The sequence below is a fragment of the Plecotus auritus genome (genome assembly GCF_963455305.1).
Source record: "Plecotus auritus genome assembly, chromosome: 4".
Taxonomy (NCBI): Eukaryota; Metazoa; Chordata; class Mammalia; order Chiroptera; family Vespertilionidae; genus Plecotus; species Plecotus auritus.
The window spans coordinates 89,810,872-89,934,435 of NC_137775.1; the positions used below are offsets into that span (position 1 = coordinate 89,810,872).

Sequence of the window (123,564 nt, forward strand, 5' to 3'; positions counted from 1 at the left end):
ACACAGCCAGTCACCGGCAAAGCCAGAAATGCAAAGTCATGTGATGCTTCCAAGCAGCACCCCTCCTGGCCACACCCTCTGAGGGGCCATGACTCAGAAAGCACCAGCTGGTTACTCCACAGTTCTGGACCCAATCTGTGACTTTGCATTTGATTTGCATAAGGGTGTCACCAATGCATAGATATCTCCCCTACAGCCCCCCTTCTTTCTCCTTCTCTTTTCCTCTGTCTCACTCACGTACACACACAGCCAGGCTCTTCCTCCTCTAGATGCCTGGCGGGCTGGGGAGCGCCATCTGGTCTCCTCCAACTGCCAAGGAAACCTTTGCTGGTTCAGAGTGTTCCTTCGCACCCATCACCATTCAGGGCCCAGGTCAGGGAGCAAAGCTGAGGGGAAGCCGCCTGGAGGAGCTGCTGTGTGCTGGGCAGCCCCTTTTCGGTCTACAGTCTCAGGGCAGGGGCAGGAGTGCACAAATGCGGGGAGGGTTCCCCAGCCCCAGATACATCCTGTCTTCTGTCTTCAGCCCCAGATTTAGCTGCCTTTTCACCTCCCACGACTTCCTGCTGCCATCTGGAATGCTGGGAGGCTGGAGAACTAGAAGGAAGACTGGGGTGGGGATTGAAGGAAGAGGGCCCAGAGTTCAATCCATCAGAAGAGAGGAGGAAAAGAAGGTGCTGGCACCCTGGACAGAGAGTGGGTCCAGTGGGGCAGCCCCCTCTCCTTACTCTCTGAGCGTCACTGTCTAAAACAGCCACCAGCTACTTCCGATTTAGAAGGAAACAGAAACTCAGATATGAAAGATAAATATAAGATATCTCAATAATTTTTAGATAGATGACATATTTAAACGATAATATTTTGGACATATTGGGATAAATATAAAATTAATTTCACCTGTTTCTCTCTGCCTTTTTAATGTGGCGACTAAATTATTTAAAGTAGTATATGTGGCTTGCTTTACATTTATTGGCCAGTGCTAGTCTCAACCCATCCTCCGGGCCAGGAAGTTGCTGTTCTGTAAATACTTACTGCAGGGAGCTGTTTTGAACTAAATGGTTCTTTATTATACCTCGGTCTTTTGGCAATACACATGCCCATCACTCACCCTCAGAGAGGCAGTACATGTAGGGGTAAGAATGTGAACTTGATAGACTGAGTTTAGGTCCTTTCTTGTTTGTTTGTTTTTAAATATGTTTTTATTGGTTTTAGAGAGAGGAAGGGAAAAGGAGAAAAAGAAACATCAATGCGAGAGAGAAACATCCATCTGACCAATGACCTTTTGGTGCATGGGGTGATGCTCTCAACCAGCCAGGGCACATTCTTGTTATTTTTAAGCGTGTGACATTGGGCAAGTCAGGTAACCTCCCTGTGTTTTAGTTTCACATCAGAAAAGTGGGAATAATACAAGTGCTTACCTCAAAAAGGCCTTTGCAAGGATTATATGAGTTAATATGCACACTAAGAAGAGTGTCCAGCATACAGCAACTGCTTGTAATGGCCATATAGTTATCATTATCTAAAATATGGGGCTGTTCCTTGCTACAGTTTCATGTGTCGACGTACACTATGCCTCTTTGGATACATTCCCTCCTCCCAATCATCTTACTGGTAACTGTTATCCTCATTTCACAGAGGAGGCATCTGACACTCAGAGAGGTTTAGTAACTTGCCCAAAGGCACACAGCTAGTCAATGGGGTTTGCACCTGGATCTGCTCTCCTCCAGAGACTGACCCTTAAGAACCACTCTGTGTTCTCTCTCTCAATAAATGCCCACCAAGACCCGCCAAAGTAACACCTCTACCCCCTCCTCTGGCTCCAGGTTCCCACCAGCATCAAAGACCTGCCAGTCTGAGAAACTTCCTGTCACAAGGCCATCCCCACGGGGTCACCTGCCCCTGGGTTGCCAGTCGTCAGCATGCAGGAAATCCTAACTACAGCGTCAACCTCGGCTCACACTGCAGGCCAACCCTTGAGCTCAGGCTCGAAGTTCATAAAGAGCTTTCTAACCCCCTCGAAGTCCAGGGGTCCGAATTATGGAGCCAATATACATTTGATGCGCAGGATCATTGCTGAGGATGCTGAGTGGTCACTGGCCATCGTCCCCCTGCTCACAGATCTCTGCATTCGACACATTGTCAAGAACTTTCGGAGTGAGTCTGTTCCTGCCAGGAGCAGGAGGGAGAAGCCAGGAGCAGGGTGGATGGGGACAGCCTGGAGGAGAGGCCTCAGAGGCTGGGTCCTGGGCAGCCCCTCCCCTCCCACACAGAGTCCTCATCGCCACTCAGCACTTCCCTTTGACCCCTGCAGCCAGGACAGTGTCTCCTGCTGTCCCCACTTCCAAGCCCCACTAGACTCCTACCCACAACATGCCCTCCATGCCTATGCCCTCTCCTCACCAGCCCAAACCTTAGCGACCTCCTCCTCCAGAAAGCCCTCCCTAGTTGACCTTTATTTACACTCTTGGAGTCTTCCGTGGCGTGTATAGGTTCTTGGTTTTTTTCTGCACTCTATGCACTGTAAATGCTCATCCTTTTCAAAGACAAGTTGGATCGGGAGCTCGCTGAGGACAGGACCATCTTTTTTTCTACAGCATCTAACACTACCTGACCTACAATATATTCCTTTGACTTGTTTATTGTCTGCCTCCCTTCACAAGAAGAAGCGGCTTCCTCTGTTTCATTCACTCTTGAACCCTCAGCAGTTAGAATTGTGTGGCACATAGTAGATGCTCAAAAATTTATTGTGAAAGAGGGGGCTAAGGGACTGCTTGGCTTGAGAAACCAAACGTCCCCGTTTGCCTGCCTCTTTAGGCTTTTATTGTAACAACAGCTTGAACTAAAATTAACTATTAGACACTATCAGTCGGGTGAGATCCTGGAGAAGACACATGTGTCTGCAGTGTCCTTTAAGCAGGGACGTCTGAAGACTGAGCATAAAGACTCCAGTAAACCCCTGGGGGCTCAGACTTGTTTGGAAAAGCCAAGGCAGGGGCTTGTCTTCAGCCAACTCCTGTCCCATGCCTCCCCACATCTCCCCCTGTTTTGTTTTGCTGGATGCAGAAGAGAGAGGGAGGTGGTGAACTTTCTGCTCTGAAATGTCGGGGTCACAAAGTGAGTTCACTGCTCTACTTCCAATATTACAAATCGGCCACCATTTTTAATCCTTAAAAAAAATTTTTTTAAGTTTTTTAATTAATGAATCAAATCGAATTGGGAGCCTCTGAAGTCAGGGATTGTCTCCTCCATCAGTCTAAGTGATGACTGAGGGCTGGACCTGAGATCCTTCCTCAGACTGGGAGCTCCCTGAGGCCAGATGCTACGATGTCAACTTTCAGGGAAGGCAGGCCCCCAAAGCCAGGGGCTGCGTCTTCCCCTCAGATTGAAGCCTCCCTAAAAGTAGAGTCTGCCTTTCCTCCCCCGCCCCCACTGGCTCCCTGAAGGCAGGCAGGGGAGGGTTTCCCTTGCCCCAGTGCCCCCAGGCAGGCCTAGCCCAGGGCCCCACGGGTGGTGTCCCCAACACGGTGACTCCTGCTTCCCTCCCTCGGTTCCCAAAGACAACCCGATCCTGAAGCAGCTGCTCCCGGAGCACCAGCAGAAGGTCCTGCGCCAGCTGCCCCCGGACCTGCCGCTGGCCGTGACCGCCAACCTGATCGACGACGAGAACTATTGGCACCGCTGCTGCGAGCAGCGCTGGCCCGTGTGCCACCTGGACTGCCACGGCGGCAGCTGGAAATGCTTGTTCTTCGAGCGGCACCTGGAGAACCTGATCAAGCACTTCATCCCGGACACCACGGACCCGGCGGTGATCCTGGACCTGCTGCCGCTCTGCAGGAACTACGTGCGCAGGATCCGCGTGGACCAGTTCCTCCCGCCCGTGCAGCTCCCGCCCCCGCCGCGCAGCGGGGACCAGTCGGACTCGGGCAGCGAGGGAGAGATGGAGGAGCCCTCCATGGACCACTACCAGCTGGGTGAGCTAGTGGCGGGCCTGAGCCAGCTGGAGGAGCTGGACCTGGTGTACGGCATCAAGGACTGTGGCATGAACTTCGAGTGGAACCTCTTTCTCTTCACTTACCGCGACTGCCACTCCCTGGCGGCGACCATTAAGGCATGCCACACCCTTAAGGTACCATCTGCCCCTCGGCCTTCCCCCATGTCCATTCTCAGCATCTCTCTGACCCCCTCTCACCTTCTGTGCCTCAGCTATCCTCATCTTCCTCTGATCCTTTTCTTATTCACAGATCGAGTGTCCTTTTATGCACCCTGCACCCAGCTGGGTTTTGGGGATGCAGAGATGAGCGAGGCACTGTCCTCCCAATTCACCAGCTATTTATTCCTTCGACAAACATCTGCGCTCCGGGCCCTGTCCTAGGTGCTGAAGATTCCGCATCTAGCAAAATCATACCATTTGAGCCCTCTAGAGTTAACTGTCTAGTGCGGTGAAAGATACTAATCAGAAATCATGTGAATGTAAAACTGCAACTAGGATATTTGCCAGATTTAGGGGGAAAAAAAACACTACAAAAAAGGGCGTCCAGTTAAATTTGAATTCCAGATACATATTGAATGCTTTTTTAGTATAAATATGTCCCAAATATTCTGGTTGGAAGAGGGAGAGCCTGCCAGGAACTCAGAGAAGGAAGAAAAGGGGACACCACATTGTGTCACCAAGCCAAGGGAGGAATGCCTTTCAAGACGAGAGGATGAGCCTGGCTGGTCTGGCTCAGTGGATAGAGCATCGGCCTGCGGACTGACAGTTCCAGGTTTGATTCCTGTCAAGGGCACATGCCCTGGTTGCAGGTTCAATCCCCAGTAGGGGGCGTGTAGGAGGCAGCCAATCAATGATTCTCTTTCATCATTGATGTTTCTATCTCTCTCTCCCTCTCCCTTCCTCTCTGAAATCAATAAAAAATATTTTTTTTAAACAAAGGAAGAAGAGAAAGTGACCAGCAATGGGGTGGAATGAGGACTGGACTTAGCAAATGTGGAGGTTACTTGCGAGGAGGGGTTAGCTCCGTCAGTGGAGTCCCGGGAGCAGAGGCCAGATCGGAGTGCTGGAGTGGTTTACGGAAAGAGTGGGAAGTGAGGAAACTGGATGTCTGTGATCAACTTTTTCAAGAACTTGGCTATGAAAGGGAAGGAAGGTAGAGTAGAAATAGATGAGGGAGGTGAGTTTTCTTAAGAAGAAACTTGCATGTGTTTAAAACCAATGAAAATTTCCATCCAATTGCAAGAAATGGGTTGAGTCCAGGACAGAGGGTACAGGTTCATTGACCATTGGAAGGTTCCTGAGAAGGCAGGAGGGTGGGATCCAGGACTGAGGTGGGGCGGTTGGCTCTGGCCAGAGGGAAGAGCAGGGGTGGTGGGATGTTGTGTTCAGTATTGAAAGATGAGGGGTTCCCATTCAATGGCTGGAGAGGCAGGAGGTCATTTAACTGCTGAGAGGAGGCTTGCAGGGGTGGGCAAACTTTTTGACTCGAGGGCCACAATGGGTTCTTAAACTGGACCGGAGGGCCGGAACAAAAGCATGGATGGAGTGTTTGTGTGAACTAATATAAATTCAAAGTAAAGGAGCGGAGGGGAGAGCAAGAGAACCGGATAGAACAGCCAGATCCGGCCCGCGGGCCGTAGTTTGCCCACGGCTGCTTTAGGGTGACCCCTGAAGTTTGAGGAGGCTGGAGAAGGTTGAAAGTGTTGTAGGTTATGAGAGAATATGTTGGCCAGAGAAACAGAGTTGAGTGAGCACACAGCATTGAGGGCTATTGGTGGTTCCAGCGAAACCAACCAGTTCTGTCACAGGACATTTTTCATCATGTCAGTTGCCTGGGCACAGACATGCAGAAAATAAGAGAGTGGGTTGGACCCACGCTTGGAGCTTTGCAAGGTAGATGCAATGAAAAGATGAGAAACAAAAGACTCTAAGCTGGCTAAGAGGGGTGTAAAGAAAGGAGAGGACTAATGGATAGGGAGGGAGTGAACAGGCCAGCCATTCTGAGGTCTCAAGTAAGAGGGAGGAGTGGAACAAGTCAGTGAGAAGGAAAGGGATGGGGGCTCCCCTCTCCCATATTCATAATGCTAATCCTACACCCTTTCTTTTATCTTTTTACTTCATCCCCTCCATTTCCTGGTTCTCACCCTTCCCACTTTCTCCTGGTTCTTACCCTGAGTTCCTCTCCTTGCTATGGTTGATCTTAGCCAGCTGAGTAGGGTCCAGCAAGGGGCTGCTGGGTCAAACAGGCCTGGATTCAAAACCTGCCTCCACAGCTCAATCACAGTGTAACTGGGCAAATGATATGTCCACGCTATGCCTTCATTTTCTGCCTGTAAAGTGGAGAGAACTCATTCTACCTCACTGGGATGCTGAGGGTGAGAGATAATGGTTATGACATGTTCTAGCAGCATGCCCAGCACATAGTAATTTCTCAAGAAATGGTAGCCTTTTCCCCCTACTACCTGCCAGCAATTCTGCACCACTCTGCCATGTTAGGTAGGCCAGCCAGGTAGCCAACACAAGGTGAGCAGAACCTCAGGCCTCCCTGTGGCTCCCTCTTCTACCTGCAGAAGGTAGGCGGGCAGATTATCCCTGGCTACCAGGTGCTATGGACCCTTTACCTGCCCACAGATCTTTTTTTTTTTTTTTTTTCTGCCCACAGATCTTTAGGCTGACCCGAAGCAAGGTGGATGACAACAAGGCACGCATCCTAATTCGCAGCCTCCTGGACCACCCGGCCCTTGAGAAGCTGGACCTGTCACACAACTGCATCGGGGACCGTGGTGCACGTGCGGCTGCCAAGCTGCTGAGCCACAGCCGCCTGCGTGTGCTCAACCTGGCCAACAACCAGGTGCGTGCGCCTGGTGCCCAGTCGCTGGCTCACGCCCTGGCGCACAACACCAACCTCCTCTCCCTCAACCTGCGCCTTAACTGCATTGAGGATGAGGGCGGCCAGGCACTTGCCCACGCCTTGCAGACCAATAAGTGCCTCACCACGCTGCACCTTGGTGGTAACGAGCTGTCTGAGCCTACGGCCACACTCCTCTCCCAGGTGCTCTCTGTCAACACCACACTCACCAAAATCAACCTGTCCTGCAACCACATAGGACTGGTGAGCCACAGCCCCTGGGGGAGGCAGGGCCAAGGAGAGGCCATGGGCCTTGGGGGTGGGGGTAGAATCCAACTGTCATGGGGTACTTACATGAAGTGATTGTTAAGATCACAGCCTTGCCGAAACCGGTTTGGCTCAGTGGATAGAGCGTCAGCCTGCAGACTGAAGGGTCCCGGGTTCGATTCCGGTCAAGGGCATGTACCTTGGTTGCGGGCACATCCCCAGTGGGAGGTGTGCAGGAGGCAGCTGATCAATGTTTCTCTCTCATCGATGTTTCTAGCTCTCTATCCCTCTCCCTTCCTCTCTGTGAAATATCAATAAAATATATTTAAAAAAAAAAAAAAGATCACAGCCTTACCTAGTTCAAATTCCAGCCCTTCCATTTAGCCTCCATTTTCTCATCTGTAAAATGGGGATAATAACAGTATCTACCTCAAGGCATACTGGGAGGATTAAATTAGTTATACTGTAGATTAACCATTGCAGGCACTGGCTAGGTCTTTAGTGATTGCTATCTGTTACTCAGGGTTATGGACTATGCTTGGTATCCAATATCCATTGTTTTCCTTTTGTCTTCACTGTTACCCGGTAAAATGTCTATTCTTAACCTCACTTTACAGATGGAAAATTGAGTCTCAGAGACGTTAGTGAGTTGCCTGAGAGCAACCAATCAGTAGGAGGTAGCAAAGCTGTGATTAAACCCAGGACTGATCAAAAGCTGGGGTTCTTTCCAATAGACAAATGTCTCTCTAATTTCCTTAATCAAGTCTCAGAGTAAGAAATGCAATTTATATGAACAGCTGGTGAACATATACAAGAATATAATATAATTGAAATGTACTGTTACTGATTGCTATATCTGCTGATGTTTTCCTTTATCGTCTACCTCATTTTTTTTTTTTATAAATGCTTCTGTATTACATTGACTTTGCAACAAACACACTATTGGGTCACAACCATAGAACAGCAGCATTCTGCCTCCCAATATGAAATTCTTTCACATTGGGCCCAGCCCACCCACCCCAGATGGGGGAGGGGGTAGCTCTGTCAGTGGAGTGCCAGGAGCAATGAGGAGTAGTGAAGAGGGCCCTCTGTGTACTCCACTTAGGGCCCTGCATCTTCTACCAAACCCCCCAAGGAACAGTCTTGCTCACACTCACTGTCTCCAGAGGGGTGCTCTCGGCTGCAAGTAACAGAGACCGTAGGCAGCAATTGGCTTAAACAAGAGGAACATTCATTACGTCCCATTATCAGAAGCCCCAGGGGTTGGGGGTCCTGGGGCTGGAAAGTCCTTGGCTTGGTGCCAGCCCCTGCTCTGCCATCCCAGCCACATGTCATGGCCTCTCTGGGCCCCAGGATGGCTGCTGCAGCTCCCAGAGGACAGAATGAAGTAGAAAATGTCAGCGTGCTGCACAAATATGCCAAGTACTGTTCTGTGAAACTTCTGTTCCAGTCACATCTCTCTATAAAGATGCATATGAGTGTGTGTGATCCTGGGTGGTGATGTAAAAATACGACCCTTTCCCTGTGCTCCTTTCCCAGGATGGCGGGAAGCAGCTCCTGGAAGGCATGTCAGACAACAAGACCCTCCTGGAGTTTGACCTGCGCCTGTCCGATGTAGCCCAGGAGAGCGAGTACCTCATTGGCCAGGCCCTCTGTGCCAATCGCGAAGAAGCCCGCCAGCGGGGCTTGAATCCCAGCCACTTCACGGCACCACTCACTGCCAAGGGCCCTGAGAACCCTGTGGGATAGGATAAGGGACAGGGCTGGGGCAGTAACCACACCTGGGTCACTGCCCCACCCCCACCTCTCAGTTCATGCCCCATGATGCCTGCTGCAGAGTGTCACACTGGTCCACAGGGAGTGGGGGAGACCACGAAGATCCTGGGGGTGTAATCAAAGGTTGAGTGCATGTATACATAATGTTTCCTATTAGGATTATGATTTCCAGGATGTAAGCTCCCCATTCTATATAGAATAATAAATTTTCATCAAGAATCTGAACAGTGCCCAGCCGGTATGGCTCAGTGGTTGAGCATCAATTCCTGGTCAGGCCACATGCCCAGGTTGCGCGTTTGATCCCCAGTGTGAGGTGTGCGGGAGGCAGCTGATCAATGATTCTCTTTCATTGTTGATGTTTCTATCTCTCTCTCCCTCTCCCTTCCTCTCTAAAATCAATTTAAAAATATTTTTTTTAAAAAAAGGGTTGAGTGCACAAAGATGTGAGGAGGGGGATGGACCTAGGGTAGGGGGAGAAGGAGTATTAAATAGGACCCAGACCACAACCCAGGGAGAAGGTATTACTAGAACTCCTGAAATAAATTACTTCTTCCAGACATAAGGAGAGGCAGAGAGAACTCTGAGGGACTGTGCCTGTCCAGACTCCCCATGGGGCCACCCATGAACCTGACCCTCATCCCCACATCTTCCTCTTTACTGAACAGATCTTTGACCTTTTAACCTTCTCTCTCTCTCTCTCTCTCTCTCTCTCTCTCTCCTCTCTCTCTCTCTCTCTCTCTCTCTCTCCCCTCTTTCTCCCTGTCCCAAATCCTGCTACAACAGAACTTTGGCCTGGCTCTTCCATCCTCGCCCCTGCAGATCCCACCTCCCTATTACTAGACTCTGCTTAAGTAACCCAGTCCACAGGCCATGACATCCCCTAACCTTCCCCACAACCTGGAAAGGGGAAACAGAGGTGACAGGAGGGACTCAACTGGGCCTCCCCAGAGAGCTTCTCATTGGGGAGGGAGATGGTGGGGGAAGTGCCACACTGGGAAGTCAGTGAGTCATCCGAAACTTTATTTTCCACCAGTTTGATTTGTACAATCTTTGCGCTTGGAAATCCATGACAGAAAGGCCACAGTGTGATGCACCCAATTGACAGAGACCTGTCTTCCCAGCCAGGCTCAGCCCACCTCACAAGCCCTTGTGCCCAGGACACATGGAGCCTTCCAGGTGACCTCCAAGAGTCCCCTCACTCTGTGGCTGCCCACCCTGGAGCCACATCCACAGAAACCACATCCACCCAGGGGCCCACGAGGGGACCTGACTGATGGCTTCAGGCTGAGCCCCATCTCCCATCCTCCTCAGGCTGAGGGACTCCAGGACCTCCAGATCTGTTTTCAAAGGGTGGGCCATGGGCTGCAACCACAGCCTCAGGGTGCCTGCTCTCTGGGGACTCCTTCCAGCAAGCAGGCGCTGAGCAGAGCACCAAAGGGGGCTTGGGAGTGACTGCACATGTGTGCCTGTCCGGGCAACCTAGAGTCTGTCTGTGCCTGACACCCTCTGACAGTTCCAGAGTGCAAATGCGTAGGTGTGAGGGTGAGTGTGAGTGTGTGAGTGTGTGTGTGTGTGTGTGTGTGTGTGTGTGTATACATAGCCACAGCTGCTAGCAGAGGTTCTAATTAGAGAAACAAGAACATTCAGTGTAAAGTTTAATTTTAGAGATTAATTAATTTTCTGGTTTTCCTTTTCCCTGGCAATCAATAAAGCTACCAAGGAAATAGACCAAAGAATTGGGTTCTAAGTCTGTGCGTGTGTGGGAGGTGAGGCTGTCTGTGTGAGACCTGGGCAGAAATGGTCAATACAGGCAAAAGTAATAACAGGGCCCCCCTTTACCTCCTCCCAGCTTTGACTCAGTCTCAGAAACAAGCTTGAGGGAGGAGGAGCTGAGTTCCTGCCTCCTTGGAGCCAGGAGGTGGCCAGGCTGCCGCCACACAAGGGCAAGACATGCCAGCTGGCCAAGAACTGGGGCCTGAGGCCACAGCTCACCATCTGTACCTCACAGATGTCCACTCAAAGGAAAAAGGGGTGCTCCAACCGCCAGGCCCCCGAGGAGCACAGACTCAGGGTCCAGGCGGGTTCAGTGCTGGCAGGCAGGTAGGCACTGCTGCCCAGGGAATTATAATGGCAGCTGTTCTCTCCTGCCCAAGCCTCCCCTTTGGCCTCCTCTCCCTTCCCATTCAGTCATCTCCACAGGAAAATAAAGCTCAACCGCAATGGGCTACAGACTATGGTGCCCCCACAATCTGTGCCTCCCAAGTTCCCCCCAGAAAAGGAGGGCAGGGGAGCCAGAGATGTTGCATAGGTGGAGGCCATGCCTTGGAGGCTGAAGGCCCAGCCTTGGCTGGAGGGAGATGGGAGAGGCTGCAGAAGGGGAGGAAGAAGCTCCGATGGCTCCGGAGAAGTGAGAAGCATCAGGGGTGAGCAATGTCAGGCGGCCCAAGGGTTATCCTCTCCAGTTTGAAATATGAGCTCAATCCCTAGGCTCTAAGTCTGCTGTGAAAACTTTAGCTGGGAGAGTTGGGAGTGGGAGGATTGTACACAGACATGCACACTGAAGCACATAAGGGTGGGAGTGTGGGGAGTGAAGGCGACATCAGAACTCTGGGGGAACCAGATGTGGGGCCAGGGCCCTATGGTGATGATGGCAGGATGTGCCTTTGAAGAACCTGGGACACAGCAGGGCTTCTTCAGCTCACAGGAGAGGGGAGGGTGAAGGGGGTGGGCAAGATTTAGAGAATCCCTGGCTCTGACCTGCCATGGGATTGAGTATTTCTCCAACTGGGACTTGTGACAATGTCCTCAGCCCTGTAGAGGCAATGTGTGGGCACCCCCAAAGACACCCTCCCTTGGAGAGGTCCTTTCACTCCGCCTCCACTGCCCTCTCCTCTGACTCCCATCTGCTTCCAGAGCGCCCCCATCACGCAGCTCCATCTCCCTGTCTCCTGGCTCAGTCATTCCCCTTGTTTTCCTTTTCCCTGGCAGTGTCATTCAGCTTTACGGAACGCTGCTTGGGTGGGATCTCACCCTCTCTACAGGGAGTGCCCTCCCAGAAGCCAGGGGAGGAGGCTGCTGCCCAGAGGCCTCAGAAAGGACGGAGGTACACTGTCCTGCCCCTGGCCCTGGCAACAGCTCTTGGCGCCAGGGAGCAAGAGGGGAGGGACGAGAGTGACATCAGTGTGGGAAGCAGTCTCTCTGGGACCCAAACTCCAGGGGCCCAGTGAAATAAACAACCGTGGTGGGAGTGGCAGAAAGGGAACCCCCGTCTCTGGACACACGCCAGGAGGAGGGTACCAACATGTCCAAGGTTCTGAGATGGAGTATTGGTTTTGAAATGGAGTATTGGTTTTGAGATGGGGACTGACACCTGGCCTGGCCTCAGACCCACTGAATTCATTAGCTGGTTGGAAGCCAGCCGGGCTGTTCACCAAACCACGGCCCATCAGTAGAGTGGCCCTAGGGAGCCAGGCAGCGAAAGGAGAGCCCCAATTGCCCTTCCTCACAGCCTCTGAATCTCCCCAGCTGCACAGCAAATGCCTCTCACTTGAGACGAGGCCCAATGCGGGTCCCACAGCACAGTGGCCACCTAACAGTCAGAAGATGGTTGAAGGGCTGGGCGGGAATCTGGAGTGCCTCTAGGGAGAAAGGGGTCCCCTTAGGAACTCGGGGGCGGGGCTGGAAAGAGCCGACTCCGCCCCAGTGGAAATCTCCAGGAACCGCCGGCCCCTCCCACCCATCTTTCTAGTTATGTACAGGGAAGGCGGGGGTCTCAACCCCATGGGTCTGTCCCGCTCACCCTTGCCTCCCTCCACCCCCCTCCGTGCTCAGCACAGCCTGTCATCACCGAGACCCCCTGCTACAGGCAGGGACACAGTCCGGCAGGGGCAGCAGGGAGGACAGCGGGCTTTTCGAGAGCCGTTGGTCACAGTGAGGTCTCCACACAGGAGCCGTGACGGTGCAGCGGCCGGTGGCTGTGGCCCAGACACCCCTCCTGCCGGTGCACGATGAGAACCGGAAAGTAGAGGGCGTCGTGGTAGGGCGGAGGCGGCCCGGCCTCCTCTTCGTCGTCCTCGTCGTCCCCCATGCTGGCCTGGCTGGACAGCCGCGTCTGCTCGGTGGGGCAGCTCGCCTCGTTGACGCTCCCGCTCCGGCTGCGCCACAGGCAGCTGCGCCGCGAGCCGTAGAGGCGACCGAGCGAGAAGCGGCTGCCCCCGCAGCCCGGCCCTCCGCCGGGTCCCGGGCCGGCCCGCGGGCTGGCGCAGATGCTCAGGGCGCTGCGCGAGAAGATGGACGAGCTGCTGACGGCGCGCTGACAGTGCTCGCAGCTGCGCCGGTAGGGGGCCACGCCCGCCGCGCCCGGGCCGCCCACCCCGCCGTAGCGGCAGGTGGGCGCATAGCCGCCGGCCGCGCCCCCGGCGCCGCGCGCCGCCAGCCCCGCCAAGTCCATGAGCACCGCCTCCGAGTAGCTGGGCACGAGCTGCTGGTTGGAGCGGATGTGCCACTCCAGCTCCGTGCTGTCCACCGTGTTGACCCGCGGCAGGCGGTGAGTGAGCGGGGGCAGCAGCTCGTCGCTGGGGCTCAGGCCGCCGCCCGCGCTGCTGGCGGAACCCGGGCCCTCCAGGCCGAAGAGCTTCTCCACGTGGTAGTGCGCGTAGGCCGTGCGGTACTCCGCCAGCACGCGCAGCGGCCACGACAGCGTCAGCAGCGCCGCAGCCCAGAAGGCCGAGGAGCAGGCGTACCACGGCGGCCGGGCCGGGTCCGGGAAGGCCACCATGAACTCGCGGAAGTCCACATTCTTGAGGTGCATGCCCTCGCGCGCCTCCATGTAGTCATCCAGGCCCTCATTCTCAGCGAAGAAGCGCGCGCGCTGGCACAGATAGGCATTCTCGGCCTCCACGCTGGCGAAGCTGAAGCACTTGGTGAAGCGCAGCCGCGTGGCGGGCGCTCCCTCCAGCCCCACGAGCGCCTTGGATACGTCGCGGACACCGCAGCGCGCATAGTCGAACTCAGCCTCCGCTACATGCGTGTTGACGCGTTCGTGATAGACCTGGGGCGCCGTAGGGGAAGGAGGTGGGAGTCACTTGTTTGCTCATCCTCGCCCGCCCCATCACTGCTCTTGTTGCCTGGTCAGACCCTAAGCCTATCCGGGTTTTGATCCGGGTTGGAGCCGGGTATGATCTTCTCATGTGTTTTATAGAGAAACTGAGGCCCTCAGTTTAATTGTGAGTTAGAGATGAGGGCAGGAATCAACCTCATCCCTACCAGTATGCGTTCTAATTTTAATTAAATTCTGCTTCCTTTGGTGGTCACGCCCTGGCCTCCAGCTTGCCTGGCCCTTTTGCCTGTTTCCATCGTCCCACACTGTCCCCTCCTCACCACAGCCTGCCTGTCCTCCCTTTTACAAGTGTGTTTCCAAATGGGCCCCAGAGGAGCTACCTATCCAAGGCCTTTGTCTCTGGCCTCCCTGTTCACACCTTAGCAATCACGTGCCCCCCCCCCCCCCCTCCTGATTCTTAAGGCCCCAGGCTGCTTCTGCTTACCCATCCCAGTACTGAGACTGAGATCACCCTCATCTGGGAAAATCTCATCCTCCTCTTCCTCCAAGTCTCTTTAAAAAAATGTTTTTACTGATTTCAGAGAGGAAGGGAGAGGTAGAGATAGAAACATCAATGATGAGAGAGAATCATTGATCAGCTGCTCCTGCACGCCCTACACTGGGGATTGAGCCCTCAACCTGGCATGTGCCTTGATGGGAATGGAACGGTGACCTCCTGGCCTCCTAGTTCATAGGTCAACGCTCAACCACTGATCCCCCACAGGGGCCTTCCAGGGCTCTTAATATGTCTACTCCTGGAGGGCCCAGGAAGTGCTGATGGATTATTCCTACCTCTACCACTATCCATGTGGCCTCCCATGCCTACCTCCACCTTTTTGCCAGCTGACCCCCACCTCTGGGAGCCTTGGATTTGGGACCTAGGGCCCTGGGCTGGAGTCTAGCACTACCACTTACAAGCTGCAGACCTTAGTCAAGTCCCTGAGCTAAGGTCTCCTTACCTGTGCAAGAGGACTTGGTAGCAACCACCTCACTGAACAGGTGAGGGCATGCTGTGAGACTATGCAAATGAAGTGGTCTCCACCATTAAGCAATAAACAGTATAGACCCTGGAGCCAGACTGCCTGGGATTAAGCCTCAGCTCCCTCACATACTAGCTGTTTGACTTGGGGCAAATTACATAACCTATCCAAGCCTCGGTTTCCTCATCTGTAAAATGGGGATAATAGTTAACTACCTCATTGGGTCATTATGAGGGTTAAATAATTTGATGTTTGTAAAGTACTTAGAGCAGCCTGCCTGCTGGTGTTTGCTGTTATTATTATGGTTGTTGTTACTGCCCTCCTGTTGCAGTGCCCACCAGAGCTCACTGCTGCCTCTGCTCCTCCCCCTGGGGACAGTCAGGCACAGTTGGAGCAGATGTGCACCTTCCTCCCATCGGAACGGACCAGTGCTCCCCTCCAGCCCCTCACCTGGGTGGTGGTGTAGGCGTCTCCGTTGCGGTATCGAGTGACTTGGCGGGTGCGGCGGACATAGTGGTAGCTGATGGCCTTCCACCAGATGCAGGGTGTGGCCTGCTGCATGCGGCCCACACGCTCCCGGACACTGCTTACATCAACACGATGCTGCAGCTCATGGCGGGCTTGGCAGTGCCAGCACTCCACCAGATAGACAGCATACAACATGAGCAGGAAGGCCAGGGGGATGTAGACATAGCCGTTGGAGCAGGGGCTGTCATGGTACATGAGGCTGTTGCCCTGATAGGCGCTGCTGAAGGTGAGGCGGGTCACCGTGGTGACGTGGCACCAGGCCACGGCCCCCAGGCAGCCGTACATGAGCAGGGAGAGCAGCAGGCACTTCCAGTGGGACTCACGGCAGAGGGACTTGGTGAAAGAGGGCTGGATGGGACGCTGCTACTCAGAGGAACAGGAAGAGGGACCAAGATGAGAAGGAAGTGGGACAGTGGCAGGACCCAGAACAGAGATGGATGCAGGGATGGCAGGGCAGAGGCCAGCATCAGAGATGACAGGCAGAGACCGGCAGGGATATGGAGAGAACATGGAAGACCGCGAGGGGAGCCAAGGACAGAGATAAACATAGAAGTGACCCAGAGTGAGCGGTGGGGACAGGAAAAGGGAACAGAATGCCAATACAGGGAAGTGCAAAGAGACCCCAAGAAGCAGGAAGAGATCAGCATCAGAGATGGAGGGAGGAAGCCCAGGTGGCAACACAGATGGATAGAATGGCACCCAGAGAAACAGAGTCCAAGGACAGACGCAAAGGCGGCAGTGGAACAGGAGAAAGTGGATGGGGAAGACAGGGGAGGACAGACAGGCATCAGCGAAGGCAGCTCCCCAGCCCAGCCCCCTTCCAGATGCCTCACTGACACCACCTTCCCACTTAACGGGGGGCCCTCACTTCCAGACTTTCAGTCCTACGATCTGGAGGGCCCATCCACCTCCATGTCCCTCACAGACAATTAGCCTCACACCTCCTTTGGAGGAGGCCCCAGGAAACCTCAGGCCCTGTGTCTTTCCCCATGCTCTGCACCCCAGGCCCTCTGTGAGTCTCCCTCTTATACCCTAACACCCTCCCCCTGTTCTAAGATGGGAGGGAGGGGGCTGGTGTCCCTGCACAAAAAGCAGTCCCAGAGGAGATATCTAGAAGGGCGGAGGCATGGGGGGCAGGGGGGTGAGGGGATGTAAAACCGGGGCTGGGGGTGGGAAGGAAGACATTTGCAGCTCAGTCATTTGTCAAGAGAGAATGATTTTTGGTCCTCTCCGGGGGCCTGTTTGATTGTTAAAGCACTTAGTGAGTTCTGTCCGACAGTCAACTGACTGACTTGTTTACATGTCTGGCTCTGCCACTAGACTGGGTATTCCTGAGGGCAGGGCCCCGTCTCTTTGCATCCTGGCTGCCTACCATGGTGCTGGCACCCAATAGCCACTTCATAGATAGGTACTGAGTTGGATTTCTGGTGGTGCGGGGCTTTCCCACTCCTCCTCCCTGCTGTCTAGCTTTAGGAACCTCGCACACACCCGCCTGCTGAGATCCTGACTTATTCCCAGAGCGTGACCTGAAGGCTAGCCAGGGGAAGGGAGAAAGGATGGAAAAGAAGGGGACAGTTGTTACTGTCCGGGGGCAGTGGGCCCTGGACTTGGTGTGAAATCGAAGGAAAGATCTGGAAGTGCAGTGTGCTAGGAAATAGCACACAGCATAAACAAACCAGGTTAGGGTCCATGAACCTTTCGGGGAGCCTTGTCCTTGGGGTGTGCATCTGTGCCCCCTCCTGGGTGTGCACTTGTCCCAGTGAAAGCACACCTGACAGGGACCCTCCCTGCAGGCCCCTCTGCCTGTGCTTCTGCCCTGGTACAGTGTGCATGTGTGTGCACGGGAGATGGGGTGCTCCTGGTACTTTCCTTAGTCTCTTTGTCTCCAGGTTCAGAGGACTGAAGAGTAAGGCCTCCAAGTAGGGATATGCTTAGTACCAGCACTGTGAAGGATCCCTGGTCGCAGGGTCCTCTGGGCGGGGGACTGCATGAACAGTGGCAGAGAAAGGTGCACCCCCCCACACACACACACACACACACATACACACTCCTAGTGATGGGCTGGGGGAAGGTTTGGGGGGAAGGTGGGTGTCGCCTCTCTACACATTTGACCTTCTTAGCTCAGATGATACCACTGTTTTCCCCTAGTATTCTCCTGCCTCTGTAGCCCCCACAAATAGCCCTTCCTGGCCTTCAAGATAGCATCCCCTCTGTGATATAGGATCCCGGCCACTATCCCCACCCGGATCTGCCCGGGGTCCGCGAGGCTCCGCCCCTAGGCCCCGCCCCCTGCCCAGGACCCCCGAGCCCCGCCCCTAGCGCGGCCCCTTCCCCGCCACCACGGACAGCTCCCGCCGCCGGATGGGGACAGCTACGCGGGACTGCGGCTGCCGCGGCCGGCTAGGGGTGCGGGGCGCTGGCCGCGCTGCGGCGGAACCGGCGGGGGCCGCGCGGCGGGGGATGGGGGGCTAGGCTGCGGCCGCGCCCGGGGAAGGGGCTCCTCCGGCTCTCACCTCCTCTCGGGCGGGGCCCTCGTCCGCCGCCGCCGCTGCCGTGGGCTCCTCCGGGACCCCTGGGCCGCCACCGCCGCCGCCGCCTCCGGCGCTCTCTCCCGCGGCCGAGCCAGGGGGGGACATGTCGTAGAGGGGGCGCGTCGAGCTCAGGGCCTCCCGGGGGGCTGCCGGGGGCCCGGGGCATCCTGCGCGGGCCCTGGGGAGGAGGTGGGAGGGGGCGGGGCCCTCGCTGCTCCCCACCCCCCCGCACGGGGGGAGGGGATCTGTAAAGGGCACTGGGGGTAAGGGTCTAGGGGCTAGGGGTGGGCAGGCGGGCTGGGGGGCCGGGCTGGGGGGGCCGGGGCCGGGGGCGGGTGTCACCTTGAGGCCCGCGCGGCGCCGCTCCGCCTCCCGCCCGCTCCCGCCGCCGCCTTTTGTCTGAGCCGAGCTGAAGCCAGCGCGCCCCCCTCTTCCTCCCAGCGCAGGAGCCCCGCCCCCAGCCCCCCAAACTCCGCCTTCCCCAAGCCTGTCGAATAACCACCCCCCAAAGAGGAGAAGCAACAGGGGCTCCCCGCACCCCTTCCCCACTCCTAGCCCTACTAACCATGCTTAGGCGCGGGCGCGCGCGCGCGCACACACACACACACACACACACACACACACACACACACACACACACACACTCACCATCCTTGGAAGATCTATGAAAGTGAGTCTTGGAACCCTAGGAAGATTCTTATTCCCAGCTGGGTGGTAAAGGATAAGGCAGGAGCCAGACCCAGCTGAACCTGGATGGAATAGGGCAAAAGGGAAAGGACTGGAGCTATAGGTGAGAAAGGATAACAGAGGGCAGAGAGGACATTGGAACCAGCCTACACAGACCATCTTCCTTCCCGAGAAGTACAGCCCCAGAGAAGCAAAGAAGTGTGTACATTGTCCTATGCTGGAGATCAGGACACCAGAGTTCTAATTTTTTTAAAAAATCATCACCCAAGGCTGAAACCGGTTTGGCTCAGTGGATAGAATGTCGGCCTGCGGACTGAAAGGTCCCGGGTTCGATTCCGGTCAAGGGCACGTACCTTGGTTGCGGGCACATCCCCAGTAGGAGGTGTGCAGGAGGCAGCTGATTGATGTTTCTCTCTCATCGATGTTTCTAGCTCTCTATCCCTCTCCTCTCTCTTCCTCTCTGTAAAAAATTAATAAAATATATTTTTTAAAAAATCATCACCCAAGGATATCCTTTCCATTGATTTTTTTCAGAGAGAGTGAAAGGGAGGGAGTGGAGAGAGAGAAACATCTATGAGAGAGACACATTGACTGGTTGCCTCCTGCACGCATGTACCCCAATCATGGTGGGGATTGAACCTGCAACCCAAGTACCCACCCTTGACCAGGAATTGAACCCGCAGCCCTTTGGTCCATGGGCTGATGCTCTAACTACTGAGGAACCAGCCAGGGCCAGAGTTCTAATTGTTAATCCTGGCTTTTCCACTAACAAGTGGTATGACCTTGGGCAAGTGCCTTCCCTTCTCTGAGCCTTAGTTTCCTCGTCTGTGCAGGGAGGAATTTGACCAGACAGTCTCTAAGGCTCTGACCTTTTCTGGGTGTAGGATGCAAAAATCACAGACCACAGGCCAGGCTGAGTGACTTCAGGTAGCCTACCCCACTATGCCATCCACCCACACTTCTTTTCCCTGCCACACCCAGGACAGGAAGAAAGGAGACTGACATCCATTCATTTCTGAATGCACCCATTCAATAAACAGGTATTAGGTGCCTACTGTGCGCCCTGTTCAGAAGCGAAACGCACAATGTCCTACCCTCAAGGAGCACAGTCTAATGCAGGGGTGGGCAAACTTTTTGACTCGAGGGCCACAATGGGTTCTTAAACTGGACCGGAGGGCCGGAACAAAAGCATGGATGGAGTGTATATGTGAACTAATATAAATTCAAAGTAAAGGAGCGGAGGGGAGAGCAAGAGAACCATCCGCTCTTTCGGCTCCGCGGGCCGGATAGAACAGCACAATGGGCCGATCCGGCCCGCGGGCCATAGTTTGTCCACAGCTGGTCTAATGGGAAGCGGGGACCTGGAAACCAATCATTATGATAGAACATGATTAATCTGTGTGCAGTCACTGTGGAATCCTACTGTGTGTCATGTGCTATATTGGAGTCTTTGACATATAGTAGCTATTTCTCCACTTACCTTTTAGGAACTGAGGCAGAGGGAAGGTGAGTGACTTACTCAAGGTAATAGTCACAGAGCTAGACTCTGGATCTTCCCCATTCAAAGTCCATGGGGATATTTGGGAGTAGGAAGTTAGTTTGAGGCAAAGCCTGGATATCGGATCTTTGGGGATAGAGGACAAGCACACTGATCTGCTGGGGTCATCCTGCCACTCACTGGGGCAGAAGGGCCACTGCCTCCACTATCTACACACTCACCCCCTACTCCTGGTCCTGCCTCCATTTCCCTACTGTTCCCTTACCCGGCGAGGTGAGGGTGACTCTCTGCCAATTGCTTCAGAACTACTCAGCCTGCATGATCCTCCCCATCAGCGAGTCCATCTTCCCTGCCCACACAGGGAAGGGTGTGCTCCTGAAGAGGCAGGGGTTCTCTTTCACTCCAGTGGCAGAGGAGAAATCTCACTTGGTGACTCATTCCAATGTCTTCCACCCATGCTTTTTGGAAAGTCCTGCCTCACAGCTAACTTTGACCCTTCTGCTTCTGGTTTCATCCCCTTCCACCTAGTTCAGTCCTCGCTGTAGACAGAGCAGAGGTCCTAGCCCTGACCTTTCCTAAACCAGATAAAAAACCTCACACTCCCCATTTAGTTGTTATACCATTTCCCCTGTCCCCCACCTCCAGGGCCTTCCCTTTCTCACCTCAGGGGGGCTGTGAAAGAGAGATAGCCCAACCCCTTTTGGCCAACCCCAGAGCTCCTAAAAGATTTAAAAAAACACACACACACCCATTAACACACATTACTTTTCTTTGAAAGCCCAGGGAAAAGAGGGGTGAAGGGAGGGGGCTCAGAAGGAGCCAGGTGACCAGCTGGTCACCATGGCAACTGGGGCTGCTTCCAGAAGATGGGCCTGGGTGGAGGCTGGGAGTGGGAGAACAACTAAGAGAACTAGAAAACACCAACAGATAAAGAGAAGCGGATCAGAGGGGCCCAACCTCGAAGACTGGAACTGAGGAAACAAAGTCAGGGCCCTGACCACACTGTGGCCCGAGTCAAAATCCCTTGACTATCTTTCCAGATGATACTGCATGCGCCTTCTCCCCGGAGTGTAGGCTAGATGCTGGAAGCGGTGAGCGCCTCAATGCTGACCTCATGTGGCCAGAAAAGGGACTGCCACACACCTGTTATGATTCAGAGCCAGATAATGAGGCTGAAAAGGAGTAGGTTTTTCCTTAAATTCAACCTCTGTATGATAAGAGATGTGGTCACTGAACATTCCCTAGTTCTCCTGTCCTCGCAAAGGGCTCATATGCCCCAATCCCTGCAGGCATTCATAAAGGAAAAAAATTAGAAAAGGTAAAAAAATTCACTGAAAACAATTTTAAGCTTTGGATTAGGGGCAGGAGAGCCTGGCTCTGCACTTCGTTTGATTTTAGAAAAGTCAACTCACCCCTCTGGGCCCCAGCTTCCCAACTTTAAAATGGGGATAGTTCCAGTTTGTTTAACCCAAGTGGTCTGGGTATGGAGTTTATGACTATACTTTTACTCCAGCTTTTGAGGATGGGAGAGGAAAATGTCAGGGGAAGAAGTTGAAAACATCTGAAATTGCACTGGCTCCATGGGCAGGAGATGCCTTAATTTCCTTGGGCTTTTCCCTCATGGCTTCTTACAGCCTCATACTCAGCACATTCTCCCCCTCTGGTCCTCCAGGGGGTTGGAGAGGAGTAGGTCATCTCCTCTCATCTGCTCTCCCCTTCCCACCCCCGTCTCCTCTCTCCTTACTAATCCCCTCCTCCCAGAGACTAGGTACTTCTCTGCTCCCCAGACCTCTTTCCTTCCCATTTCCAGTTCAAATGGAAACTTCCCTGCCCCTCTCCTCACTGTGCCCCCACACCACCCTCTTCTCAGTCCTGTCTTCGCACAATCACTGTATTGTAATTGCCAGGGGGCTTGGTGGGGTTGGTGGATATTAATTACTGTTACTGTGGTACTCAGTTTTGCTTCCAGCAGAGAGAACAGTGTCATACATATAGGAGAAAATCCACATGTTTGTAAAATGGATGAATAAAATGAAGTTGCATGGGAGAAGGCAGTAGGGAAGCTGGTTAGTAGCTGTCTACACTCAGCGCAGCGTTCTTCCTCCAATGCCAGAGATAGAAAAGATGCTTCTTTGGGATGATCTTCAAAAGGCATTGTTGGCCCATGGTTGATGGCACTTGGGGTAGAGGTAAGTCATGAGGCACTAGTTTGCACCTCAACATGTGGATGCGATTTGCCTAAGGCCTCCCTGGGCCCAGGGAAAGCAGGGATAGGGCAGGAGGAAAGATGTGTTGGCACTGGAGCTGGAGCTGGGGCGGTCCCCCCAGCAGAGTGTGGCCCAATGTGTCTGGGGCCTCCCCATCCTGGCCCCACCATGAGGAAGTAATCTTCCCTGATAGATGGGGATAACCAGGTGTTGTAACCACAAAGACCAGTGTTTCACCCCTGTGAAGAATGACCACTCTGCTTTTTAATTTTTTAATATATTTTTATTGATTTCAGAGAGGAAGGGAGAGGGAGAGAGAGATAGAAACATCCATGATGAGAGAGAATTACTGATTGGCTGCCTCCTTTCTGCATGAGCCTGCAACCTAGGCATGTGCCCCAACCAGGAATTGAACCATGATCTCCTGGTTCATAGGTCGATGCTCAACCACTGAGCCATACCAGTGGGTGCACTCTGCTTTTTTAGACAACAAAAAAGCATGACCAGCCTCCTTCATTTAGACAACAATCTGCCTGAGAAAACCCAGTTTTGAAAAGCACATCCTCATGCCCAATTCTATGTGATCTGAGAAGTTGATACAGGAGACCCTCTACCCAGGACCCAAAGGGAGAATCACTCCTTTAAAGACAATGGAGCCCTAACCGGTTTGGCTCAGTGGGTAGAGCATTGGCCTGTGGACTGAAAGGTCCCAGGTTCGATTCCCGTCAAGGGCATGTACCTTGGTTGCAGGCACATCCTCAGTAGCAGGTGTGCAGGAGGCAGCTGATCGATGTTTCTCTCTCATCGATGTTTCTAACTCTCTATTCCTCTCCCTTCCTCTCTGTAAAAAATCAATAAAATAGTTTTTAAAAATAAATAAAATAAAGGCAATGGATATCCCCTTTCCCTACCCAAACTTCTGGGCATTGGTAAATGAGAAAGCAAGAGAAATGGAAATGGGTAGGAGATAGGAAGCAGTGCATCCCATCCCACCAACCACATGCCCGCCCCCACAAGATGTCTAATTTGTACAATTAATAAATATTTCTTTAACAACACACGAATGAATAAATGAATGAATGGAAACAATGAGTGAAGAAATGGAGGAAGTGAAGGAAGGAAAGAACGCATGGGATCAAGAATGGAAAAGAAGGGGGGGAGTTAATGAATGAATGGACGGAGGGGTGATTGGATGGATGGATGCATGGATGCATGGATGATGGAAGGATGATGAATGGGTGAATTAACACACCAGTGAGTCAGGACCGGGTAACCCCGGACTCCGAGCCAACGCAGAGGGCGGGGTAAGGGGGATTCCGGAGGGCGGGGCCTGTGTCCGGAAGCGCCTGTCGGGGGCGGGGCCTGAGGGGCGGGTCGAGAGAGCGCGTCAGACTGGGCATCCCGGCTTCCCTGAGTAACCTCTGCGGCGGACCCCACTGGAGCTTCGAGCCTCTCCCACCCTTCTCGCCGACTCCTCGGACCCCAGCAGCCCGGGAAGGAGGCCACTTCAGGCCGGAAGCCTGTTCCGCAAGACGGACCTGCAACCCGGAAAGGCGGTGCGGCGGAGCCCGCAGCCAGATCCTGCTGGGACTGGGCCCCCGCGAGCCGGTGCCGCGGGCATGTCGGTGGCGCGCAAGGGGGCGGACGAGTCGGATGAAAGCCAGTGTGATTCGGGCATCGAGTCTCTGCGCTCTCTGCGCTCCCTGCCCGAGACCACCCCGGCCTCAGCCTCCCGGCCCCCGGGCGGCACAGGCCCCCAGCCCTGGACCCATCCTCCGGGAACCACCAAAGAGCCCCAGGAGAAGGAAGACACTGATGGGGAGAGGGCTGACTCCACCTATGGCTCCTCGTCGCTCACCGAACCTTTGACCTTTTGGGAGGGCCCTGAGACCGAAAACCCACCACCAGGCTCGCCGCTCCCCCCAGCCGGGGCGCTGAGTCCTCAGCAGCTGGAAGCTCTCACTTACATCTCTGAGGACGGAGACACGTGAGTATGGGGGCGAGGCTGGGACTGCACTCCTTCCCGATGCTAACTCGGGGCCTTCCCAGGAGCACCCCATCTGTAATGATCCCTCAAGGCACCTGACCTGGAAGTGGCATTCTCCACTCTCTCTTCCAAACTCCAAACTTAACTCTCAGCTCACTTTTGAGCTCCAGTCAGGCCCAGATCAGAGAACCGGGAATCATCTCTCTGCCTTCCCTTTTGGAGGTGGGCGGAGCTGGCAGGGCCCTTACCAGGCACCTAGAATCTTGGAAACCTACCAATAACCCACCGCTAGGAAGAGAAAATTCCCCTGACCAGTCCAGATTGTTGTGTTGTTTTTTTTTCTTGCTGGGGGAGAGGGCATCCTTGCTTGCGCAATAACTGGAATTCCCAGCCCCTGACCTCAGAATGCCCTGTCTCAAGGAACAAGAGATGCCAGTTACAGGTTACCAATGGAGGCCAGAAAGCTAGGGGTGGGAGTATGACCAGGGTACAGAGCTAAGGGTGGCCCTGAGGAGGAGGCGGGGCGGGGGTGGTGAGCCAGGTTGGGGCACTCTTGCCCCAGCAGACTGACAGGCGGCTGGCTGCTGCAGCTTACTTCCTCCTCTGCTGAGAAAGGGGAAGTGAGGGTTGGAGTCAGCCTTACCGGCACCTTCTATCTCCCAAGTCCCCCCAGTCCTCCTCACTGTCTTGCCTGACCCCCTGTCCATTTCTCCCCAGGCCCAGGTGGATCTTGGTGGGACTGGGTAGGAAGCAGTTGAAGGAAGAGGCAGTAGTGCAAAAGGTCAGGACAGTTGAGGATTTGCCCCTCAGGAAGAAAAAACACTGTTAGGAGAGGGAGTGGCTGGAATTTGGGGGTTAGAAACAGAGTGGCGGGAGCTGGGGTCCCAGATCAGAGATGTTGAACAGGGTAGGAAGGATGTAGAAGGAGCAGGAAATGTCTGTCCTTATCTGCTTTTTGGAAATGCAAGGGTCATAATCCTAGGTGACCTTTGACAAAGAGACCCAGTGGGCAGGAGAGGAGTAACCCCAGGCCTTTTGTACTTTGTGTATTCTGTGCCCAAATCATCAGCCCTCAGGCCCAGAGCCACGATTTGGGGGGCTTCATGTGAAATACCTATGGCTGACCTTTGACCCAGGGAGTGGGGGCTCCAAGTGGAATACCTATGGCTGACATTTGACCCAGGGCATGGGACTTCTGGTGCTGCCCTCCTTTGTTAGCTTCTCAGCCCAGCCTTTACCTCCTCTGGTTGGAGACAGGTGTGTCTAGAATGGGCAGGGGGAGGTGGCAAGACTCCCCAAAGGAGTCTCTTCCCTGGGAAGTGTCTGGGGTGTGGGACAGATGGAAGTGGGAAGAGGAAGTGGGAGGAGGGGAGACTGAGGGAGAGAGGGAGGTGGCTGCAGGAATGTGACCCAGAGAGCTGGTCCTGGCCGAGGGGATTTCCAGAGCGGTTCCTCCCTCCCTCGTCACTCTCTCCTGCCGCCTCGCAGCCAAGCCTTCCCCGCTCCTGCCCGAGCAGCCCCCTCCCCAGCCCAGACAGGCCTTGTAGCCAAGTTACCCCCAGTCACTAGCGTCCCAAGGCAGCTGTCCGGGCTGAGACCCTCCTGCTCTGGCTTTCATTTTCCCCACCTGATGTGGGGAAACCCCAGGACTGGAACTTCCCCTCCCAGCTGTCCTCCCACCCCTAGGTTAAGACTCTTTGTCCCCCAACAAACACAGACCTCGCCTTGGAGGTGCACACAGAGTGGAGGGCTCTGGCCAGACCCGGCCAGTCTGGCTGTCTGAAGAGGGACCCTCTAGACTCACTCCCCTGTTGGGGGCAGCAGGACAGGATGTTGCACTGCTTGCTCCTCATTCAAGAGCTTCTGTTTTCTCTCCCTTGGCATGTGCAACATTGAGTTTGGGTGGGGGTAGGTGACCCCACACCTGCCGTCTCTGTACTCCCTATTGGGCTGGGAGTATGTGGGGAGCTCAGCCCTGGAAACCACCTCTGCACGACCCTAGCAGCTTTCAGTTTGGCTTTGGAGCTGCAGCTGGTCTGGTGGGGCGCTGGGGCCAGAGAGGAGTGGGGTGTGGGACAGGAAGCTCCTTGGCCCATCAGCACCATGCCCGCACGCCCACTGAGCCAAGGCCCTTCTTGAAGGCCAGAGATGGGAACTTGGAGCCTCCACCCCCAGGAATCTGGTTTCCCACACCAACCCTCACTTCCTGGCCCAAATTCTTACTTCCTGCACCTACCCTATGGGTGGCTTCTTAGAGGTGTGTTCCTTCTAACCCCAGGACCCCAGCCCACTCTCTCTGACCTGGGTCCTGACACTAACCCCTGCCCTGCCCTCCAGGCTGGTCCACCTGGCAGTGATTCATGAGGCCCCAGCTGTGCTGCTCTGTTGCCTGGCTCTGCTGCCCCAGGAGGTCCTGGACATTCAGAACAACCTTTACCAGGTGGGTGGAAAGGGTAGGCTGTGTCCAGATACCCATGTCTGCCCTGGCAGCCATCCCGAGCAGCCACACAAGTGACCTTAGGCTGCTTCCTCAGGAAACCATATACAAGACACTGAGCTAGAAGCTGAGGATACAGACATGAGTAAGACACAGCCTCTGCCCACAAGGTGCTTGAGCCTGGACTAGGGACTCATGTCAACACAATTACACAACATGGTGACAAGAGTTGTGATGGAGGCACATACCAGCTGCTGTGGGATCCACTGTGTGTGGGGAGCAGCCAGGGAAGGGTTAATGCAGCGGTGGCATCTGCATGGACCCTTCAAGAGGAGTGTGCCAGGTGGAGCCTGCCTGGTGCCTCTTTCTTCTCCCGAGCCCCTCTCTGTCACCTAGCCCTTGGGGATAACAGAGGTTTCCCTAGAGGGTGAGAAGGTAAACCCTGACTCCATCTGTGCTTCCTCCAGGGGCTAAGGGAACCTACAAGAAGAGCAGGGGGCACTTCCCTCACCCTGCCTCCAGGATTGGAGTCCCAAGAGCTTGGTGGGGGGTGACAGAGGGAAGGGCTTGGTAATGTGGCCTTGGAAGAGCAGGGCCATAGCCTCTATAAGCTGCCCTCAAGGAAGGTGCTGGCAGTTGTCAATTCCTGTGCCCACTTGAGCATGTCCCCAGAGGTGGGAGCATGCTGCAGTGGCCCTGTGACCCTCTGTTTGTTCCTACAGACAGCACTCCACCTGGCTGTACATCTGGACCAGCCAGGTACAGTCCAGGCCCTAGTGCTGAAAGGGGCCAGCCGCATGCTACAAGACCGACATGGTGACACAGCCCTGCATGTGGCCTGCCAGCGCCAGCACCTAACCTGTGCCCGCTGCCTGCTGGAAGGACAGCCAGAGCAAGGCAGAGGACCACCTCACTCCCTGGACCTCCAGCTGCAAAACTGGCAAGGTACAGGCAGCCGCAGGGTACATAGGTTGAGAAGGGGACAAGAGACCAGGACCCCACTCTCAGGGAAGGAGCGGGGGGTCATACCATAGCTTGTCCATTGATGCACCTCCAGTTCTAAGTACATAGATGCTCAGTATCTCTTTGCTGAATGAATGAATTTGATTTAGAATTTACTTAGAACCTGCTGTGTGCTAAACAGAGAGCTAAATCTTGCCCTCAAGATATTCAGTTTAACAGAGATCATTAATTCACTCAGCAAAATATACTGAGGGCCTCTATGTGCCAGACACTATTCTAGGAGCTGGGACTGCATCTGTGAACAAAACAGAACGATTGAGATAGACAAGAAGTATAAGAAGTGGATTCTCTAGTAGGTTAAAAGGCAGTAAGTGCCTCGGGAAAGTAGCACAGAGTGAGAAGAACTGGAATGTGGGGGGTGGGGCTGTGTGATTGAATAGTGGTCAGGGAAAGCCTCATGGAGCAGGGACCTTTGAGCAGGCTTGTGGATCTGAATCTAGTTCTTTAAGCAGAGGAGAACCCAAGCCAGAAAGTAGACAGCAAAAAAGGTAGGGAAACACATGGGAGGAAGTGGCCCTCGGGAGGGCCTGGGGCATGAGGATCCCAGAGACCTCTGAAGAAGGTGGCTGTGGCCAGGGTTTCAAAGCAGGCAGAGTTAGAGAGAATGCGGGAGGGGGGATGTTAGGGGCGGGTGCCTGTATGGGGTTGTCACTCAGCAACCTGACCCCTGAAGCATGAAAGTTTCAATAACATGACTCTGAAAAGATGGAAACTTTACGTTCCTTTCCCCTCAGACTTTTGAGGGGGTTTTTGGGTTTGGGTTTTAACAGCCCTGTGATCAGAGGCATTGAGTGGGCAGTGGGTCCCTTGGGGCCGAGGGGTAGGGAGGTCCCTGAAGAGTGGGAGAGAGTGAGTTGGTGGATGCAGATTAGCAGCCTCCACATTCACTCCATCCTAGGCCTGGCCTGTCTCCACATCGCCACTCTGCAGAGGAACCAGCCACTCATGGAACTGCTTCTTGAAAATGGAGCTGACATTGATGTGCAGGTGAGGTGGCCAATCAGGGTGCTGCCTGGCCCAGTGTCTGCCCCGTCACCTGCTCTAGCCCTCAGGTCCACTCCCAGTGTCAGAAGCAGTGGCACACACCTTATCCGGGGCCTGGACCCAGCATGCTTCCTCTTGAGGGCCTTGGAAGACATCCTTCTTTTCCTCCAGGAGGGCACGAGTGGGAAGACAGCACTGCACCTGGCTGTGGAGACTCAAGAGCGGAGTCTGGTACAGTTCCTGCTCCAGGCTGGGGCCCGGGTAGACGCCCGTATGCTCAATGGGTGCACACCCCTGCACCTTGCTGCAGGCCGGGGTCTCAAGAGCATCTCATCCACTCTGCGAGAAGCAGGTGCCGACTCTCTGCTGAGGAATGTGGAGGACGAGACACCCCAGGACCTGGCCGAGGATGTGATGCCCCAGGACCTGGCTGAGGATGTAAGAGGCATACACTCAGCTTTGCTCTCCAGTCCTTCCCACACCCTTAGCAGAGACAGGAGCTGTAATGGCTGAAATAGCCAAGGAGTTAGGATCCTGGGGGGCAATCCACCATTCTGCCACTCACCAACTGTGGGATCTTGGGCAAGCTTCTGCACCTCTCTCAGTCCACACTTGGACTACAGCTAACGTGGATCAGGGAACCAGGCCAATGTAGTGCAGTGGGTGGCGGGGCCTGTGGGAGACCAGAGAGTCTCTGTCCGAGGGTCACTCCATTCAGCTTCAGCAGGTAGGTGCAGAGGAGGAATATGGTCCAGTATTTCCAGGTCTTGGGAATGTTTTAAGAGAGATGAAACCTAGATTTTCTGTATAGTCTCCATTTTTAAGTGTTCAATGTAAAAAAAATACTCAAAATATTTTGTGAGTACCCTTCCCCCACCCCAACCCCCCAGAAACTAGACCCACAGGCTGGATCACCTCCTTGGTCCTTCTTCTCTGTGATAGTCAGGGATTTTCTTAGAGAGGGAGGACTGGCCTAAGGCCTTGGGACTCTTGCTAGCCCAGAGGGATTACCATTTGGGAGATTAGTAGGAAGATTTGTTCCCTCCTGTCCAAGAGTCAGTTAATGGGGAGAAAATGTCCCAATAGGTCTCCCCAGCTCCCTTTCCCCACCACTGCCTTTCCCCCTCTGGACCCTGATCTTGCTTCTCTCCATTCTCTTTCTCAGCCCTTTGCTCTTTTGCCCTTCGATGACCTAAAGATCTCTGGAAAGCCACTGATGTGTGCCGACTGAAGTCAGGGCAGGGTCTGGGGCCCTGGAGGCTTCCCATCTTCCCTTCTGGAAGCTGGAGCCACAGTTGCTGCAGTTTGGGCCCAGGCAATGTGCCCTTCCGGAGTCCTGGGGACTGCTGAGCCAGCACAGTCCTGAGCTGAATGGAGGGATCACAAGTGAGGGCCAGCCAGTCTGGAAAGAAGAGCTTCCCAGGTGCATGGAGATTCTTGGAAGACCCCTCCCACCCCAAAGCCCCAGGTGTCCTGGGTGAAGCCTCTCTGGAAGATGGCATCTCTTGTTCCTACCCACGTCGGGTCACCCTAAAACTGCCAACCCAGGAAAACAAGGACTCTCCTGAGTGAGGAGAGAAACTGAAATATGAGCGAGTAGAGCCCTTAGAGCTCCCATCTCACTGCTATTGAGAACTGTTGTTTAAAGACTTGACACAGAAGGCCCCGGACTGAGCCTTGGGGAAGGGGAAGTTTCAATAACATGACACTAAAACAGCAGAGACTTTAAAAAGGTCCCCCCCTCCCCCTGCCCCGAGTTGTTTTGTGTGAATGCATGTCTGTGTGCACTGGGGATTTTTACACGGGCCTGCCCTGTGACCTTGTGATGGAGGCAGAAAGGAGATGATCACCTGAGCAGGAGAGGACCTTGCTGGGTAGGGTGGGAGGGCTGACAGTCCTCAGGCCTCTGTCCAGCACAGATCCTGGCCTTGTCTGTGGCAATGCAGAGGGTGGAGGAAAAGAGAAAGAGAAGTAAGGAGATAGAAATAAGGGGGCCTCACCACTGCCTTGGAGGTTGTGGGGAGAAGGGCTGGCCTTGGGAGGCAGACACAAGGGAGCTATGGCTTTTTATGTGTTGTGTTTTTTCCTTCCTCATATTCCACACATGTTTGAGGGACCTGTTAGGTCAGGCCTTTGCTGGGGTGAAGACTATGGGAATAAATCAACACAGTCTCTGGCCACTTGGAGCATATAGTCTAGTGAGTGAGGCAGCCATTAAATTCATAAGTGTGTATTTCCATGTAATATGTAATCACAAGTTACAATGGATGCTATGAAGGAAACAAGCCCTGGGAAGGAGAACAATGGAGTGGGTAGAGAGCCATACTTTGGGCGGTCAGGGGAGGCCTCTGAGTGTCCTCTCAACCCAGATGTAAGGATGGGTAAAGGGATGGGGGGAGAGACGAAGGAGAGGAACTGAGAGCCGGCCAGCGTGGCTCTACCCGGGAAGGGTGAGTGGGCGAGGCGGACTGGGGCCAGGTCATGCAGAGCCTTGAAGGACAGAACTGCTGGCCCATCCAAAAAAGGAGACAGCTTCCTGTCAGAAAACGGTAACATAAGGGGAAGTGCTCGGGTCAGAATCTCCATGTCCCGCCCCTAAGACGGCATTGCCTCCCGGGCTGGTGGTGAGGCCTAGGGGCGATGACGAAGCAGGGGGAGGCCTGGGCCTCCGACTCCCCACCTTCTCCGCGCAGGGCAGCAAATACCCAGGCGTCGAGTCCGTCTCCCTCCGGGCCGCGCGGGGGCGCTGTGGCCCGCGGCAGCCCGGGGCGCTGCGTGGTCGTGGCGGGAGGCGGGGGGCGGCCGCGGGCCGAGGGAGGCGGGAAGATCGCGGCACTTCCGCTGGCCGCTGGCTCGCTGGCAGCTTCAGGAGGCGACGGCGGGAGCGGAGGGAGCGCGCGGCCCGGGGCTTCGCATTCCCCGGCCCCCCTCCGCCCCACGCGGCGCGGACCATGGTTGCCAGGTGGGGGGCTAGGGGCGGCAAGGCCACGTGACGGGGCCGGGCCACGTGACCGCTGCTCAGCCGGGTGGGCCGGGGCGGTTCCCAGCTGCCGGGGCGGTGGGCTCACGGAACGCTCCGCGGAGCCGGCTAGGCCGGCGGGGGCGTGGCGGGGGCTTTGCTCTTTGGGGGAGTTAGGGAGCGTCAGGCGGAGGAGTTGGGGAACCCCGGCGCTCCGGAAACCTGGAGGGCGGGGTGTAAGGAGGGGGCGCCGCCGCCGGCCGGAGCAGCTGGCGACCGCTGGAGGGAAACAGAAGGAACCTGTGTGCCCGGAGGGGCGGGTCCGTCCCCGGGGAGGGAGGAAGCCCTGCCTGGACGGCGCCGGCCCCCCAAGGAGAGAGAGAGAGGCTCTTTGTCCCTGCTGGGCTGCAGCGGAGGGGGGCGGGGAGATGACTCCGGGCCCTTCTCCAGTGTGGTCCCCTCTGGGAGATCCAGTGGGTGATGAGCTAACTGCTCCCTAATCCTTGTGTCCGCTGCCCCCGCAGGTGGTGGGCAGTGGTGGTGCTGGTTGCCATCCCCTCCCTGGGGGCAGGTGGGGAGACCCCCGAAGCCCCTCCGGAGTCATGGACCCAGCAATGGTTCTTCCGCTTTTTGGTGAATGCTGCTGGCTATGCCAGCTTCATGCTACCTGGCTACCTGCTGGTGCGGTACTTCAGGCGGAAGAATTACCTTGAGACAGGTGTGTGGACAAAGGGTGGGGAAGTGTGCTCGGTCCACATTAAAAGTGTTGGCCAGCTGTCTAAGCAGGGATGTGGCTTGGAAAGGGAGGGAGGGAAGGAGGACAGCAGCAGGGCAGACTGGCTGCTCTGGAGAAGACTGGGGCTTGACTTTGTGTGCCTTCTTCAGGCAGGGGTCTCTGCTTCCCTCTGGTGAAAGTGTGTGTATTTGGCAATGAGCCCAAGGCCTCCGATGAGGTTCCCCTGGCTCCCCGGACAGAGCCGGCAGAGACCACTCCTACGTGGCAGGCCCTGAAGCTGCTCTTCTGTGCGGTGGGACTCCAGGTAGGTAGGCAGGCGGGCAGGCTCTGCTTCTCTTCCTGCATTGCGTCAAGGTGGGCAGGGTCTCTGGAACCAAAGTTTTCACCCTTCCAGTCCCAACTGTGATTTAGTTGGTTGTCTGTCCCCCTCCTAGGGGCAGACTGTACCACCATCTTCTTAGAAGTGATTGGAGAAAATGTCTTCCCCACCCTGTGATTTCTACTGTCCTATTATTACACTTTCCTATGCAGTGATGTGTTTCATATACTGTACTGTAAACCCACTGATAAAAGTTTGGGGGGAAGCCATTCAGCCTTCTCCCACACTGCATCTGAGAAGGGGTGCCAAGATACTGACCTCATGGCATTTTTGAGTGGACACTGCTAGTTCCACCTCATGTAACATGTTGAACTGATAGATGTCCAATTCTTGCCTGCCTGAATTGGTTGGAAATAGAAAATATTTGGGATGGAGTCAGCTCTAACAAACCCTACTGTGGGGACCGACAGGGTCTGGGCAGTTCTAAAGCATTCACACACACTTGATTCCCTACAAGATAAATTCAGGCTTGAAAGGGAAAGGGAAACTTCACAGAGGAACCAAATTATGTATGCTGTCCTTTAAACTAGCGGTTGTCAACTGGTGGTCCGTGAGGTCCGAAAGTTTGGCGACCGCTGCTTTAAATAGCCTTCTGAGGAACAGGGATGTTGATGAAATTCTTTTTTGCCAACTTTTTCCTTATTTTATCTCCACCCTCCCCCATCCAGGTGTCTTACCTGACTTGGGGAGTGCTGCAGGAAAGAGTGATGACCCGCAGCTATGGGGCCACCGCCACATGGGCAGGTGAGCGCTTCACAGACTCTCAGTTTCTGGTGCTAATGAACCGAGTGCTGGCATTTATTGTGGCTGGCCTCTACTGCCTCTTCTGCAAACAGCCCCGACACGGGGCACCCATGTACCAGTACTCCTTTGCCAGCCTGTCGAATGTGCTTAGCAGCTGGTGTCAGTATGAAGCTCTCAAGTTTGTCAGCTTCCCCACTCAGGTGCTGGCCAAGGCCTCTAAGGTGATCCCTGTCATGCTAATGGGAAAGTTGGTGTCTCGGCGCAGCTACGAACATTGGGAATACCTGACAGCAGGCCTCATCTCCATTGGGGTCAGCATGTTTCTGCTGTCCAGCGGACCAGAGCCCCGAAGTTCACAGGCTACCACACTCTCGGGCGTGATCCTATTGGGAGGCTACATTGCCTTTGACAGCTTCACCTCAAACTGGCAGGATGCCCTATTTGCCTATAAGATGTCATCAGTGCAGATGATGCTTGGGGTCAACTTCTTTTCCTGCCTCTTCACAGTGGGCTCCCTGCTAGAGCAGGGGGCCCTCCTGGAGGGGACCCGCTTCATGGGGAGACACAGTGAGTTTGCTGCACACGCCCTGCTGCTCTCAGTGTGCTCTGCATGTGGCCAGCTCTTCATCTTCTACACCATTGGACAGTTTGGGGCTGCAGTCTTCACCATCATCATGACCCTCCGCCAGGCCTTCGCCATTCTCCTCTCCTGCCTCCTCTATGGCCACACCATCACTGTGGTGGGGGGGCTGGGGGTGACGGTTGTCTTTGCTGCCCTCCTGCTCAGAGTCTATGCCCGGGGCCGCTTAAAGCAACGGGGAAAGAAGGCTGTGCCCATTGAGTCCCCTGTGCAGGTTTGAGGGACCTAACTGGCAAAGTGAAAGAAGATCCTTTCACCATACCTTACCGTTTTCCTCTATTGTGTAGCTTCTCACAGGTGGCTGGCTCAAGGGCAAAATGCAAGCTTTTCTCAGTTATCAGAAACCAGCTGTGTTAGGGGTAGGGAGGCCAGGCTACCTTCCCTTTTGCCTTAAGTCACCAGTCCTCTACTAGGACTCTTGAGCCCCAGGGTAGGCAGTTTGGAGAGGGGCGGAATGTCAAGGCCTCTTCCAGAAATCCCCTGAAGTCTTGCCTGGTTAGCTCTGCCACCAACCTCACCAGTGCTTGTCCCTTACCCTGAATACCCCTTTATAGACTCCCTCCCAGACACCTGCATTTCTTAACTCTGGTGATTATAAGCAGAGTGCTGCTTTCCTAGGATAAGTGAAAGGTAATGCTGTGCTAGGGGAGAGCCCTGCCAGCACCACCACCCTCTGCTCCTGGATCCCATGGCTCTGCTCAGAGCCAGTTGCAGGTTTTGGTACTTGGAAAATGTAACTTTCTGCTCTCATAATTTTATTTTTATTAAATTAAACTGCTACAATGGACTTTGCCCTATATTTTGGTGGATGGCGTTAACATGATAGCGTTATGCAACTTCAAGATGGTCCTCAGTGACACTGATATACTATTTATATAACCCATACTTATGATGGCAAGGGGATAGAGCAGCTAAGGGAACTCAAAAGGAGCAAAACTGTATAAAACGGCATCTTCTTTATTTTGCATACTTTAATTTCAGAACAAAATAAAAAAAACCACAATACATAACACATCCAAAACTGTCAAATATGAGAAGAGAGGGCTTGAGGCCATTGTAACCTGCCTTAGGAAAAGACAGGAGAGGGAAAAAGCCACTAAACATCAGAGGAAACCAGGTGGGCTAGGGCCACGCAGGGCTGCTGGGGAGCCATGAAGACTACACAGAGGACGCAAGGTCTGCAGGTAGAAACTCCTAGTCTACTTCTTCCATGCGAGAGGCATCCTCATCGCCCTCAAGGGGGGGGATCTCATCAGGAACAGCAGCACTGGGTTCTTCAGCTGTCACTTCATCTTCATCAATGCCTAAAGTGGGAAAGAATGTCACAAGAGATTTGACCCAAGTAGCATCCAAGTCAAATCTGTCCATGTAAGAGCAGTTCCCCAACAGGGGTGTACTCACCTAGGCCTAGCTTGATCATGCGGTAGATGCGGTTGGAGTGGGTCTGGGGATCCTCAAGTGAGAAGCCAGAAGACAGCAGTGCAGTTTCGAACAGCAACACCACAAGGTCCTTGACAGCTTTGTCATTCTTGTCTGCCTCCGCCTTCTGGCGGAGAGTCTCCACAATGGGGTGGTCAGGGTTGATCTCCAGGTGCTTTTTGGCCATCATGTAGCCCATTGTAGAGTTATCCCTAAGTGCCTGGGCTTTCATGATACGCTCCATGTTAGCTGTCCAGCCGTAGGTGCTTGTCACAATGCAGCAGGGTGAAGACACAAGCCTATTGGAGATTGTCACCTAAGGGCAGTCACAAAAACCTTGGGTTTATATTGAATTTTAAGGTAAAGTTTTATTCATCTTTGCCAAATTTGCTTGCTTAAGAGAGGAAGAGGTAAGATGACTAAACTAGGTTGCTTAAAATCACTAATTATGTAGCAACACAAGATTCTAAGGGAAAACAGCTTTGAAGGCATTTGTTACAAAATACATCAGTCCCAGAATTGCTTACCTTCTCAACCTTCTTATCCAAGATTTCTTTCATAAGTTTGCAGAGGTTCTCAAACTTGGCCTTGCTCTCTTCCATCTTCTTTTTCTCCTCTTCATCCTCAGGTAGCTCCAGGCCCTCCTTGGTAACTGAGACCAAGCTTTTTCCATCAAACTCCTTGAGCTGCTGCACACAGTATTCATCGATAGGCTCTGTCATATACACTACTTCGAAGCCCCGCTTCCGCACTCGCTCCACAAAAGCAGAGTTAGCAACTTGCTCTTTGCTCTCACCTGTAGGGTTATTACTGAATGTGAGTCAAAGACCAAAAAACTTCATACACCAGTTCCTAGGCCTCTCCCCTAAATGTCTCCCCCAATCCCTACACCTCTACTCAGGAGGCTCTCATTAGACCCAGGCTCCAACGCACCAGTGATATAATAAATGGATTTCTGGGTCTCCTTCATGCGAGAGACATATTCTGAGAGAGAAGTCATTTCATCTCCAGACTGGGAGGTGTGATAGCGCAAAAGCTCAGAAAGGCGTCGCCGATTAGTTGAATCCTCGTGGATTCCAAGCTTTAAGGGTGAAAAGAAAAAAAAAAACAATCTTACTTGGAAATACTCTCTTACTCTTTATGTGAATGAAAAAACAAAAACTCCACATGGTAATTATAAAGAATGTAAGCATTTGCTGCCTCTTTACCTTTAGGTTTTTAGAGAACGCCTCGTAGAATTTCTTATAGTTCTCCTTGTCTTCTGCCAGCTCAGAGAAGAGCTCAAGGCACTTCTTAACAATATTTTTACGAATGACCTTTAAGATTTTACTCTGCTGGAGCATTTCTCGGGAAATGTTCAGGGGCAGGTCCTCAGAGTCAACCACACCTCGGATAAAGTCTGCAATCACAAAGGAAAGAAAGCTCAATAAAAACAAAAAAGGCAGGAGATACCCTTTTTCCCCTCACTGAATCTTCACTTGCTATGTTGCAGAGAATCCTTAATTATCTAAGGTAAGGCCTAGCCAGTTTGGCTCCGTGGATAGTGTGGGCCTGCAGACTGAATGGTCCCAGGTTCCATTCCAGTCAAGGGCACATGCCTGGGTTGTGGGCTTGATCCCCAGTGGGGGGTGTGCAGGAGACAGCTGATCAATGATTCTCATCATTGATGTTTTATCTCTCCCTCTTCCTTCCTCTCTGAAATCAATAAAAATATATTTAAATTTTTTTTTAAAAATCTCTTAAGGTAAGGCTTAATTCCCCGAGAACACTAAAGGCCTTATAGGACTTACCCAACTAACCACATTAGGGCAAGAGGATACTCACTGAGATACTCTGGTATCAACTCATCACAGCTGTCCATTATGAACACACGGCGGACATAGAGTTTGATGTTGTTCTTCTTCTTCTTGTTCTCAAAGAGGTCAAAGGGAGCCCGACGGGGGATGAACAGCAATGCCCTGAATTCCAACTGACCTTCTACAGAGAAGTGCTGAAATTTGAGACAAGCCAACAGTACATTTCAAGGTTAAGCATAAAAATTTTAGACCCAACACCAAGCTAACAAAATGTTTGGAACAAAGATCTTTCCTAAGTACTAGAGCCTACTCACAGGCCAGCTGTTAAGAAAATTAAGCCCTAATATCCTAAATGAATCTATAGAGAATAGTCAGGTCCAAACCCAGGATGTGTAAGGCTACCATGGACACAAAGAGAGGTCATTGAAAAGGATGCAATTTCTCCACCCTAGAAGTGTGACAAGTAAACTCATGTTGGGTCATGGCATTCACAGTTCACAGCTACCAACAAGCTGGGCAAGTTCCATTTGTCTAATATCAGCCACACCCTTCTACCTGCTCCTCCTATTGAGCCAGCATACAGGGTTTCCTCACCTTGACTGCCAAGTGGTCTTCCCAGTCATTGGTAAGACTCTTATAGAACTCTCCATATTCCTCCTGGGTGATGTCATCAGGGTTTCTGGTCCAGATGGGCTTGGTCTTGTTCAGTTCTTCATGATCAATATACTTCTCCTTAATCTTCTTTGTTTTCTTTTTCTTGTCCTTAGCACTATCATCCTCCTCATCTGAGCCCACATCTTCAATCTTGGGTTTCTCCTCATCATCTTTATCTTCCTCTTCTTTCTCCCCTTTCTCTTCCTCTGCTTCATCATCACTGATTTCTTTCTCTCGTTCCTTCTCCAACTGAAAGTACCAAAGACAATAGGTTAGAGGACAGAACACCAGGGAAAGGGGGGGAAAAATGCACCATGCAATTCTCCATAGTAGGCACCATGCATTTGAGGGTTTCCAGCCCATACTCACATAAAGAGTGATGGGATAACCTATGAACTGTGAGTGCTTCTTCACCACTTCTTTGACCCGCCTCTCCTCTAAGTACTCTGTCTGGTCTTCTTTAAGGTGGAGGATCACTTTGGTGCCCCGGCCAATGGGCTCACCTAGAAAAAGGCAATCACAATGGAGCATAGAGAAAATGAAACTAAACGCAGAACTGCAGTAAAAGGTAACTGCTTTACAGATAGGATACTCAATGTCTAGTAACGCTTTCCCCAGAATGCTAACCCAGTAACCTTTATAGGAAAGCCAACCTACCATGGTCAGCCCGCACAGTGAAGGAGCCCCCCGCAGAAGACTCCCAGGCATACTGCTCATCATCATTGTGCTTTGTGATCACAACCACTTTCTCTGCCACCAGGTAGGCAGAATAAAAGCCAACACCAAATTGTCCAATCATGGAGATGTCTGCACCAGCCTGCCAAAAAATTTTTAAAAAGTCAAAGTTTTAAAAAATAACAAGCCAAAGAATATGGATAAAAATACAAATGACGTGTGCCTAGCTGAAATACCACGTACCTGAAGAGCCTCCATAAATGCTTTTGTACCAGACTTGGCAATGGTTCCCAGATTATTTATGAGATCAGCTTTGGTCATGCCAATGCCTGTGTCCACCAGAGTGAGTGTACGTTCCTGGGGGTTGGGGATGATGTCAATTTTCAGCTCTTTACCACTGTCCAACTTGGACGGGTCAGTCAGGCTCTCATAGCGTATCTTGTCCAAGGCCTGCAAACACAAATTACAATTTATACAACTCCATCTCTTCACCCAAGAAAAAAGCCAACACATTTTTTCCGTTTTTTACTCCCACATAGCCTTAGTTCTGATAACCCCTTAACTTGAGATTTAAAAACCGCATGCAGCCCTGGCCAGTGTGGCTCAGTTGGAGTGTTGCTCCATACACCTAGAGGTTGTGATTCTATGTTCTCTCTCACATAGATGTTTTCCCTCTCGCCTTTACTTTCTCTAATATCAATAAGCATATCCTGGGTGAAGATTAAGTAAAAAGATATACAGGTGGGTACAATATCCCATCTATCCACGTAGAGCAAAGACAAACGTTTTTGCAATGCCAGGTTATCCTCTTCAATAGTAGACCCCACAAAATACCAACACCCCCCACACCACCACCCCTGAAGACGCCTCAAGCACTCACATCAGAAGCGTTACTGATCAACTCCCGAAGGAAAATTTCCTTGTTGGAGTAGAAAGTATTGATGATAAGAGACATTAGTTGAGCAATTTCTGCCTGAAAGGCAAAAGTCTCCACCTCCTCCTCTCCATGGTGCACCACTTCCTCCGGCATCTAAAATAAGAATTACAAAGGAGCATGATCGCCCGAATTTAAGACTCCGAAAGTTCACCCCAATCACAATGAAAACATGTAAAGAGTTACTTCATACTGCTTTGAGCTGGGTACTATCAATTTACGAGAGCTTCAGGGGCCTTTTCTTCAAATATTTCAGGCTTTAAGGTTAGTCGGGAACCAGCTGACGGGAGAAAGCTGACCTGGTCCTAAAAATACAAGGTCAGGTTTCTGGAGGCCAAACTACTGAGTGGTCCATGGACCAAAAGCTTCAACATCACCTGGCAGCTTGTTAGAAATGCAGAATACTGGCCCCAACTCACGTATCTAGAATAAGAGTCCCAGAGAATTCAAGTGCATATTTAATGGTGGAAATAACTGATACAGTTCTATTAGCTTTTCTGATACCAGATGGGGAGAAAAAAACCCAAGGTCACTAGTTTTACGTTAAACGGCAAGGATCTGAAACTGCTCCCCCGTTAGGCATGTACTACCTCACCGGGTAGGGGATAACCTGAGATACCGGCGGGCTACCCGCCCGGGGGGCTATCAAAACAAAGAACCAATAAAGCAAAAGCTCAATCGCAACCTTTTAGCACACGAGACTGAAATATTGGGCCAAACCAAACACAGCCAAGATGGTGGCCTGGGTCCGCCAGGCCGACCCTCCTCACTGATGGACAACCGTCGCCTGGGAACACGCGAGGAGGGGGCGCCACTGCGCAGCCTCCCTACGCGCCCGAGCATCCGGGCACCTGGGCGGGGCGTTGGGCGCCAGAAGCTTCCAGAACAATCTCAGCTCTCAGGGAGAGGGGAGGGAGGTGAGAGCCCATGAATATTCCAGGGCCCGCCCCCTCCCCTCCTCCATCCGGACTGCAGGAAAGATCTGGAAGGATGATAGGCCAATGGAGACCTAAAGCATTCCTAGCCGCGGACACTCACGCACTTGGGAAACGCGTCCGATAGGAGCGGTGGCACAGCCAGGACACCAGCAGGTTGTGCTGAGTCACCCCGGGCGCGAACACCCACCACCATCCTGCGGACCCTCCAGAGCCCCCAGCCGCGTCCGGAAATGGAGAGGAAAGATGGCAGCGTCCCAGGCCGGCGCGGCCACCACGTGCAGCTGCCCACTAACCCCAGCCCACTCTGTGGCCCACCTCGGCCAGGGCTAGTCGCCCAATGGGGGAAACCCCGCCACCTAACCACAGAAGGAAAAGCGAGCTGCAATCGGTAGCCCACTTCCACCCCACCTCCAAGACAAGCTGCTCGGCACAAAACGTCGGCTTTGGGAAGAAGAAACGAAAGCAACCCTAAAGGGCTCTCAAGATAGGAAAGCCTGAAGGAGCGGGCTGCAGCTTTACCTTGAAAGGAAAGAGATCCAAGTACAGGAGAGACTGTATTCGGCACCCAAACCGCAAACGGCGTGCGTACCGGGACGACTCAAGAGAGGGGCTGTATGTCTCCAACCGCCCTATATAAGGCGAAGCACACTCAGCTACCCGCCCACGGATCCATCCGCCTTAAAGGAGAACGTCTGTCAGCCCCGCACCTGCCGCCGCCCGCCCACCGTGACGTCATGGCCCAAAGAGGTGAGGGCCGGCCTCAATCGGGGCACCCAGAGCGGACACACTCGTTTATGTAGCTCAACCTCCGCAATTCCAGGCATGACCCCACCAGGAGGAGAAATTGGGGATGCTCAGATGACATACGCAGTGGACATAGAAGCCAGGATCTCTCTGACCACCCTAAAAACCTGTGGGTCAGGCGCCTCCACTCATGAGTCCCAGCCTCGTGGGACGCTTGAAAAAGGGGGATGGGGAGGCGGCAAATCACTGCGACCTTCGCTCCCAAGATCGACCTCCCTCCTATAATCTACCCTACACATTCCTACACCCTATAAGGGTAAGGGACCATGCGGAATTCCAGACCCAACCACTGGCAGCCCCCGGATCCCGGCCCGCTCGAAAGCTCGGGGAAGGGCCAGCCAGCCTTTCGCCGCGGGGCGTGACTTCGGCTGGGGGTGGTCACCGGCCTGGGCTGGGGGGTAGGTGGGAACTCTTTGTCCGCGTGCGGCGGAAGGAGCAAGGCGGCGGTGCTGCGATTATTTCCAGCAGTTTCCAGACCCGACTCCGCGATTCCGCCCCCCCCCCAAGGCCCCGCCCCTCCCGCTGCAGCCTGGGTGGTGTCTCTGCGGCGGCTCCGCCCCGTGCCAGGGTCCGGGAGGCTGAGCTTTCCCCAATCCCATGGACTCTAGGGAGCAGCCGGCGGACTCTCTTCGCCGCTCGCCGGACCCAGCCAGCGTAGCTCTTCGCGGGGCTGGGATGGAGCGTAAGGTTAATGAGGGCCCCTTCCTCTGCCCACCAATCACGCAGTATCAGGTTCTGCGGGCGCCGCCTGCTTGGAGCGGAGACCGGGAACTGGGTCGCTACCGGAGGGACCCTCCCAGGCTCTGCTGCACCAGAGACGTGCAATCTTTCTATGTGAGCACATAGAGCTGTTTCTCAAGCTGGTTTCTTTCTTTTCGTCGTCTTTCTGCAGCTGCTTGGAGCTGGGCAGAGCAGGGTTGGCAGGGCCTCTTGGAGGCCTCCTGAAGGGGCCGGCTAGAAAGTGCCCACTGCAGGTGCCACAGCCAAGTGGCTTTCTTCAGCTGTGGCGCCTGAGCCCCAGGCCCTGCACCTGCCCAGCAGCTGCAAGACGCCATGCCTCTCTGTTGGGTCTGATCAAATAATTGAATCAACAACTCCTCCCTTGGGAACTGATCTTTAGATCACAATGACATTCCCTTTCCCTTCAATCACATTCCACTTGGGAAGACCATTATGCTTCTCCTCCAGACTTTCCAAGCTCTGGGCCCACCCAGAGAATTCACCAAAAAAGCCCACCTTGAGTCCTTTAAAATCTCTAACTCCCTGTCCCTGGGTGCTGGAGCCATTTGGGGGCTCAGCCCATCTGGTTTTCCAGATGACCTAATCTATAATAATAAAAGTGTAATATGCTAATTAGACCAGACAGCCAGATGACCTTTTGGATGAAGCCAGGGATGCGAGGGCCGAGCCCCTTGCATGAATTTTGTGCATCAGGCCTGTAGTAAATTTATAATTCTTTACCCATTTCAGCCTCGTGTGTTCCTCCTTCGGCAACCCTAACACTCTCCAGACTCTGCCATTTTCATGCCCTCTATCTGACAAGCTGTCCTTGCCTTTCCAAGGCCTCTTGTTGGAAGCCAGCAGGACCCACTGCCCCTCTAGAAGAGAATGGCCACTCCCTGCTCTGTAGATGTCCATCAAACTCTCCTCTGGGCACACTGTCCGACCCTGGAATGCTGGGGAGGGCTTCCCCCACTGCCACCTGCAGCCCTTCACTCGCCTTGGTGCCCAATCTTCCTTTCTTCATGTTTTCTGTGTTCATGTGTTGCATTCTAAAGAACAAAGGACCCTTGCTTTCCTTGCCCCACACTTCAGACCTCATCACTCCTGCCACCACCACCCCAATTTCATCTCTCCTTACCCATCTACTTCATTATGGCCTGTGAGCAGCCTGAGGTTGAGAGATGTCAATGAGTGTGGGAAGGGGCATGGTGCTGCTGCCAGGAAGGCCCCACGATGCTCTGCTTCTTTTTTTTAACAAAAGTTTTTGTTTTGTTTGTAATATTTTCTTTATTGATTTCAGAGGGGAAGAGAGAGGGGGAGAGAGATAGAAACATCAATGATGAGAGAATCATTGGTTGGCTGCCTCCTGCACGCCCCCTACTGGGGCTCAAGCCAGCAACCTGGACATGTGCCCTTGTCCGGAATCAAACCTGGGACCTTCAGTTGGCAGGCCGACGCTCTCTACTGAGCCAAACCGGCTAGGGCCAAGATGTTCTGTTTCTGATGGAAATCTCAAACTAGGAGCATCATCCCTCAACACACCCTCTCTCCCTCTGGGCAGAAGGGCCTAGCTAATTAAAAATCTGCCCCTTGATCTAGCTGGTTTGGCTCAGTGGATAGAGTGTTGGCCTGAAGACTGAAGGGTTCCAGGTTCGATTCCAGTCAAGGGCACATGCCTGGGTTGTGGGCTCGATCCCCAGTAGAGGGCGTGCAGGAGGCAGCCAATCAATGATTCTCTCTCATCACTGATGTTTCTATCTCACTCTTCCTTTCCCTTCCTTGCTGAAATAAAAATATATTTTAAAAAAATCTTCCCCTAGTTCACAAAGAGCCTTCACAGTATCTCAGAGTCCTGTGAAGAGGTCAAAGTACGTCTGCACATTTTATGGACTGGGAAAGAAATGCTCCAGGGTGGGTCAGCTTAGAGCCTTTGCTCCACTAACTCCCTTACTCCCTGCTCCAGAAATGTAGTGGGAATGCTGTTTGCCCTCTCATGACCCAAGTCCAAAGCAGAGCAGGAATCAGTCCCATGGATCAGTGTCAGGACCAGGGACTCCTCAGGGATTTCCTAATGGGAAAATCTTAAATCTTGCACCAGCACAGAAATTCTGCCTTCTCTGGAAGCCTTCTGAGATGACTTCTCCCACTCACTGACACTCACTAAGCCCCCACTATGAGCCTGGGGGTGCAGCGATGCATAAGGACAGAGAGTCCTCAGCCCATGGGGGCTGTTGCAGGCTGAGGGTGAATCATAGCAGCGTGGGAGAAGATAGGAGACTCCCAGCTCAGCCTAAGGGAGGAGCAGGCTTAGGGCTATGGTTAGCCAGGCCACAGCATAGGTCTACTCCCAGGAGAGAGGAAAGCATGGTGAGGCACAGGACCCCTGGGGGCAGACAGGAGGAGCTGAAAGTGGCCCTGCAGGCAGGGGTCAAGTCACAGAGGGCCACAGATGCCAGGCTAAGAGGTTCTGACCCTAACTTGGAGTGAGAGAAGCCACTGAAGGTTATTAAAGACGGCTTAAAACCCCCAGATCTCCTGAACCCTATCCTCAGTAGCACTTGCAATGCTTGATGTTCCCAAGATACCCATTATTCCTGGCCTCAAAGACCCAGCCCAACCTTTCACTATTGGAGGGCAGCCAGATGAACTAAGACAAGCTGTCGCCTGCAGCTGATAGGCCTGTTGCTTGTTTTTGTATGGCCTGTGGGTAAGAATACTTTCTACATTTTTTAATGGTTGGGGAAAATATTTTTTTAAAGATATTTTGGCATGTGAAAAGTATCAACTTTGAATTTGTGTCCATGAAGTTTTACTGAAACAGCCACACTTGAACTCACTTGTTTACATGTTGTCTTTGACTGCTTTCATGCTGTAATGGTATGGTTGGTAGCTGAGACAGAGATAATACAACTTACAAAGTCTAAAATATTTACTCTTGCTGTGTCTGGTTTGGCTCAGTGGATAGAGCGTCGGCCTGTGGACTGAAAGGTCCCAGGTTTGATTCCGGTCAAGGGCACATGCCCGGGTTGCGGGCTCTATCCCCATTAGGAGGCAGCCAATCGATGATTCTCATCATTGATGTTTCTATTTCTCTCTCCCTCTCCCTTCCTCTCTGAATTAAATATAATAATAATTATTATTATTATAAATATAAATATTTACTTTTACCTTTTTCAGAAAAGGTTTGCAGACCCCTGATCTAGCTGAAGCTAGGTAAGGTCTTGGAGGGAGCACAGAGACTCAGCCTAAGCAGAGGCCTCTTGCTGCTGTTCGACTGGGAGCTGTAGTTGGGTAGCACTAATGCCTTTCAGGGGCTGGCCAGCGAGGCCACTGAGGGGCACTTTGATAAGGGGCAATGCATGAACAAAGCATCCAGGGGCATTGGGACCTCAAGAATAATATAATCGTGGGAAGTAGCTCTGGATCCTTAACTTCTGGAACAAGCAGCCTCCCATGCTCAGCTCCTGCCAGATGTTTCAGTTCTGGTCCTTCCCAGTTCCACGGGGCATAAATCTCTGAATTTCACAGGGAATACCTGAACTGACATTCTCACAAGCCAATAAATAGAGTTGACGTTCAGATACATTAGACCAGTGGTTGGCAAACTGTGGCTTGCGAGCCACATGCGGCTCTTTGGCCCCTTGAGTGTGGCTCTTCCACAAAATACCACGGCCTGGGTGAGTCTATTTTGAAGAAGTGGCGTTAGAAGAAGTTTAAGTTTGAAAAATTTGGCTCTCAAAAGAAATTTCAATCTTTGTACTGTTGGTATTTGGCTCTGTTGACTAATGCGTTTGCCGACCACTGCATTGGACAATTGAGCATGGTCATCCTGGGCTCTGTTTCTCTGCTTCAGCTTCTACATTCTGCTGGGACATAAGGAGAGAGAGACTTGTTGTTCCTCTTATTTATGTGTCATTGGTGGGTTCTTGTATGTGCCCTGCCAGGGGCTGGGAACTGCAACCTTGGCATATTGGGATGATTCTCTAACTAACTGGCTACTCAGCCAGGGCTACTTTTTAATTTTTCAATGACAGTTGACATACAATATTATATTAGTTTCAGTACAACATAGTGATTATATATATATACATATGTTTTTATTCATAGCAGCTTAATTTGTAATAGCCCAAAACTGGAAACAACCCAAATATCCACTAACAGCGGAATGGATAGAAAACAACTGCAGTATCCTGGTTATACATTTATATAAACTACAAAGTGATGACCCGATGAATACAGTACCCATCTCACACCATACATACTTATTACAATATTACTGACTGTATTCCCTATGCTGAACTTTACATCCCCGTGGCTATTTTTTATAATGGTAATTTGCACATCTCAATCCCTTCCCCCTTTTCACTCATCCCCTCAGCCCCCCTTCCATCTGGCAACCATCAAAATGTTCTTTGTATCAATGAGTTTGTTTCTGTTTTGTTTGTTTAGTGTGTTGTTTTTTAATTCCACATATAGGTGAAATCATGTTGTCTTTCTCTGACTTATTTCACTTAGCACAATACCCTCTAGGTCCATCCATGTTGTCACAGATGGCAAGATTTCATTCTTATTTATGGCTGAGTAATATTCCATTGTATATACATACCATCTCTTCTTTATCCATTTGTCATATCAATGGACACTGACGTTGCTTCCATTTCTTGGCTATTATAAACAATGCTGCAATGAATGTAGGGATGCCTATGGCTTTTTAAATTGGTGTTTTGGGCTTCTTCAGATAAATACCCAGAAGTGGAATTGCTGGGTCCTTGTCTCTTGAAAATCTATTCTGTCTGATATAAGTGTTAATATCCTAGTTTTTTTATTTCCATTTTTATGAAATAACTTTTTCCATCACTTTACTTTTAGTCTGTGTGTGTCTTTTGGTCTGAGGTGAGTCTCTTGTAGATAGCATATGTAAGGGTCTTATTTTCTTATCCATTCAGCCACCTTTTCGTTGGAGCATTTAATCCATTTACATTTAGAGCAATTATCGATATTTAGTTATTGCCATTTTATTATTCATATTTTAAACTCCTTTTTTCCCCTTCTTTTTTTAAAATTAAGACTTTATTTTATTTATATATTTATTTAAATCATCACCCAAGGACATGCTTAGAAAGAGGAAAGGAGAGAGGGTGAGAGAAATATCACTGTGAGAGAGAAACATCAATTGGTTGCCTTCTGTATGTGCCCTGACTGGGGGGTCGAACCCGTAACCCAGGTATATGCCCTGACCGGAATCAAACTGGCAACCTTTTGGTGCACAGGGTGACACTCAACCAACTGAGCCACTCCAGTTGGGCTCCCCTTCTTCTTAAAGTCCTTTTAAGATTTTTTATAATACTGGTTTGGTGGTAATGAACTCCTTTAGCTTCTTCTTGTCTGGAAATTTACATGCTTTTTTTTTTAAAAAAAAAATCTTTATTGTTCAGATTATTACAGGTATTCCTTTTTTTGTCCCCGCATAGCTCCCCTCCACCTGATTCTCCACCCCACCCCATGCCCTTACCCCCCGCCACTGTCTTCATCCATAGGTGTAAGATTTTTGTCCAATCTCTTCCCGCACACCTCACACCCCCTTCCCTCTGAGAATTGTCAGTCCACTCCCTTTCTATGTCCCTGATTCTATTATATTCATCAGTCCATTCTGTTCATCAGATTTTTTATTCACTTGATTTTTAGATTCACTTGTTGGTAGTTATGTATTTGTTGTCATTTTGTTGTTCATAATTTTTATCTTTACCTTTTTCTTCTTCTTCCTCTTCTTAAAAAATACCCTTCAGCATTTCATATAATCCTGGTTTGGTGGTGATGAACTCCTTTAGCTTTTTCTTATCTGTGAAGCTCTTTATCCGACCTTCAATTCTGAATGATAGTTTTGCTGGGTAGAGTAATCTTGGTTGTAGGTTCTTGCTGTTCATCACTTTGAATATTTCTTGCCACTCCCTCTGGCATGCATAGTTTCTGTTGAGAAATCAGCTGACAGTCATATGGGTACTCCCTTATAGGTAACTAACCATTTTTCTCTTGCTGCTTTCAAGATTCTCTCTTTGTCTTTTGCCCTTGGCATTTTAATTATGATGTGTCTTGGTGTGGTCCTCTTTGGATTCCTCTTGTTTGGGGTTCTCTGCACTTCTTGGACTTGTAAGTCTATTTCTTTCACCAGGTAGGGAAAGTTTTCTGTCATTATTTCTTCTAATAGGTTTTCAATATTTTGCTCTCTCTCTTCTTCTGGCACCCCAATAATTCAGATGTTGGTACTCTTGAGGTTGTCCCAGAGGCTCCTTACACTATCTTCATACTTTTAGATTCTTTTTTCTTTTTGTTTTTCTGGTTGGGTGTTTTTTGTTTCCTCATATTTCAGATCTTTGGTTTGATTCTTGGGGTCCTTTGATCTACAGTTGAATTTCTATATATTCTTTATTTCAGACATTGTATGCTTAATTTCTGACTGGTCCTTTTCCATTTTTTTGGCATTCTCATTAAGGTCCTTGAAGGTCTCACTAAGCTCCTCGGAGGTCTCATCAAGTTTCTCCATGGTTTTTAGAAGATTCTTGAGTAACCTTATAAATGTGGTTTTGAACTCTATGTCCAGTAGTTTGCTTTCCTCCATTTCTTTCATTCGTGACATGTTTCTTTGTCTCTGCATTTTGCTGCTTCCCTGTGTTGCTGGAGTGGTTTTCTGTGGTAGGTGACCAATGGTTCAGCCTATCACCTGAGGTGGACACTCTTGGTGTACCCATTGTGGGCTGAGTGCAAAGTCTTGGTGTAGTTAAGCCTTGATTGCTGTTGGTACACTGGGAGGAATTGACCTCCAGGCCAATTGGCTGTGAGGACTCGCTGTGTCTATAATGGAAGAACTGCTGTGCTGGAGACACGCTTATGGGGCAGGACTTTCTTCAGTGGGGCTTTTGTGCTCACTGAGTCTGCCTCTTGAATGTGTCACTTATGGATGTGAGTAGTTGAAATCTGGTGTCGTCTCACACTGACCACTAGATACACTAGCTTCTGGATCTTCAATGGGGTGCAGGTCCAGCTACTGTCTGAGGCCACCCAGCAGGAGCTACAGTGAGAACTACAGTTTTCTCCTCTTTGCTTGGGGTTTGGAGGTTTTGGAGCTGTCTGACCAGAGCTGCAGTTTGTTAGGTTAAGCTGAGGTAGGGCAGGCCATTTATATGCAAAAGCCGCTGAGTGGAGCTTGGGTGGGTTTGTAGATTGTGCGGGGCAGGGTCTCAGGGAGTCAGTAGGCTAGGGCGTGGCAAAGAGCGATGGCTGCCAGTCAGCCGTCTCTGCGTCTCTGTGTTTCCAAGTCCCTGTGTCCTGCACCCCAGCGCAGTAAACAATGATTGCTGCGCGCACCTCTGCAAGAAAGCCACCCTCACTTTCCGACCGTTGGCAGACAGTCCAGCTTCTCCCCGGAGGAGTTTGGGTCCCCAGCGTCTCCCCAGAAACTGGAGTATGGAGTAATTGGGAGCTTGTCTCCCTTCGGGTTGAAAAAAGCAGCGCACCCAGTCGCCCGCTGCCAGCCCAATTCACGCGCCACCGTACCTCAGCTTTTCAGCGCTTGTGCACATCTCAATACTCTTTTCTCTTTCCTTCTAGTTGTAGAACTTCCACTCAGCCAGCTTTCCCGTGGTTCTGGGTGATAGACGTTTTGTCTTTTAGTTGTAGTTTTGAAATTGTTGTGCGAGGCAGCAGTTTAGGTGTTTACCTATGCCGCCATCTTGTTTCAGATCGGAAATTTACATTCTTATTTACTTTTTTATTTTTAAAATTTCTGCCCTTTTATTTCTACTTTCTTTGGGTCAGCCTGTTCTTTTTCTATTTTCTTAATTTTAATATTTAGCATACTCAGCCTTTCCCTTTTTTCCAATATAAGGAATTAAGGCTGCAAATTTCTCAATGACTATTTTAGCTATATCCCACGAGTTTCAACTTATAATGTTTTTATTATAATTCAGTTTTAAGAATTTTCTAACTCTCTTATGGTATATTCTTGATCACTTGAAAGTGTTTTACACTTTTACAGACCCCTGATCTAGCTAAAGCTTAGAGGTCTTGGAGGGAGTATAGAGACTCAACCTGGGCAGAGGCCTCCCACTGCTTCTCAGACTGAGAATTTTCAAATTTTTTAATATTATTCTTTAATTGTGTTGTAGACATACAATGTGGGGTGCATAAAACTGGCTCTTTTGTGTTTGAGACTGCTTTTGTAAGCAGAATGTGGAAAATATTTATAAATGCCCCATGCATGCTTGAGAACAACATATGTTATTTTATTGGGTAATGGTCTAAATATGTTAAATCTATTAAGTCAAACCAGATAATTGTGCTGTTCAAAACAAACAAACAAACAAAAAAACACTTAGAGACTCCATGGGACATAGCTTGGAGAAAGGAGAGTCTGAAGTGGGGGAGATTGGACAGGGTGGGGGAGGAGGGGTGGTATACACCTTTTCTGGGATAGAATGATAGAATGTGGGGGCTGAGAAGAGGAAAGGGGTGCCACTCTAGGTTGGAGGGGTCAGGAAGTCTGATTTTGGGCACATTGTGGGGCACCAAGGAGAGAAGTCCAGGAGGCAGAGGCTGATGGCTAAAGTCATGGGCTCTCAAGGAAGCGTGGTGAGGCTAGAAATTGTGATCTAAACCATTCTGGAATTGTAAGTCGAGTATCTTTGGTTTGCTCTATTAATACACATATGACTGTGTCTTGACTTTTCAAGGGTGTAGTATCAGTGGCCTAAGGAGTGTGACTCAGTCCTGCCCTTGTCAGCCCAGCCCCAAAATGTGTGTCCTCTTCCTGCCATCATGCTCACCAGGGTCCTTTTTTGTCTTGGGTGGGTGTTGTTCAGTGTTCCAGGCCCCCTTTGATGAAGAAAGTAAAACTTAACCCCAAATCGGTTCAGCCCAAAGCAGATTCTAGGCAGGGGAAGGTGCAGGAGGTACCACAAACAACCCTGACCTACTTACCTGCTCTATCTGCCACCTGTTCAGCACCACACAAGTCACCCCTCCATGTGCAGGTCTAAACTGACAGGATTTCTGGGTCATTCACTGGCCCAGTGCCTGCCGGGCCACCTGTACCCAGATAAGGATCTAGCAGTGCTACTGGGAGGGACTGAGGTTAGGTGTCAGGAAGGACTTTGCTGGTTGCACCTGGGAAGGATGACATGGGAGTTCAGGGTTCTAGGACGCTTGGGATCCCTGGGGATGTGAAAAGAGACGATGACTCTGGAAGGTTTTGGAGGCAGGGGGAAGGTGCAGCAAGCCTACTTTGCAGGCCGCAGGATCACATGAGGCCTTGTGTCTTTCCATCTCCCCACTGCCTGGGAACTCTGTGTGTGTGTGTGTGTGTGTGTGTGTGTGTGTGTGTGAAAGAGATTAAGAGACAGAGTGGCAGAGACATATTTATTTGGTGCTTTGCAGTTTACAAAACATTTTCCATCTTTAACCGATTCAGCCTCGATTTTCTGGAGTAAAATGGGCATAGCAATAGTTGGCATTTCAGAGGGTTATTGAGATTGTAGGAGATAAGGTATGATTAAGGCAGTGAGCGGGGGGGGGGGTGGGTGGGTTGGGGGGGCAATGGGGCGATAAGGACACATATGTAATACCGTAATCAATAAAGAAAAAAAATAAAAGCAGAAAAAAAAAGACAGCAGAGTGATAGGTGAAAGTAATAGTTATTATATGAAAGGCGTTTCTCAACCAGAGAGGAAGTGTGACTGACTACCCCTGCTTTACAGATGAGTGTATGTGCCTGGTTCAAGGTCACTCAGACTTAAGGGACAGTGAATGGAGTGGGCCTGATGACCGTCTGGTCTCCTTGGCTAGGGGTCAGATGCGGAGGGCAGCGCGGGGGACGACGGAGCTCCCGCCAGGGGGCGCGAAGACTGGTGACGTCACCCTCCTCTCCGCGGGGCGGGGCTGAGGGGGACCCCGGCTCCGGCCCTGCTGTCCCACGCCAGACCTGGATTCGAACTGGGAATGGCTGCGGTAGGGGAAACGAGGCCTGGTTCTGGAAGCTTCCTGGAGCTGGAGGTGCGGGTTGGGGAGGAGCAGGGAGCCGCTTAGGTGGGCGGCGGGAGCGCCCCACGCTGAGGCTCATCCTAGCACTTGGCGCCACGCGTCTCTAGGGCCCTCGCTGTGTCCAGGCTCTCCCGCACAGACTCCCTTAATTCCCCTAGCAAGTCCACAGGTACGTCGCCCCGTCTTAAATGTTTTTATGTTGATTTTAGGGAGGAAGGGAGAGGGGTAGAAACATCGATCTTGCTGCCTCCTACTGGAGATCAAGCCCACAAACTCGGCATGTGCCCTGACCTGGAATCAAACTGGTGAACTGCTGGTTCATGGATCCACGCTAAACCAGAGCCACACGGGAGGTGGTGGGGGCAGGGGCCTGTCACCCCCTTTTGAGAACAAGGAGCTGGATCACAGAGGATAAGTGATTTGTCCAGGGTTCCACAGCTGGTACCTGGCAGCCCTAGGCTTGGAAGCCGAACCACCCCACCACCCCATAGAAAGGTCTGGGAGAAGGCAGCTGCTCCACATTCGTGGGGTCCTGCTGACTCATTTAGCACTCGCCCTGCAGTCTGGAGCCAGAATGCCAACTGGCTCATGGACAGGGGGCACCAGGACTGCCAAGGCTTCAGAGGGCTCTGAGTGAGCACATCCTCTCAGAGGGGACCCACGTAGTAAGCCAGGTCAGGTGGAGATAGAGCCCAGCTAGGACACAGGCCACTGATGGGGGCGGGAGCTCTGCCTGTCTGAGGTGCCTGTCACCACACTTGCTGCCAACTTGCCTTAGGAACCAGACGGGCCTCACTGCCAGCCCGGCCTCCCTGTCAGATCTGCTGTCTGGCTGACCTCCCCTCTCTGTCTCGAAATGTTTCTTTCAGGCAGGGCCTGCTGGCCAGAGAGCAGGGCTCTCTTTAAAGTGACTGCATTTCTCTACTTACATCCATTTTGGATCACTATCATAGTTTAACATTCTAATAATTTGTTCCCAGTAATTGTTTTCCTATCAAGCCCCCCCCCCCCCATTATACTGCCTTCACCATCCTCTTTCCATATTCACTTCAAAGAATAGATACACAGATACATTCTTCAGTTATACCTGAGGCTGACTGCTCATTTTACTGGGAATCCTGGCTTTTTTAAAGTTTAAAGCCCCCCTCCTTCCCCAATTCACCATGTAAGATTAAACTAGAGGGAAATTTCTGTGTTGGAATGGCAGCCACCCCAGGGAGGACAGCAGCTGAATACAGACTGATACCTCTGGCAGAAATGCCACCTAGAAGGTGAGGACCAGCACAAGTCGTGGCACAATCAGGAATACCTGGTAGATTCTCGCGCTCGGACCTCCCCACCTCACAGGAAGCAAAATTCGAGGAGGAAAGTGATGAGGCCCAATAAAGTCCCACAGGTGGGACAGGAGCGGGGAAGAGGGGAGGGAAATCTGTAATACTTTCTAACAACAAAGATAATAAAATTAAATTTAAAAAATGTTTTTAATCCCAGTGTTGTGTGCAGAGCACCCACTTGTGGTAGGAGCCATCACTGCAGTTGAGCAGGCAGGAGACCTAGGAGTTGCTTTTTCTAATTCCTGTCCCACTGTTTTTCAGGTGAAAACACCGAGGTCAGGAGAATGGAAATGAGTGACAATGCAAACTTCTTGTCATTTGCATTAGAAAACCTCCTGCCCTCTTGGGAGGAGTCTGAGCCAGTATTTTTTGGAAAAATATTATAGTAATTTTCATCAACATCAACGTAAGCACCTGAAGAGGAAAACGACTCACCTAAAAGTCTTTTCCTCCTTCAAACCACGGCTGGGCTTGAGGAGCCTACTTAACACCCATCTCTACCCCATGGGCACAGGCAGTGAAATAAGCACTGCCCCGAGCTGGAGTCAGGTGTGTGGAGACTGCGTGAGAGGAACAAGCAGATGCACGCAGCAAACATTTTTGAATACCTCTGGGAGCCAGGTACTGCACTTTTTTCTTTTTTTTTTTTTAATATATTTTATTGATTTTTTACAGAGAGGAAGGGAGAGGGATAGAGTCAGAAACATCGATGGGAGAGAAACATCGATCAGCTGCCTCCTGCACACCTCCCACTGGGGATGCGCCCGCAACCAAGGCACACGCCCTTGACCGGAATCGAACCCGGGACCTTTCAGTCTGCAGGCCGACGCTCTACCCACTGAGCCAAACCAGTTAGGGCAGGTACTGCACTTTAATAGAGGACTCTAACCTGAAAAACATGATGGTCTGGTAGCAGGATAAGATAAGAACATGATAAAAGATATGTTGCACCCTGGCTGGTTTGGCTCAGTGGACAGAGAGTTGGCCTGCGGACTGAAGGGTCCCAGGTTCAATTCCAGTCGGGGGCACATGCCTGGGTTGTGGGCTCGATCCCTAGTGTGGGGTGTGCAGGAGGCAGCCGATCAATGATTCTCTCTCATCATTGATGTTTCTATCTCTCCCTTCCTCCCTGAAATTAAAAAAAAAAATTATTTTAAGATATGTCGCAAAATTACAACAGTCCTGAGGTGCAGAGGGGGAAGGAATGACATAATCTGGCTGTTGCTGGTGGAAGATCTGGAAATGCTTGGCACTCTTCCAGGGAGAGGGACCAGCATATAACGAAACTTGTTTTCAGATTATCCTGTGGCCACGTGTGGGAGACCTGGGCAGGAGTCCTGAAAGGCCAGGCATGAGGTGGTGAAGGGACCCAGGGAACAAACAGCGCCCCTGAAGGGCTGTTGGTGCTGAGGAAGGAGCCCAGCGGGACTCTCAGGTTTGGGTACATGGGGAAATCGGGGGGAGAGGGAGGGTGAGAAGAGCGCAGGTTTATCTCATCGTTGCCAAAGGGCATTGCAAAGATTGGGGAGTCCTTGGGGAACTCCTCACTTTTGAACCTGATAGGAAAGAAATGCCTTGTTTTCCACCAACCTCAGATATGCTCCCTGGTTTCACATGGAGTACATGAACTCCAGTGCCCCCTACAATAATATACGTAATTGCTCTTTAATGAGGCCTGAAGCCTTCAATTCAATTAGAAATGAAGCCCTGGCAGAGGTGCCAACTCTGTAGCACCTGCTGGTCAGGGATGAGTGAGCAGGCTGGGCTGTGCAGGAAAACCTCCTGCCCTTCTGGGAAGTCTGAGACATGTGCTGAGGACCAGGGCCAGTGAGGTGGGGAAGGAGGGTCCACAGTGGCCAGAGCTCTGGCCTCACTTTGTCAGGAAGAGTCATTTTTGAGAAGGGGGGCCCAGTGGTATGGCCCCCTCCACTGGGACATTCTCATGGTCCCACACCATCCCACCCCTCCTTAGGCCAGAGTTTGAAAAGAGAAGGGGAGGGCTCCGCTTCAGTGAAAGGACACATAGGCCCCTTGTTCCTCAGGAAGTCTGAGCTTTGACGTCAGGGCAGAGTGCCAGGCAGGGGAGAACCCTCAGGCGCAGCCTGTTCTTGCTGGGAGGTGTGGGAGCACAAGCAGGAGCCGGGTGGGGGCAGCTGGCCAGTTCTGCAGAACTCATTCCCGGGATTGAGCAGTGAGGACAGAGTGGAGGGGGTGATAGTGAAGATAACAAAAAAGGTGGGTGCTGTCTCCATCCCCAGTCTTATGGAAGAAGGAATGAAGCAGCAAAGAAAAATGACCTTTCTTGGTCTCAACCAACAGTGTGGGTGTCCTGGCTCCAGGCCTCTCCCTCCTCTGTGGCCCCAGCAGGGGACACTGCTGCCCCTCTGAGGTTAAGAGGACTAACCCTACCCCCACCCCCAACCTTGGGCCAGGCCTGGTGTTGGCCAAGATCCAGCTGGCTCATGCTCATCCCCACAGACGCAGGCTGCCATCCCTCTACCCTCTCCAGGGCACAGAGCCATGGGGAAAAAAAAAGATTTATTTAATCAGAGAGCCTCTGAAGGCACCTGGTTTCTGTTGAGTATAAAAAAAGGCAGTAAAATAGCAACTGTACAGGATACATGATAGTTAGACTCAAGGCAGGGGGAGCAGGGGAGGGACAGGGAGGTTGGGGGAGGAGGTGCAGGGAGAAGGGAGGGGTGCATTATCAGACTGGACCTTAGAACAGATAGTCCTGGCCCCTAGCCACCCCTGGTACAGACAGACAAACATACAGACACATAGACACACACACTCTGAGACTAGGAGTCTCTTCTCTCTGCTCAAGTGGGAATCAGAGCCGGATGTGGGGGGGATTTGAGCATATGCAGGGACTGTGTCCCCTCCCTCGACTCTGACCTGCATGCCCACAATGTCCCTCTGTCCAACTGTCCACCCAGAGGCTCCCTCCTTGGGCCTGGACACCGGGCCCATCACAGGCCATGAGAAAGCAGAATTCAGCTAGAAGAGAAGACCTCCAGCTCACCCGTGCCCATCCCTGAAGGACAAGGAAGGGGCAAGAGCAGGCGGCCAGTGCAGTCCTCTGTCCATCCGGGGTCACACAATTGCCCGGAACAGGAAGGCAAAGACAGCCCCTAGTGCCAGGCCCAGAGACAGAAAGAAGGCCATGATGGCTCCAGCTGTCTCAGCCTCAGCCGGCTCCACTTTCCTAAAGGAGGGAGGCAAGGCTACCTTAGGATGGCCCCTACTCCAGCCCCTCAGAGCATCAGGGTGGGGAGACTCGCCTGAGCACCCAGTTCTGCTGACCAACCCCAATCTGGCTTTTCCCTCTTGGGGGAACATGTCCTGGGAGCTGTCTTCCTCCTTACCTGAGAGTCCCCTCCCCAGCTCCACCTAAGTGAGCCTGGATATCCCAACCCTGCACTCCTGACCAGGACCAGGTGCCCCGCCCTGCTTGGCTCCTCAGCCTGGAATCCTTAAGCACCAGGATAAAGGAGTCTCCCTTGCCCTTTCCCCCCTCTGTTGAGTATCCCCCATTGGAGCGTTAGGCCCTGCCCGACACTCACTTGGGCCCAAAGCACATGCAGAGACTGGCGAGGTAGCCATTGGAGAAGGCGAAGGCGGCCATGAAGAAGATGAACCACGCGTCGTGCTTAAAGATCACAGCCAGGTATTGGCGGGGATGGACGTTGCACAGCAGCAGCAGGGGCACGAACACCAGCCGGGCCAGCACCAGGCTTGGCAGCCAGCGGCTGTCCTTCCCAGGCTGTGGGGACCAGGCAGTGCCTCAGACAGGCCGGCTCCCAGGCACACCCAGGCCCCTAGGGCTCCATAGGGGCCCCTCGGGATCTGCACTGAAACCTCAAAGCCAGGTTATCCTTATGGGTACTGATGGGGAGGGGGCAGAGTGGAGCCTTCTGGAATGCTGGGAATGTTCTCCATCTTGACCTGGGAGGTGATTATATACAGACATTAAGCTGTACACTGAAGACTTGTACACCTCACTATACAGAATGTCTTGTTTTTTAAAAGCCTGGTTCCCTTGTCACCATACTTTCTTGGTGCCCTTTATGAGGCTCAGGGTGGGCTCTTCCCTCTCACCGGGGCTTGGTGCCCTCTGCTTCCACTTACCCACATGGTTATGGTTGTGAGGCTCCGGCCCAGCCAGTCGAAGACATTGAAAGTCAAGAAACAGGACACAGGAATGAAATAGTGTCCTGGGAAAGGAGGAATACATTAGGGGATGATGATTAGGTCTGGAGGCAGACTTAGCAACCTTGACCCTCCCTGGGCCTGAGTGTCCACAGGGAAGGGCAAGTGGACCAGGAGAGACTAGCTGGGGAGATGGCAGCCCAGGTCTCTTTTCCCCACTCCCAGTCCTGCTAGAGCCCATCCATTCCCCATCCTGGGAGCCCATGGTGTCCTCACCCCAGGCGCTATTGCCTGCAATGCTGGACTTGACATCAGAGGTAACAACAGGAAACAGCCCAATGGTGACCGTGAAGATGAAGCAGACGGAGAGAGCTGGGACTAAAATCTGGAGGAAAGGGCCCCAGGTCCAGTCTTCATGGCAGCCGTGCATTACAGAAACACACACACACACACACACACACACACACACACACACACACACACACACACACAGGAATCTAGGAGAGTGGCCAGAAAGGGATGGGATGGACTGTGTGTGTGTGTGTGGGGGGGGGGGTAGGTGGGTGGGTGGGGAGTGAGGAGAGAAAGGGTGAGGGGTAGAGGGCACGCACATTTTTGAGGATGGCCCGGACTGAGGGGCTTTTGTTGTTGGGCTGAGAATTGGGGGCTGAAACTCCAAACTCCTCTTTGCCTGCTCTTGACTCCTCTCCTGGGGGTGACAGGTTGTGGAAGGATTTCCAAATTGTAGGAAAGACAGAGCAACAGGAAATGACATAAACATTCCCCAAAAGGGCTGGGATTAGGTGGGGGTGGACACCTCCTTTCACAGTGCACAGGGCACCCTAACACCTAGCACAGACCTCCTCGAAATCCTCACAGTGCCAGTCCCTGTGTCCCGACCTCTCCCAGGAGCCTCAACTCATGCTACACCTTGTCCCAGAATCTGAAATTGCTTCCCACTCAGGACCTCCCCCTATTTTAGTTTTCACAGCTCTTATTTCCCAGTGTCCCCTCCCCCCACCCCTGGTCCCTCTGGCCTCTGCCTCATCTCTGCCAGTAAATACAGTGCACCCATTCCTGCCCTCTGTGCTCAGCTGCCCCTGCCAGGAGGCCACCCTCCATCCCAGCTTCCTCAGGCTATTCAGACCTTTCCTAATGAGGTCCAGCTTGGTCTCCTGCTCTCCAGGCCCTTCGAGCTTGAGCTGCTGGTAGTAGCGGTAGAATTCCTATCAAGTGAGGAAGACAAAGGTGGACTCAGAAACGGGATCTCCAGAATCTCTGCCTCTCCCAGGTGTCAGCCTCAGAACACCCGTGGTCCAGAGCCCTGGGGTCCCCAGACCCCAAACCCCCACTTTCTCCTTTCGCTCACCAGCCGGGGCAGTCCCAGGTAACAAATGATGGTCAAAATGATGACCCCACAGGCTGTGATAAAATAGCCGAAGGCACTTTCTGACAGCTCTGAGCCACCTGGGGTGGAGGGTGTCAGTAGTGAGACAGGGTCCACCGCCTTCTCCACGCAAAAAACAGACGGGCAGATAAGACAGACAGCAAGACTTACTGGCGATGGCGCAGATCATGGCCACTGAGGCGAAGATGCCTGCCAGGCCCTGGCCACTCATGATGGGGGCCGTGTAGTGGGCAGGCAGGAGGCCAGCCAGACCAAACAGGCTGCCCTGCAGGATGGCACCGAATGCTGGGGGAACAGGGTGGGCATCAGCAGGGGTGCGGGCAGAGTGGGACTCGCTTCCACAGGGGGCTGTTGGGGCTCATGGGAAAACAGGTTCCTGTAACTCCTGCTTTACTGCCAGTGGGTCTTGCTGCCCAGTGGCCCTTCTCTCCGCCCCTCACTCAAAGGCCTGTCCCTGCTGCTCAGGCGTCTGAGCCTTCACTGCCCACGGCATCCATTCCTCTGGGGGTTGGAATGAGCTCTTCTCTGCCGACTGTGGGTCTGAAGGAAGGGTGGGAGATGTGGGAAGATCTCTGCCCCAGGTCCCCTCCCAGCCCCGCTTACAATTAATGAGCATGATCTTGATCATGGTGATGATGAAGAAGGGCAGGGCGTCCAGGTGCACCCTCACCAGGATAGCAGTGACCAGGAACACCAGCAGGATGGCCACCAGGCTGCCCAGGATCCGAACGGACTGGGGGATCCTGTGGGAGAGGCCGAGGTGGCGGAGAGGCGTGGTGAAGGCAGGGGCTCAGCCCAGGGTGCTCAGGAGGCAGCCAGGAGGCAGGCTGGGCCTGGGCGCTCACCTCTGATGCAAGAAGGAGTTGAGGCAGGTAAAGATGAGCAGGGGTAGCATGGCACACAAGGTCATGACATTGTTGAAGATGGAACTCAGATAACTCCGATCCTGAGAGGGTACTGCGGGGGTGGTTGAGACCTGGATGTCCCTGCTCAGGTCAGCAGTGCCCAAGGACACATTCTGGGACTGACTCAGGCGGTTTGTGAAATACTGTGGAGGTGCAGGGAGGAGTGTTAGAACCTCTCTCCCTGTGCCCACGAGTACAGATCCAGGTCCTACCTGTCCAGTGGACATGCCCCCTGGAGCCCAGTCCCCCAGTCTCACCATAGTGGCTGTCATGAAAAAATTCCAGGGGAGCAGGGTCCCCAGACCCAGCATGAAGAAGACAAGCCAGACGGCTTTGTACCTGGGGATGGGAGAGGAAAGAGGAGCCAAGTGACCCACCATCCCATTCCCTCCCCAGATCAAACTCAGGGAAGCCCGTCCCTCCTGCCTTCAGTCTCTGCAGCCATCCCAGGGCACAGGGCATCTGTGTTTGTGTCCAAGTGCATGTGTCCTCCTACTTGTATGTGGAGGGGGAGGTGTCCTGGCATAGGGAATAGGGCCCAGCTGTGTCCAGAGGAGGAGGAGGAGGAGGGACACAAGGCTGAAGGACATGGCCACAGGACGGTGGTTCTCAGCCCCCGAAGACTCAGGGGACCCTGCAGGCTTGGGAACCAGTGTGATCCACACATCTGGAGGTAGTTTTGGAAATCCTGCTCTATGGGCTGGGGGTGAGAAGCAAACAGCAAGTGTCTCCCGCCCCCGCCCGCAGGGCTGGCTGGAAGTGATGATGCAGCCTGGCCAGGGACCATGCGGCTCCCCAAAGAGAATTCTGAGGTCAAGAAACTCCCAGACTGTTCTGGACCTAGTGGGGCAGGCAAGGTGCCTGAGGGCAGCTGGGAAATGAGGGAGCTGTTTTTTCCAGGCCCAGACAGAACCGGCTTTGTAGGTCACACCATCCAGGCTAGGCCAGGAGGTATCCGGCCACTGGACGTCATCTGGGCCCCAGAGTGTAAATAAGTGCCACCCCTGCTTTTGCCAGGTCAACCCCAAGTCCTACACCTCAGGGTCTGTCTGGGATGGGCCAGCTTCTCCCAGGCAGCCCTGGGTGCTCCCACTATGGTCTTCAGATGTGTCTGCCATACCCTGCCGACAGCCAACAGCTGCTTTCTTCACAGATGGCAATGACAAAGCCCAAGGCCATGAGGACAGGTCTGGCCAGAGCGCAGTGCCTGGCCTCACACAGGGAGGGCCTGGGTGACCGCCCCAACTGGGCAGGTCTGAGTCATTACAACTGCACTCCCCAACTCCCTCTTCTACCCTTGAAATAGAGAGCTAAGGGCTTGGTTCAGAGACCCAAAATGAAGAGAGAAACTCCCAGTCAGGGTCACACAGGAAAAGGTTGGAGAGGGGGCAGGATGAGTGCAACAGGTGACAGAGATGGGAGTGGTGAGGCTGGGAAGGGGCAGGCAAGCAGCCTGGAGTAGGGAAGAGGGAGGGCAGCAACCTGGGGCCTATACTTACTGTCTCCTTGAGTTCTCGCCCATCCGAAGAACCTCACCTCTATTTTACAGGTGGGAAATGGTCCCAGGGGGATAAGTGCCCAAGGACCCACAGCCAGAAATAGTCTAGTTCTGTGGCTTTTGGCACAGGAGGGAGACAGAACGGGAGGGAGAGGTGAAGAGCTTTGGGCCTGAGGCATGACTTCATCAACCTTCTTGGGTCCCAGACTCCTTGGAGAAGTTGAACCAAGCGACAGCCTCTTCCCCCAAAACACATACGCACGATCACACGTGCAGGTCTAACTGGAGGGAGTCACAGGCTCCAGAGGTGCAGAAGTGAGAGGAAGGTCAGAGAAAGGACCGAGTGCGCCAAGGTCATGTGAGATAGAAGCAACCCTGAGGGAGGGGCAGTTCTGCCAGATGTGCTCTGGAATGAGGGGTGCTGCCAAATGTCTCCCCATGGTGGTGGCGGGGCCGGAAACTGCTGGCTGGCTAGAGAGCAACAGTGGAAAAACTGACAGGCCAGGGCGGAGCTGTCACTCACCCACCCTGACCCTCCCCACAGACACCCCTGTCAGTACCCAGCCAGGGCATACATGGCCCCCACCCCTGATACAGACCTGACTCATAGCTATCTGGCTGGAAGGCCAGTCAGCAGTGACAACTCCAAATTCCAAAGGACACGCCACCCAGCCCCCTAGAGACCCATTTCCACACCCCTGGGTCCCCAGCCCAGGTCTCCCTGTACCTGTCCTGAGGCTGGTGACTGGTTGTCATGGTGACCACGGTCTTGGTTTTGCCTGGCTGACTGCTCTCTCCCTCTGAGGCTTGCTTGGGGCAGAAGCAGTGTGAGGCCTTGTCTCCGTCCTGTTTCCCCACAGGCCTCTTCAGACTCTTGGGGTGTTGGAGGGGGCAGGGCAGACAGAGCTTGAAAACCAGGATCCCAGCAGGACCCCTCCTGGCCCTGCCTCTGAGGACTGCTCAGCCTGACCCCTCTGGCCAGTCCCGTTGGGCCCCCCTGCCTGCTCAGGCTCTACCTGGCAGCAGGCCTGGCCTGGCCACTGTCACTGCTATTTTTACCCAGCAGCAAAGCCGTTTGTAAGCTGGCAAACCGGAGGGTGGAGAGCAGGAGGGAAGGAGGAGGACGTCTGATTGAGAGGGAGGGAAAAGACAGGCAAAGGCAGGGAAGAGGATGAGAGGGGTCAGGGACAGTGACGACAATGGAAGGAGGGACAGGAGGAGGGAAACAGAAAGGAGACAGAGTGGAGAGGGGTAGAGGGGCACCAAATAACATCTGCAAGAGCAGCAGCCACAGGGATGATGCTGGGGCCCAGACAGAGGCCTGCCCTCCCAGCCTCCCTGGGAGCCCTGGACTCATGGCTAGGGTGGCTCTGGAGAACCGTCCCCTCCTGGAGGTGCCCCGGACTCCAGCCTCTCTGCTGGTGGCACCTGAACCTTCCTTTCCAGCCACTGCCCAGGGACTTCCTAGTTCCTGGTCAGTTTTCCAGGAAAACACTTTCCGATGGGTGTAGGACACAGCCTTTTCCACAACCTAGCTTGACCCCTCCCCTGACCCCCAGTCTTGGGCCGAGACACCCCATCCCCCGCTGGTTCCTCTCTCACTCCCAGGCCCTTACACTCTTCCCCTTTCTCAAAGCAAACTTGCAGGGAAGATTGGGGGGTGGGGGCACAGGCCTGACTAACTGCATAGTCCCAAAGCTCCTACCCGCCCCCTCAGTGTCCCTCTCCTGCTCCCCCCTTGTGTTATTTCCTTAGCTAGGCCCTCTTTGGCACCAGCAGATAAAATGTGCTGGTGCACCCCCCCAAGTGAGGACCTTGCTTTGGAGCCAGGAGGACTGGCTTCCCTCATCGCCTGCCTGGGCCTGCACTCACCAGTCGCCCAGGCTTGCCAGCAGAAGGGACAGAGCCGCGGAGGCTGGGCAGTCCCTGGGAGGTGGTCCTAGCTCGTGCTCAGGCAGGCCTTGTCCATGGGCTCCTCCTGGGTAAGGGTCCAGAATGAAGACAGTGGCACAGGGCATATGGGGAGAGAACCCCCCCTGGCCTTGCTGTGGGAGGAAGCTGCCCCATTCTGAGAAGCCTCACACATACCCTCAACCAGGGAGATAAAAAGCCACCCTGCAGCTGGGGAGATAACAGACCCAACAGTCTCAGCAGGGGAGCTGAGGGAGTGGGTCCACTCATAGGTACAGCCAGTGCTCTAGGTCTCAGCCCAAGACAGACCCCTTCAGGGACCCCATACTCTCCATGGGCTTTCCTACCCATCCCAGTAAGTCACCCGCACCTGGGTCGTAGGACAGGGAGGGGAGGAGCAGACCCGCACATCTCCATCTGGAGGCAGAGGGCTTTTTCCGTTCACCCTTTCAACAAATATTTACCAAGGACCTTTGCAGGCTAGCCAGGCACTGTTCTAGGCACTGGGGGTAGAGTGGTGAACAACTTTGTACAGTTTCTGGAGGGATGAGGGCAAGAGGGGGGAGGAGGGAATGGACAGAGAAGGCTCAGGACTCAAGTTTTCTATTAGGGACCAGGGAGGGGAAACCCTAGCCTTTCACCTCAGCATACCCGGTGCTCCTCTCCACACCCTCAGGTAAGATTCCTGGCAGTGCAGTTTCAAACCAGGCCAGAGCCTGGTTTCCTTAGTGAAATTGGCCTTAGGCTCAGAGGAGTATTAATTTCTGCCTTCTCCCTCAGCTACACCCCTGCTTTCTGTTCTCAGTAAACCCACCCCACTCCCAGGTACAATTCAACTCCAGGGGCAGCCCCTCCCCCTGCCCACATCCTGACTCTCAGCAGGCCGGCCCAGGTGTTTTATTCTTGTCTGCCTTTGCCCAGCAGCAAACAGGGATGTGATACCAGCTCAGAGCATCTGGTGTACCTCCAGCCATGCCTTGGCCTGCCCCCATGGGGCCCTGACAGCAGCCGCCAAACTCAGGTTTCCAGCACCTCTCATGCACCCCAGCTTCTAGACACACCTCTGTGGTGGTCAAATTCTCCACTCGCCAGGATCCCATATGGGGCCAGCCTGCAGATAGCTCCCCTTTCCCTTATAACCACCATAGCTAGTTCTAAATGGTGTCCTTTGAACAGAGCGGGGCAGCTAATGTTCAGAGGGGTTGAGTCTCCTGCCTACAGTCACAGAGCAAGTGAAGGGGCGAGCTGGAATTCAAACTCAAGGTGCAGCTTATTCTAGGCTTCGTGTGTGTGTGTGTGTGTGTGTATGTGTGTGTGTGTGTGTGTGTGTGTGTGTGTGTGTGTGTGTGTGTGTAGGTATAAAGCCTGCTTCCCAGCTAGCCCTGTATACCGGGAGGTGGGGATGCTCTATCCAAACAAGGGGGGAAATAAGGTGGCGGCCAAGGTCACCTCCAGCCTGACACGAGTGTCAAGTGTATGGCACCCCTCTCCCATGACGCCCACATGCTGGCATAGAGAGCTCCACGCCGGCAGGAGGGTCTAAAGGCTACCAGAGAAATGGGCAGAGGGGCCGCCCAAGAGGGGTGAGGGGCAGGATGGGACCAGCTCTCCCCTGGGAAGAAAGCCTGGAGGGTGTGTGTCCTTGTCTTTTCCCCGATGAAGGAAGGGTCCTCTCTCTGGGAGTAAATGAGGACGCATCCCGCAAGGGGAGGCTAGGGACACGACTCGGTCAGTGAGAGGCGGTGGTTAAAGAGACAGGGCCTCTGTTCCGCGCGCCCTCAGCCCCACTCTCCTCACCCGGCGTAGCTAGCGGCCCGGCGCCCCCTTCTACCCACCAGATTAACCGAGATGACCCATCGGCCCGCCCGCCCTTTGCGGAGGTCAGCTCCGCGACCGCCGGCTTTAGGCCCAGGAGCCAGGTCACCCCGCCCTGCTCGGGTCCCTCTCCCACGCCACTTTCCGCCACGCTGCACCCTTTTCCTTCCCTCCGGCACCCCTCTTGCTCGCCACGTGCTGCGAGACTCGACACACTGTGCGCCTGGGGCCATCCCCGCTGCTGGCCGTGGAGCTGCCAGCCCCCGCCTACCTGCCCTCGTGGCAGGCGGACAGCGGTGTGTTCCGCTCCGCCGGGCCCGGCCCCCCAGTTCCCGGCCCCCGGCCCCCGGCCCCCGGCTCCAGCCCGCAGCCCCAGGCAGCACCTGCAGTTAAGGAGTCCTCCCGCGCAGAGATCCGCGCGCTCTATCGCCGCTTCCCGCGCCCGCCGCTGCGCATTCAAACCCGCCTTCCGCTGGGCCCGCCCCGGGCGCGCCCCCGCCCCGCCCGCCCCTCCGCCCCCCTTCCCCGCTCCCTTCCAGCACTCCCCGCCTCCCGCCTCCGCGAGGCCTCTCCCCGGACTGCCCCCGCCAAACCCTCAGAGGTTCCCGATCCGAACGGGCCCCCAACCCGAGACCTTCGCCCCCAGGGCCGCTGACCCACACCTCGCCTTATTTCTGGGGCTAGGACCTCTCTGGGCCCGGCTGCACCAAAGTCTGCCCATCAAGGAGCTCGCGGCGTTGGAGGGTACAGCCCCACAGGGGTTCCCCTATCTCCTCGGTGCTGGGGCTACACAAATCCTACACCACTCCTCTCAGGGCTCTCCCACCGACAAACCTGCCAGACAGGCCCGGGCGCCCCCAGCTCCACACTCTCTCAGAGTGCGCCTGGCAGTTCCCTTATCACTCCCCAAGCCCCTCCCACTCCACTTTCGTCCACGCTGCACCCTTTTCCTTTCCAGCGACCCCTCCTCTTCACTGCCTTTCTTCCTTTCACACCTGTCCTGATCTTTGCTCTTCCGCCCTCGACCCCACTGAGCCCTGGGATCCCTCCGACAACATCGGTATAATCAGGGACCTGCGTGGTGGGTTTTCCCCCTCTAACACACACAGACCACACATCCACACAAACACGCCATGGCCCACAGCTATGACTCGGAGAGGGATGTGTGGCTCTGTGTGTGGGGTGATGGGTGGAGGCACAGCCCTGTGGCCCCCTCATGATTCACCCTTTCTAAATTCAGATCTTTGGAAAGACAGAGGCACAGCTGGGGATGGGAAGAGAAAAAGCCGGGAGCAGCCTTACATCCTGAGTGAAACCTATTTCCTGACAGAGGCAGGGGCGGAAGCTTGCTGAGCCCCACATCCTCCACCATTGGAGGAAGAAGGGGTGGACATGCTGAGGAGTGGTCAGTCCTAGTACCTCCAAGGGAGGGGGAGGGGATCCCCTCCATTTTTGCAGGTTAGTAAATTGGGGAGAAGGGGACTCACTGCCCCTACAGCAGCTCTCAGTGCTGGAGGACAGTCCAAAGGCAGAGAGGTGCTGAAGAGAGAAAATCCAATGCAGTCCCCAACCTTGCCCCCTCGGCCCAAGAGGCCTGTCTCCTGGAGAAGCCACAGACACTAATTAACAATTAGGAGTACGGCCAAGACCGGTTTGGCTCAGTGGATAGAGCGTCGGCCTGCGGACTGAAGGGTCCCGGGTTTGATTCCGGTCAAGGGCATGTGCCTTGGTTGTGGGCACATCCCCAGTGGGAGGTGTGCAGGAGGCAGCTGATCGATGTTTCTCTCTCATCGATGTTTCTAGCTCTCTATCCCTCTCCCTTCCTCTCTGTAAAATATCAATAAAATATATTTAAAAAAAACAAAAAACAATTAGGAGTACGAATATCTTAGGGATAGGAGAGTCACACCCTCTCCCCAGATCGGACTGGGCCCCAGGGGAGGAGTAGCTTTGCCACTCAAGGATCAGTGGACACTCCCCAAGCTACTCCAGAAGGGTGTTCCCAGCCTTCGAGCTGCTTGTCCCACAGAGACATGACACACCATCATCCCCCAGTCTTAGCCAAACAGAGGGCAGGAAGCGGAGTATTGGTGGTATTTTTCTAGGCACTGCACTATGGCTTAATGGGGACCGACCCCCCCCACCCCCCCCGCCCCATTCCTACCCTGTGTTTGTCCAGTCTCTCTCTCTTCCTCTCCGGGCCCTCCTCTCCCCTCTTTCTTGGCCCCTGTCTCTTTCCCCACCTCTGTTGATCAGCTTTGGACCTGTGGGGGTGGCAGGCCTTAGTGGTCAGACAGATCCACCAAGCATGGCTAGGCTGGTGGCCAATGGCTGCAGTTGTGTGCAAAGGGGCTGGAGTTGGAAAGAAATTGGAGGGAAGTGGTGAGGGTTCTAGGCCAGATGGGGGAGGGCTGGTTCCTCCCTCCACCCCTGCCCAAGCCTGGCCTGTTCCCTAGATGGCAACAGCCAGAGCTGTTATTGCTGGACAGAAGCCCATCTGGCACTCGCCCTGCCTGGGCCCCCTGCCAGCACCAGTAGCCTTCCAGAGCCACTTCTCTGGGCAGAGATGATTGCTGGATGCCAAGGCCCTCTGCTGGACAGCCTCAGAGCCCAACTCTCCTAGCCTGTGCCTGGAGTATTTCAAGTCTTAGCCCCCCTTCCTGGGCTCCCTCAGGTCCCTGGCATAGAAGTGGGGTGGGGCCCCATTTGAAATTGTGGCTTGTCCCAGACTCCATACAAGCCTGCCTCACCCCAGGCGGCCTCCCTCCAGCCTTGTTTGCTGGAAATGTGCTGGCTGGGCCCAGTGTTCTGTCACCAGCACATGCCTCATGACTGTGTGCGTTCTCAGTTGTGTTTGTGATTGCATCTCCATGGCTGGGCTGGGACTAGGGCAAGGCCAGGGAGGTACTTGCCTGAGATGCAAAATTTAAAGGTGGGGGGGGAGGGTGCTGCCAAAAATTCAGGAATCAAGATGAATAATATTTTAATGAAATACTTTTAAAAAATCATAGTTAATGAAAAATATCCATGAACAAAACATCAACATTTAAAATAAAGACAGGATCTGACCCCCTCAGGGTCAGACTCACCTCACCTTCTTTGAGAGTGGACAGGGGCCTGGCCTTGCCCTTTTAGCTTAATTCCTCAGCTCTTTGCCCCTTCCTCTGCCCTGGTGGGTTTCTGACCTTGCGTGGTCAGTATGTGTTTGGGGCAAAGTCCGAGAAAGGTATGCCCTCCGCCAGAAACCACAGATTTCCATCCACCAGGAACCTAAGCGCACCCTCTGCCTCCGGGCCGGGGACCCGCGCAGACCCTGCCCACCCCGCCTCTGCTCCCCGCACACCTGCGGAGACCTGGGAGGGGCGTCCTGAGTAGCGGAGCGGGTGAGCCGGAAATCCTTGGGCCCGCAGGACCCTGATCGCCCTCCCGGCCTCATCTCGGGATAGGAGCCGCAGCCGGAAACCGCAGCCCGCGCCGGGTCTGACCGGTCTCCGCCGCCGGGTGGGAGAGGGGCTGCGACCCACGATCCGAGCCCGCCCCGAGCTCCGCGGCCGGCTCTGTCCCCGCCCGGCGCAGCTCGGGAGCCGGGAGCGCTCCGGGGAGCCCGGTGGCAGGGAGGCCAGCTGCAAGGGAGGCCGGGAGCAAGGCCCAATGCAGGATAAAAGAAAAAAAAAGAAAAGAAAAGAAAAAGAAAAAGGCTCCCGTGGCCTCGGAGGGGAACAGGGTTAGGGGACAAGGGGCTCTCACCCCCTGCACCCCGCTCCTCCCCCCAGGCCGCCTGCCCGAGAGGGGTGAGCACGTGCGCTGGCTTTTGAGGACGCCAGAAGGAAACGCAGGGCCGCGGCGGGGGTGGGGGCGGGGGTCTGGCGGGAAGCCCACAGGGCAGGAGTGGGGCTCTCAGCTCTGGTCTCAGGTCTTCCCCTGGCCCTAGCTTCTGCCGGGTGTGGGGACACGATGGGGTCCTGTGAGATGCCTCTGTTCCTTACTATGCCCCTCTGGCCCTAGAGCTTGTGGAAGGAGGAGGGAGGAGGATTATTGCTGGAGGAGCCTAAACAAATGATCCGGAGGCTGAGATGCAAATACATCTGGCAACTCTCATTTGACCGCTGACGGACGTCCCGCTGCGGGGGAGGAAATGAAGCGCTGAGTTCCTCAGGTCCCCCCGCCCCCCACCCGCAGCAGCACCTTCTCTGCCCCGCAGAGTGCCCCTCAGGAGCAGGCATGTCTGCACTGCTGCCCATGGCGGAGGCCCACAGGGCCCCTCAGCCAACAAACCTCCCTCTTCCCGCCAGCAGGAGCTGAGAAGAGGCTCCAAGCGCAGTCAAGGACGTTTTCCTCCTTACGGTGAGCTGGACAACCACATTCTCCGAGGGAGGCCCGGGACTGCGGCCAGAGTGGGGCCGAGGGCAGTGAGACAAGAGAAAGCTTCCGGGAGATGAGGCCTGACAGGCTCAAAGGAATGGGGTCGGAGGACCCCTCACCCTCAGCGCCTGGCCAGGTGAGACTATCTGGCAGCACAGGCAGGAGTGCGGCTGATAAGAATTTCAAAGGCAACCCAGGAATTCAAAAATATTTATTGAGCACCTGCTGCATGCTGGGCTTTAGGGTGGGACTGAGTCTGGGGTGTGGTGGTGGTGGTGGGGGGGAATCAAGGTTTCACGCTTTTAAGGTATCCTCAGTCGGGAAGACAGTCTGGGTTAAAATCTTGCCTCTCCACTAAATGGTTAGTTGTCCCTGGGTTAAACATTGTCCCTCCCTGGACCCCCTGCGTTTGTCTGGGGCAAGGAGGTGGCCCCGGTGATGAGGAAAGGCCCTGAGGACTGCAGAGAGGAGGTACAGACCAGTTTTCTTCTGGAGGCAGGTTCCAGTCATTCCTGCTGGGGCCGGGAGGCAAGTCTTGTTCAGACCCCTCTCATGCTCAGTCCCGAACCATGTCTAATGCCCACTGGGCAGGCTTCGGTCAGTGATGGTGCCAGGACCGTCTTACTCCACAAGAAAGCATTTCGTTCCTGCTGTTCCCAGGACTCGTGGCCTCATTTTTGTGGGGCTAGCCTCTCCCTCCTCTCAGGGCGGGCCACTCTGGAGGCCTCTCCAGTGTCTGGCTGGTGTCTCTGGCTGAGGATGAACAACAGACAGCTCAGTAAAGCCTCACGCAAGTCTTGGGAGCCCAGGCGGCGGGCCAATCGACGCAGCAGGGGCAGGAAGTGCTGGCGGGCCAGGCGGGCAGCGGGCAGCAGCAGGCGGGACAGCAGCATTCGAAGCAGGTGTGGGAGCAGCGGGGCGGGCATGGCCGGGTCAGTGACTTCGAAGGCAATCCAGAATCTGGGCTTGCCTCTCCGGCTTCCTCCTCACCTGCAAAGACATGGGGTGCTGGGCAGAATTCCCACCCCCTTCACTTTCCACCATCACACTCCCCAGACCTCAACTCATGGGTCCCTTTTGCTTTCCTGAAGCCCTTTCTGTTGGGGAGGTAGCTGGGGCAGGAGGGATTCTCCCTGGAGAGGAAAGCTGGGACCAGGGCCTAGGGCTCCTACAGTCCCCTGCACCCTTCCCTTCTCTAGTCACCCTCTCCTCTCGCACACATTCTCTGGACATTCTCCATTCCTTCTCCCTCAATCCAGCAGAAGTTCCTCCCCAGGCAATTCTAACTTTTCTTTTTGGGCCCTTGATCCAGCCTGACCTGACACTCCTTACCCTCCCAAATCCCCACTCCTATGGGCAGCAACACTTACCAGTCAGAACCACTGCTCTGAAGCAGTCTCTGCCTGAATTTGCTTATGGGGACACGGCTTCACAGGACACTCAGTACACAGGGCTGCCCCACCCAGCTCAGTCCCACCCAGGACAGCTTGCTATGGTGGGGGAGCAAGGAAGAGACAGCTGTGTGCTGGCACCTGGTATCTAGAGGGGAGGGGGCAGCTGGGCTGCAAGAAGTAGAAGGAACAGATGCAGGAATTCTCCTAGCTGGGTTCAGACCTCAGAGACGGAACCCAGACTACACTTTCTAATGATGTGGCTGTATGCACGCGGATTCTTCCCGCTCCAGTCCCCTCCTCAGTTACCTCAGTACCAAAGGTGTGTGTGTGGGGGGGGGGGGGGGATCTGGGAGGAGTGACTGAATGGGACTGTGTCTGAGACCCACTTGCCCAAATCTCAGAAGCAGTAACACTGCAGCAACCCAGACACACCAGGCATCCTCAGAGTGGGTGAGATGGAGAACAGGACCTGGGCAGGCACTTGTGGGCCCTCCCCTGGGGCAGAGGAGTGGGGTCACAGTCCATCTCACAGCTGGGCCCAGTTGGGAAGAGCTGGGTGGCATGAGGAAGAGGAATACCCACTTCAGGACCCTCTTCTCTACCTACTCCCCCACAACCCCAACCCCAAGATTAAATTAAATTCCACATGGTAACAAGCTGTAGAGATAGCCTGGGTTTGTTTTGTTTTAAAATGTGTACCTCATTCTCCTATATCATAAAAATGGATATAATTTCTGCCTTCCTGGACTGGACTCAGATGAGATAATAGTTGTCAAAGTGTTTCATAAACTTTAACCTAGCCTTGGGAATATGACCATTTATCATTGCTTCACCTCCAGCCTCCAATGGCATCATCACATTGCCAAAATCATCAAAGACCTCGAAGAAAGAAAACTTAACCATCTAAAGGGCCCATTCCATTTCTACCTGGAGGAAGAGGAGCCAGTGCAGATTTATAGGCATTGCATTCCTCTCCTTCCAGTTTCTCCCTGAAGATCTGTGATGGCCGTGTCATCCCTGGGCCAGAGGTGGGATGTGTATTGGGTACACACGTGCGCCAAGCTAGTGAGCTCGTGATCTCTCTCATTTCTCACCACCACTCTGCAAGGGAGCGATTATTATACTCATTGATGAGGAAACTGAGGTTCAGCGTGCAGAAGCAACTTACCTAGGATCACCGCAGATGGACGGCCTGTTCTCCCTCCCAAACCTGCCCTTCCCTAAGGCTTTCCCATCTCTGTAAGTGGCAGCTGTACCTTTCTACTTACTCTGGCCAAAATCCTCGACTTCTCTCTTCCTATCACAATTCAGTAACCACATTTTTTAAATCCAGGTGGCTCTACTTTCTTCTATTCTGGAATATAAAGCTCTTTTTATTAAAGTACTAGAGGCCCAGCACACAAAATTCGTGCACGGGTATGGTCCCTAGGCCTAGCCTGCAATCAGGGCCATCTTCCCTGGCTACCGGCCCCACCCCCTGCCGCCACCCACCCAGGTTCCCAATTTGCCGTTGGGCGATCGGAGCCTGACAGCCAGTGGGGCAGTGGTGGGGCGGCGGTGGGGGGGGGGGGGGAAGGACCAAGAGGTGGTCAGTGCCCCTCATAGTGATGGGTCAAGTGGTCGTTCTGGTCATTCTGCTGTTATGGTTGCTGGGCTTTTATTATATAGGATAGTTGACATACCATATTATATTAATTTCAGGTGTAAACATAGTGATTTAACATTTATATACTAACCAGATAGATGGTCTGGTAACCATCTGTAACCATACAAAGGTACAGGCAGTCCTCGGGTTATGTCGGACTCGACTTACGTCAGTTTGTGGTTACCTCGCCATCATCTCCCATTTACAGTATTTATTAAAAAAAAAGTTCCGTCATTTCAACATATGTGCTGCTTTATGTTTTTTATTATTTATTTACCGCAAGTAAAGGTCAGGAATTGTTATCTTTCTTTTAAAATTTTTTTTTCACTGTTTCACTTCATTACTGCTGTGTATGTGCTCCATGTGAGTGACGTAGGTACTTATGTAGGTGGGTTCCGACTTACAACAAAAATCGAGTTACATCGTGCCATAGGAACGGATCTTCGACGTAACCCGAGGACTGCCTGTATTGAGATATTGGCTGTATTTCCGCTGCTGTATTTTATATCCCTGTGACCTGTTTATAAGTTTGTACCTCTTAATCCCCTTCACCTTTTTGCCCATCTCCCCACTACTCAGCCTCCTGTCAACTATCAGTTTGTTCTCTGTATTTGTGAGTTTTTTTGTTTGTTTGTTCATTTGTTTAGTGTTTTTTTTAAAAAATATATTTTATTGATTTTTTTACAGAGAGGAAAGGAGAAGGAGAGAGAGTCAGAAACATCGATGAGAGAGAAACATCGATCAGCTGCCTCCTGCACACCCCCCACCGGGGATGTGCCCACAACCAAGGTACATGCCCCTGACCGGAATCGAACCTGGGACCCCTGAGTCCGCAGGCCGACGCTCTATCCACCGAGCCAAACCGGTCAGGGCTGTTTAGTGTTTTTTTAAAAGATATTTTTATTGATTTCAGAGAGGAAGGGAGATATATATATATATATATATATTGACGCTTCACCACTGAGCCATGCCGGTCGGGCTTGTTTAGTTTTTTAGGTTCCACATGTAAGTGAAATGATAAAATATTTGTCTCTCTCTGGTTATTTAACTTAGCATAATCCTCATCTGAGCATTACCTCTCACCTGAATTATTGAATAGCGTCCTAATTGGTGTTCCTGTTTTTCTTTTCCACACAGTACCAGAATGATCTTCATAAAACGTGGATCAGATTCTGTCCTTTTTTTGCTCAAACTGTCCAATGGCTCCAATTAACTCAGAGTTAAAGCCAAAGGCTTAAACTATGACCTACAAGGCCCTGGCCTGGATGGTCTGACTGATTCAACTTCTAGTTCTTGCCTCTCACTCTGCTCCAGCCACACTGGCCTCCTTGCAGCTCCTTAACATGTCAGATGTCAGACATGTTTCTGCTGCAGGGCCTTTGCACCTACTGTTGCTCCTGCCTGCAAGGCTCTTTCTCCAGGTATCACCATGGCTCCATCTCTTATCTCCTTCAAGGTTTGTCCAAACGTTATCCATCCATCCATCCATCCTATTTTTAAAATAGACTTTTGTTGATTTCAGAGAGGAAGGGAGATTACACACACACACACACACACACACACACACATATATACATCAATGATGAGAATTATTGATTGGGTACCTCCTGCATGCCCCCCACTGGGGATCGAGCCAGTAACCATGGCATGTGCCCTGACCAGGAATCGAACCATGACCTTCTGGTTCATAGGTCAACGCTCAACCACTGGACCAGGCTGATCAGGCCATCCAACCTATTTAAAAGTGCACTCCTTCCTCCCCATCTCCTGTTGCCTTCTCTCCTTCCCTTCCTCTGCTTTGTCCCCATAACAAATCACTGTCTGACATGCTATATATTTTCTTTTACTTCCTATCTTATTGCTCTCCGCCTCCCCCACTAGGATGTAAACGCCACAAGAGTAGGCACTTACATCTGTTTTGTCAGCTGCTATGCCCCAGTGCCCAGTAGTAAACATTTGATGTAAGAATAAATAAATAAGGCCAGATGATGTGGCCCAATGGTTGAGTGTCAACCTATGAACCAGGAGATCGCGGTTTGATTCTTGGTCAGGGCATTTGCCTGGGTTGCAGGCTTGATCCTCAGTGTGGGGCATGTAGGAGATAGCCAGTCAACAATTCTCTCTCATCATTGATGTTTCTATCTCTCTCTCCCATTCCCTTCCTCTCTGAAATCAATAAAAATATATTTTTGGGGAAAAGACTTAAAAAAAGAATAAATAAATGAAAGTTCTGTAACAGGATCAAATCCAGGCCTGCTTGCCCCAGAGCCTGTGCCTCTAAGCCCCAGAACTCACTGATCTGAACATACTTCTAGGATATGTGTGAGGACCCTGCAGGCCACACAGAGCTGGAGAAAGCGCTTGGAGGGGAGGAACTGACCATACTGAGCCAAAAAAGGGAAGTCAGGCCTCGAGCTTCTCAGGGAACCTCCAAATTGTGTAATTCCCAGGGTACCATGGAGACCTGACCAAGCACTGGCCCACATCTGCAGTTGCTGTGACCTTGGGTAAGTCACACCCCATCCTCCCAGCCTCGCTTCCACAGCTGTGAGGTCTTCCAGCAGTGAGAACCTTGGACCTGGCCTGGGGCCAGATGCCTGAACCATCCCTGCCCCCTGTAAGCAGAATGAGGGGGTCCAGGGACCTGGCAGAGTGAGGCGAGTGAAGGAAACAGGATGTTGTCTCTGGTAACAATGGGGAGCCCTGGAGGAGGTGGGGAGGGAGGTGCAGAGGGGCTGCGGCTGGTCCATGACAGGAATATAGTCATAGTTTACTCTCCACCCCACCCCCTCCTGAGATGAACTCCCCTTTTCACCTCCGTCCCACCCTCAGCTGGGATGACCTCCCCCTGCCCGCCAAGCCTGCCCTATTTTCTCCAAGGCAGAAAACCAAGGGCTCTGCTGAAGATTCCCTAAGCTTTCCTGGAAAGACAACCATTCTCTCTGGCAACAAAGTGGCCAGAGGCAGCTCCTTCTAGTTCCTGATTTTGCCTTGTGTAATGGGTCTGGCCTCCACCGCCCTGACCTCTGCCCCTCATCTTCTGCTGGCCAGGGAGGGGCCAGGAAACTTTGAGGAAACTGGCCAACCCTCCTGTTTTTACAAGTCAATTAAAAAGGACCTGGACCCGGGTGGCTCAAGTAGTAGATCATCCACATACACCGAAAGTTTGCAGGTTTGATTCTCAGTCAGGGAATCAAAGGTTGTGGGTTTGATCCCTGATTAGGGAGCTTGCAGGAGGCAACCGACTGATGTTCCTCTCTCTCTCTCTCGAAAGTCAATGAACATATCCTCTCAGATGAGGATAAAAAATATATCTGGGTGCCAACTTGTGAAGTGGAGGCCCGTGGGCTGGTCAGAAATTGGCCCCTGGGATCCTCCTCCCTGGTCCTCTCCCCCAGATCCTCAGGGTATTCTAGAAGCATCCTGGGGACCCCTACCATCCCCATACTTAGACATCAGTTAATTGGACTATTCATGTCAACAATAAGCATTGAGTGCCTACTGTGTGCCAGGCCTGCGCAAGGTGCCAAGGACCCAGCACAGACACACCAAGAGTCAGCAGAGTGACAGACAAGTGATGGGGAAACCCGGAATGGGGTGGCGAGGGTTGTAATAGAGCTAATGGGTTCTTTTAAGACCTGGGAGTACTGGGCCTCCCGCTCTTAGCCCCCTTCCTGCTTGTCCCCATCTAGGGGTCCGAACCACTCTGCAAGCTGGCCACCGCCTGCTCAGGGAGGCTAAGGGCGCTTATGTACCTTTTACTCAGATCTGGACTCGCCTGCTGGCTTGGGACCCTGTCTCAGGGCTCTCTGGCTGCCTGAGCAGACCGTACACCGCACCGCCCACTGTGGGAACGACTCTCTGGCCTTGTGCTGTGTGAGGCCCTCTTCCCTAAAAGGGAGTGATCGTAACACCTGCCTTGGACAGGATCAAGGATGGGAGAACTGCAGGTCCAGCGCGTGGCTCCTAGAAGGTGTCCAATAAACAAGAGTTTCCTTCCTTCCATCCTGGGTTTCCCTCCCAGTATATTCTCCGTCTGAGGCCAGCCCAGGGGGCTGCTCCTTGAAGGCCTCTAGGCAGCATCCTGATCTCCTGAGGAGCCACGGAGAGTGGACACTGGGGCTCAGCTAATGCTTGAAGGATCACTGGAGGCCTGGGTCCCCTCAAGTCCTGGCCACTGGCTCTGCCATGTTTCACTGTCCTATTGTCCCCGCCAGGGCATCATTACTGGCCTGGAGCCCTTCCTGTTTATGGGAGGTTGAGGGCAGTGATGACCCCCAAAGAAGGAGTTCTGGAAAAGTGCGGGGAAGCTCCATGGAGGCAGGGCGTGCTGAGAAGCACAGGTGCCCAGGAGGAGGTGTGGAGGCGGGTCAGGTATGAAGGATCGGGGAGAAGAACAGAATACCAGCCGGAACTGGGAGTTCAGCCTTGCCCCTGTGACAGCGCTTCCCTGCCTGCAATAGTAGTTCTGAAACCATCTACCTGAGTGGGGCTGTTGGGAGGATCTGAGGCCCAAATGTGGTGACAGCTGCGGGGACACTGTGAACTCCAGCTCCTCGAGGTAAGAGGTTATGCTTGCGGGAGGGATGGTCCCTTACCCATGACCACCACTCCTCTACCTGTTGTGGGTGGTGGGACCGGCACCAGGTGTTAGACCTGTGGGGTCAGACCTGACCTGGGTCCAGCAACTTCAGAACTTGAGTGCTGGCTAAGAAAGAATTCAGAGCCAAGACTCAAACTACAAGAGAACATTTATTTCGAAAATCACAGAGGTAGAAGGAGTAATTTGTAGACAAAAATGGGCTGAGGAAACAAGTTACAGAGAGAGGCAAAGGAAGGGCCCTAGGAGCGTGGGAGTGAGGAAGGTAAGGGAAGGCTCCTGGGGTGGGGGAGAGGAAAGGGAAAAGGAAAGGCGCTGGCCAGCTCCAGGGAGGGGCCGCTCACTGGGTCCTCCCTCCTAAGGGTTTTAAGGAGGAAGTGCCGAGGGAAGATCTCAATAGAATATTCAGCAGCTTTCCAGATGTGTCCTTTCAGCGTCTAGGTCAGCAGTTGCCAACCTTACGGACCTCATGAACCACCAGTGGTCCAGGGACCCCCGATGGGTGACCGCTGGTCTAGGTCACTACTGATTGATTGGTTAATGCCAGGAAGGGGGTCATTATTCAATGTGGCTGGTCCTGAGGTCACCTTTGTCGTGGCATGCTTGTCTGACTTTGCTGCTTTTCTGGGCCTGGAGCTGAAATACAACTGAGGCCTAAATGCTATCCCTAGGGAGAAAAGGTGAGGGGGTCCAAACCACATGACCATCAATATGCTAGGGGAGGAAAGTTGGGGGTGAGGTCCCACCCTAAAATTGTCCTTTGCTAGGCACCTGGGGCTTTCCACCCTGGTGACCTGGCCCATTGTCCTTGCTCTGCTCACGTCTATCTAACTGCCTGCCACAGACCCACCAATGCTAGGCAATGATGGGCCCATGAACAGGCAATTGGGCAATACGACACACACATTAGACATCTGGTAAGACACAAAGAAAGTGGGTTGGGGACTTAGGTGTTGCCTGAAAGCGTCACTAGTGCTGACAGGTGGGCTGAACCTCTCCAGAGGAACAGTTGCTCTGGCCAGAGAGGGAGCTGTATAGAATGCAGCCCATTGTCCCCATGGAAACAACTGTCACTCTCCCCAGACGCAGCTGACACCACACAAGGTGGGAGTGTGTGCCCAACCCTTCCTGCAAGGCCGCTCAGGGACAGTCAGCTGTTGGAGTGGGACAGCTGCTCCCTGGACAGTCGGAGGGAGGGGCATGGGCTGAGGGGCTGGCGTGGGGATAAGGAAGGACATGCCTGGCATATTTGATGGGGGAGGGAGAGCAGCAAAACCCACAGGCCCCAGGAATAAACCTAACAAAAATTGAGCAAGACCCTCGTAGAGAAAACAAACAAAATTTTTACAGAAAAGAAGACCTAAATACTGGACAGATGTGCCAAAGTAATGGTCAGGAAAGCATCATGTTATAGATGTTAGTTTTCCCCCAAATTAATCTGGAAATTCAATGAGATTCCAATTAAGAACCCAACAGTTGGTTTTTTTCCTTTCTGGAATTGGGTAAACTGATCATAAAATTTATATGGAAGGAAAAGAGGACCAAGAATGGTTCAGTCAGTCTGAAGAAGAAAAAGAAGAGGGACAGAAATCTGGCTCTACAATCATCAATCTGGTGAGTCTGGTCATAAGCAGTGTGGCAAGTTGTAAGAATAGACATAGTGATTAAGGAATAAAATAGAGTTTAGAAACAAGTACAAGAATATATGGGGCAGGGGTGGAATTTCTGGTTAGAGGAGAAAGAACACACGGGATGAGACATGGGGCTGGGACAGCTGGCCATCCACGAGGGAAAGATAAGATTTGATCCTCTGACATACCAACTACAGAAATAAATTCCAGTGGCATTAGAGATCTGAGTATGGAAAGTAAAACTATGAAATATAGGAGCCGATCTTTAGGAATTTGGGATAGTAGAGAATTATTTGTTTTATAAGTTTTTACAACTTTTTGTTATGGTAATTTTCAAAATTACACACAAATAAAGATAATAGTATAACGAGCCCCCATGTATCAATCGCTCACATTCAATAATTCCTCAAAAACTTTCAATTGACAAAAAAGATACTACAAGTGAAAAAAAGAGTCCCTCACAGACTGGGAGAAGATATTTGCAATCCATATAACTGAAAAAGACATAGTACCAATCATAAATAACCTATTTTTATAATCAATAAGGACAAAGCAACACCCCAAAATTAATGAAGCATATGAACAGGTTACCTCTTAAGGAGGATACGGGAGTGGCCCATAAATGTGCAAAGTTAGTCATCCACACTAACGTATGGGGAAGTATATACAATATCTAGAAAGAGCTACTGTTGCCCAGCTGGTGTGGCTCAGCAGCTCAGGGGTTTAGCATTGACCCAGGAACCAAGAGGTCACAGGTTTGATTCCCGGTCAGGGCACATGCCTGAGTTACAGGTTCAATCCGCATTAGGGGGTGTGCAGGAGGCAGCTAATCCATGGTTCTCAGTCACTGATGTTTCTCTTTCTCAAATCAATAAAAACGTATTTTTTTAAAAAGTCATGATGCTGAGTAACATATAATTGGCAAAAGAATATGAGCCAAATGATACTCTTTATGTAAAAATGTAAAACACATGCACAATAGTATATATATTTGTGGATGCATATCCACATAGTAAAGTAGAAACACAGATGGGACTTCAGGAGAATGGCTTCCTGTAAGGGAGAAAGACAGAGGAAATGATGGCCCACCGGTGGGGGAGGGGATTATAGCTGTGGTCTGTAATGTATAATCCCGTTAAAGAAAATGAAGAAAGCTAAAGGAAATATGGCAAAATATTAACACTGTTTAATTTTGGTTGTGAATACGTGGCAGTATTGTTATATTATTTTCTGCCTTTCTTTGTATTTTATTATTATTCTGCACATCATTCTTTTAATAGTTGAATATGTATTGGTCTCCCTGACCTCTTACCCCTTTTTCTCTGGACTTTCCTAACTCTCTTTCATCTTTCCTCCTGTCTTTCCCTTCCTTCCTCCCACAAGTGTCTGACCCCCAGCAGTAAAGGCAATGTGGTCTGGCAGGTAGGAAGTGTGATGCTGGGAGGCAAGCCTCTTGCTTCTAGTTGTCTCTTGGGGAGCATCCTCCTTTCTATCCTCAGTCTCTCCTTGGGTGTCCAGAGCTAGCCTCATTCTGCCCACCCTCCCTTCTCCACCCCCACCCCCCCATAGGCAAAGTTGGCGCTTTGTGCCAGGATAAGGCTGGCGTCAGGGGAGTGGGAACAGGACAGGCAAAGGTGGGAGGCCAGGGGACTCTACTTATATGAAGGTGACTTTGCCACAGGGGATCACAGGCTGCTCCCTGAGCCACAGACCAGAAGGTGCGCTTCAAACTTCCACTTATCTCTCTTCCCCTGCCCTTGGTGAACTCAAGTGGAGACCCCACAGGCTGTCCTCTTCCCCTTCCCCTCACCCCATCTCTCCCTTGGTGAGGGAATTCTGAAAATGTGAGGGAAGAGACTGGACACCTCATCCTAAGAGTGTTTGGAGGACCTGGATGGTAGGTTTGGGGAATACACATCTGTCAAGACCACTGACCATAAGTCCATGTCAATTTATAACAAAACAGATGCTGTTAAACTTCTCTGTTTAGTTCAAGTGACGAGCATCCTATTTGAATCTCACAATGTAAGTGTTGAATAACAGAAAACATGGGCATGTTCTTTCTAAAGAGCTACATTTTGAACATATCTTCATTCTTGAGATAAATAACTGGTCATCTATGCAAAAATCCATCTACAAAATTACCATTGGAGTTAGATCATGCGGGGTGAGGTCACACAACCCAATCAATTGATCGATCCAGCAATCAATTGAAGAGGGCAGCTCTCAGACCAAATACTACTTCATTTATCCCACTGACATTTACAAAGTATATGACTCATTTAGTCCTTATAACTCCCCCCTGAGCGTTCTCATCTCTAGACAGATGAAAAAACTGAGGTTCAGAGAGGACCTGAGTGACAGTCGGAGAGGGTGGAAGGAAGACAGCTGAGATAGAGGAGTTTGCATATTGGACCCAAGGGGGTTCCATTTCCAGCAGGGACACTTAGGCCCTTGGGGAGGTGTTCTCTTTGGAGAGCTTTAAAGGTTCAGAGTGTGGGGAGCGTTTACATCAGCTGGGAGAGCCATTCATTTCCTCAGTCAACAAAATTAATGTTCTATGTGCGTCAATGAAAAAGCTCAGCACCAGTATACGGTCAGTAGAGGAGCTAGGAGTAAACAGGAAAAGACAATACAGAGATAAGTGCTCTGCCAGGGAGAGTGCCTGGTACCATAGGAGTCCTGGGTGCCCAGCTGGCATGGAGCCTGGGGGCTGTGTCTGTGCATGTGTCAGAGAAGACCTCCTGGAGGGCAGAGCTTATGCTGAGGTGTGAGGAAGGAGTGGCCAGGAAAGCAGGAGGACTCCGAGGAAGAGGATGTGCTGGGGGCAGAGGCTGGAAGACTGTGTGACACACAGCTGTGGGGAGACCTGCTGCAGAATGGGGGGCACAGTGCAGGCGAGGAAGAGCATGAATAAAAATGGGGACAAATTCAGGAAATGTTTGGTGCATGTAGGCACTGGCCAGAAACAATGCTGGGTGAGCCTTGGTCATTCTTCCTGGCTGGTGTCACTAATGGAGAGCAGGAAACCAAGGTTATTGGGGTGGGGGGAGGGTAGGGGGGGAGATGATGAACTCAGGTTTCCAACAAGGTGGCTCTGAAGACTTGATGAGACATTGAGTCTGCCGTCTCTGGGCTTGAAAGGGGCTGGGGGAGGAGTGGCAGGAGAAAGGAGGACAGGGTCCAGGAGGGACACAGGCTGCTGCGGGGTGGGCAGGAGGGAAAGCTTCCTACTCACATCAGCCCCTGAGTTCACCTCCTTGTGGAGGCAGAATGAGCACAAAGAGCCCTCCAAGAGCTGGGAAAGTGAAGTTATAGACTTGTCTTCCAAAGGGACTGGGTACAAGTAAGGAAGTTATTTTTTAAAACACACACACACACACACACACACACACACACACACACACACACAGCCACTGATAAACAAGAAGTTGTTTTCCTGGGCGGTGGAATAAAAGGGTGAGTTGTTTTTTTTTCTGTGCTTTTCTGTCCCCCCCACCCCTGCCACATTCTAATTAGAATGTGTGACCCCTAAAATCAGACGAGGTCATAATAAATGTTATTTACACACGAGAGGAATGTCCAGGAAGAGTGAGGATCTAGCAGGGCTTTGGGATTTGGCTTTCAGAGGGTTCAGGAGGCCTGGAGAGGGCAGTTCTCTGGAGTGAAGGGGCAGAGTCCACGTGGCAGGCATTGAAAACCTAGTGGAAGGACAAATGACAAACAAAAATATTTGCAGCTTCAATGCAAAGGTCAAATTTTCTTAAAGTACACACAGCTTCAAAAAAGAAGTATAAACAGCTCCTAGAATTTTATAGGATAAAACACACAAGGCTTGTGTAAAAATGGGCCACAAATATAAAGAGAGTTCACAGGAAATAAAATGCAAGCAAAACATGAATATTTGGCCCTACCCGATTTGGCTCAGTGGATAGGGCATCGGCCTGTGGACAGAAGGGTCCCGGGTTTGACTCCAGTCAAAGGCACATGCCTGGGTTGTGGGCTCCATCCCCAGTAGGGGGCGTGCAGGAGGCAGCTGATTAATGATTCTCTCTCATCATTGATGTTTCTATCTCTCCCTCTCTCTTCCTCTCTGAAATCAATAAAAACATATTAAAAATGAATATTTGCTCAATTTACTTGCAATAAGAGAAATGCAAACTATATGGACACTGAGAAAGCATTTTCCTTCTCTCAGACTAGAAATATCCAAAAGTTTGACCACACACCCTATTGATGAGACTGTGAGGAAATCTGTACACTCTTATGTTGCTGGGGGAGAATAAATTGGTACCACCTTTATGGAGGGAAATTTAATGTTTACTGGTATCTGAATTACTTATGTGTATACTCTTTAGCTTAATATCCTACTTTTAGAAATTTATCCTATGGAAATATTTGTCCTGTATAAAATGACATATGGATAGTGCTATTCATTATAGTATTGTTTATAGTAGTGAAAAAAACTTAAAAGAACCCTCAATGACCCTAGCTGGTTTTGATCAGTGGATAGAGCGGACTGAAGGGTCCTGGGTTCTATTCTGGTCAAGGGCACATGCCCAGTTTTCAGGCTTGATCCCCAGTGGGGAGCATGCAGAAGGCGGCCGATCAGTAATTCTCTCTCATCATTGATGTTTCTATCTCTCCCTCTCCCTTCCTCTCTGAAATCAATAAACATATATTTAAAAAGAAAAGAAGCCTTAATAAATAATAAATAGGAGAGAAACCAAGATGGTGGCATAGATAAACACCTAAACTGCTGCCTCGCACAACAATTTCAAAACTACAACTAAAAGACAAAACGGACACCATCCAGAACCACAGGAAAGCTGGCTGAGTGGAAATACTACAACTAGAAGGAAAGAGGAAAGTACATTGAGACTCAGAGGAGCTGCAAAAGGCTAAGGTATGGAGGCATGCGCGCGGAGAGGATGGGCAGCTGAATGTATGGGTGGCTGAGTGTGCGGCTGGCTTTCTAAAGTGGGAGGGAGACGGAAGCTCCCAACTGCGCTGAACTCCAGTTCCGGGCGAGTTTCTGGGAACCCAGACTCATTTGGGGAGAAACTGGACTGTCTGGCAGTGGGCAAAACTTGAGGGCGGCTTTCTCTCAGAGGTGCTTGCAGCGATTACCGAGGGACACTGAGACCCAGGGGCCTCATAGGGCAGGACTGACGGGAAGCCAAGGCTACCGGCTCCACCCTGAGACTCCACCCCATCCAAGCTGAACACAGAGGCTTTTGCAATTTTGCAAGTCTTGTCCCATAAGGGTGTCTCAAGCACAGAAGTTCTCTCAGTGTAGACACAGCTGATCCTCACAGCCAATTGGCCTGGAGGTCAATTCCTCCCAGTGATACCAACAACAATCAAGACTTAACTACAATAAGGCTGAGCACACAGTCCTCAGCGGTGCACCAAAAGTGTCCACCTCAGGTAACTGGGGAGGCTGAGCCACTGTGCCCTATAGGACACCTACCACATAAAGCTACTCTACCAACTCAGGGAAGCAGCAAAAATGCAGAGACAAAGAAACAGATCACAAATGAAAGAAATGGAGGAAAGCAAACGACTGGATATAGAGTTCAAAACCACGGTTATAAGGTTTTTCAAGAATTTCCTAGAAAAGGCCAATAAATTTAGCAAGACCCTTGAGGATATGAAAAAGGACCAACTAGAAATTAAACATACACTGACTGAAATAAAAAAAAAATATTATACAGAGACCCAACAGCAGACTAGAGGAACGCAAGAATCAAGTCAAAGATTTGAAATACAAAGAAGCAAAAACACTCAACTGGAAAAACAAAAAGAAAAAAGAATCCAAAAATTTGAAGATAGTGTAAGGAGCCTCTAGGACAACTTCAAGTGTACCAACATCAGAATTATGGGGGTGCCAGAAGAAGAGAGAGAGCAAGATACTGAAAACCTATTTGAAGAAATAATGAACGAAAACTTCCCCCACCTGGTGAAAGAAATAGACTTACAAGTCCAGAAAGCACAGAGAACTCCAAACAAAAGGAATCCAAAGAGGACCACACCAAGACACATCATAATTAAAATGCCGAGAGCAAAAGACAAAGAGAGAATCTTAAAAGCAGCAAGAGAAAAACAGTTAGTTACCTACAATGGAACACCCATACGACTGTCAGCGGATTTCTCAACAGAAACTATGCAGGCCAGACGGGAGTGGCAAGAAATAATCAAAGTGATGAATAGCAAGAACCTACAACCAAGATTACTCTACCCAGCAAAGCTATCATTCAGAATTGAAGGTCAGATAAAAAGCTTCACAGATAAGAAAAAGCTAAAGGAATTCAACACCACCAAACCAGTATTATATGAAATGCTTAAAGGTATTCTTTAAGAAGAGGAAGGACAAGAAAAAGGTAAAGATAAAAATTATGAACAACAAATACATATCTATCAACAAGTGAATCTAAAAATCAAGTGAATAAAAAATCTGATGAACAGAATAAACTGGCGAATATAATAGAATCAGGGGCATAGGAAGGGAGTGGACTGACAATTCTTGGGGGGAAAGGGGTGTGGGCGGTGCAGGAAGAGACTGGACAAAAAGCGTACACCTATGGATGAGGACAGTGACGGGGAGGTAAGGGCAGAGGGTGGGGTGGGAACCGGGTGGAGGGGAGCTATGGGGGGAAAAAAGAGAAACAATTTTAATAATCTGAACAATAAAGATTTATTAAATTTGCCCTAGCTGGTTTGGCTCAATGGATAGAGCCTCAGCCTGTGGACTGAAAGGTCCCAGGTTCAATTCCAGCCAAGGGCACATGCCTGGGTTGTGGGCTCGATCCCCAGTAGGGGGCGTGCAAGAGGCAGCTAATCAATGATTCTCTCTCATCATTGATGTTTCTATCTATCTCTCCCTTCCTCTCTAAAATCAATAAAATATATTTTAAAAAAAGATTTATTAAATTAAAAAAAAATAAATGGTGAAACTTCACTTCAGTGGAAAACTATACAGCTATAAAAATCATTAGGAAGCTCTCTATATACTAATAGAAAAATATCTTCAAGATATATATTTTAATTACTTTTATTTTAGAATAGTTTTAGATTTACAGAAAAATTGTGAAGATAGTACAGAGAATTTCTGTATACCCCATACCCAATTTTCCCTGTAATTAGCACCTTGCCTTCGTAAAGTATATTTGTTACAGTTACGGAACCAATATTGATCCATTAGTATGCACTAAGGTCCATATGTCATTCAGATCCCCTTCGTTTTCCCGTAATGTCTCTTTTCTGGCCCAGGTCTCCCTCCAGGACAACACACCACACTGAACACTCCATCTCCTCAGGCTCCTCTGGGCTGGGACAGTTCTCAGACTTGCCTTGTTTTTGGTGGATCTTGACAGTTTTGAGTACTGACCAGGTTTTTTGTAAAATGTTTTTCAAGTGAAATCTGTCTCATGTTTTTCCTCATAATTAGACTGGGGTTTTGGAGAAGGAAACTATAGCGGTAAATGCCATACCACCACATCACATCAAGGGCACATTCTGTCGACATGACTCATCACTATTGATGTTGATTTCTTTTTTAAAATTTTTTATTGAATGATGAGAGAGAGAGAGAGAGAGAGAGAGAGAGAGAGAGAGAGAGAGAGAAATTGTTGATTCATTGAATCAACCAATGAATGCATAAATGTTATTTATGCATTCATTGGTTGATTCTTATAAGTGCCCTGACCAGGGATTGAACCCGAAGCCTTGGCATATGGGGATGACACTCTAACCAACTAAGCTGCCTGGCCAGGCTGTGATGTTGTTCTGGATGACCTGCCTGAAGGAGTGTTTGTCATGTTTCTCCACCATGAAGTTCGTTGTTCCTCCCACTTTCCATATTGTCCTCTTTGGAAGGAGGTCACTGTGTGTATCCCACACTCAGAGGCAGAGAATTCAAGAATCCACTTTTTGCTATAAGGACTCTTCAGACTGTACATTCAAGGGCCAGTTTTATAGTTTGTTACTAGAAGGACTCTTTTCTTTCTTTTTGGGACCACTTCTGGGTTTTTGCCTACTATGTTTTAAGTTTGCAAACCCTATGACCCTTGAATATCTCTTTATCATTTTTTTCTAGCCAAAGCCTCCAGACTTTTTTTGAGTTTGTTCGAAATACTATATCAAGCAGGATAAGGGATAGAGCGTGATGGGGTTACTATGTTAGGATGGTTGGTAGTGAGCTCCCTAGCCGGTGTGGCTCAGTTGGTTGGGCGTTTACTCATGTACTAAAAGTTTTTATTTTTATTTTATTTTTTTTAAATATATTTTTATTGATTTTTTTACAGAGAGGAAGGGAGAGGGAGAGAGAGTTAGAAACATCGATGAGAGAGAAACATCGGGTAGCTGCCTCCTGCACACCTCCTACTGGGGATGTGCCCGCAACCAAGGTACATGCCCTTGACTGGAATCGAACCTGGGTCCCTTCAGTCCGCAGGCCGACGCTCCATCCACTGAGCCAAACCGGTTAGGGCAAAAGTTTTTTTAAAAAATAAATCTTTATTGTTCAGATTATTACAGTTGTTCCTCTTTTTTCCCCCCATAGCTCCCCTCCACCTGGATCCCACCCCCCCCGCCCCCGCCTTTACCGCCCCCCCCCCCCCGCCCCGCCACTGTCCTTGTATTAAAAATTTATAAGTTCCATTCCCTGTCAGGGCATATGCCCCGGTTGCAGGCTCCATCTCCAGTAGGGGACGTGCAGGAGGCAGCTGATGGATGTTCTCATATCAATGGTTTACTTTCTCCCCCTCCTTCTCTTCTTTAACATCAATTTAAAAATAAAAAAGAGATGGATAGTGAGAAAAGGCCTCTCTGATAGGAGAGCTGAGACCATAAGAAATGAGAGTAAGCAACATGGAAATCTGAGGAAGAGCAAGCGGAAAGCCAGGAGTGTGTGTGTGGGATGTTTGAGGGACAACTACATCTGAGTGAGTGAGAGAGAAGATGCTGAGATGAAATCACAGGGGAGGAGCTGGATCACATGGGGCCTGCCAGGACAGAGTAAGACCTTGGGCTTCTAGTCTCAGTGAGATATGAACTTGTTGGAGGGTGTGCTAGAGGATGGGACTTAGATTTTGAAAGGCTTGTTCTGCCTGCAGAATGAGGAAGACAGGACAGCCCATGGATGGTTGCAGGCATCCTCAAACTATGGCCCGTGGGCCACATGCGGCCCTCCGAGGACATTTATCCGGCCCGCCGGGTGCCGCTGCCTGTCTTGCTTAGCAGCCGACTCGTCCTGGGCCCGCAGTGCGCGTAGGAATTTGTTCATAGTTTTTTTTAAAAACTATAGTCCGGCCCTCCAATGGTCTGAGGAACAGTGAACTGGCCCCCTGTTTAAAAAGTTTGAGGACCCCTGGTTCAGGGGAAAGATGACAGTAGCTTGGCCTCAGTGTTGGCTCTGAAGGTAGTGATAAGTGGTCATTGCATGGATATATTTTGACTATAAATCTAGGTTTTATATGGCCTAGTTTTTCTGATACACCTTAAATGTATATAGCTGGTTGTATATAAACTATATCTCAATAATATTTGATAAAAGTACATTGGGGACACATGTACAGGTTTTGAAAGTCAGGCCAAAGAGTGTTGCAAGTTTTTGAAAAGGGGGTAAAATGATCGGGTTGTAAGGTTCAGAATTCAAAATTAGATAAAGTTCAGGCCAGTATTGACTGAACATAGTTACTCAATATGTGGGCCACAGTCTGGGGCAGAATTGAGAGTATTTAGAAACTTTTAAAGACATTTGACAGAATAATTTTATATTTGTTGTCTATAAAAATAAAATCTAATAACCTGAAAATCTAATAATAAAAAAGTTTAAAACTGTAAAAAAAAAAAAAAAAAGGTGGAGAATTATGCTCAGCCTTGGACATACTCCCATCATTGCTTTTTGGTTTTGCTATTTTTTTTAGCATTTCCCTACTTTCTGGCATGCACGATGCCCCAGGCTCGTCTTATATTTTTCTGCCCCTAGAATCAGACATTTCTCCAAGGAGTGTTTGTTCTAATTATTGGGTAATGGTATTAAAAACCAAGTGCTGAACACTAGGTACGCTTGTTGCTACAAGGGTATTGTTGTTTTGGGAGGTCTAAGGAAATGCCTGCGTGTATACTAACCCTGTATATACACATATCTATAACTATATTTTATGTAACCATTAAGCTACACATGAATTCATATCAATATCTCCAAATCTAACCTATTACATATTGGATCATTCTAGCCTCTTCCCCTTGCTTATCCGGAATCTCCCCAAGATATATATATATATATATATTTCCTTTTGTGCAAACAGGGTGGAGAAATAAGAGTATATATATTTGTATTTGCATAGAAAACCTCTAGAAAGATGTATACGAATCTACCAGGAGAATAAAATTGTATGTTCCCACAAAAATTTGTACACAAATGTTCATACCAGCATTACTCAAGTAGTGGTGGCTGTGGTTACACAACTGTGAATGTGCTAATGTCATGGAAGCGTCCACTTAAAAATGGTTAAGCCCTAACCTGTTTGGCTCAGTGGATAGACCGTTGGCCTTCGGACTCAAGGGTCCCAGGTTCGATTCTGGTCAAGGGCATGTACCTTGGTTGTGGGCACATCCCCAGTAGGGGGTGTGCCAGAGGCAGCTGATTGATGTTTCTCTCTCATTGATGTTTCTAACTCTCTCTCCCTCTCCTTTCCTCTCTGTAAAAAAATCAATAAAATATATATATTTTTAAAAATGGTTAAGATGATACCCTAGCCAGATAGCTCAGTTGGTCAGAGCGTCGTCTTGATATACCAAGGTTGCAGGTTTGATCCCCAGTCAGGGCACATACAAAAATTAACCAATGAATGCATAAATAAGTGGAACAACAAATTGATGCTTCTCTTGCTCTCTCCCTTCCCCTCTCTCTAAAAATAAATAAATAAAAAATTTTAAATAAGGATGTTGGATGAAGAATGGTAAAAGTTACATCACTTTCACAACCACTGCCAAGCTTACAACATCTACTTTATGAATGAAGGCTTATGTTTTTACACTTTGAGACTCAACTTCTCAAAAATAGAAATTTAGTAACATGGGAGGGAAGGATGTATATATATAAAAAAGGAAAAAGCCAAGCCAACCCAATAAACAAATTAAATCAAAACAGAGCCCAGGGGTTTTCCCTTTAGTAGCACAGTGTGCTTCCAGTAGGAACGTAGCTTCCTTAACAGGAGTTTCTTATTAGTCCTTTAAAATATTGTTGACATTTCTTGCTCTTTGTAAACAATGTCAAGGGGCAAATCAAAACCTAATATTGAACAAGGGAAGGGAGTGCCAAGCTGATGCCAAAGTCCTTTTGGTCAGCATGATGGTGCCATTTACACATTCGGGTGGGAGCTTTGAGAAGCTGTTGGGGCCACAGCAAGATACCTTGACCCTAGAATGATTCAGTATTTATATGTACTGAGAAATGATCACCACAATAAGTCTAGTTACCATTCATCACCACACATAGTAACCATTTTAAAAAATCTTTTGATATGAGCTGTCAATATAAGAAACATTCAAGTCTGTGAAGAATTTTTGTGAGTTTTTTTGAGCCAAAGTGTCGACAACTGCCAGGAAGCATTATCTCTGAGATAATGCTCCAGAGAATGGCAGTTTTGCACCTTGTTTGATACATTACAATACAAAGAGGAGACATAAGTGGGTTACATGAAATCCACTGGTGATAGATTAGGGAGGCGGGAGAAAGCAGAGTGGGGGAGGGGGACCTCTGGCATTGGATAAAAAGTGAAAGGATAGCCCTAGCTGGTTTGGCTCAGTGGATAGAGCGTCGGCCTGCGGACTCAAGGGTCCCAGGTTCGATTCCGGTCAAGGGCATGTACCTTGTTTGCGGGCACATCCCCAGTAGCAGGTGTGCAGGAGGCAGCTGCTCGATGCTTCTCTCTCATCGATGTTTCCAACTCTCTATCCCTCTCCCTTCCTCTCTGTGAAGAATCAATAAAATATATTTTTTAAAAAAGTGAAATGATAGACACATGCTTCTTTTACTTAGGTGGCTATAGGATAGTTAACAATTAATTCAATAACAATGAGCGGTGCCTGTGCTTTGAGGAAAAGGAAAATTATTTTGACATTCTAATGATATGTTATTGTAGATGCAAAAAGACAACAGACAGGCTCAGTGAGGGTAAAGACTGACCTTTCTCAGGGAAAATGCTGGCCTAGGACATCACTACCCACCATCAACTGCTTTTGGTTAAAAAGTTTTAATTTCAGACCATCTTTTGTGGTTACTTTATGATAGATCCTCCCTTCCCCCAACTGATGGACAATGACATAAACTCCACCTGCGGCCCAGACATTCCTGAGCACCTAACCAGGCACCTTATATGGACTATACATTGAACCACCAATCAGCACCTGCCAAGTACCCTAAGCCCCGTCCCCTCTTTTACTTCCCTCAAAAGGTGCCTTCACCCCCAGCACGCCCTCTTTTCCCCTCTAGAAGGGAGCCAGCAGGGGTCTTCTCTCCAATAAAGCCTGTATCCTGGCATCCAGGTCCTCTGGCCTCTGTTTCATCTTTCATCTTGGTGCCAAAACCCGGGTGAACGTGGATGATCCCCAGACCTAGCCCCTGAGCTTCTGACTCCTGCTCTGGCTCTGCTCGGAGGCATGGTTTTGGGTTGATTGGCCCGTTCAGAACACTTCTCAAACCCTGCTGTGCCAGGACACGTGGGAATCTCATCGCTTCCTTCTAACCGGTAGGCTTCAGGGATTTTCCCAAACACCCCGCCCCCCTCCCCTGGTTCCCTTGACCTGGAAGGGCCTCAGAGTTTTCCTGACTACACGGCTACACGTTCTACATTCTACAAAAGCCCAGGTACCTGGCCGGGAAAACTCTGCTCTACTCCACGGGAAAGGTCTCGGGGTGACGACCTTGGAACCTTCTCTCGTTTCTCTCTCTCTACAGGTTGGCTGAGGAAAAAGGAGGACACTCCTTCTTTCCTCCCCAACTTCTTGGTGGCCCTTCCCTCCGGTCATGGGAACCTCTCATTCCAACCCTCCTCGTACCACACCTTTAGGGTGTCTCCTCACCAATCTCTCGACCCTTGGTCTTTCTGGCTACATCAAACCAAAGAAGCTCATTTTTTTCTATAACACTGCCTGGCCATAATACAAACTTGATAATGGCTCTTTGTGGCCTGAGAACGGCACTTTTGATTCCAATATCCTCCGAGACCTAGACAATTTTTGCCACCGGACGGGGAAAGCTTTTGAGATTCCCTACGTACAGGCTTTCCTTTTTCTCCACTGTTGCCCTCGCTTTACTCCTCATGTTCCACCATCAGATCCTCCTCGCAAAGTCCTCTTTGCCCTCTCAAACCTGTCCTCATCCCCTTTCTCTGTCTTCTGACTGCTCTTTCGACCCAGCGGATCATTCCTCTCCACCTGTCTCACTCTCACCACTGCCCCTTACAACCCTGCCGCAGAATCCGCACCCTGCTCTCTACCCTCTGAGAACTTTAACCTTCCCCTGTGCTCTCTGCCAAATCTCCGCTCCCGTGACCACCAGCAACCAAATTCACAGGTGGCTGGCCATTCCCTTCTCACTTTCTGATCTTCCTGAGAGCCCAAATCCTGAGAACGTGAGCTCCAAAACAACCTTTCCCATCTAACACTCATTCTCAGGCCACCCAGAGACTGCCTTCCGCAACAGCTTCTTCTGTTCCCAAGTCCATTCTACCCCTGAGGGAGGCACAGGGACTGAGGGCATAGTCTGAGTCCATGTCCCATTCTCTATGTCCAGCCTCACAGATTGAGAGGCATCTCAGGTTTCTTTTTCCACTGACCTGACCACCTTTACTCCCCGACATATGTCACAAACTTCAAAAAATAGATACAGGTCCACAAACCCTTCAAAAAGACCTCGTTAACCTGACCTTTAAGGTCTTTAATAATAGAGACAAGGAGACCCAAATCCAAAATCAAAGGCGAGATCAGGCCAAGGCTGAGGCCCAGTAGGAGGCCTTCCAGCTCCTAGCCACCGCTCTCATGAACCCCAAACGAAGTGCCGGTCCTCCAACTTCGGGTAAGTCAGGGGCTAAGCCTCCTCCGGGCCCAGGCTTCAAATGCAGCAAGGAAGGACACTGAGCCAAGTCCTGCTCAAACCCGAGACCCCTGCCTGGGCCCTGCCCAAGGTGCGGAAGGGAAGGCCACTGGAAATCAGACTATAGTCTGGCCCTCCGGTTCAGGCCTCAGCCAGTCCAGCATGGCCGCCCTCTGGACCTGGTTTGGAGCTCCCAGACCTCCTGGGACTGGCCACCGAAGAAGCTGCCCAGGCCCTGACAGGGCCGCACTGACTTACATCACCAGGACAGAGCCTCGGGTAACGACTGTGGTGGCAGGTAAGCCGATCTCCTTTTAATTGACACTGGGGCCACTTATTCTGCCCTCTCCGAATTCGCTGGGACCCTTGTCCACTCCTCAGTCTCTATTATGGGGGTTGACGGATTAGTCTCACAGCCATTAGCCACCTCATGTCTACACTGCATCTTACTAAATTCCCCCATTCACTCCTTTCTCCTTCTGCCTCGGTGCCCGGCCAGGGCTACCATGCATCCCCTCATAAAGCCCAGCTGTCCCAAACCAGTCACCTACCTCAGTTTCACTCTCTCGACCCACAAGGCCGAGCCATTCCTTGGACTGTAAACGCCTTATCTCCTTATCTCCTCTATGATCACAATCTCTAGGAAAAATGTGTCGGTTTAAAATTCAAGTGGCTAGAGGCCTGGAAACAGGCTTCGGGGCCTACTCTCTCCTCCCCCTGCCTTTTCTCCAGCCTCATCTTCCACTGCTCCTTTCCTTCCCTTTCTCTTTTCCCTTGGATAACAGTCCATTCTAATATTCCTTCCCACTTTCACTGCAACACAATCTCAATCACTCATCTGTCACCCCTTATTGGTAGCACCATGGCGACTACCCTCTCAGCTTGGAGTGCAGAACTAGAAAAAGGAATCCCATACCCTTTAGTCCACCTCTTCTCCTTACACCTTTCAGCTTGTCTCCGTGATCAGGGATTTTTCTTCCTCTGTGGGGAAAACACATACATGTGTCTCCCCATCAGCTGGACAGGAACCTGTACTCTCATCTATCTCTCACCCAATGTAGATGCAGCCCCCAATAATCAACCTTTACCTGTCCCGTAACCCATCATATCTGACACAAAAGAGTCCAGATAATGCCCCTCCTCATAACCCTCGGCATCACAGCAGGGGTTGGAACTGCCACAGGGAGCTTAACCACTGCTCTACCTATTTTGAAACCCCGTCTCAGGACCTACAAGAAACATGTGGATGCCCAGCAAGGGGCCAAACTGGGAAAACAAGAACCTTACCCCCAGGGTAACCTATTCTCCCCTTTCATATCACTAGTGAGGCAACTGAGACCCCTACTCTTTTCCCCCTAAAAGTAACATCTAGGTCTCAGTTGTATTTCAGCTACAGGCCCAGAAAAGCAGCAAAACCAGACAAGTGACGCTGTGGTAGCCTCAGGACTAGCTTTTACCTCCCAAGTGACTCAACAGGATCGCTCTCGAGACTTCACCAACCAGTCTCTTGGGGAAATCATGCTGCTGCACCCCTCGTCCAGCACGGAAAACCCTACCTGTTTTTCGCTCACTTACCCCATGGCTCCTCCCACTATTAGGCCCACTGGTATTCTTTTAATTTTGCTCTTTGGCCCCTGTCTCATGTGCTGTTTCACTAGTTTCTTGCAGAACAGAATGCAGGCATTCGCCAACCAGAAGGTGGGAGAGATCTATCTGGCACTGAATTCAGAACCTAACACCAGAATCCTTGAGACCCCTAACAACGCCCCCTCTCAGCTGGAAGCAGTTACGGAAGATGCACCTTCATCCCCTGACCTTGCCCGGACTCTCAATTTTTTTTTAATATTACCAGAAGCCTGGAATGATAGATCCTCCCTTCCCTCAACTGATGGACAATGACATAAACTCCACCTGCGGCCCAGACATTCCTGAGCACCTAACCAGGCACCTTATATGGACTATACATTGAACCACCAATCAGCACCTGCCAAGTACCCTAAGCCCTGTCCCCTCTTTTCCTCCCCTCAAAAGGCGCCTTCACCCCCAGCACGCCCTCTTTTCCCCTCTGGAAGGGAGCCAGCAGGGTTTTCTCTCCAATAAAGCCTGTATCCTGGCATCCAGGTTCTCCGGCCTCTGTTTCATCTTTCACTTTAGGTCTCTGAATTTGCAAGGCCACCACACAGGCCTTGTCACATTAGCTTGTGGCCCCTTTTCGTCCACAGAGCTTTTAAGATCTATTCTCCTAGCAACTTTCAAATATGTGGTTACAGTATTGTTAACTATAGTCACCACGCTGTACATTACATTCCCATGACTTATTTTATAACTGGAAGTTTGTATCTTTTGACCACATTCACCCAATTCCCTCCACCCCTGCCTCTGGCAACTACCAATTTGTTCTGTGTATGTTGTTTTTGCTTGGATTTCACATACAAGGGAAGTCATATGGTATTTATTTTTGTGTCTGATTTATTTCACTCAGCATTTCATCCATGTTGTTTGCAAGTGGCAAGATTTTTAGCACATCTTAGACCCCACTTTCTCAGAGACCAGAGGATGAAGCTATGGATGTATTCTGCCAGACAGAGAAGGCGCGTTGAGCTGTTCCTCTGTTGTGGCCTCATCTTTGCAGTGAAATTGGAGGCTGTGGAGGGGGATCTGGAGGAAGTGGGGGCAGCAGCTGTGGAGAATGGCAGTTAGTCAGAGATGAAATCTGGATTGCCACGTGGCCTCGGTTGAGTCACCCCAGCGTGAGTTGGGCCAGGTGCCCTCCCCCAGCAGAACTCGGGCGCCATGCAGGCCTTCCTTGAGCGTGTCAGGTTTAACATGTGGCCCCTTTTCCCATCCACAGTGCCAAGCACTGGGCACACTGCTTCACTTTCCTTATCTCAGTTGTTCCCCTCCCCCTCCCCCACCTCCGAGATAGGCATTGCCCCCTTAAGTGACAGATGAGAAAAAGGACTGGCTTGCTAGGGAAGGAAGAGAACCTGTCCAAGGCCACCCAGCCAGCATCCTGCCTAGGGCAAGGCATGAAGGCTAGGCTCCCCAGAACCAACAAGGACTGTCTGGGCCTCTCGGGGCTCAGAGGACCTGCCCAAAGGATCACTGTTTCCGCCACCGTGACCTGTGCTCCCCACGGGGCCGCTCTGTGGGGAAAAGGTGGCGGAAGGTAGGGGTGGGGGAAATCAGCCTTTAAGAGACTCCTTCACAGAGTGTGACCTCTCTCAGACAAGACAGCAGGGGGCAGAGGAAGGGAGAGCGGCGGGGGTGGCAGGGCCGGAAATGATTCTTTAGGAGGCAGTGGGGGCGGCAATGGTGGGAGGAGCAGCAGATTAGGTTTAGTCTTTGAAGTCAGTGGGGGGTGGGGAGCGGGGTGGAGGGGTGGGGGAAGCTGATGCATAGTCACCAGATCAAGGGAGACTGGGACTCTACACCCCACTAAGCCTGAGAGGCGGTCGGTCAGAGCCAGTGGAGGGGAGCCTCCGGGCTTCTGGAGGAGGAGGTGGGAGTATGAAGCCAGCTACTCCAGGAAGCTGGAAGTGAGCACCTACCAGAACGGAGGGGGGCTCATTTGGGGTTGACAGGTCCCTGATTGAGGGAACTTGGAGGCTGTCCCTATCAAAGTGGCTGCAAAACCCTCATGCTCAGGCCTCAGGCCGGGCTGGAGAGACCAGACTCCAGAACCATGGAGAGATGGAGGACTGAAGTGCCCTTGAGGCTTCAGCAGGCGGTCTCTGTGGTCTCCCTGCAGGAGGAGGCCGGGGCCGGGATGGGGTGGGGAGGTAGGGCATCCAGGGCAGACTTCAAGGTCACAAGGTGGACCTAGTGATGGGGAAAATGAGACATTTTGGGGGGCTAGCAATCTGAATCTGTGCCAGTAACCGAATGCACATTCCTGTTAGCCTATAGTCTCAGTGGTCGGCAAACTCATTAGTCAACAGAGCCAAATATCAACAGTACACCTATTGAAATTTCTTTTGAGAGCCAAATTTTTTAAACTTAAACTTCTTCTAACACCACTTCTTCAAAATAGACTTGCCCAGGCCATGGTATTTTGTGGAAGAGCCACCCTTAAGGGCCAAAGAGCCGCATGTGGCTCGAGAGCTGCAGTTTGCTGACCACTGGTCTAGTCACTGCCCCTTCCTTAATTATCTGATCTTGCAAGACCTGTTTACCTAAGTACTGCTCACATTTTACAGAGGCCATAAACCATGAGCAATACACCACCCCCAGATGGGGTTATCGGTGCTGGCGCCAGGCCAGCCTTTAGGTGTGGTCTCACTGGTCCCCATCCCAACACATGGGGCTTTTTGCAAAGCCCGTGAAAGGCCCAGAAGTGTCATCCATATTTGGGGGACAAAGAAACCAAAAGGGTATAAGGGGAGAACTTTCTCCATGTTGTTTGCTCAGGATTTGGAGAGAAACAGTTTCCCCTGAGTCACTGTACCGGTACATGTGAAACAACATCTGAAAATAAATGGGTTTTTCCTGTCACTCCGGAGCTCCTGCGTATTCTTTGGTCGCCTGGTAAATTCTGTAACACTAGGATTTCTTGATGCTTCCTAGTTTGTCAGGAGCAATTTTCTAACAATAATGATGATTCGAACCTGAGCACCTTTAGGGCAGGAGTGAACTGACCTGTGGCCACACTTCTCACCCCTTCCGGCCTCAAACTCAGGGAGTCAGTTCATTTCTGACCTGCTGGCTTTTGCAGCTGTTGCATTTTTTACCTTTGAGGCACCTGCAATGTCACCTCTGGAGATCTCAGTTTGAGGGGTGAGATGAGAGAGGAGGCTCAGGGTCCTGGGGACCCCTAACTTTGCACAGCTCCAGCGGGAGGCTTTGTTGGCCCCTGGCTCGGACCTCCCCTCAGATGCTGCTCTGTGGCATTCACACGCTCCATACCGTTCGCAGGGCCTGCTGTGCGGAAAGCATACCTGGCATTGCCCATAAATGCCTACAGCGCCCTCTAGCTTTGGTGACAACCACACATTTCAAATGCTCTCTGGAGGTGGGTGGTACCACCCCAACTGAAAGCTACCGGGTCCCTCTTTAGTTGCTGGGGAAGTGACTTCCGCTCCTGCCAGTCTTTTCCTGGCATGGAAACAGAGACAGGGAAGTGGGGGCCACGTGTCGCTTATGATATTAATGCCCTGAGCGGGAGAGAGACGCCATGCCAGGAGGGGTGGTCAGCAGGCAGGGGTGGGCAAGACAGAAAGTGTGGAGAGCCTTCCCCGCCAGGAGTCCTGGGAAGTATCACTTAGTCTTTAATAAAGGATGCTGAGAGGGAAAGGCTGTGGGGTAAATCCAGGAGCCTGGCTGGGGAGAAACAAACACTGAGCCGGGAGCTGGGCACGGAGGTGCGAGGATGGAGTAGGCATGGCCTCCGGGACCCAGCTGCCCATTCCGTCAGCAGAGATTGCAGAGTTGAGAGTGCAAAGAGTACCGCCCCTCTGGGCGGTAGGTGGTGGTGGTAGGTAGCCGGGCTCCTGCAGCCACTCTATCCCCACATGGTTATCTGCAGCCACTGTGGGGAGAGAAGAAGCAGATCTGAAGGTGGAGGTGGGGCAGGACAGCTGGGGAGAGCAGAGGGCAGGGGGAGCCAGGGGTGGGGGTACCAGAAGGTCCTTCCCATGTACCTCGTTCAGGTCCAAATGGATATGGCCAGTATTCTTGGGGTCCATAGTTAGAAAGTATGCTGTTTGGGGGAGGGGGAAGGAGAGAGGGTTGAGCTGAGTCAGTGGCTGTACCTGAAAAACTACTCCCAACCAGGGAGGGTGCAAGCAGCTGTCCCTGCCTACCCCCAGCCCAGCAGGGGATTCATGACAGCAGCTCACAGAGCCTTGCTCTGAGCCAGGCCCAGTCCTGAGTGATCTCCATACATACACCAACTCATCGGTACTTTCATCCTGTGAGGGCAGGGCCATTATTATCCCACCAGTGGCCTGGTGCACAAAATTTGTGCTCATTAAAAGGGGACTAATTAGAGGAAATAATTTAATATTGCTATTTGCCCTTTCTCTATAATAGAAGTGTCAGAGATGAAAGAAAATTAGTAAAATGTATATGAAAACCTTCCTCCTGTCAGAGTCTGGGGCGCACCACGGGACCCAGAGTCAAGTCCCCGCCCACCCACATGCGCCTCAAAATCCCGTGAGACCCAGACCCTGCCGCCCCCCTCCCCCCATTAGACTAGATCCAGACCCAGCCAGTCCCACCCTTGTCAAGCCCCACTGGGCAGGGGACGTAGCCTCAGGTACCCTGGCTCGGTGCCAGGACGGGGACCGTGGCCTGAGGGCCCCCAGCCCAGACCAGGACGGGGGGCATGCCTTGAGGTCCCCTGTCAAGCCCCGCCAGGTGGGGGACATGGCCTGAGATCCCCTGTCAAGCCCCGCTGGGTCGGGGGGCATGGCCTGAGGTCCCCTGTCAAGCCCCGCCAGGTGGGGGGACACAGCCTCAGGCCCCCCATCAAGCCCCACCAGCAGGGGGGCGCAGCCTCAGGTCCCCTGGCCTGGTGCTGGGGTGGGGGCGTGGCCTGAAGTCCCCTGTCAAACCCCACCTGGTGGGGGGCGCGGCCTGAGGTCCCCTGGCCTGACACTGGGGTGGGGGGAGCAACCTGAGGTCCCCTAGCCCAGCACCAGGATAGGAAGTGCACCTTGATGTCCCCCATCAAGCCCTGCCAGGCAGGGGGTGTGGCCTCAGGTCCCCTGGCCTGGCGCCATTGCGGGGGTCTCAGCCTGAGGTCCCCCGGCCTGGCGCCAGGGCAGGGGGCAAGGCCTGAGGTCCCCATCAAGCCCCGCCAGGTGGGGGGCGTGCCCTGAGATCCCCCGGCCTTGTGCTGGGGGAGGGGGAGCAGCCTGAGGTCCCCTAGCCCAGCCCCAGGACGGGAAGTGCACCTTGAGGTCCCCTGTCAAGCCCTGCTGGTGGGGGACGCAGCCTGAGGTCCTCTGTCAAGCCCTGCCTGGTGGGGGACATGGCCTGAGGTACCCTGTCAAGCCCCACAGGGGCAGGGGAGGGCATAGCCTCAGGTCCCTGCTGATTGCTCGTTAAGGCTCCTTATGGGAACTTGGCCTCAGCTCTGGGTGCAGCCATCTTTGTGACGGAGTGATGGTCAATTCGCATATTCCCTCTTTATTAGATAGGATTTTATAGGCAAAGCAATGGAGGCACAAGAGATAAAGTTACTTGCTCAAGGCACAGAGCCAGCAAGTGTGGGAGCTGGGATTTGAACCCACACTGGCTGTGCCCTGTATGGGGGGCAGCTTTGGAACAGCTTTCCGCATGTGAGTATGTGGGAGAAGGCCAGCGGACCCGCCTAGGGTGGGGAGCGGGCAGGCGCTTGACTCACTGAACATGGCCTTCAGCCTCAGGAAACAACTGATGAAGCTGTCAAAATCCATGAGCATGTTGTCATTTGCATACCTGGCCACCAGCACCTGCAACACCTTGTTGTTCACCTTGATGCCTGGGAGACAGAAGTGTGCAGAGGAGAGTCCAGTCCTCTGTCCGCTGCCTCCCTCCTCCCTGCCCCAAAGCCCCCTCCTGACCCCTGGCCACCTGCTTTCTCAATTGCCAAGCGCATCTCATAGGAGTTCAAGGTGCCCGAGTTGTCCTGGTCACATTCTCGAAAGATGTCCTGAAAGGACACCCAGGTTAGGTAGGGCGTGTGCGTGGCATAATTGCTTCGGTCTAGTTGACTCACAGCTGCTACCCAAGACCCTAGGGGCTCCCTGCCCTGGCTCATCCTCCGAGTGCCCACTATTCCTGTCTTCTGGTGACGGCAGGGTGAATTCCAGGCCTAGCAGGGGGCTTGGCACCCTGCCAGGGCTCTCTGCGTGTTTGACACCAACACCTCGGCACATCCTGGCCTGTTGAGTGTGCATGTGTGCCCATGCGTGAGCGTGTGTGCATGTGTGTGTCTAGTCAGAAGCTCTCGTTCTAGCTTCATCATCACTAGTCCCCATCCCTCTTGAGGACCTCCCTTTCTCACCCCCATCAAGTGCCCTCTCCATGCCCGTTACCGTCCATTTCTTGATTTTTCTCCACAGGATCTGGAACTCCCGAAGCCCTAGCTTGCCAGAGCCATCTTTCTGGGGGGTGGTCAAGGATATCTGAGAAGGGAGTGGGGGGGGGGCATCCTGGGGCCAGGGAAGCAGAGGGACTCAGGGAGGTAGGGGAGGCATAAGATCAGGGGAGTCCTGATGGTAAGAGCCAGAAGATCTGGCGTCATTTGCTACCCAGAGCCTACTCCCCATCATAGGGAGGGCATGGCTGGCCTGAGAGGCAACCACATGGGGACCAGGCTGAGGGGTGGGGGGACAGGGGCAGGAGAGCACTGGATAGGACCGCCCACTGGGCAGGAAGATACATCTATGATGTTGATCATGCAGCGGCACACGTCCACGCCAAAGCCCTTGCTCTTGAAGTTTCTGACTGTGAGGGGGGAGGGCAGGAGGGGAAGGCGTGAGTGGGGGATGTGGGGGTGCAGACAGTGGTCCAGGTGGGGCCATGCTATAGGAGAGTGGCCGGGAGTGGTGGGGCTGGAAGACTCACGTTTGGAGATCACCTTGTTGAGCAGCCTTTGGAGCTCATACGTGCCTATCTCCTTGTCCTAGGAAGGGGTCTGTCAACCCCTGTGCAGCCGGCAGCCCAGCCGCCGCCACTGAGCCCCCAGCCCCAGCCCCAGCCCTCACCTCTCCTCCTGCCACTATATCAAACAGACGCTTGAAGTCCGGGTCTATGTCACTCTCAGAGATGACCTCCTGGAGGAAAAGGAATGGGAAAGGAACCCAGTCCAGAAAGTTCCTTCTTACCCGCCAGAGGCTTCCTCCGACCCCCAACCCCAGAGCCCCCCTCACCTCTTTTTTTTAAAAATATATTTTTATTGATTTCAGAGAAGGAAAAGGAGGAGAAAGATAGAAACATTAATGATAAGAGAGAATCATTGATTGGCTGCCTCCTGAATGCCCCCCACTGGGGGTCGAGCCTGCAAGCCAGGCATGTACCCTGACCAGGAATTGAACTTGTCCTTCCTGGTTCATAGGTCAATGCTCAACCACTACGCCATGCCGGCTGGCCACCCCCCTCACCTCTTGGAGTATCTCGGCACAGTTGGCTTCATCCATTTCCCTGGGCAAGAGTGAAGGAAGCTCAGGGTTACCAGGGGTCAGGGAGACAGGGATTTCAGTGGGGGTGGGTGGTGGGAGGGGAGTCAGCTCATACATCTGAAGCAATATGGAATGGGATCATGGCAGCTAGGTTCTAGTTCTGCTTCTGCCACTAACTGGGACTTCCACTCCTGTGCCTCAGTCTCCCTGACTGTAAAACAGGGACAGGGTTGGGGGGACCAGATGACTACTCCCTGAGCTTGATATCTTATAACTCTTTTTTTTTGTTGTTAATCTTAAGGATATTTTTTTCATTGATCTTCAGAGAGAGTGAAAGAGAGGGAGGGAAGGGGGGCAGAGAGAGACATCAATGTGAGAGAGACACATCAATTGATTGCTCTCCCCTCCCCGCACCCGCCCCAAGCCCTGACGGGGGCCAGGGATCGAACCCACAACCCTTCGGTTCATGAGCCAATCCTCTAACCATTGAGCAGCACCAGCCAGGGCAGCTATCTTACAGCTCTTGAGCAGGTGGCCTTGGAGCAGCAAGGCGGGCCCCTCACCAGGACTCGCTGTGCTTCTCTGTGAAGACCCGAAGCAGGAAGTCGGCGTCCTTGTGCTGCTCAAAGGTGGAGGGGATGATGATGTATTCCCCTGGGGGCAGCTGGAGATGGCTGGTCACCTCCCGTGAGGTGGTGAAGATCTCTGAGAAGCCATGGTCCGGATACTTCAGGAAGAACTCCTTCTTCAAGTGAATATCCTGGGTGTCCTGCAACTACATGTGCCCTGGAGGTGGGTACAGGGCTGGCCTGGGGGCGCTGGGAGAGAGGGCCCTCCAAGGAGAAGCCTGGCTGCGCAGGATTTTGGGGAGACATCCCCACCAACTGACCGGTTCTGGACACCACCCACCTGGTAGTGACCCTGGTGTGACCTCTTTTTTCCCTGATTTCCACCCAGGGCCTGAGGGGCCTGGAATCCTAACCCAGTGGCCCCCAGAGCCCTTGGCCAAATTCCACCCTTGGCTCATCCACAAGCATCCTGGCCAGCACCAAGCCCACATCTTCTGTACCTCCTCTGGGACCTAGGAAGAGAAGAGAGAGGAGGGTCAGATCCCCAGGATGGTGAAGGGGCTCCAGCCTGTGGAAGCCGTGTGAGAGGTGTGCATAGTGTGCATTGTGTATGTGTGTGTGTGTGTTGTACACGCGTGCGCGCCCATGTGTGCTGGCAGGGGTGTGTTAAGGGCACCCGGGGACTGGTGATGGGGTGAGGCATGGGCTCTGTTAAAAGTCCTAGCGTTTATAATCACTCAGCTTCGGCCAGCAGAGTACTGGTACCGTTGACACAGTTTTGCCAACGGGAGAGTTTTACCACTGCAGGTCAAGGACAGGAAACAGCCCCCAAGAGGTGAGGTAACTTGCCCAGTGCACACTGCTAAGACTTGAAAGAACTGGGCTGAAAGTCTAGAGAGCATTTTCTTCACCACGAGCAGCTCCCGCTGTCCTGCAGCAAGCCGGTGAGGGCTATGACACAGCGTGGCACACGGTTATGTTTGTGAAAAGGTGAGGTAAACCAAGATAAGCAGGTTGCTCTCCAGCAGGGATGGCCAGAACCTTTACTGTGCTGAGGGCGCTGGAGACCGGCGGTGGGCGGGGCATAGCCTTTCCCCAGAAGGAATGCCTCTAACCTTGGAAATGCCTTGACTCGAGGTGTGTCTGTTAACCTGATAGACTCAGCCTAGCGGATGACCTGGCTTGTGTCCCGTTTTCGTCGCGGTTGAACCACTGGAGGTTGGACGGGGGCCTGGCACACTCGGTGAATACGCAAGTGAGTGAACAAATGGTCATTTCTAGGATTTTGCAAAGCGTGGTTTGGGAGACACTTGTCAGGGATTTCTCTTGATCGCTGGGGTCAGTGCTCCTGCTGGGGCGTCTGGGGGAGGCTTGGGGGGCTCGTGCCGAAGTCTCAAAGTGTCTGGGAACAGGACACAGGTTCTGCTGCTGCTGCGTGGAGGTGTGAGCATGGGCAAGTGACCTCACCTCTCTGGCCCTCATAGTTTCCTTCCTCTTCATAAAAGGCGTGACTATTCATAAGGCCTTGGGAAGGATGCCTGCCTGGTACAAGGGAAGTGCTACCTAAGTGTTTTAGATAAAATAATTTGTCAAAAGGAAACAGCTGGCCCTGCCTCAAAAGCACAATGCACCAACTCCAGACAGAGCCAGGGCGGAGGAGCCTGTGGGGGAGGGGCCCGCTCCCAGGGGAGGCCTGGGGAGGGAACAGAGTGGCCGGGGGTCCCGCTGGGTGCCCACCTTGTAGATGACGAAGCCAATGGTGAGCAGCGGGGCCCCCTGGGGCCGCGCCTGCCGCCAGTTCTTCTGCATCAGGGCTATCAGGCAGGTGCAGATGACTTCATCCTCCTCTAGGTCATCGTCCTTCTCGGGGAGAGAGATCCTAAACTGGGGGTTGGTCCAGAACGTGTCTGTGGAGGAAGCAGGTCAGGATGGCTCTGCCCTTCCCAGGGTGCCCTGGCTTCCCAGCCACATGCATGCCTCCTCAACAGACCTGACGGGCCCCTGACCTCATGGTGGACCCTGACCCCTGTGACCCTGGGCCCCAGGCAGGGCTGTGTGGTGAGTTGGTCGCCTCTCCCGGGCCCCCCACCGAGGTGGTTCCGGCAGCCCCCCGCCGTGCTGCCCCGCCGCCAGCTGCCCTCGTAGAAGGTGGTGTGCCAACAGCTCTTATAGTCCCCCAAGAGCGCGTCGGGCATCAGGCTGCAGATCTCCAGGGAAGTGAAGTTCCTCCTGAAGTCTTGGTAGGACATCCTGTGGTGGAGGGGTGGACGCTAGAGCCCATCATCAGCGCACCCACACCCATTGGACCCCCCTTTCCCAGGACCCCCACATCCACCACCCAGTGGGAGGCTGGGGGGAGGAAAAGCCCATCAGGCTGCACTGACCAGAACTCCCCATCCTCCATCCTGTGCAGCAGCTGCTTCTGAGTGTCTGGGGACACCTCTTCCCACTCCTTGGCACTGGAGCAGAGACAGGCAGTGAGGGGGGCAGGAGGTACCCCCTTTTCTCCTGGACATGCCCTCACCCCTGAATGCCTGCCTACTGGGGGTCCTGAGTTATATGGAGAATCTAGAGGGGAGGGGTGCACCTGGGTGCGCCCATGGGTCCCTCTGTGGCATGGCCTTGCTCATGGGCCTGCTGTGTGCTCTGCCCCTTACCGAGAGCACTGGTCAAGGGGCACTTACTTGTCACTCCAGGCTCCATTCCACTCCATTCGGCCCCAGGGATTCCGGACCCGAACAAGGGTTTCCATATTGCCTTGGTAGGAGATCTGGGTGGGGAGTGGGTCAGGGTCAGGAGCCTGGGGGCAGGAGGAAGTTGTTTCTTCACCTGCCCCTCAGGTGACGCAGCGGTCAGACTCACATCCCGGAGGCCGGTCACTGAGTAGGCATGTCCTCTCACCAGCATCCTCTGGGTCACGGATTCCAGCTCGCTGTCACTGGTGACCTGCAGAACAGAGAGGAAGGAGAGGGATTCAGGGTCTGGGCAGAGGGATTGGGGGGCTGAAGACAGGGGTCCTTTCTTTAAGATTATACTTTGCATTTTCAAAGAACTGAAGATTCACATGCAGCTGTAAGACATAGCACAGAGGGATCCCATGTGCCCGCAGCCAGTTTCCCCTGCTTGTAACCTCTCACAAAGCTGTTGCTCAATATCAAAACCAGGATGTTGGTGTGGATGCAATTGATCACTTTTATACAGATTCCCTCGTTTTTACTAGTACTCAGGTGTGCATTCTAAATAGTTGTATCACATGTGTAGTTTCGTGTATCCACCACAGTGGTGATAGATTTCCGTCCCCCAAACACCTCTCTTGTTGTCCTCTATGACCTCTTCTTGCTACTCTCCTCCCTAACCTCTGACAACCTCCAATCTGTTCTCCATTTTTCATTTGTCATTTCAAGACTGTCATATAAATAGAATCATACAGCATGGAACCTTTTGGGATTGTTTTTTTAAAAAAATTCATTTTTATTGATTTTAGAGAGGAAGGGAGAGGGAGAGCGAGAGAAACATCAATGATGAGAAAGAATCATCGATTAGCCTGACTGGTGTAGCTCAATGGTTGAGTGTTGACCTATGAACCAGGAGGTCACGGTTCGATTCCTGGTCAGGGCACATGCCCAGGTTGCAGGCTCAATCCCCAGTGTGGGGCATGCAGGAGTCAGCGAATCAATGATTCTCTCTCATCATTGATGTTTCTATCTCGCTCTCCCTCTCCCTTTCTCTCTGAAATCAATAAAAAATATTAAAAAAATAGAATCATTGATCAGCCTCCTCCTGCACGCCCCACACTGGGGATCGAGCCTGCAGCCCCAGCATGTGTCCTGACCAGGAATCAAACCCTGACCTCCTGGTTCATGGGTCGATGCTTAACCATTGAGCTATGCCGGCCAGGCGGATTTTTTTTTTTTTTATTCAACATAACTCCTTTGAGATTTGCCTAAGTTGTTGCACATGCCAATAGTTCATTTTTTAAAATCCTCACCTGAGGATATCTTTTTATTGATTTTTTTTTAGAGGGAGAAGAAGGGAGAGAAACATCAGTGTGAGAAGAACATTGATAGGTTGCCTCTCCCATGCACCTGGACCAGGGATTGAACCTGAAACCTAGGTATGTGTCCTGACCAGGAATCGAACTTACAACCTTTTGGTGCATGGGACGATGCTCCAACCAAGAGAGCCACCTGGCCAGGGCTAGTTCATTCTTTCCTTTTACTGCCGAGTAGTGCTCCGTGGTATGCGCGCCATTGTTTAACTATTCACCCTTTGAAGGATATATGGGTTGTTTCCAGTGTCTGGCTATTATGAATGAAGTTTCTCTACACATTTGTGTTCAGGCTTTTGTGTGAACATGTCTTTATTTCTCTAAGGCAGTGGTTGGCAAACTGCGGCTCGCGAGCCACATGCGGCTCTTTGGCCCCTTGAGTGTGGCTCTTCCACAAAATACCACGGCCTGGGTGAGTCTATTTTGAAGAAGTGGCGTTAGAAGAAGTTTAAAAAATTTGGCTCTCAAAAGAAATTTCAATCGTTGTACTGTTGATATTTGGCTCTGTTGACTAATGAGTTTGCCGGCCACTGCTCTGGGGTAAATGCACAAGAATGCAATTGCCGAGTCATACGGTAGCACTCCAGGTTCATTTGTTTAGCGGAGCAAAGTATTTGTTGAGTAGCTATTGCATACCAAGTGCCACCCTAAGGCCCAGGATCAGGCAATGAATGAGACCAAGAAGTCAGTGCCTTCATGGAATGTGAAAACTGCCTGGAGAAGATAGGCTGTGAATAAATATATAGAGAAGAATTGTATATTGTGATTTCAAAGTAGAGGGTAAATGGGGGCCGGAGCAGCTACGTTAGATTGGGAGGCAGGGAGGGCTAACCAGAGGAAGGGGCGTGTGAGCTGAAATGTGCATGAGAAGGAGCTGGCTATGCAGGTACCTGGGGAAAGGTCGTGAGGCAAAACCAAGCATGACTTACATCGATGGAGCAACCCATGAGAGAAGATCGGTCTATGGCCTTCCTAAGTATTCTCAGCAGGTTCTTTGGGGGACTCTGCAGTTGGAAGCTCTGGGTCACGCCCCCTGTGAAGTCCTCAAAGCCCTCCACCGTGTTGCCCCCCGACAGTGCTTCATAGGACCCGCTCAGCCTGTGGGCACGGAGAGGGCACTGTGAGCTCTGGCAGAGAGATGCGAGCTTGGACACCAGAGGGTAAGGTGAGGGAAGGGAAGGATGCCCTGCCACCCCTCTCTCTGCCTTTCCCCTCGATTCCAGCTGCCCCATCGCTGCCAACGGCTAGGCAGGTTTGGAGCAAGCCCAGTTCCTTGGCTCAGGGCACTCACTTGGCATACGCCTTCTCCAGGAGGGCACTCCAGAACTCAGTGCGCTCGCCTGAGTGCACAAACAACAGCTTGCCATTCTTTGTGGGTAGCCGGTCATCCACCACCACGCTTACCCACTGCCCAAACTGCCAAATCTGTGGGCAGCAAGGTGGGCCTCAGTGGGCCATGAGGCATATGGCTTCTGTCTGCCACCCCCTTCCACTAAGCGCGCGCGCGCACACACACACACACACACACACACACACACACACACACACACACTCTTGCATGGGCACTCCGTTACACCAGCGCCTCCTGGTGGCCAGATTTAGTGACACGCCAGTGTCAAAGATCTGACTCCCCCAGAATGGCTGAATAGAGACTGAAAAATGATCAAAAGCCTGAATTTCACCACCAGCCTCATCTCCAGGTCCTGCCGTGGCATCCAGGGGTACCCAACCCATCTTTTGACCTTGGCCAGACTTTAGGATTCCTGAGGTCTTAACTCTTAAAAATTCTTGTCATTCTCAGATATATTTTTATGACATGGTGAATTTATCCATATGTTGCTAAATTTGAAGAGCAATTGTGATGAGACTCCCAATATCATACATACCAGGTGCACACATATATGTATATGTATGTGTGTGGGGAGAGAGAGAGAGAGAGAGAGAGAGAGAGAGAGAGAGAGAGAGAGAGAGACGTAGATGTGAGAAACGTCAACAGGCTGCCTTCTGCACATGCCTGGAACTGGGGTCAGGATTTGAACCCGAAACCTAGCATAAGCCCTGACTGGGATCAAACTCTTGACTTTTTGAAGAATGGAAGAATGCTCCTCACTGGCCAAGGCATAAATGTCGTTTTTCAAAAAGAGAAGAAAAAAGGTGAACTCCAAAGCACATAGTCATTCTTTCTCTCCCTTCCTCCATACTTCCCCTCCACATACACACCCCACAAAGCCGCTCTGCCTTTCCCATTGCCCTTCACCTGAAAATGGAAGATGCCAGCATAGTTTTTCTTGAAGCTCTGCCCCTTGGGCACCACGCGGTACAGCAGTTTGGGGCATGTGGTAAGGGAGCCGATGGCAGCCAGCAGCCAGCAGTCCCCTGGAAAGACAGGCAGGAGCTCCCCCTGAGCGCTCCCATTGTGTGTGGGTCCAAATCCGAGCCACTGAGGAGCAGGAGCTGGTTCTGTGGCCCCTCCCCAGCTGGCCCTCCCACTAAGGAAGCTAAGGGGGGGGGGCTGGGGAGCAGGGCAGGAGGGTGCCGGTGCAGTAAGCTTCTCCACCTTTTCTTTTAGGTGGGGGATTTACAAATTAGAGCCACATGCTTCTGTTTTGGGATTTGGGGAGGAGGCATTTTTGGCCTTGGTGTAGCACCTCCCTCTGGGACCTGCCTCCTTTGGGAGAGAGCCAATCATCTCCCAGGGCCCCCACCTCTACCCCATGGTACACTGGTGCAGCCAAGACCGCTCTGCCTGATGTCACCCACATAGTATTGGAGACCCAAGGGGCTCAGCCTGTACCCCAGGTCTCTGGGGCTAGGCGTTGGGCAGTATGCCCGGGCTGAGGCCATCCATTGCCATCCGTCTCCTGGGATCTCAGACCCCATGGGCTGGGGCTGGGGGGCAGGTGGTGCCCCATGTGGTGAGTACCCTGGGCCAGGTGGAGGCTGAGGGCCCTGGGACAGCGTCTGGGATGACCCATGGCCGCCAGGCTGTGGAGGTGCCTAGGAGGGAGGCAGAGGGTGGGGGAGGGAGGTTAAGGACCCATCCATCCTCTATCGCCAAAAGGGCACCCAGGGAGAAGCCAGTGTTCTTCTCCAATAGCCGTGGCTGCTCCAGCGCACGTGGCCTGAGGTCTCCTTGGCCTGTGCCTTGCCCACACCCTGCTCTTTCCACAGCCACAGATGGGAAGGAATTCAGCCCTGGAGGAAACCCGCCCTGGCCTTCTCCCTGAAGACGCAAGGAGGGGTTTGGAGGAAACTGTGGAATGGACCAGGTTTAGAAAGGAAAATCTCTCTCAGGACTGTCCAGGGGAGCCTGTGGGAGAGGGGCTGAGGGGACCACGCTTCTCTACCTGATAGGCCAGACAGGGAAGTTCTGACACCTGCAGTGGCTCTAAGATATGCCACGTTCTTGACTCTCCTCCCACGCCCCTTCAGTGTGTGTGTGTGTGTGTGTGTGTGTGTGTTCTCCTGAGAATAGGTGGTATGGCATCATAGCTTCCTCCTTGTTCTCTCTCGGATCACTCACTCCGGGGAAGCTGGCTACCATCGTGGAAGTGATCCACCAGCCCCGTCCAACCTTCAGATGACCGTGCCCCAACGGGCGGGCTGACTGCAGCAGCCTCCCGAGGACCCCGCGCCAGCCCCACCGAGCTGTGCTGCTCCCGAGCTCCTGCCCCACGGAAACTGTCAGGTGACAGCACATTTGTGGGCGCTGGAAGTCACTGAGTCTTGGGTAATTCATTGTGTCGCGGCCAATAGCTAATATACCACCACCCCAGCCTACTCCCAGACCCAGGGGGCAGCGGGGAGGTTGGAATCCAGGTGAGTGGGGAGCAGGAAGACCACCTGGCACTCTCACTACCATCTCCTCAGAAGTGGGGTGACAGGGAACAGAAGGTGTTGTCTGATCCTAAGGGCTCCCAGTTCCCCAGCCTCAAAAGACACTTTGGGACTAGCCATCATGGCTCAGTGGTTGAGCCTTGACCTATGAACCAGGAGGTCATGGTTCGATTCCCAGTCAGAGCACATGCCTGGGTTGTGGGTTTGATCCCCAGTAGGGGGAGTGCAGGAGGCAGCCAATCAATGATTCTCATCATTGATGTTTCTTTCTCCCTCTCCCTTCCTCTCTGAAATCAATAAAAAAATATATATATTTTTTTAAAAAAGACACTGGTGGCTCCTCCCTAATTCATCCCTACCTCCAGGGGAGACCAGCCTTCCTGCTCCCCACTCACCGAGAACCCCCTGGCAGATGTCCGTGGGGCTGACCCCGTTCAGAATGAAGTGAGGATTGCTTGTGATTTCCTGCAGTGAAGGAATAAAGGTGTCAGGGAGCCCAGGATACCCCCCTCCAACCTCCCTCCCTACTTTCCTGGGGAAGGGTCCCCTTCCCAGGTCTAAGGGAAAAGGTGGGTAGGGGCAGGAGAGGGTACAGGACCCGCTTGGCACGTTGTAGGTTGTGATAGTGAAGGTTGGCGAGGACTTTCCCAGGGGTTACTGAGAGGTTTTGCTTAAGCACGTCCAAAACTGTCTCCAGCCCTGATGGGGGTGGAGCCTCGTGCCAGGGCCAGCAGAGGGCTGAGGGGGACTGGAGGTGATCAGAGTGCCAGGGCATCACTACACTCTGCCCTGCCCCCCGGAGCCCATCCCTCCCCTCCCAGTGCCCACACTGGGCCGCAGCCAGCGGATGTTCTGCACATTTTTGGAGTTGGGGCCCAGGTCCTTGAAGCCCAGAGAAGTGGGTTCGGCAGGAAATACAGGGTCCTCGAACAGTTCCCCCTTCCTCAGACAGAACTCTCGCAGGTCCTCAAAGCTCTGGTTTCTGTAGTCGTGGGCGTTATTGTGTTGGCCCATGCCTTTGGCCTTGAGTCTGTTGTGGCTGATGTGAGCCGCCATCCCCTTATCGATGAACACCGAGTCTACTTAATCATAAAAAGACAAATAACCCCATCAAAAAAACGGACAAACGATCTCGATAGATATTCTTCAGAAGAAGATATATAAATGACCAATAATCACATGAAAAAATGCTCAACATCTTTAGTCACCAGACAAATGCAAATCAGTGATATACCACCTCACACCCACTAGGATGGCTGTAAACAAAGAGTGACAATGACAAGTGTTGGCCAGGAGGTGGAGACACTGGAGCCCTTGTACACTGCTGGTGGGAATGCAAATGGGTGCTGCCACTTTGGGAAACAGTCTGGAGGCTCCCCAGGCATTCAAACATAGAAGCACCACGGGACCCAGCAATTTCACCCCTAACTACATACATGCCCACGAGAAAGAAGAACATGTGTCCATTCAAAATCCTGTACACAAATGTTCCTAGCAGCAATATTTACAATAGCCAAAAAGTAGGGGAAAAAACCCAAATGCCCATCAGTGGATGTATGGAATATACCTACAATGGGATATTTTTCACCATTTACTTTTCAACAGAAATAAATGAAATATTGACATGTGCTACAACATGGATGAACCTTGAAAACATGATGCTAAGTGAAGAAAGCATTCACAAAGATCATATATTGTATGAGTCCAACAATACGAAGTGCCCCGAATAGGCCAAACTATATAGAAAGTAGGTGAGGGGTTGCTGAGGACTTAGGAGGATGGAGGGGTTGGAGGTTGATGGCTAAAGGGTTCGGGGCTTCTTCTGGGGGGATATAAAAATGTTCTAAAATTGATTGTGGTGATTGTGGTACAAAAATGTAAGAAAAGCCATTACATTAGTGAGCTGTATGGTATGTGAATCATATTTCAATAAAGCTGTTGAAAACATGGTCCCCAGCCCTGGCCGGTGTGGCTCAGTTGGTTGGGCATCGTCCCAGGCACTGAAAGCACATGCTTTCTTTTCTTTCTCTTCCTTCCTCTCTAAAAAAAAAAAAAATCAATAAAAATGTTTTTTAGAGATGACCCCCAGACCTTGCAGCAGATTCTGCCTCTGGAGGAGCGTGGAGATAATGGAGTGTAGAGGGCAGGAGGGCAGAGGAAGGGGCTGCTCACAGGGAGGGGAGTCCAGTCGGGGGCTGTGGTGGTGAAGTCTCTGAGGGGAAAGATCAGGCTGGCTGACAGCTCCCAAGGCAGCCACGCGGCTGGGGGCCCAGGACACCCTGCCCACACGGCCTCCTGCAAGAGGGACCACAAGTTTGCATCCCTTCCCGAGGACGGCCTCCCACCTACAATACAGGGGACTGACTCCCGCTGTCACCAGCAGTGGACCCAGGCAGGAGAAGAACCTGAGGGAGGAGGGAGAGGAGGAGAGACCACATTGCTGAGATCACTCTGAATCTCCAGTCCCACCCGTCTGACCCCGGGGTGGTCCTTCCTCTGGGATGAGGAGGAGCTTAGGGGGAGGGGAGGAAGGACGGGGTCTAAATGAAACAGAGCCCAGCTGGGGCCAGTGTCTGAGAGAAATCTGAATGAGGAAGGAAGGGGAACAGTGACAGAGAGGGCTGTCCAGAGGGGAGCCTGAGCCCACAGAGGGCTATGTCTCAGAGGCCAGAGCAGGGGTCTCCCCTATTCTTCCTCCCTCGAGCTGACCCACAAGAAGAGCTGGAACAGCAGAGCTAAGGGTCCTGAGCACCTGTTCTGGGCCTAGCACACGGGCCCTGATGTAGGACCATGCAGACCTCCACTTCCCAGAAGAGGAGGCAGGAGCCCAGAGGTCAGGTAGCTTGCCCAAGGTCACAGAAGGAAGGTTGGGCCTGGACTGAGTCTGAGCGCAGCCCCCCCCCCCCCCCCCCCCCCGACTAGGCTCTGACCTTTGCCCTTACACCGCCTCCTGGTGGTGCCTGTCCTCAGCAGGGAGGCCTGTGGAGCCCAAGCCACCTTCCTCAGCTCAGGGGCTCGTGGGCCATTTGTGGCTGAACTGATCTGATGCCCCTTCCTCTTCCCACCCAGCAACCCATTCTCCCATCCCACGTCAGCGTCTCCTTGGGACTTCCCGAGGTCCAGTAATGACCCGTCGTCTCCTCTTGTTGGCCTGACAAACCCAGACCAGGCTGCCTCTGTCCCCCCAAGCACCTTTGGGCACGGGCTGCCTTCATCCAGCTGCATCGGACTGTTCCCAGCTCTGTGCCTCTGCCTGGAATCCTTCCTGACCCTACGCACAGTCCTGGTTCCCTGGGAAAAGTCCTGCGAGGCCTTCCAGCCCTTGCTCAACACCACCCCCTCCGTGAAGCCGCCCTTGATATGCCCCTGCAGTTCGGGGCCACATGAGCGTCCAACCCCTTTCCTTTATGACACCCCTCACTGTCCGCCGGCTCTGAGTTGATCTGTCTGTGAGGATGGAGGTGGGGGCCCCAGGTCCACCACTGGGTTCCCTCTGTCTCATGCGGTGCCTGGCCTTTCAGGGGATGAATGAATGAGTGGATGCCTTGCCTTGCACTGCTGTAACTTTTCATTTGTTTGCATATCTGTTTTCTTTCCTGCCCCACCCCCCTGGCTTCCTGCCCGCTGCAGTCCTGATGGGACTAGGTATTTTGTTCATGATTTGCCTCCCCCACCAGAGTGCAAGCTCATGAGGACAGGGAGCTTTGTCTGCTTTGCTTGTTGCTGCCTGGAGCACGGAGCAGATACTCAGCACATGTTCTGAATGCTGTTCCCTGGCAGCCCCTGGAAAGGGCCAGGAAGGGGGTGTGCATCTTTGTTCCTTCACAGGAAGAGGCCCAGTAACGATCCTGTGATGGGACAGATGGCGTGTGGCTCACCCATGGGACCCTCCATTCCATTAGGGAGAAGCTCCCAGAGCTGGTGCCCAGTAAATGGTGGGAGCTGCAGACTCCGACCCAGCACTGCCCACAGGCCATGCCCGAGCATTGGTGAGGGCAGTGATCAGAGGTCCTGCCACAGCCGAAGGGCCTGGCTGGGGTCCCCGTGGGTATCTGGGGCCTGGAAGCTCCAGGCCCCGCTAAGAAAAGTTTATTGGCCGTAAGGATGAGGGTGGGTTTGCTGAAGAAAGACTTGGGATCCTGTCCTTTGCTGCTTCCACAGAGCCTGTGACTTGTGATGGCAAGATGTTAGGAATCCTCCTTCAGGAAAGCAACTAGCGTTTATAACAATAAGAGTTAATAGTCTTTGAGGACTTGGCACAGGCGTGGCATGGTTACCAACACGTTACATGCATTAACTCATTGAATCCTCACGACACCCCTTTGGCTAGGTTTATTATTGTCTCCCCACTACAGAGGGAGAAACCGAGGCACAGAGAGGTCGAACTTCCTCGAGGCCACACACCTAGTGGGCAGCAGAGGCAGGGCCGCACCTGGGCAGGCTGGCCCATGCTCTCACCCAGCACACCTGCTGCTCTCCTGGGAAGGAGCCTTGTGGAGGGGCAGATGCCCAGTTGGAGAGAGGGCGGTGGCCCATCCCTTCCTCCATCTTCCTCCAGCCTCTGGTAGTCTTTGTTAAACCACTCTCCTCAGCTGCAAGGGGAGGGGCCGCAGAGGTGGATGAGGGGTTGGAAAAGGGGCTGGGGAGGCAGCCAATTCCTCCTTAGCAGCGCTAGTGCCCTGGGCTGCACTGCCGGGATGAGCACCTGTGTGGCCTTGGGCAAGCTGCTTTACATCTCTGGGCCTTGGTGTTTCTCATCTGTATAAAGAGGCTACTCTACCCTTCTGTGAAGGGTGTTTCAGGGTTAAAGGATGCGACGTACATGCAAAAGACGGGTGTTTAGTAGGTGCTCAGAGAAGCTCCTCGCCTTCTCCCCACTGCCCTGGCTGGTCAACTAGCATTGACTGAGCTCCTCCCAGGATCACATGGCTCCCTGAACACCCCCCTTCGTAGAACTCATGGATCATAGGAGAGCAGCATACGCACTCGGCACATTGGGAATGTCTGTGTGTTTGTCTGTCGCTGTCACTAGGTCTGAGCTCATCTCAGCCAGCCTTTGGGAATATCTATTCTGTCCTGGGCCTGGAGGAGTCAGAAGTGGACACTCTCCCACATGGAACTCTGAGAAGGTCCTCCCCAGGCGGTCCCTCCACACGGTCAGCTCGTGGGCCACAGAGACAGGGAGAAGGGGCCAGGGAAAGAGGCCGCTCAGGCCGGGGATAATCAGGGAGGTTCTGGGGAGTGACTGCTCCTTTCACCTGCTCTGCGCTCACCCACTCCCCTGGGGTGGAGGGCACCAGGAGATCCTGGCTCTGGAAGAGTCAGGTTGAGGGGCAGGGCAGAGGGGGGTGCAGCCAGGATCAGGGAGCTCTTCCTCCTGCCCTTCACCCCACCTCTCTCTTCCAGCCCAGCCCTCTGGGCTTCTCTTAGAAATGGTCCAGGAAACTCCTTCCCACTCCCTCAGACCGGGGGAGACAGGGGTGTGCTGGTGTGTCTGTGGAATAGGTGTGTGTGTGTTTCTGTGGAGTGTGTGTCTATGAAGTGTGACTGTGTGTGAAGTCTGTCTGTAAAGTGTGACTGTGTCTGTGAAGTGTAAGAGTGTGAAGAGTGTGTGGGTGCCTGTGAAGTGTGTCTGTGAACTGTGAGTGTGTGTCTGTGAAATGTGACTGTGTGTGTCTGTGAAGTGTGTGTGCCTTTGACGTGTGATTGTGTCTATGAAATGTGAGTGTATGTATCTGTGAAGTGTGTTGTCTATGAAGTGTGTGTGTATGTCTGTGAAGTGTGATTGTGTCTATGAAGTGAGTGTGTCTGTGCAGTGAGTGTGTGTTTGTCTGTGGAGTGTGTGTGTGTGTGTCTGTGAAGTGTGTGTGTCTGTGAAGTGTGACTGTGTGTGGAGTGTGAGTGTGTCTGTGAAGTGTGTGTCTGTGAAACGTGTCTGTGAAGTGAGTGTGTCTGTGGAGTGTGTGTGTGTGTCTGTGAAGTGTGTGTGTCTGTGAAGTGTGACTGTGTGTGGAGTGTGAGTGTGTCTGTGAAGTGTGTGTCTATGAAGCGTGTCTGTGAAGTGAGTGTGTCTGTGAAGTGTGTGTCTGTGAAGTGTGTGTGTCTGTGAAGTGTGACTGTGTGTGGAGTGTGAGTATGTCTGTGAAGTGTGTGTCTATGAAGCGTGTCTGTGAAGTGAGTGTGTCTGTGAAGTGTGTGTCTGTGAAGTGTGTGTGTCTGTGGAGTGTGTGTGTGTGTCTGTGAAGTGTGTGTCTATGAAGTGAGTGTGTCTGTGAAGTGTGTGTCTGTGAAGTGTGTGTGAGGTGTGAGTATGTGAAGTGTGTATGTGTGAAATGTGTGTGTGTCTGTGAAGTGTGTCTGTAGATCGTGTGTGTCTGTGAAGTGTGTCTATGAAGTGTGTGTGTGTCTGTGAAGTGTGTCTATGAAGAGTGTGTGAGGTGTGTGTGTGTGTGTCTGTGGTGTGTGTGTGTGTGAAGTGTGTCTATGAAGTGTGTGTGAGGTGTGAGTGTGTGTATGTGAAGTGTGTGTGTGTGAAATGTGTGTGTGTCTGTGAAGTGTGTCTATGAAGTGTGTGTGTGTGAAGTGTGTCTATGAAGTGTGTGTGAGGTGTGAGTGTGTGTATGTGAAGTGTGTGTGTGTGAAATGTGTGTGTGTCTGTGAAGTGTGTCTATGAAGAGTGTGTGAGGTGTAAGTGTGTGTCTCTGTGGTGTGTGTGTGAAGTGTGTTCATGAAGTGTGTGTCTGTGTGTGTATCGGGGGACCCGTGGCTCACATCTGTGTGAAGGAGCCAGGGGAAGGCTGTGAAGGGAGACCTGCAGGGCCCTTCCCGAGAGGAGGGTGCGGAGGCGGGTGGAGAACCCCGAGAGGGCGAGCATGGAGAACCTGTTTGCTTCGTGGCCTGGCCCTATCGCAGGGCTGGCGGGGCAGGAAGGACTCCTCCTCGCACCCAGGAGCCTCCCAGGGCCGCCCAGAGAAGTCAGGTGGGTCAGTGGTTATCAACTGGGGATGATCATGCCCCCAGGGAATGCTGGGAATGTGTCAGGGCGTTTTCGGTTGGCATAGCTGGGGAGCGGGGTGGGGTGCTCCTGGCATCCTGTGGGCAGAGGCCAAGGCTGCTGCTAACCATCCTACAGTGCCCGGGACAGCCCCGTGACAGTGATCAGGAGTGGCGAGGTTGGGGAACCTGGGTTAAGTGAATGGCGAAGGTCACCCACATGCAAGGCGAACTGCTCTGTGCCTGGCTGTCCCCGGGCTGTGCAGAGGCCTCCTGGGGGCCTGGAGGACCCCAGAAGGTGCTGGTGCCAAGCGAACATCGGAGGGCGGATGAGGTGATGATGGTGACATCTCTCTTCCCTCATCTCCCTGGAGGCCTCCGCCCTGTCAGCACCCAGCTCAGGAGCATTGCTCACCTCCTTCACTGCAAACCTTGCTTGCGATCCTGGGCATCTAGTCCCGGGGGCTGAGCCTGTCACTCAGCCTGCTGGCAGGGTGGACTCACACACACACTCACACACACACACACACACACACACACACACACACACGCACTCCACCCCAGTTATCCACAAGCTCTCCCCAGACAGGGCACAGGCCCAAGCCCTGTTAGGTGGGCTAGGTGGGGGCATGGCCAGCTGAGACAGACAGACAAGGGCGGCTCTGGGAAAGACAGGCAGACGGCGGAGCATGAGTGGCCAGGAAGCCTTCTGCTTCAGTTCATGTCCTGTTTCCCCCCTCAGACTGGGCGTCATCTCAGAGAGTGGGGGCAGGGCTGTCCCCCCACAGACAGGACAGCTGAGGACCCACAGCTGGGAGGAAGGAAGACGGTGACTGGATTCCCAGTTAGGGAGCTTCTGAAAAGCCAGGGCTGGGCTGGGTTCTTCTCTTGGGGCCCGGCCCGCACTCCCAGGGCTCAGGACGGGGTGAGGGCCCGAGAAGCCGGGAGGCTGGGTCCAGGGTGTCTCCGAGGCTGGCTCAGGGGCAGGGCTAAGCCCGCACAGGCTGGGGCGGCCGCCCGCTGGCCACTGACCTCCCACCCGCAGAACAACTCACCTGTGCCGGCTCCTTCCTCTCCCCACTGCGGTCTGCTGTGCGCCCCACGCACCCAGCCCCCACCCACACCCCCAGCCCTGAGGCCTGGTGCCCGGCTGCCTGTGCGCCCGCTCCTGCGGCCTCCGAGGACCCCCTCTGCACCGAGGCCTGCTTTCCAGGCCGAGGGGAGTTCTCTCTGTTCCCCGAGCTTTATTTCTGTCGCTGGGGTTCCCTCACGCAAGCCTTGTCCCCAGGCAGCTGTGACGGTGGTGAGCAGTCGCCCCCTCGCCCCAGCTTCAGTCTCAGTGGGGACCAGGAGAAAGCTCCTGTGTCTGAACCGCAGCCTGTTCTCTCCCCAAACTGTCTGAGGAAGAGGACCCTCCAGGGGACACAGCCCCTTTCCCGGGGGCTGGTCTGCAGGGCACAGGCCTGGGACGTGCCCCGAGCCTACCTGAGGAGTACATCATTTTGGTGGCAAGCCTGGTGCGTGACAGTTGAAGGTTCTGGGGGGTGGGGAGGAGGACCCCACCCCCTCCCAGAATGCTCCAATTGCAGTGGGTTCCTAGGTCACTGGCTCCTTTTAACAGCTGCCTTTCCCGTCTCTCTCCTCCCCAAGGCCCCCAGAGGGCGCTCTGAGGCCCTCTCCCCACAGGGATGGGAGATCAGCACCCACCCCAGGGGACCTCTGCCGGGTGGGCTGTTCTCACGTTTAGGGTGGGTGGGGAAAAAATAGGCTTACAGTTGTTCCTATGGAAAATAATACAGTAATTAACAAGTAATAATACAAAAATAAACTCTGCTTTGCGGACTCATAACTGTAACCCTACTTTTGCCCCACCCTGTGTATCCAATGAGGACAAATCCTAGTCGTCTCCTTCAGCCTGGGGCTTGTCCCTGGCACCCAAGCCCGACTTTTTATCCTGAAACCTCCTCATTCCCAAAAGCCACTTTGCTGCTGACACAGCGTTCTCCCTGCCAGTCTGTCTGTCTCTCCTCTCACAGACGCCAGCTGTATAGGATGAGGGCCCCCTACCCCAGCATGACCAAATCTTAACTCATCCCTTCTTCAACAACCCTATTTCCAAACAAGGGCACGTGCGGAGGTCCTGAGGGACACAGCTCCACCCTTGACCTCTCCTCGGCCTGGTTAGTCTGCTGGCCTGACTGTCAGGTCTCTCCCTGGGGAAGAGGGACTCAGAGCAGGGAGTACTGCCCTGTGCACAGTTTCTAGCACAGAATGTAGGGCCATTGAGGACGGGGACTGCCAAGGTTGCCCGGTGCTCCTCGGCCATGCCGGGCGGTGCATCGGGCACAGGGCAGCCGCTCAGGCAACTGAATGGAATCCCAGAGCCTTGTTGCAAGTGGACCGTGGGCAAGTCCTCTCTGCCTCCCTTTCTAGGTCTCAATTTCCTCATCTATAAGAATATAAATTATGGTTTACTAAATTCTTTGTGTGGCAAACACAGGACTAAGAACTCTTCACTTCTTGAATCCTTAAAATAGCTCAAGGACATGGTATCATGATTCCCACTTTATTGATGAAGAAAGTGAGGTCCAGAGGTGACACAGTAAAAAATATGTATTTTGTCTCTCCCCAGGTTCCTGACACAGAGCTCCGCAACCCCTTGGAGTTTCCTGAGGGATAGGAGCACCTTTTGTTTAATGAGGCGACTCTTGGGGCCTTCTGATGGCCTCGGGATGGGGGCTGTCACCAGAAAGTCTAAGCGATGAACTTTCAGCCCAGCCTCCTCCTCCAGGGGAGGGCAGGGGTCTGGGGACTGAGTTAATAATCCATGATGCCTAGACACAAGACGGAAGGAAGACTAAGCATCCGATGAAAAGTAGGAATGTTCAGGAAAAAGAAGAAGTGGAGGCAATAGAGAAGGGAGCTAAACCCAGCACCTGATTCCTCCCCTTGTCTGTGATGCAGACCAGGGATTTTCAACTGCTGTGCCAGAGTTTTTAAAACATGCAATACCTGACTATCTAGTCAGGGGCACTGGCCTCTTTCCCTGAGATTGCAAAAAAATATGGCAACAGCCAACATAACAATAGCTGTCCTGTGTGAATAAGTAAGAATTACACTTATTTCTTTTGTCAGGTTGGCAAAAAATTTAATGTATTTTTTGTGTGCCACAGAATTTTAGTAATTACTTTATGTGCCATGAGATGAAAAAGGTTGCACATTGCTGATGTACACGCTACCTGCCTGTTAGTCACTTAGTAGCCGTTGTGGTTATCATAGAAAGAGAGACTACATTTACGTAAGTTTTATTACAGTATACTGTTATAATTGTCCTATTTTACCTTCAGTTATTGTTGTTAATCTCTTCCTGGGCCTAATTCATAAATTAAACTTTATTGTGTATCAGAAAAACACAGACTATATAGGGCTCAGTACAATCTGCAGTTCCAGGCACCCACTGGGGCCTTGGGCCATGTTCCCATGGGTAGGGGGCGGCTATAGTAGAATACAGTGCATATGTTACAATGTTGTTGTCACCAGGAACCAATACTTACATTGTAAGAGAAAAAGTCACAAAAAATCAAAGAAATAAAAAAGAAATCTACCTTGCCTCTGTGATGAAACCTCCATAAAACCTCCCAAAGTACCGGGTTAAGAGAGCATCTGGGTGGGAGACACGTCCACATGCTGTCCCAACCCCACAGGGACAGAAGCTCTGGGGTCCCTTCTGGACCTCCCCCAGTGTACTTCCTCATCTGGCTCTCCCCTTGTACCCTTTATCATGTCCTTATATAACACACTGCTACATCTAGGGAAGGTGTCCCTGAGTTCTGTAAGCCGTCATAGCAAATTATGGAATCTGAGAAGGGGGTTGTGGGAACCCCTGCTTATAGCTGGTCCGTCAGGAGTACAGGTGACAACCCAGGACTTGGGACTGGCGTCTGACATGGGGGCAGTCTTGTGGGACTGAGCCCTGACCCCGTGGGATCTGACGCTATCTTCAAGGAAGACAGTGTCAGAGCTGAACTGGATTGCAGGACACCCAGCTGGTGCCTGCAGAGCTGGAGGATTGGTTGGTGTGGGAAAAGCCCCCACATGGTGTCGGCAGTACTTTGTGTGTAAAGGACACGAGTTCTCCTTTTTTTTAAAAAAATATTTTTATTGATTTCAGAGAGGAAGGGAAAGGAAGAGCAAAAGAGAAACATCAATTATGAGAGGGAATCATTGATCGGCTGCCTCCTGCACGCCCCCTATTGGAGACCGAGCCCACAACCCGGGCATGTGCCCTTGACCAGAATTGAACTCGGGACTCTTGAGTCCGCAGGCCAACACTTTATCCACTGAGACAAACCGGCCAGGGCGAGATCTCCTTTTTGAGACACCTTGCCCAAGGTCACACAGCTGGTAAGAGGCTGAGCCAGGATTTGAACCGTTATCTTCTGCTGGCCCCACTTAGAGAGGAAGTGAGGTGGGCTTTGGGGCTCCCTTCTGTGGTCTCCTTCTTCCTTCAGGGATTCCACCATTGCGCCTCTTGGCTCCTTTGCAGCACCCAGCACTAGGCTGGCACTCAATCCCTGCTCAGGAAATGTTTGTCAAATGACAGTGTGGTAATCCCGCCTCTTGACCCAGGTTCTGCCCATGAGGAGGTGCCAGGGGCAGGGTGTGGGTGAGAGCAGGCTTTCTCCTCTATGACAACCTCCCACCTGGGGCAGGGCTCTCCAGGGACCTTCATTCTGTCTGCTGTTGGGGCCTTATGTGGAGTTTCATGTCGGAAACACTTGAACTTGGCCTTCAGCTCAGGTGCTCCCAGAAGAGCCTTTAAGGCGGCGTTAGGGAAGACCCTCCCCCGAGAAGGGAAGGCATGCTGAGCAGTGAGGAAGCAAGGGGTCTAGGCTGACCAGAGCCCAGGCTGAGGTCTGTCCAGGCCAGGCTGTGCAGATAGACAATGGGGTTTGGCAGGCGGGCGACGGTGATGTGTCTGCCCCCTGTATGGACACAGCATTCAGGAGCCCCGAGGGGCCTTCATGAGCCAACACACTGCTTCTTTAAGCCTGCCCACTGGCTGGCACTGTGCTCCCCTGCCCCTGGCCTGGCAGCCTTTGCAGCCCCAGGACTTTGGGACTCATTTCACAGATCTGCAGATCTGACCTACACCAGAAGGCCGAGGCCTGGCCTTCATCGCCACTGTGTTTGGCCCATACTTGCCCACAGCCAGTCAGCAGGACATACTGGCCCTCCAAGCAGTTCCTTGTGCGGTGGCTTCTCTCACCCCAGGCACTGTTTGCTTCCTGCCCCTTGCTGGCTCCTGGGCAATTATTAGGCTTTCTACTGTCTGCTGCCCCCGCCCCCCCTGCCTTGGCAGACCTGTTTCCCCTCTTCCTCCTCAGAGCTCTCTGCTCCCCTGGGAGTTCCTGGACTTTCTCCTTTTGTGGGTCCTGCTGGTGGGTGTTGGGGCTAAGAGGATGCCAGGGCCTTAGGGGTCACCTGGTCACACTCCCTGATTTTGGAGGAGAGGTGGCTTTCCTGGGCGTGCACAGTCAGTGACAGAACCAGAGCTGGGGTCCATGTCTCCTGGCTCCTGCAGCACACACAGTGTACACTCTTGTGCGTGTGGTGGGGAAAGGGGGTGACCACATGGCTCTGTGAACCTCTGAAGGATGGGCTACAGCAGACACAGGACATTTCTGTTTTTTAAAAAATATATCTTTATTGATTTCAGAGAGGAAGGGAGAGGGAGACAGAAACATCAATGAAGAGCCCTAGCCGGCTTGGCTCCGTGGGTAGAGCATTGGCCTGCAGACTGGAGGGTCACAGGTTTGATTCTGGTCAAGGGCATATGCCTGGTTGTGGGCTCGATCCCCAGTAGGGGGTGTGCAGGAGGCAGCCAATCAATGATCCTCTCTCATCACTGATGTTTCTATCTCTCTCTACCACTCCCTCTCTGAAATCAATAAAAATATATATTTTTAAAAAAGAAAC

General features: G+C 52.4%; 8 protein-coding genes across 14 annotated transcripts; 3 read left to right on the forward strand and 5 right to left on the reverse strand.

Annotated features, from left to right (window-relative positions):
• Positions 1–2,053: 2,053 nt before the first annotated feature.
• Positions 2,054–9,764, forward strand: DRC5 (dynein regulatory complex subunit 5). Its single transcript, XM_080664991.1, has 4 exons — positions 2,054–2,151; positions 3,555–4,123; positions 6,651–7,100; positions 8,643–9,764. Exons 1-4 carry the CDS (start codon positions 2,055–2,057, stop codon positions 8,850–8,852), a joined length of 1,326 nt encoding a protein of 441 aa, XP_080521117.1. The 5' UTR covers position 2,054; the 3' UTR covers positions 8,853–9,764.
• A 120-nt stretch (positions 9,765–9,884) lies between these two features.
• Positions 9,885–18,535, reverse strand: TMEM151B (transmembrane protein 151B). Its single transcript, XM_080664990.1, has 3 exons — positions 17,999–18,535; positions 15,408–15,848; positions 9,885–13,929 (listed from the first exon to the last, which is right to left on the reverse strand). The coding sequence occupies exons 1-3, from the start codon at positions 18,119–18,121 to the stop codon at positions 12,805–12,807; spliced, it is 1,689 nt and encodes a 562-aa protein (XP_080521116.1). The 5' UTR covers positions 18,122–18,535; the 3' UTR covers positions 9,885–12,804.
• Positions 18,536–23,765: 5,230 nt separating this feature from the next.
• Positions 23,766–31,081, forward strand: NFKBIE (NFKB inhibitor epsilon). Its single transcript, XM_080666560.1, has 6 exons — positions 23,766–24,395; positions 26,733–26,835; positions 27,555–27,777; positions 28,754–28,842; positions 29,011–29,277; positions 30,005–31,081. Exons 1-6 carry the CDS (start codon positions 24,028–24,030, stop codon positions 30,068–30,070), a joined length of 1,116 nt encoding a protein of 371 aa, XP_080522686.1. The 5' UTR covers positions 23,766–24,027; the 3' UTR covers positions 30,071–31,081.
• A 575-nt stretch (positions 31,082–31,656) lies between these two features.
• Positions 31,657–35,115, forward strand: SLC35B2 (solute carrier family 35 member B2). Of its 2 annotated transcripts, XM_080666562.1 has the most exons (4): positions 31,675–31,801; positions 32,323–32,516; positions 32,684–32,838; positions 33,582–35,115. In XM_080666562.1, exons 1-4 carry the CDS (start codon positions 31,791–31,793, stop codon positions 34,515–34,517), a joined length of 1,296 nt encoding a protein of 431 aa, XP_080522688.1. In that variant the 5' UTR covers positions 31,675–31,790; the 3' UTR covers positions 34,518–35,115. The 2 variants fall into 2 exon arrangements, with proteins under 2 accessions (XP_080522689.1, XP_080522688.1); XM_080666563.1 differs by lacking the exon at positions 32,323–32,516 and having other exon boundaries at positions 31,657–31,801; positions 33,582–35,088.
• A 123-nt stretch (positions 35,116–35,238) lies between these two features.
• HSP90AB1 (heat shock protein 90 alpha family class B member 1) lies at positions 35,239–41,436 on the reverse strand. Its single transcript, XM_080666561.1, has 12 exons — positions 41,233–41,436; positions 39,722–39,871; positions 39,085–39,291; positions 38,824–38,983; positions 38,536–38,669; positions 38,107–38,415; positions 37,541–37,706; positions 36,925–37,115; positions 36,650–36,797; positions 36,244–36,512; positions 35,699–36,032; positions 35,239–35,601 (listed from the first exon to the last, which is right to left on the reverse strand). The coding sequence occupies exons 2-12, from the start codon at positions 39,869–39,871 to the stop codon at positions 35,492–35,494; spliced, it is 2,178 nt and encodes a 725-aa protein (XP_080522687.1). The 5' UTR covers positions 41,233–41,436; the 3' UTR covers positions 35,239–35,491.
• Positions 41,437–56,104: 14,668 nt separating this feature from the next.
• SLC29A1 (solute carrier family 29 member 1 (Augustine blood group)) lies at positions 56,105–67,563 on the reverse strand. 6 transcript variants are annotated; one of them, XM_080666567.1, is made up of 15 exons: positions 65,679–65,751; positions 63,945–64,018; positions 63,442–63,547; positions 62,297–62,442; positions 60,329–60,410; positions 60,012–60,214; positions 59,770–59,909; positions 59,317–59,451; positions 59,128–59,225; positions 58,906–58,984; positions 58,370–58,467; positions 58,035–58,143; positions 57,738–57,823; positions 57,173–57,372; positions 56,126–56,814 (listed from the first exon to the last, which is right to left on the reverse strand). In XM_080666567.1, the coding sequence occupies exons 4-15, from the start codon at positions 62,323–62,325 to the stop codon at positions 56,703–56,705; spliced, it is 1,371 nt and encodes a 456-aa protein (XP_080522693.1). In that variant the 5' UTR covers positions 62,326–62,442; positions 63,442–63,547; positions 63,945–64,018; positions 65,679–65,751; the 3' UTR covers positions 56,126–56,702. The 6 variants fall into 6 exon arrangements, with proteins under 6 accessions (XP_080522691.1, XP_080522690.1, XP_080522693.1 ...); XM_080666565.1 differs by lacking the exon at positions 63,945–64,018 and having other exon boundaries at positions 56,105–56,814; positions 65,679–65,780; XM_080666564.1 differs by lacking the exon at positions 63,945–64,018 and having other exon boundaries at positions 56,111–56,740; positions 65,679–65,780.
• A 2,765-nt stretch (positions 67,564–70,328) lies between these two features.
• MYMX (myomixer, myoblast fusion factor) lies at positions 70,329–70,583 on the reverse strand (the record flags this gene model as incomplete). The annotated part of the gene is made up of 1 exon (XM_080665081.1): positions 70,329–70,583. The coding sequence occupies one exon, from the start codon at positions 70,581–70,583 to the stop codon at positions 70,329–70,331; it is 255 nt and encodes an 84-aa protein (XP_080521207.1).
• A 27,869-nt stretch (positions 70,584–98,452) lies between these two features.
• CAPN11 (calpain 11) lies at positions 98,453–119,086 on the reverse strand (the record flags this gene model as incomplete). The annotated part of the gene is made up of 22 exons (XM_080665118.1): positions 98,453–98,558; positions 98,671–98,729; positions 100,380–100,496; positions 100,589–100,667; positions 101,053–101,121; positions 101,400–101,464; positions 101,585–101,642; positions 101,725–101,793; positions 102,121–102,160; positions 102,702–102,913; positions 103,208–103,219; positions 104,445–104,614; positions 104,797–104,957; positions 105,092–105,166; positions 105,392–105,477; positions 105,570–105,653; positions 107,685–107,853; positions 108,047–108,180; positions 109,013–109,131; positions 110,988–111,057; positions 111,421–111,674; positions 119,071–119,086. 22 exons carry the CDS (start codon positions 119,084–119,086, stop codon positions 98,532–98,534), a joined length of 2,145 nt encoding a protein of 714 aa, XP_080521244.1. The 3' UTR covers positions 98,453–98,531.
• Positions 119,087–123,564: the final 4,478 nt, after the last annotated feature.

Coding starts and splice junctions, on each gene's coding strand:
- SLC35B2 (XM_080666562.1), top strand. Junction 32,517..32,683: donor GAAGAATTACCTTGAGACAG/GTGTGTGGACAA, acceptor TGCCTTCTTCAG/GCAGGGGTCTCTGCTTCCCT. Junction 32,839..33,581: donor TCTGTGCGGTGGGACTCCAG/GTAGGTAGGCAG, acceptor TCCCCCATCCAG/GTGTCTTACCTGACTTGGGG.
- SLC29A1 (XM_080666564.1), bottom strand. CDS start 62,325: ATGACAACCAGTCACCAGCCTCAGGACAG. Junction 60,411..62,296: donor AGTCACCAGCCTCAGGACAG/GTACAGGGAGAC, acceptor TCCCATCCCCAG/GTACAAAGCCGTCTGGCTTG. Junction 59,226..59,316: donor CATGATCTGCGCCATCGCCA/GTAAGTCTTGCT, acceptor CCTCCACCCCAG/GTGGCTCAGAGCTGTCAGAA.
- DRC5 (XM_080664991.1), top strand. CDS start 2,055: ATGCGCAGGATCATTGCTGAGGATGCTGAGTGGTCACTGGCCATCGTC. Junction 2,152..3,554: donor CATTGTCAAGAACTTTCGGA/GTGAGTCTGTTC, acceptor CGGTTCCCAAAG/ACAACCCGATCCTGAAGCAG. Junction 4,124..6,650: donor AGGCATGCCACACCCTTAAG/GTACCATCTGCC, acceptor TTCTGCCCACAG/ATCTTTAGGCTGACCCGAAG.
- TMEM151B (XM_080664990.1), bottom strand. CDS start 18,121: ATGTCCCCCCCTGGCTCGGCCGCGGGAGAGAGCGCCGGAGGCGGCGGC. Junction 15,849..17,998: donor AGGGCCCCGCCCGAGAGGAG/GTGAGAGCCGGA, acceptor TCCTCTGAGTAG/CAGCGTCCCATCCAGCCCTC. Junction 13,930..15,407: donor ACGCCTACACCACCACCCAG/GTGAGGGGCTGG, acceptor ACGGCGCCCCAG/GTCTATCACGAACGCGTCAA.
- NFKBIE (XM_080666560.1), top strand. CDS start 24,028: ATGTCGGTGGCGCGCAAGGGGGCGGACGAGTCGGATGAAAGCCAGTGT. Junction 24,396..26,732: donor ATCTCTGAGGACGGAGACAC/GTGAGTATGGGG, acceptor CCTGCCCTCCAG/GCTGGTCCACCTGGCAGTGA. Junction 29,278..30,004: donor CCCAGGACCTGGCTGAGGAT/GTAAGAGGCATA, acceptor TCTCTTTCTCAG/CCCTTTGCTCTTTTGCCCTT.
- HSP90AB1 (XM_080666561.1), bottom strand. CDS start 39,871: ATGCCGGAGGAAGTGGTGCACCATGGAGAGGAGGAGGTGGAGACTTTT. Junction 39,292..39,721: donor TGATCAGTAACGCTTCTGAT/GTGAGTGCTTGA, acceptor TTGTGTTTGCAG/GCCTTGGACAAGATACGCTA. Junction 37,707..38,106: donor AAGACCACTTGGCAGTCAAG/GTGAGGAAACCC, acceptor CTCAAATTTCAG/CACTTCTCTGTAGAAGGTCA.